Below are 144,179 nucleotides of genomic sequence, written 5' to 3' on the forward strand. Positions count from 1 at the left end.
ATGGCTTGTCTGAGTCAATGCGAAGCCAATTTCAGCTGGTCCGAACCAATTTTGAGACGTGTTGGCTTTGCCGAACCGATCACTCTAAGCAGCTCTCCTCGTGGATTTCTTCTAAGAAGATCCTCAACTCCTCTTGAGGTAAACTTCCAAGAAGTTCCTCTTGGGGAACTTTGTTCCGAACAGCTCTTCTTGGAAAATTTTGCCGAGCAACTTCTCTCGGGGAACTTTGTTCCGACCAGCTCTTCTCGAGAAATTCTGCCGAGCAGCTCCTTTTGGGAAACTTTGTTCCGAACAGCTCTTCTCGAGTAATTTTGCTGAGCAGCTCCTCTTGGGGAACTTTGTTCCGAACAACTCTTTTCGAGTGATTTTTTCAAGCAGCTCGTCTTGGGGAACTTTGTTCCAACCAACTCTCCTCGAGAAATTCTGTCGAGCAACCTCTCTTGGGTAATTTTGTTCCAAATAGCTATTCTCGAAGAATTTTGCCAAGCAACTCCTCTTGGGGAACTTTGTTCCGACTAGCTCTTCCCAAGAAATTATGCCAAGCAGCTCCTCTTGGGGAACTTTGTTTCGACGAGCTCTTCCTGAGAAATTCTGTCGAGCAGCTCCTCTTGGAGAACTTTGTTCCAAACAGCTCTTCTCGAGGAATTTCATCGAGCAGCTCCTCTTGGGCGAACTTTGTTTCGACCAGCTCTTCCTGAGAAATTTTGCCGATTAGCTCCTCTTGGGAACTTTGTTCCGACTAGCTCTTGTCAAGGAATCTTATCGAGCAGCTCTCCTTCTTCTTTGCCTAATGAGTCGTGCTCATCTTTTGGGCATCTTTCGTGGCCTTATGAGCCTTAGCTCATTAGTTGGGCCGGTCTGCTTTGCCTAATGAACCATACTCGTTTTTTGGGCATCTTTTGTGGCCTCATGAGCCTTAACTCATCAGTTGGGCCGGTGGTCTTTACCTAATGAGTCGTACTCATTTTTTGGGCATCTTTTGTGGTCTCATGAGCCTTAGCTCATAAGTTGTGCCGATCGTCTTTGCATAATGAGTCGTACTCATCTTTTGGGCATCTTTTGTGACCTCCTAAGCCTTAGCTCAGTAGTTGGGCTGGTCTTCTTTGCCTAAAAAGTCGTGCCCATTTTTGGGCATCTTCTTTGGGCCTCATGAGTGTTGCTCATCAGTTGAGCTGGTTTCGAGACGGGTTTGCAAACAATAGTGTACATTTGAAATTCAAAGAATCTCCATAATTTTGCTTTCACCTATAGAGTTTCAAGATTTTTCATTAAGTGAGCCATACCTTTGGGGTATCGCGATTTTCCTCGGGACGTGGGTGTTAGAAGATATCTTCTTCATATTGCGGGCCCGTACAAGGACTTACAACCTTTTTCTCGAGACATGAAATAATAAATGATCCCGCCTCCTCTAGATTCACGTTTTTGTAGAGATTCGGGCCAACTTTTCTTTATAAAAGGTGCTTGCTGGCTCATTTGCACCCTGTCTCAACCGAGAGGTTCCCTTGCTGCTAGGTACGCCCTCGCTCCGCCCTTTTCCTTACGTCTTTTCATTCTTTTTCTTGGCATTGTGTGTTGATTTTTTCTGCTATGTTCTTAACGTTCTTCATATCTTGTTTGAATGTTCTTTGCGTTCTTCATTTTCCTTGGATGTGTTCTTAGTAAACAATTGGAAATATGCATTGTTGATCTAAATCTTTGTATAGTGTAAATTGTTTGTCCTTTTGACACTTTAAATGTAAGAACCAAAATCGTGATAAATGGGTAAAATAAATAAGAGAGGGGTAAAATTGGTATTTGAACAGGCTTCATCGACGAAGCCAGAGTTCGTTGATGAAGGCTATGCATTACTCGTTGATGAAATTCAGGGGTTCGTCAACGAGGAGAAGCCGAGGAGTCTCGAAAAAATCGGAGATCCTAGATTCGTCAACGAGGCTACCGATTCGTCGACGAAGGCAGTGGAAGATTCGTCGATGAGAACACCATTTCGTCGACGAATGCGCCCGAGTCAAAGGGCTCTAAATAGGAATCTCTTTACTTCCTTACTAAGAAAACTTCAAATATCACACTCTCTCTCTCTAGAACTCTCCCTACTCTCTCTCTCTCTCTCTCTCTCTCTCTCTCTCTCTAGATTTTTTCGTCGATCATTGCTGGAATCGGGAATTTGAAGTTACCACAAGGATCGTGGAAGGATTCTCTACAATTTCTATGGATCGAAATCTCGTTTCGGAGATTTTCGGGTTTCGGTGTAAAATCGAGGCCCGGTTTTCATTTCTGATCTGGTAGTTTTTGTAGGAAACTGTTTTGTGAGTATATTATATACTGTGATTTGTAGGTTTTGGAACTTGGTTCGCTGTTTAGGGATCTTAGGGTTTGGGATTGGCTATTCGGGGAAAAGGTAAGGGGAACTATGTTTATATTGGTTATTTTTGAAATCGGACTTGGTGGAACTGTGGTTCATGGTCCTGTGTGTGTTTTGCTACTCATTTGGGGGGATCTAACGGGAAAAACTATGGGTTTTTCATTATTACAATTTTAGAAAAAAGGAGCGACGGGATGCATCCCTAGTTTTGTTGAAAACTGAGGGTATATGTTGATTTATACCATGTTATTGGGATGATCGTGCCTTGACTTGTTTAAATTGTATTTGTTTGGAAAACCATGATTTAGATTACCAAATGGGTGTGGTTTGTTTGGTTATATAAGCATGCATGCGTGTGTGACTATTGAAATGCTAGTAGGAATGCGGTTCCGAAATTGTTCCAGGTACTGAAAGTGTCTGGCTTTATATCCGAGGGCGTGTGTGTATCGCTTGCCATGTAGACAAGAGTGTCCGGCTCTATATCCAAGGGTGTGAGCCTATTTCGGAAAATTAGGCCGAAGGGTGTGGATCCACCAGTTAGCGCCGGTACGATGCCATGGGAGTCGGGGACTAGCCATGTGTCAGTGGCGCCATGTTCGCAGGTTGGCTACGGGCCAACGCCGTATGTTGCGAGCCGGCTTCGAGCCGAAGGGTGTGACGACACCAAGATTGCTGATCATGTGTATGTGTATGTGTGCGTGTATGCACTGTGGAAACTAGTACTAGATTGCATTTAACTGCGTGTTTGTTGCATCATGATAACACTCAAATGTCACACACCGATATAACCTGTGTTCTTCCTTACTGAGAGGTGTCTCACCCCATGCTGTATGTACATTTTTACAGGTCCTTCGAGTAATTGGAACTATCGTCCTAGTATAGGGAGCGTAGTGGCCGGTGTACTGCGGTTAGCGCTTGGGTAAGTGCTAGGACTGTATTTTTGGTGGGTTTCCATTTTGAGATGTATTTGGGCACCTGTTTGTACGTTTTTTATAGAGTCGTGTTCTGTTTTTGTATAGACTCTGGTATGGTACTGTATATGTTGATATAGAATGGCATTTTCTGCTGCATGTATGATTGTGTTGGATGTGTTTAGGGTGCCTAAGAACCCCACAGGGTCAGACCCTCATCTTTTGTACTATATTTGTGGTAGATTTGTATGATACAGGGACAGGTTAGTTTACATTTTCACCCCCGGGTCCCATTTCCGGGTTTGGGGCGCGACATTAAAGTTTTGACTCCATGAATTCTTCTGAGGTTCAGTTCAGATCTCCCGTAACAATTAAGAATGCTCGGTCTGACCTTACCCTAGTAGAGCTGCAGACCGTACACCGTTTACTCGTTATCCCCGACACTATCCATATTAGGCTACCCACCAACTTCGAGTTAGCTCAGCAACTCAATCCAAATGAGATCTATCTGTACACTGATTACCTTGACCTAGGTCTTAGGTTTCCCTTCTTAGCTTTCTTTTTCAATGTGCTTCATTTCTACAATGTTGCCCTTTCGCAGTTGGTCCCCAATTCTTATTTGACGTTGACGTGTTTCGCCATCCTTCTCCTCAAACGAGGTCACCAGCCCATCGAGCCTCTGTTTCGGAGCTGTTATTAAATGAGAAGGCATGTCGTAGAGAAGGAATTGTACTATTCAATGCCCTTCTTGACTACATGTTGTTTATCCCTGGTAACTCTTCCATTCATGATTAGAAGTTTCGGTTCTTTTTTGCGTTTGGAGAGCTAGATTATCATGGGCCCTGTGTGTGGTCCACTCCTCTAGATAGTGAAGTTCTTCCCCTCATGTTTTGTTTATTCTACATATGCCTAAGTTATATATACATTATTGTATAATCATACCCTTTGTTTCAACCTGATTGCGACACTTGACTCTCACTTTATCTTGGTTAGAGGAAGCTATCCTTCGAGAGCTGCGGGCCAATGCTCAGTAGGGGCTTATTCCCCACGAGCAGCTGCTCAAGGAGCGAGTCCTTATGCAATGGGGGCTGAGTCGCGTCTTTTTTGGTCTCTGCTTTTCTCGAGCTTATTATCATCTTATTTATTATATTAAATTATATATTTAAAAGTTTGATTAAGTTCGCGAGCTCATAAGTCGAGCGTATAAAAATTCAAACTTGGCTTGATAGGGAACTCGAGCTACTCGGCCCAAACTCAGACTTGAACCTAATCGAATCGAGAGGAGTTTTAGATCAAGCCGAGTTCGAATAGCTTGCAAGTAAATGTCACGACCTGCTCATTTTTCCACATATTTTTTTTTATATATATTATCAATATCACATATCCCATATTCCAGCTTAGCAGGTCACAATCCACCTGGATTCGTGGGCACCAAGGATATATTAGAACATAAAGCAGAAGCCCTAGCAGCAGAAAATATACAAACATGTACATCTCAATACCATATACCACAATATACCAGAGTTACTACAATCACTGTATTTTCATATATACATCCAAAAAATAAAACTTAGGGACATTTCCACAAAATCCAACTGTCCCTACAAAACTTACCCTTCAAAAAGGGCAGATAGACAGTACTATATCAGCGGGACTTTTCCCGTTCTCCTATCTGGGGCTCCTGAAAAGTTAATAAGATTTAGGGGTGAGATACCTCTCAGTAAGGGAAATAAACTAATACTAGTGTGTGGCAACATGAGTATACCGTGTTCTACATATACCTTACATATCATATTCAGTACTGTTTATCAGATATGGGAAAACATAGGTATATTAAAACATGACAGAACATACTACATTTCATAAGTATATCTCATCTCATATCATAATAATAATATAAAACAATCCTGGTAGGTTAGCTGGCTATTGTCATGTATTACCCCCACATGACTGGGTTGTGTGGCCCGAAGGCGGGACCTGACAATGGTTGGCCGACCACTACCAAGTCAAACAGTAATCTGTAGGTCCAATGGGTCTACCCGGACTGGTCCGTACACTAGGGGTGATAACAGCACACTTCTTGAAAATAACCACATCAACCATCCAATGTCACACCACTCCGTACAGTGGCATTAACACAAATATCATGATCACGAAAACCATGGACACATAACAACAGTACCGTGCAAGTGCTAGCCTAGACCAAGCTAACCAGGTTCTGATATCATATACATATACTAAAATCATGATACATGGATAACTCATATAATTAATTATCAAATCATTCATATCATTTTTCACATATACATATATCATGAAAATCATCGGTCCGTACGCCGGTATTTCAAATTTTATCATAGTTTGGTCCGTATGCCGGCAAATCACATAGCACAACCCGTACGCTGGCAAATCTCATCCACATAGCACGACCTATACGCCGGCAAACATATCCACATAGCACGGCCCGTACGTCGGCAGACATATCCACATAGCACGGCCCGTACGCCGGCAGACATATCCACATAGCACGGCCCGTACGCCGGCAAATCACATATATATCTCAGCCCGTACGGCCGTTTTCCATCATAGAAATCCATATCATCCTCATTCCTAGAAAACAGTATTTCACAACATTTTTATACTCATGTCATACTGAACAAATTTTCCACATATTCAACATATCATCATTTAAACAGTATTTTTCAAATATAAATCATATATATAAATATATTTATTTTTCTTGAAACCAGATGCTACATATATATATGCATTTTGTCAAAACAAAACTAGTTTAGTTTATCCCCTTACCTGACTCCTACAAAGCCCCTAAGAAAATCTTCCCTGCACCCGTAGGGTTCCCAACTCAACAACCCTAGAAACGAAAACTCGTAGAATTAAAGTTCAGTATTTTCATACGCAAAACATTTTTTACAACTACCACTAAGTTAAATTCGGTTTAAAAAGTCTTACCTCAACTTAGGGATGATTCTCAACGTTTCCAATCAACATCCCTGGAAACGAAAACTCCCGGCATTAAATTTGAATATTTCAATGCGTATATCACTTTCTTCAACTGTCAAAAATCCAAATATTGAGTATAAAGTCTTACCTTGAATTTGTGATAAAATCCAATTTCGTTTCCCTGACGATGTGCTCCGGCAGATTTGTAGAGAACTTCACCAGAAGCATTGTGGTGGCTTTGGTTTGTCGATCCGGCGTAAAACTGGCCCGAAATCGAAGAGAGAGAGAGAGAGTCGTAGGAGAGAGAGAGAGCACTTCCAAACTTAAAGCAAGCTTCTTGGAGAAGCTTGCACTATTATGTATATATATATATATATCATGATAACCATTAACTAAACAAAACTTCTTGGAGAAACTCACTTTAAGATAACTTACATATATTTTATATATATATATATATATATATATCATTATTACTTTTAACTTATATGTATTACATATATATCCTAATAACTTATTTATATATATATATATATATATTTCTTATCATATTATTCATTTTACTTGTTAATTTAATTATTTTATTTTATTATTTTATTATTATTTTTATTATTTTTTTAATTTCACTTTTTCCTGTTACTATAGTAAATTTCAGTCGCTTACAACTATTTTCAAACACCCAGATAATAAGCTTTTCAACATTTTTTTGGCTTGTCGGTCCTCACGCTGTTTGACTCTCATCTTGTGTTTGCTTGGACCCACATTCTATCTGCATATACTACCCGCCTGTTTTTTGTGGAGCTCACTCCTATCAAATTGTCTGCACCTTAAAGTTGTAGAGAACCCCAACTTGGTATTACACTTAGGACTGTTAAAAGATACTTTAAAATTGATGAATTTTAAAATACGATCCAAACTAATTGATTTGTTTTCGATTATTAGTTCGATTTCAGTTTTTATGTTCATGAACTATGGTTGCCTGATTCGAATCGATATATATATTTATTTATAATATGTATTGTTTATATTCTATATTATTATATAATAGTGCATATAATATATTTTAAAATTACAAAATAGTATGCACAAATATTTTTTGGATAATTAATTTATATAAATAAAGTGTAAATGCATACAAAATATTTTATTTTTCTTTTAAAAAAACTTATAGCGGTTTGAAAATCGACTATTGGGTAATTGAACCAAATCATCGGTTAACTAGACCATTAGTTAACCGAAGGGTTCAGATCGGATAACCAAACTGAATTGTTGGTTAATCGAACTATTGGTTAACCGGACTATGAGTTAACCAATATTCTCAAATAAGCTTTAGTTAACAAAAACGCTGAATCGAAACTTTTGGTTTGATTTGATTTCCCAAATGTTCGATTCAGGCAATCGAGCCATGACCATCCCTAATTATGATTGCCACTAATCGTACTCTTGTATTTTGTGCTTCTTACAATTCTATTTTAGTCAAAGACTCCACTTTAAAGGGTCAAAATGTTAACATAGTTTATTTGGTTGGTAGATTCCAAACGATGAATTGTTACTAGAAAAATTTATTCCAAGACCATCTTTCCAGATTTTTAAAAATGTGATGCTCATGACATCTCATTTTTACATTTGTTTGAGCATATAACTCTGACACAGTGAACATTTTTGTTTTATTTTATTTTATAACATTCCTAAGAATTAAAGGATTCCCATGAAACACGGATAATGTGTCAGTGTATTCACATTTTACCCTTTGAGTAAGTTCTATGGAAATTCTACTTTTTGGTATCAAACTATCCTCACTATTTTGGCTTTTAGACAATAATGCCTTTGTAATATAATATAATCACACTACATTATTATATTTAAACTAATAAATTATTAATAAACTAAATTTAAAAATTTTAAATTAGTATAAATATTAATTATTTTAATTATAGAAATATGTACTAATGTCAATTAAAGATTTTAATTATAGAGTTTTACTTAAAATTTAGTTAATTTTTAACTATGAAATAATTTTAATTTTAATTAAAAATATAAAAATGGAAATTTAAAATATTAATTAACATAAATATTACTTAATTTTTTTAATTATAAATATTTAAAATTTTAACCATAAGTATTAATAAAAAAAATAACTAGACAATACTTAAATTGTCTATTAAAGTGTTAATATTTACATTAATCAACATTTTAATTGACATTTGCAATTTATTAAATAAAAGTAACACTAGTTTGTTTTATAAAATCTAATATAATAGTTAATATTTAAATACAAAATTGCCCTCAATTATTTCGATTAACCGACTATTAAGTGTTAAATATTTTAAATTTATAATTGTTAAAAAATTGAAGATATACATTTAAAATTTAATTAAGTACATTTTGTTAGTAGCTTTTTTCGTCAAAAAATACAATCATTCGTATAGTAAGTACACACATGTCAAGGATATAATATTTATCATTCTTGAAGTACCTATCAAGATTCCCATATTGAACCAAACATTGATATGAGAATTTTGTTTGCATTCTTAAGAATCTAATAATGCGAACCAAACAAAAATATTTTTATGAAGTTGACATCTCATTCCTACGTATGAGAATCTCGAGAATGTCATTTCATTAAAATTATTATTGATGTCATGAACTAAACGCCTCCTATAAATTTTTCTCCTTATTTATTATGTGTAATTATAGAAGGGGGCTTTTTCTAGTGGAAAATTTGTACGAGAACCTCTTGGAAATTTCCTCTGCCGATATAAGAACTTGTGTGGCAAAATCTTGACCAAAAAAATTAAAAAAATGAGTAAGATTAAAAAGGATTTATTGGTAAATTGAAGGGTGAGGTAGCTGGCTAGAAAATCAATCCTTTGAGTTATCATAAATCTATCCTAATGCTCTACTATAAATAATTAATTTACCTAGACTTATACAATGAAATGAAGTGGAATGAAATGAAAAATTAAATGAATGGAAGGAAGAAAATTCATTCTCTCTTATTCGATTCTATTCTTATGTACCAATGTGTAATTGAGAACTTATCTATGCACACTAACCCAAACAACCATAGAAGTAGATTTCATTATTTATAAACAATGAATAATAAGAAGAAATTGAATCAAATTACTTTAACAAGAAAGAAAGTTATATAGCCGACTTGAGGATCAGTAGCTGCAATTGATCTCTGTGACTGGTTCTTCACACCAAGGCAAAGGAAGTACAAATTGAATGCTAGATGGATTTATGTATCAAAAATAGCAATGCAGGTTTGGTTTGTAAGGCACTGATCAGGGGAGATCAGCTAAAAATTTTGTACATAATGCCCTGGGATCAAGTCCACATTACAGGGGAAAAACTGTAGACAATACATGTTACCTACAGCAAGTAGGGGTTTTCAAGAAAGCACTATTTCAATCTATATAAGCAATTGTGCAGCCATGATTCATTGGACTCTCCTGCTCAAACTTTGCAACCCGTGGATGGTTTCTCAATACTTCAAGGGCACACCCCTTAACAACCCCGGTGCCCATACCATGTACAATAAAGATTACTGAATGAGGTTTTCTAGTGGAGATCGCCAAGTCAAGGTGGCGAGAAGCTTCCTCCGCACGCATACCACGCAGATCAACAGTGTTCTTTGATGTCTGCACCAGCGGGCCATAAGAAGCATTCTCACCATTGTTGGCTTCTAAAGGTTTCCTTAAATTTTTACTCCGGCCACCCTGCAATGTTGATTGCCAACAAGATAAGCCAATGCTGCTATATTAACTTAAGACGACAAGCAGAAGATGCATCATGCATGTTTGGACCTAGTAGTTGACATACCAGCCCAACAGACAGTTCATTGGATTGGTGAGAGAACTATAATGAGCAAATATGAAATGCATGTTCAAACACAAGGATTAATATGTGCCCATATCTATGTATTATATCAGTAGAAGCCTTTTAGCAGGAAGCCAGGGCATCTACTGCTGCATATAGTTTCATCTCCAGCATGTCAGACATAGTTGAAGGCCAAGGAAAAACCAAGCCCCAAACCAGCAACCCACAGGTTACTCAATCCAAGCTCGGATAAGGTTTGCAGGAAAATTAAGGTTTTTGTACTCTCTTCTGGAATTAAAGATATTGCATAGCATATTGCACAAGTTGAAATACTATTGGGGATTGAAAACATCTGGCATAAGCTAATAAAATATTAGTCAAGAGTACAGATTGGTTTATGCTAGGAAACATTTGAAAACTGGAGTGTTTGGCTACTTACCATAATGAATGAAATTAGCAAAGGAGTGCGAATGCATGCACAGGAACATGTATTTGAGAAAGACTGCAAAAGTGTGTATTTTTCTGTTCAAAGACATAATTACAGATGTTTTGATTGGCATGTAAATAACATCTTGAAGATGGCATCTGCAGCATCATACAATGTAAGCAAAACCCAAACATGGGCGGAAGCATGTTTGCTCCACAAGAATCATGGAGATCGACTACTGCAGAAAAATGCCTGGCATTCGAAACACAGGTATGTTGCACATTGACATGCACTCGCAGCATCTTTAATCATAAGGAAACACTAGATGGTATCATGTGAAATCATGATGACATGATACACCACCAAAATAACCAATTGCAAGCAACATCAACCCAGGAAACTTTGGCCCAAGGCTCCATCTTATTGTCTATTCAAGGGCAAAAGAGAGCTACCCATGGCTTAACAATTAGACACGCCCTACAAATTAGAAGGCCATTTTTGCCTATCCAAGAAGCAAAAGAAAAATATAGTGCACACCTCATTAAAGAGATCTGTTTAATACATACCTGCCTTTTCAGGTTTGCAACAGAACTACTTGCAGCACTCTTCTCACTATTTGCAAGTCCTCTGATATTGTTCTTATTCACACGGACCCTCATTTTTCCATACTGGACAAGTACAGTACCATCATCTCCTGGTGGTTCAACTACAGTTGCCAACTTATCTCCCAATCCCTTAACTCGGACTTGCTCTCCAAATTGTGGTGTGTAACTGTCCACTTCTCTTACAGGGACACTGCCACTAGGGCAGTAAGCTTCAACAATGGATGCAATAGCAGATTCTGATTTCTTGATTAGCAAATTATACTGATCAGCACTGGCAGTTTTGAGTTGGCTCTCGAACTCCTTCACCACAGTTTCCATCCGAGACTTTGCAACTTGTATTTCATGTTGGATCTGTCGGGATGCCTTTGCCTTGAGAGCTACCTCACGCTCACCCAGATCTTCTGCCTCGTCATTTACCTTCATCAATGAAACAATATATAAATAAATGAACACTGAACATTCCATATTTTATAACATAGAAACTAGGGGAAACTATGAAAATAAAATTGTAATCATCAATATCTGCAAAAAATGAAAAGCAAAAAATTCAATCTCTAAAGAGAGTATTATAAAAAGAAATTATGGTTACTCCCTCAACCTGCTAAAGAACAACCACCAAGCTTTAAGTCTCAACTAGGAAAGATTGGCAACAAAAATCCTGTTCTGCCATTCTGCACAATCTGCAGCAATATACACAACCCCGTGTAAACAAATATAATTAGGATATCACTCAATCTCTGACCTCCAAACCACGTCTAATATTGGCAAAATGCACTCATGTCAGTGGAATCCCTTCCATGGCTACCACAATCCACTTAAATCACTTGGAGTTAAAGATTGAGATGCTAAAATATGCAACTCATTTTTTCTGAAAGCCACAAAGATCTTGGTAGGCTGATCCTGATAGCATACACTGCAGATAGAACTGAGAACCTCATCAAAGAAAGCAGCTTTTCTTTCTCTTTCTCTCTTATTTAAATCCACGTCTAGTCACCTTTTCAGGATGATGGGAAAAGGAAAAAAAAAAGGAAGTTGAAAAAAACAAGTATGCAGGAAAAACGACAATTATGGTAGGCCCAAATTATGTCAAATAGGAACAGTTTCCTTGAGTGCTACAGATATTGCAGTTGTCAAAAATGCTTGGCAGTAGGGGGGTATTGGTGCTCACCTACGCACCCTACTAGATAAGCTGTGCATGCACCCTATGATATGCTGAACGTAATGTGTAGATTTTCATTGCCAAATCTATCACTATATGCACTTCTAGTTAATTTAACATATTGATGCAAATGGTTGAAAATTCAAACAATCAAAATGACAGCATGGAGTAAGAGTTTCAGATTATTTCCTGCCTCTTTCTCTTCATTATCAAATACCAAGTTATTTTTATTTAAAAAGTATTTCCATTATTTTTGCTTCTCCTCGTCCTAAATAAATACAATAAACATATTAAAATATTATTCAATTTACTGAAGAAATGCTGGACAGTGGACAATCCTAAACATAGGGCCATCCCTAACCTCCAATGTTGCAGAAGTACAAATCACCCAGTTCTGAAATATACCTAGGCCTCTCAATGTGATTTCAACAGCATTAATAACCATTACTAGATAAAACCACTTGAAGCAAGGGGTTAAAGGTGCTTAAACAGAAGGTCACAAACACGATGCCTCTTTCTGATGGCTAAACAAACAGAAGACAGGAGAAGATTCATTCTCTATTGACAACCATACAATTGATGTCTGTGTATATAACCAGAGAGTTTACCTCAGTTTCATCTATGATTAGAAAGTCAAGAGTATCAGTTTCATGCACAACTCATAACCACAGACAACCATCCAAATTTATAAATAAATTAATTATATCTGTCCGGTATTTGGTTGGGGGCTTCAGGTATCCCCATTCCAAAACCAACTCTGGCACCTAATAGCAACCCTGTCAAATTTTAAAACCAATGTAACAGTCACCAAACAAATGACTGGGTTTTATGCTCTTTGAAATGCAGCTTGTTTGGGTGCTGAAATGAAGATGACATTCGAAGATGAGAGAGAACATTCTGGCGAGTCTACCACAAAGATACTAAGGCGAGATTCTAAAGGAGAGTTCACTATTGTTGAAGTTCCTCAAGCTGAGAAGAATGTCAGAGGTACTAACGAGAATAGAAAAGGTAAAAAGGTAAAGAAATTGGTGGGGGGGGAGGGGGGGAGTGGTTTCAGATTCAGAAAGTGATGATAATAGCGATTTTGATTGTGGTGGGGGTGGTTGTTGGATGAGATTTGAGAGCAATATGGGTACATTTTCGATTCCTGCAATGAAATAGGGAATTTATCTTATGTTTGTCCGCCCCCATTGGAATGTACAAAGGGAATTTCTATTTTTGATAATGATTGGTTCATGAATAAGTTCCAGTGTAGGGATGGAATTTTGCCCACACCAATGGAGGAAACTCAGAAAGAGAAGTTAGAAGCTCAAATTCTTATATATAAAATGGATTTAAAACTGAGTGATATTGGAGGAAATAAAATACTTTTGTATGGTGGCAAAAGTCGAAAGGTGAAGCGTCAAAGAGAATTAGTGAATTAGAAGAATCCGGTAAATTATGACGGTAAAGGTATTAAAAAGGGGATTTTTAGTTGTTTTTATTTTTTATTTTTATTTTTCGCTTTTCTATTTTTATATGGACATGTTGTACCTTATTTTCTTTTCTTTTGTTATAAAAAAAAAAAAAGACTGGGTTTTGCACACTCAAGTTGATCATGATCAGCTGTTTACTGCATAAGCTAATTATACCAGACCTGAGCATTCAAGTCACCACCATAAAGAGCAGAAATAACTCATTTAATTGTACTGTGCCCTCCATTTCATAAAGAAATTAAGAGCAGATGATGCACAGAACTTAAGGGACCTGAGTTTTCAATATCAACTTTAAATCTGTTCTACATATCCCTCTCCATCCCCTCTTCCTTTAACCCCAAAAATAATAAAAATAAAATGTAACAGCTATAAAAACTCAGAATCACAAACTGTTAAATGACAAAACCAAAACCATACCTCATGATAGAGATCCATAATTTCTGAATGAAGAGCAGCTGCTGCCCTTGCCTGAGTTTCCAACCTGTTTCTTTCCTGCACTAATGACTGATAAAGCAAACTTTTCCGCTCCTGCTGCTTTTCTGGCATTAATTTCTCTATCCACATTTTTGCACGTTCAATTATTTTACTATCAAATCCAATTGATTTAGCAATATTCAAAGCGTTAGAATCACCCACACTTCCCCACAGTAGTTGATAGGTTGGTTGTAAAGTTTCCATAGAAAATTCCATTGCAGCATTCTCAAATCTAGCATCTTTCTCTTTCAGACGAGTTAAATCTGCATAATGTGTAGTTACCACAGCTAACTTGACTCTATCTTTGAGATAATGCAAAATGCTAGCAGAAAGAGCCACGCCTTCAGAAGGATCAGTCCCACACCCTATTTCATCAATAAGGACCAATGATTCTTTTGAGGCCACTTCCAAGATCTTACAAATTCGGGATATGTGCCCACTAAAAGTTGAGAGATTTTGCTCCAAAGACTTTCAAATTGAAAAACAGGTGTTTCAGCCCCAAAAAAAAGGAAAAAATAAAAAAAGATACAGCTTTACCAAAACAGATATGACATTTCCTCTATCAGAAACAAGATAAATAACTACCTGTTGATCTCCAATGTCTGACAAAACAAGATCAAACCATGGAATTTTCGGGCATTTCTTAGCAGGGACATACATGCCAGCCTTCAACATAAGAGATGCCAGGCCCAGAGTTTTCATAGAAGCAGTTTTGCCTCCTGTATTAGGTCCTGAGATCACGACGACTTTGGTTCCGCATCCAATTCTAATGTCAATTGGAATGGGAAAATTAGCTACACCAGATAATCTTTCAGAAATCGTCACACTATTCCCTTTATCTGACAAACTTCTCAAAGACGACTCCAGAAGCAGTGGATGTTGTATACCTTCAATATCTACTAATAAGGAATAATCATTTGAGTCATTTCTGTTAGATTCAAAACCTTCACAACGCTCTAAACACAAAATTGGACAGACCCCATTCACCCACCGAGCATGAGCAGCTTTTGCAAGAGCAAGATCAACTTCTAAAACTCTATCCAACAAGTACTTGATCTCCATTTCTGCTTCTGCTATTTCAGATGTAAGAAAGCTCAAGAGGGCTAGTTCTTCAGCCTTCTCAGAGTCTGAAAGCCTTACTTCCATATTATTCAACTCCACAGCTTCTTCCGGCTCAATAAAATATGTTACTCCAGAACTGCTAACATTTAAAACTACACCATCCGGGAGCAATGATCTGTGTGAAGCCCTAACACCAACACACATCCTTGAGCGCCGCTTAGTTACCAGTGGTCTATCAATGGCCCCAGCCTGAAAAATCTGAGCTGATACTCTCTTTAACAAAGAATCCAAATTTTCCATGTTCCTCTTCCTTTCCGACCTAATAAGTTCCAATTCTTCACTGGCTCTATCAAGGATCATAAAAAAATTGCAGTCTATACAAAATCCTATTTTTTGCTCCAATTGCATCAGGGGATTACAATTCCGCAGTATGTCAAGCAGAGGAGAGAACCTGCTCAAGTACAATTAAATAGATGGAACAAAATATCAATAATGGAATTTCATACAGCAGATTCTATGCATGAAAGAAAAAGGAAAAAACAAGCATTACAAACATAACAATTTCTTCATAAAAACTCGTTTTCCCTCGTAAAGCCTAGCTGATATATGAGAATCCATAATTATCGTAAGTCTATGCTTCCCTCCAAGTTATTTCAACTCCCAAGTAAAGTGAAGACCCATTCAGATGCGTTGGATTTAATCACCTACAAGTAGATTCAAATTAAAATTAGGCAAATAAACCCAAGACACCTTCAACTTAACCATATTGAATTACATTAAATGAAACATATGATAAAAAAGGGCAGAATACAATGACCTCCCGTGAGCTTTGATAAAAAGATATTGACCTCCCTTGAGGTTTCAAGAATTCTAAAGACCTCCCATTAGGTTTGTCAAAAAGACACAAACCTCCCCTTGATTTTGCAAAAGACAAGTCTTTTGAGGGAAGGTTTGTGTCTTTTTGACGAACCTCAAGGGAGGTCTATGTCATTTTTGAAACCTTAGGGGAGGTCAATGGAATTTTTGAAATCTTAGGGAAGGTCCCTGTTTTTTTGTCAAAACTTAGGAGAGGTGAGTGCCTTTTGTCCTAAAAAAACTTGAAATCTTCAACAATTACATGTGTACTGTATCCATCTAATTAATTTAGAAGGGACTATGCGAGCTCAAGTGAATGATTAACCAATATAGACAAAATAAATAAAAATACAAATTTATCAAGATGGTCTACCAAGTACATGCCACATTGCAACACACAGGCCACGACATTTTTCCAGGAATGCACATTGGACAACAATTATAACTTGTGTAGCTTAAGCATACAACGAATTTTTCTATGTAAATTTGGCTCCCAGCTCAATGTCATAAGTGTGTAATTCTATCATCTGCTCACAGATTTTAGCATTTTCAAGAACTCATTCAGCTACCTTGTGTTCATTTTCTCATTTCTTGTCCTGATAAATTCTGCACTTTAAAGAGGGGGCAGGGGTTTTGAACATTAAAACAGTCCTATGAAATTTAATTTTCATGGTAGAATTTAGTTTCATTGATTATTGAGGCAGATGATACTGCAATATATAGCATCATTTTTTGACAATTCAGTGACTGGTTTGGGATTAAAGGGAGACATACTTGCTAGTTTGTTCAACTTTAAAGAGCAGAATGTTGATGTCAAATCTATCTATAAGCAACATAAATTTGCATTCCTCTAATTGATTGTTGAGAAAACAAAAGAAATAAATAAAATAAAAGTTCATTTTTTGTTTCTAGAACCAAAAGGCCCACTTTACCATAACACATATTGCAGTTGCCTTCATTAAGCAGATTCCTATTTCGGAGGCTTTAAATGACAAAAAATTGTTAGACTTCTAAAAGCCTATTTATTATATTTTCCTAAATTTTCTCAGCAGCCAAACAAAAAAGAAGCCCCGAGTATCAATCATCCGCATGCACAATAATAATCATACTTGAAAAAAAAATAACCAAAGCCATACCTTTCCGATGACTCATCCTCCAAAGCAACGTCCTCCAACTGCTGCAGCAGCCCTCTGGCAGCTTCCAAAGTCCGTTTCACCATGCAAATCTCGCTGATCCTAATCGATTCCCCCGACACAGAAGAATCCACGATCTCAGACACATCCTCAAGCCCCGAAAAATCCAGCGGCCGAGGAAGGAGCATCGCTGCCGTGGTCTGCTCCAGGAGTATCCTGCTTTCGTCGGGGGTCCGGCCCAGCGGAAGGCTGCCGTTCCGCGCCACGGCGGAGCCCATGCTGGTGGAGGTAAAGGCGGCTACTTGTTTGCACACAGAACCCCATTCTAGAGATTTCAAGGTGTCATACTGGAGGGTCTCCGAAAGCTCGACTTGCTGAGACTTGGAAGAGGTGGAGAGCGAGAGAGAGACAGAATTAGGGAAAGGGTTACGAAAGAGAAATTGGGGTGCTTTGATGGGGAGGAAGCCATGGCAAAGTCGCATGTCGAGCTCCAAAGTTCCTTCTGCCTTTTCGTTCAGTCTATCCGTTAGGACACATTTGGAATCTTATCATTTTAACATTTTATTTATTTATTTATAAAAATAATGTTTTATTTTAATTTTTTCAACATTTATATAAAATTTTTATTTTATTTTGAACAATTATTTTGTTTTTTGCTTTTCAAAAAATACAATAAAAAACTACATTTTTTCAGTCCCTCAACATTTATTTAAATTTTAAAAATAGAAAAGATGCTTTTTTTTTTTAATTTTATATGTAAATATTTATTAAAACAATGTAAAAATAAGATATTATTTTAAAATTTATTTTATAATAGAAAAATAAAATATATATTTTATTATTAATTAGGTCTTTAAAAATATGTTTTTTATACTTTTATACAAATATTGAAAAATTAAAAGAAAAAGATAGTATTTTTATAATTGTCTTAAAAAACTATATATAAAAAATTAAATTTAAGAGTTTATTTATATTTGAATTTTTGTAATTTTAAAAAATTAGAAAAATATTGTCTTAATTTTTGAAGTAAACTTATTTTGAGAAAAACCGAGATGAAATTTATAATTTTTTAAAAAAATTGAAAAATAAAAAAAAATTCTTTTCCTTACTACTAAGCAAAAACTTTTATTTTATATTTTCAAATTTTCATGTAATTGTAATATGCCACCTTGTTTTTCTAGTTTTCATTACATATATTTATAAAACAATTTAGACAAAAAAAAAAAAGTATTTGCCTCACTTTCCAATATAAATTTGAAAATCCAAAAATAAGATGCCATTCGTTGTCTTGTGAATAGGACCTAAAAATTTTCATTCCAAAGTTAATTCGTCTCGTAATGTTCACTCTATTTTTTTTATTATTCAAGAAGGGGATGGTACAATTATAGTTGGAACTTTTAATGAGCAAAATCGCAAAACCAAAATTTGAAATATTTATTAGATGATAAGATACTTATTGAAAATTGATTTTGTTAATAAAATAGATTTTCTTAAGGCCAATTTTGGTCCTTTTCAATTTCACTAGTAACAAACAAAGTCTTGGATGTCATTAAAAATAAATTCAAGAAAAGTTCCTTTACTTTTTGAAAAATTCAAGAAGATTTTGCGAAATTCCAAAAAATGTAAGTACATTTTAACTTCATAATAAATATGTTGCATTTGACTTATGTGAATTTAGATTTGTATATACTTCGATAAATCGATTTGTATATACTTCGATAAATCAAGTTTTCTCCAAATCTACACAAATCTAAATCCATAACATGAAATCTATGCATTTATTTTGTATGACATTTAATCATCAAAAAATTGCCCGCTATGGTGATCATACCAATGTTCTTTAGTCATAATGACAATAATATTTCCACATTAAGAATATACTAATATTTTTAGGTTTTTTTTTTTTTTTTTTCTACATCCTACAATCCCTTGAACCAATCGTAACACTAAAATTTGAAATAAGGATATAATATTTGGTTAGTCGATTCCCCTTGGATATGTGTTACTAATAAAAAGGAAATTCTCTACTTTACAGTTAATTTTTTTGTTTAATTTTTTGAATTCTTAAAACATACACACACATATATATCGTTGCATACTTTTATTATCTAAGAATTTAAAAACAAAACAAGCAAAGACTAAATATAATGGGGGGAAAACTGTAAAAGTAGAATGAGCTATCAACTTTTCCCCACTATAAACTTCCCCTCTGTTTCACTTTGTTGTTCTTTCTTTTTTCGGCCAGAGAATTGGGATCTGGTTTCAGCAGGACACAATGAAATCCCATTATTCTTATATCTATCTGGATTGCTCCAGTTCTCTAGCTGCGTTTGAAGGCGCTCCTTTATCTTGTTTGTAGCATCAAATATGCAAAACAGCCAGTGAAAGAGCAACTGGGATGGCAACTTGTGTTTTTCACAAACCCATGAGCACAGTTGGACAAGAAATGGTTAGGAGAAGTCATCACAAAACCAGATAGAGTCCATTTTAATTTTAAAAATGAATATATATTCAAGTAAAACTTCGGAGATTCGTGGGATAATGAGAATTACTTGTTGATGCAGCCCTTCATCTTGCAAGGATTGGAACACCACATGCGGCCGGGGCATGCTTCCCTTCTTCGTAAACAAGGTTACCCCTCACGAAAGTTGCCAAAACTTTTCCAGATAGTCTTTTTCCAATGTAGGCTGAGATACTCTACACATAGAAAGGTGCAATAGAGGAAGGAAACAAATTTCAATGGCTCCAACAACACATCAAATTCATAACATAAAAATTTCAGGAATATAATTTTCTGAAAAGATGAAAAATGTGTAGGTTTTCAATGAACTGCTTGGAGCATTAAATATACACGATAAGAAACTAGGAAGTTGGAGAAGGAATAATTGAAGTGAAAGATCTTCCAAAAAAACTAGAAATTTAAAATGATGAAGGGGTTTGTAATCGATTTCTGCACTCCTGAATGGGAAATTTGCTTATGAGATTAGAAAGCAGAAGTACTCAACCCCTTCATGAGCACGAATAAAACAATTTATTTTAATATTAGACCAAGTAATGCTCACTTTTATATGTTAGTTCTTCAATGAGTACCAAAAAAAGGGAAAATAAAGAAAGGAAAAGAACTAAAAAAAGAGTCGCAAGAAACCTCAATTGTAATTATGCATTCACTGAACAACAACCACATACATCTCTCTCAGCAGAACTGTATGGCATCAGGCAAAAGCAAACCAAGCCTCAAAATTACCAATGTAACCATGTAAGCTAAGCACAGTAGAAAAAGAAAAGAGTAGAGATGCAAAGAACCTACAGGATGCTTATGGTATACTAGATGGTCAGCAGCAAGGTCAAACTCCACATCTGGATCCCATACAACAACATCAGCATGCTTTCCAATTGCAATAGCACCCTGCATATTTCAAGTTATGGAACAACAGGGAGCCAGTTAAAATACAGAAGGCAAGTCAATGGCACAGGTAGCAGCAAATGGCCGTTACATCTCACATTCTAAATGCTAATCCCTGTCCATTGTATAGTTTCATTTGGCTAATTCAGATGCACCCTCTTTGTAAACAACCATATTGGCATCACACGGAAGGATGGGCAACATTAAATATTAAAGTTGAATAACAAAGTTCAACTGATACTTGAGCCAATTATATAAGATGGCCATGGAATATATATGATGATATGAAGATTTCTTTCTGGCTGCTATTTAATTCGATTTCCTAAAAGGTAAGAAGGCTACCTTTAATTCTTGTCCCGCGAGCTTCGCAGGTCTCTCGCTCCACCACGAGACTAAATGTTCCAAAGTCACTCCATATTTCCGTCCATATGACCATGTCACAGGAAGAACAAACTGCAGATATTCTCCAAAATATATATATATATATATATATATGTTCTTCAGAAAATAATAAAGAAATAACATTCAGGAGCACATATCAATCTCACTAAAAGTAAGAAATTAAGTTAAAGGCATGCTTGTAATGTCCTGAATGTATACAAATGAAGAATCCAAATGAATCAGAAGCACTTGGTGTAGGCGACTGACAAGGTGCACGAGTTACATGGAACATAAATCTATAAACCTTCAATAACACCATTGTTTTCCTAGCATCCCATGGAACATAGTTTGAGGCAGTTCAAGGCAGACATCAAATGGGAGTCTTTTACCACTTTAGGTCCCTAACAAAATTAATTTCCAAAATAGGTGTTTTTTAGGAACATGGTTACAGCAGTTCAAGGCAGACATCAACCAAGTATTTTACCAAATTAGGTCCCCTAAAAAATTAAATTCCAAAATAGGGGTTTTTTAAGAACACACTACAAGAATAGTTTGTATACGAGATTGCATTTCCAAGATGCAATTTGAAGATGGTAAGAGTTAAAAAACACATCTTGGAGATGCCATTCTAGACCTGGCCTAGCTTGGGCATCTGAAATTATTTCAAATTCAGCACCACACAACATGACACATAATCCCACACAGAAAGGGGCTCATGTATCCTCTGCACCACCCAGTTGGGTCTTTGGCACCCTTAAAAATAACAGGAAGGGGCAAGGGGAAGAGAGAGGGGGCGGGGGGGGGGGGGGGGGGGGCGCATAACCTATTCCCCACTCCCCCATTCTCTTCATGTATCTTGTGCCTCTTCTTGTTCTTTTTCTTTTCGTTCAAGCCTTTTTTTTTTTTTTCCCCCGTTTATTCTCCTTTACTATTTGCTATGCTATTTTCCTTTTTTTCATTTGCCGTGCTTCATCCTCTTGCATGTGGGCTCAAATCATACAGGTGCTGCTTTGAAATTGCATTTATATGGGCCCTTGAAGTGGGCTAGGTCTGAAATTGCATTTGCAATTTTAACTCCTACCACAATAAAATCACATCTTGGAAATGCAGTTTTGCAAAGACACACCTGCTTTTGCAATTAGTTTCAAAAGAGACAAATTTTGGAAAATTTAATTTTTCAGAGAGCCTAATTTGGTCAAAAACTCCATCAACCCAAACCATGTTGAAATGTAACCCCATGCTTCAAAAGGGAGTACTGGAAACCAGGATGACCTAGGCAGTTAACCATTACATACAATCTGTTGCGTAAATGCCTAGATATATACATATATACCTTTGTTGACAAAATCATGTATATTGTCAATATCTTTGTTCTTTGTTTATTGTTTCGCGAACAGCTAAAGAATTTATAATAGCAATCTTAATTGATGATATTGCTATTATAAAAAAAGAAGAACACACATTGGTGGTGCCAATATTCTCATCTCAAATATCAGGCCTTCTAAGTACTGAACCACATCAATATATGGACAGGTCAAACCATCAGAGAAGTCTCACATTATTAGCAACATGAGTGCTCATCCACTGCTCCATGTAAATAATCTTAACCCTGTGTCTGGGTGCATGGATTTCAAGCCTTGGATTTGGACAGAATATAGTACAAATTCGTATTTAGTTTCCTTCCAATCCACATAAATCCAAATCCAAGCCCCGAAATCCATATTCCCAAACACTACCAAAGGATTTTTATTGCATGAAACCAGCTGAAATCTTTAAGATAGAGGATATTAGTTTAACGGCATTCTATGATACTAAAGTAATACTGTCAAAATTTCCACTTATAAATTATTATATAATCAAAATTTTAACATTTGAATACCTGCTAATAGAGAAACCTAGGGCCTGTTCACTTGGGGAATATAGTTTTATTTTCCTTTTCCAGTTTCTAAAAAGTTACAGAAAAGTCACCTTGTTTTCCAGTTTTCCAACATATGTACAGAAGAGCAGAAACACAAGTTTTTATTATTTTTCATATTTTCTATACAAATGCTGAAAACTGTAAAACAAGGTGGTATTTTTGTAATTACTTGGAAAACTGAAAACAAAAATTGTAATCCACAAATAAGCCCTAAAAATACTTATGCGAGAGAATTTTAGTCATCAATGACAGTGGAGATGCACACAAACCTGCAAAGATGATATGCCACCCCAAGCTCTTAAAAAGTCACCGTCATCAAAAAGTTTAAGTTCTGGCACTGTAGGTGAATGATCAGAGCTTAACAAGTCAATGTGGCCTTCCTGAAATGAAAATGATGTAAATTAAAAATAGTAAGATGTAGGGAGACAATGAGGAACATAAAAAACCGAGGAACTGTAAAATACCAACAAAGCCTCCCATAGTTTCTCTCTGTTGGCAATGTCACGGATAGGTGGAGCACACTTAAAACGAGTATCTCCATCTTGAATCTCTTCCGCTGAGAAAGCTAAGTAATGGGGACATGTTTCAACAGTTATGCTATCACCATGAATTTTTGCTCCCTGTACAAATAAGAACACAGCAGCATTCTTCATCTATCAACAACATTAAAATCTGCAATCCACAGAAATTCCACACACCAGCAAAGCAATGAACAAATGTTTATTGTATCATAATAGCCTTTAGGTTATAAACACTGCAAGAGACATGGAGCGACAGATCTGCAAAAAAAATGTGTACCACTGCAAAGTCTTCATGAACAAAATACAGGATTTTTTTTTTTTTTTTGATAACTCAGAATTCCAACCTGGAAGCCCTTCGTACCTCCCCCCCAGGCAGCACCAAACCAAGGGAGGACATGATAGGCCCCAAAGCTACCTCTTGATAAATCAAGGATCGGCCTTCGTGCGGAATCGAACCCAAGACCTCCTATTACCAGGAGCCTTGCAGCCCGCCCATGTCCACTTGAGCCAACTCCTGGGGGCAAAAAAACACAGAATTTTACCAATGCTTTTTTTGAAGTTAATGTTTAAGTATTATATGACACCACAATGTAATACTCACTAACCTGGAACATCCTTCAAAAATTCCCAGGTAACCAATCAAAAAGAGCAACTATAGATTTTATTGCTTTAAATAAGGATGTAGGGTTTCATTTGTATTTCAGTTTTCACAACATCGTTGATCTTCCATTCATCTAAGACTCTTGGTTGGCTCCATAACTAAGTTTCAGAACAGTATCCATTTGGAGCTAATTTGATTGTTCAGCTCATTTTATTATTTTAGTAAGATATATTATACGATATTCTCCAATTAGAAGCACAACATTTCTAACCACTGTAGTATTAGCAGCAGCAGCAGTTTGTTGTGCTTTCCTATTATTTTGAGGAAAAAAACTGTAGTAGTAGCAGCTGTGGCAACACAACAACAACAACAACAACAATAGTAGTAGTAATTCAGATACAGTGGAGTATGATCCAGAATAATGATTTGCTTATTCTGCCCTAGAAACTATTGCATTTGCACATGCAAACAAGTCTGACCAGAATACTTATAAGTTGCAGAAATATCTGATTTCACGCTGGGAAATATCCCTTTTACTAGTTTTTATGAAGTTACACTTTGAAATGTAATTTTTTCCTGAGCACTTTTACTTGTGACTTGACTAATATTAACCTAACATATGAGAAGACAGGTTCCATCAATTTTTGACGACTCAATTAACAGGAGTTATTGGACCCTCAATGTGAAAAAGATTGCAACTAACATGGATTAAAACTCAAGTGTATCTAATTACACAGAAAGCTCTAATCATGGAAAATTAATCCACATTTGATAATCCACAGGAAAGGGAATACATAAAGAGATAATGAGAAAAAGCATTTGCAGTGAACAACAATTACATGAACCATGACACATATATCAGAATGGAAACTTAATAATACCTTAATAAGGTCCAAGGAAGAACTGGCATCAGCCAAATGGACAATGTGAAGATGTGCTCCTTCTGCAGGACCACCAGGCCTCGTGTCTGATGTTACAGTTAAGAGCTCTCTAATAGCTGCCTCCTCCCTGATCGACAGAATCACCGACCATGAGAATCACAGATAATATGGAAAACAGGGGGAAAAAATAGAGCCAAACGTACCACATGCTCATATAAAAAGCTAGAAGCATTGTGTTCCTTGAGAACTTCCAGAATTTCAAATTTAGAAAAACAAATTAAGTACACAGAAAATTTTATTTCACTCTTACTCGTAGATTTGAACTAGAGACATCAACATATAGCGTTCAACTAATTTAAGCCTTAAATAACAAGTTGACCTCCACTATACAAATATTTTCCGCCATGCTGCTCCCTGCAGCAAAATGACTAAATCTCTCTAATTAATGCCCATCACACTCCTTTTTTTTGGCGGGGAGGGGGACAGTGCAGCTAGAATCTTTAAGCCTTATCTCAATGCCTAGATCCATGCTTTCTTTGGAACAGAATAACAAATACAACTACATCTGATTCTAAGTAACATCAACCATTACAAATAGGCCTGATCACCAGAACAACTCACTACAGTTGTCTAAGCCAAGGAAGCACTAACGCTCCTAGGAGTCTGGAGTGTCAGTATCTGACAGGTGTGTGATACTGACACCTGTACAATGTGCCCCAACACATGTAAAAAATTAATTTATTAATTTTTATTTTAAGGCATGGTTGTCATATAGTTGGACATGTCCAAGACACACCTTGGAGTGGAACCTTGCCTTTTGTTCCCCCTTCAATTCTAATTGAGGAGAAGCGTAGAGAATCATACTAACAGGCACATTATTTAACCATGTTGGAACCCTAGCACCAGCTGCCAGCCTCGCAGTCTTGCACCACTGGACCCTCAGCCCCCAGGATTCCCCTGCTTTGCCTCCGCAACAATGACAAGAGGAGTCGTCAACTTCCTGGACGAAGATCCTTGCTTCTTCAGTACGAAGCCTCAGCCAACTTGTAAGTCCATTTTTAGAGCTTCTTTCCCCTCAGTTTCTCTCTCCACAAACAACGGAGCAGATGTCCAGAGCCATCGCCACTCTTTGTTTCTGTGGATTTTTTTAAAATTTCTTGATGAGCCATCACCCACCATCAGGCATCACAGTGGTACTGCAACAGCCATGTGCAACAGAGTTGACAGGCCTGAGACATCTTGCCATAAATTGTTTGCATCTTGCCAATTTTTAGTTGTCACTTATTTTTTGTTAAATAGTCTAACAGTACATTAATAAAATTTTCTTGTTGTCGGTTGCGTAGTTGTATTTTGTTTGGATGATGTTTCACTGTTGATGAATGACGATATTTCATTTATTCTTATGTTCCTTCAGGCTTTTTTTTTTTTTTAGGGTTGTTGGACCAATGTTTTCTAATATGAATGTAGCTAATGATTGTATAGGTGTAGCTTGTAGATGGAATTTATATGTAGAATGTGCAATTGTGCATAAATGATGCCTACATTTCATTTTTTTTAATTAAAATTACCTCAATATTTGTCATCTAGAAAGAAAACTTTGCCTATATAATATATATATAGATACGTACATTAATTAATTTATCCCTTCTGTGTCACATTTCTTCAGAATTGTCATATTGCCGTGTTGGTGTCATCTCGCATCCATGTCCTGCGTCAGTGTCCGTGTGTCTTAGATCTAAGCCAAATACTCAACAACACACAATCACACATGCAAAGTTACAAACATCAAGTAATTTTGCATGTATTATACAGGAAAAAGGAATGCACATGCACTGATGCAGGCTCATTGAAGAATCATGGTGACAGCAAACTGTTTTTGGCCTTTTAAACAGTCACTCTTACTTCGCATCATTGCTTCTCTCTCCAGATGACGACTCCTTTTTTCTTCTCCCTTCCCTTCTCTCTTCTCCCTTACTTTCTTCTCCCATTTCCTTTTTCTCCTTCTCCTCTCTCTGTCCAATCATACATCACATGATCTTTCTAAAAATGTTTGAATGTAATGATAAAAATTACGTTAGAAGAGACAGTTCCTTCTGAGATTTTACAGAAGATCTGTGACGAGAGAGGGAAGTAAGCATAACTACAAAATGTTATTGTTCAACTGGTTTTGCATTGCTATGTTCAGGTCATAAAGGTGCCTTCCCATTAGCCAATCCAATATGTATATTTCGCGCACAGGATATGCATGTCAAGTCAGTATGAACAGCTGATACATTGAATCACAAAGTCTGACATTGTCACCAAAGAAGTTCATGCAGATCAGCATATAATTGTTGGATCCAAGGTTTCATAACTTGGTTTTGATGATAACAAATTATTTCGGACTAAGTGCTATTCTTTCAAGTTGTAATTCAATAGCTTTTAAGCCATTAGAGTTGGAAGATTGAGAGAGCTTAACGATATTTTAGCTTGAAGATATTTTATTTATCTTTTCTTATTTATTTATCTCTCTTAGTTGTAATTTTTTGTTCTCAAACTCCATATTCCCTATCACCTTATGGCACAAGGAAACCTTGTTTTAAAACCTCAAATTTAGTAGAAAAGTGTTTTGGTTTAAAAGGAATTTGAAATGAGCTAAGAATGGGTTGCCCTGTGCATAGTCTTGAGGGATAGGTTGACTAGTCCTAGGGATAGGTTGACTGGTCTAGGCAGAATGTGTCAATGGCTAGTGAGGTTGATCATTTAGACTCCTGAGACATTCTAACTGGCAAAAAACGGCTAGTTTGACTCTAAACTCTATATATACATGGCCTCTAAACCCAAAGAAATACAAGAGAGACTACTGATAACACTTTTCCTAATCATCTCTCTTTATCTCTTATTAATCTCTCAAATTTGCTAATCTTCTTCAAAGAGAGAAAATACCAAAACTCTTTATGCCATAATTTAATATTCGCCTTGAGATTACAAGTTGTATATCAATCCTTGAGAGGAGCTTCTTTGGTTGTATTCAAGCTTTGGTGTCCTTGCCTCCATAGAAGGCAAGATGGGTAGTAAAGTTTCACTTGGGAATAGTGGAACCTCAAGGCAATTGAAGCCTTGAGAGAGTGGGCATAGGAATGGATAGTCAAACCACTATAAAAGAGTTTGCATCTCTCTTCTCTAGTCTCTTTACATACTTTCATATTTTTGTGGACTTTCTGTGTTGTTTGAATTTGTTTTAAAATTTGCAATTTAATTTTTAATTAGACCCAATTCACACCCACTCATGGGTTGCCTTTGGGACAACAAGAATCACATGTAATTCCATGTCATCTCAAATCCAAGAGAAAATGATAAATTACCCAATCATTTGCCTACCTTTCAGTACCATGACAAAGTCAAGTCAAGGATACAAGGAGTTTGATCAAGCTTCATTACTAGCATGTTATCTTAGCTCCAGGAGAAAAGGACAAAAAGTGGTCCAATCATTTGCCTATTTTTTATCAAAGGATCATCATAAGCAATAACATACCATGATGGAGGTCTAGTCGTAAGATATGATGAATACAATCGGGCTTCATCACTGCCATATCTCAATTCAAGGTAATTTTCAGACTCCAGTTGTATTTCCGCATGTACCAATAAAGGTCTTTTGTATCTTGCCAGTGCAGCCAATCCCTCCTATGAGAGCAGATCAAGATCCATCAGCAAAACAGAAAATGGTATAGGCATTTCAAGAAGAAGAAGAAGAAGAGGGATGACTAAGAAGCGAGCATGAATGCAAATAATATATTTATTGCAGGATGCCACCTACATGAGTATTGTTGCATGCTGCATGCATTTCTTTTGGTGGTGGGGCAACAGAATCCTAAGAAATGCAGTATTGTAAAAGACAATTAGATTAGAGATTAAATCACAAATCAAACCTTAATGTGACTGGCATTTGTCATAGGAAAGTCATTGATCCCCGAAGGACACATAAAGGACTACAAAACAAGAATAAGAGTAGTCAGTGAACAGATTATTGCTAATCATCAAGATTCTCCTTTGTCTGTGTTTGGACACACTACCAAAAATAAGGTCGTTTGCATTATTTCTTCATGCCCGTATGTGTTGTTTTTTGTCCCACATTGGTAGAATAGTTCCACAATAGTATAAAAGGTTGTTTTGAATTTTTTATATTATTTGTCTCACATTGGAGAGAAGTGTTTTTTAGACTTGCTGTTGAAGTTATATAAAGAGCTCAACTCTTCATTTGTAAAACACACCTCAAAGTTGTACTTTATCAAGAAGTAGTGGATTGATTATCAGCGCCCGAGGACGTAGGTAATTCTATACCGAACCTCGTAAATTTCTTGCCTTGTCTTTTTTTTACTGTTTTATTATTAGTTTCTGCATTGCTTTGATTTCTTATATATTCAATAGCAATAGTTATAGTATTGGTGTTTGGCACAAGTGGGGTGCCCGGCACAACAGTATGTACTATTCAATAAGGGATGCCTTCAGACAGCATTCTCCACAGCTGATGAATCTTTTAGCATACATGAGTAGCAGCAACAATTGAAAACGATATTTAGAAAATAAAAAAATTGTTCAAGATGGTTAAACATGCAGCAGACATCACTAGATGCATGGAAGCAATTTAGTTGCAGAGGAGGACTTCATTAAGACAAAATGAAAACCAGGATAAAAAATGGGTAAAGTTAATAAGAAGTATTCAGTGCCGAAGTTAACAGAAGGGCTATGCCTTAAAAAGGTAGCATAAGAAAGTAATCCACATAGCAGAAACCCCAAATAGTTAGGATTGAGATTTTGCTGTTGTTGTTGTCGTGTTGTTTGTTCTTGCTAGTATGTACAATCTGCATGTGCACCTTGAGAGACTAGAATGTTGGGTTTATGACTCTGTAAATCAACATTATATATATGCCTAGTGATGCTAAGGTAAGAATAACAATAATAACTATTACAGCAACATGATTATAGATAGAATTAATTCGGGCAAGATAAGAACCTTCTTAAGCTACTTAGCCAAGTGCAAAAAGCATTAACTCCCAAGTCTTAGAAGTATATTGATTCAAGTTCTAGCCTCCAGGGTTGACAAGGATGAGAGGAAGACAGAACATAACCAATACCAAGCAGCAAAAAAGACACGATGACCTTGATTTAATGGATGATATATCCCCATATAAACTTAAAAGTCACAAAAGAACTAATGCAGTAACCCTTCAAGAATTTTAAATATGACTCTGTTGCTTTTGCTGTGCAAGAATTGTCATCGCAAGATCAACAATGAGAATGTTGACATTGGCAACAATATTTTATTTTGTAAGGGAATAAGAAATTTGGATATAAAAAAATTTTTTTTAATATAAAAATTTGGACAGTGAAACATTTTTAAATAATTAATCAAGGAGAAAATCATCAATTTTGAAAATGACCACTTCTAGACCTAGAGAGATTATATACACATGCATGAACTAATCAGCACATGTATCAATGTGTTTATGCTATTCACCGCACAAGCATGTCTATATGCCTGTGGTTTTAGAAGTGCTAAAAGCACTTAGAGCCTAGGTGTGAAGTAAATCACACATCTTTGAAAAAAGATGTATAGCAATTTAGATTGAAAATATACAACAGATAATAGAAAAAAAGAACTCTTCACAATAATTTTTGAGTACCCAAAACAAAAAGGAAGAGAGGAAAGAAAAAAAAAAATTGAAATAAAGGAGAAAATAAATCAAAAAGGTAGAAAGTTATCGTTTTGACTTCCATTAGATACTGCATTTCTTTTTTTGAATACCCAGAGGGGGGAGGGGCAGAGAGAGAGAGAGGCTTCAACAAGGATAATAAAAATATTAATGGGAAAAGGAGAAAAAACAACGAGGCACACTTTCTGTGTCTAGACCTCCCAGTCTAGGCACGCCCCTCTTGCACCTCAAGTGCAGCATGTCAATGCACCTCTCCTAGAAGTGTGCTTTCGCTGTGGGACACTGGGGCCTTGTGCCTCAGGCACAATTTTAATAACACTGGTTAATGCATGTGGAGGACACAATGTTTTCAAAAGCAAAGATGTAACATGAGGCATTTCAACCCTTACAAAATGAGTGTAAACCTTTAAGGCGTTGAGGCATAAGATTTTTGGGAATTTAATTTTTCAGATAAAAATATGTAAATAAATTACATATAATTTTTAAAATAAGGAAAAAAAAGAAGAAAATTACAAATAAATTAAATTTTAAAATATAATTTGTATACTATTTGTTGATCATTTTGAAGAATAACAAAAGCAACAACAACAACAACAACAACAAAACCAAGCCTTAGTCCCACTAAGTGGGGTCGGCTATATGAATCCTTTTCCGCCAATTTATGCGATCATGGACCATTTCTTTTGATAGATTCAAGGATATTAAATCCTTACTCACTATTTCCTCCTAAGTTATTTTAGGTGTACCCATACCCTTTCGGCTGCCCCCCACAATAACTAAGTCACTCTTCCTCACAGATGCAATATGTGGCCTACGTTGCAAGTGTCCATACTATCTGAGTCATCCTTCCCTTATCTTATCTTCTATAGGAGCTACACCGAACTTACCATGAATATGTTAATTCCTTAATTTATCTTTCAATGTTATACCACTCATCCATCTAAGCATTCTCATCTTGAAAACTTTTACTTTTTGGATATTATGTTTCTTCGTCGCTCAACATTCCGATCCATATAGCATAGCTGGTCTTATAACTGTCCTATAAAACTTCCCTTTCAATTTTAAGGGTATTCTACGATCACATAGCACGCTTGAAGCACCTCTCCATTTTACCCAACCTACTTTAACTCTATGCATTACATCTTCTTCAATTTCTCCTTCAACTTGCATAATAGATCCAAGGTATCAAAATCTACAAGTGCTATTTATTTCTTCATCAAGTTTAACTTTGTCTCCAATATTCCTCCTATCATTACTAAAATTACATTTCATATATTTTGTTTTATTTCTACTTATCCTAAAGCCTCTAGATTCCAAAGCTTCTCTCCATAATTCTAACTTAGTCTCTACTCCATCCCTAGTTTTGTCAATTAATATAATATCATCTGCAAACAACATACACCATGGAACCTCCTTTTGAATACTCTTAGTCAATTGGTCCATCACTAAAGCAAAAAGATAAGGACTCAAAGCAGATCATTGATGTACACCTATGGTAATTGGAAATTCTCTAGTTTCTCCATCTATAGTCCTTACACTAGTCATTACTCCATCGTACATATCCTTAATGACATCGGTATGCCTACAACATACACCTTTTTTTTCTAAACCCACCATAGAACTTTCCTAGGTATCCTATCATATGCTTTCTCAAGGTCAATAAATATCATATGCAAGTCCCTCTTCTTTTCCCTAAACTTTTCCATTAATCTTCTTAAAAGATAAATAGCTTCTATGGTAGATCTCCCAGGCATAAAACCAAATTGATTTTCTGAGATCTTCGTTTCTAACCTTAATCTTTGTTCAACTACCCTTTCCCATAGTTTCATCGTATGACTCATAAGTTTAATTCCACGATAGTTATTACAATTTTGAATATCTCCTTTATTTTTGTATATAGGTATTAAAGTGTTTTTCCTCCATTCATCTGGCATTTTCTTAATTTTTACAATTGTATTAAATAAATTAGTTAACCATATAATTCCGTTATCACCCAAGCATTTCCAAACTTCAATTGGGATGTTATCTAGTCCCATAACTTTCCCATTTTTCATCTTTTTTAGTGCAAACTTAACTTCGTTAACTCTAATTTTGCGAATAAATCTTATATTTTTAGTCTTTTCCTCATTTGACAATTCTAAGTTTAAGCCTTCTATTTGGTTTTCGTTAAACAAATTACTAATATAACTTCACCATCTTTCTTTAATATCTTCGTGCTTAACCAAGACAATATCATCCTCACTTTTTATACATTTTACATTTTCTAAATCCTTACTCTTCCTTTCTCTAGTTTTAGCAAGTTTAAATATATCTCTTTCCCCTTCTTTTGTACCTAATCTATCATACAAACTATTAAATGATTATATTTAGCTTCAATAACGGCCTTTTTTGCATCTTTTCTTGCCTCCTTATATTTTTCAAAGTTATTTCTGTTTCAACATTTTTGCCACGTTTTATACCAAATTCTTTTTATCTTTATGATTTTTTGTACATCTTTATCCCACTACCAACTCTCTTTGCTATTCAAAAATCTTCACCTTGATTTACCTAAAATCTCTTCCGCTATATTTTTAATAAAGCTAGCTAATTTATTCCAAAGAGTATTTGTATCTATCCCATCATGGTCTAATCCCCATTTTGATCATTTTATCTTTAAATTTTATTATATTTTCTCCTTTTAGGTTCCACCATCTCCTACACTAGTTTATTTTATCATTTTCTTCCATTTTTTAATACATATATCTAACACTAAGACTCTATGTTGTGTGGTTAGGCTTTCATCTGGAATAACTTTACAATCCTTGCATGATAAACGATCTACCCTCCTAGTTAAAAAAAAAATCTATTTGACTTCTATTTTGTCCACTTTTAAAGGTTATTAAGTGTTCTTCTCTCTTCTTAAAGCAAGTATTCATTATACTAAAATCATATGAAATAAAAAAGTCTAAGATCATCTCCCCAGACTCATTTTTGTCTCCATATCCATATCCTCTATGTATCCTCTCATAATTTTTATTATCTCTTCCAACGTGTCCATTCAGATCTCCTCCTATAAATATTTTCTCAGTCCCTGATATGCCTTGTATAATACCATCCATATCTTCCCAAAATTGTCTCTTAAGATTTTCTGCTAAGCCAACTTGAGGAGCATAAGCACTAATGATATTTATTATCTTTTGTCCTAATACCATCTTGATTTTTATAATTCTATCCCATACTCTAGTTACATCCACAACGCTATCTTTTAAGTTTTTGTCTATAATAATGCCTACTCCATTCTTATGTTTTTCTTTTCCAGTATACCAAAGTTTAAATCCTGATTTATCGATTTCTCTAACTTTCTCCCCCACCCACTTAGTTTCTTGAAGGCAAATTATATTAATTCTTCTTCTAATCATTGTATCCACAATTTTCATATTTTTACCCGTAAGTTTCCCTATATTCCAAGTTGCTACTTTAATTCTAGTTTCCTGAACTAACGTCTTTACCTGCCCACGTCTAGAATGATGTAGGAACCCTCACATATTTGACACCGTACCCGGACGCCGACACGGCGCGTCGCTTCGAGGCAACGACCTAGCCCACCCTTGCCCACTTTTCGCTAGGTGGGGTTGGCAACATGAATCTTTTTCTGCCAATTTATGTGATCATGGATAATTTCCTTCAACAAATTGATGGCTATTAAATCCTCACAAACTATCTCATTGCAGGGTAATTTAGGTCTATCCCTACCCCTTTTATTGTCCCTCACAGTAACTAACTCACTCTTACTCATTAGCGTGCTATGCGGCCTATGTTGCAAGTCTCCAAACCATTTAAGTCGTCCCTTCCTTATCTTATCAAGAGTTACAACTAACTTACTACGAATATGTTCATTACTTAAATTATCTTTTAACGTTGCACCACTCATCTATCTTAGCATTCTCATCTCAATAACTTTTACTTTTTGGATATGTTTTTTCTTAGTTGCTCAACATTCTAATCCATACAAAAGAACTGGTCTTACAACCATCCTACAAAACTTCCCTTTTTATTTTAAGGGCATTCTATGGTCACACAAAACACTCAAAGCACCTCTCCATTTTTACCCTACCTACTTTAACTCTATGCATTGCATTTTCTTCAATTTCTCCTTTAGCTTATCTAATAGATCCAAGGTATCATAATCTACTAGTGCTATTGATTTCTTCATCATCAAGTTTAACGTTGACTCTAATATTTCTCCTACTATGACTAAAATCACATTTCATATATTCTATCTTAATTTTACTTATCCTAACACCTCTAGATTCTAAAGTTTCTCTCCATAATTCTAACTTATATTCTACACCACCCCTAATTTCATCAATTAAGACAATATCATTCGCAAAAAAAATTCACCATGGAACCTTATTTTGGATACTCCTAGTTAGTTTATCCATCACTAAAGCAAAAAAATAAAAACTCAAAGCAGATCCTTGATGTACACTTAAGGTGATTGGAAATTCCCTAGTCTTTCCACCTTTAGTCCTAACGCTAGTCATTACTACATCATACACATCCTTAATGACATCAGTATACCTACTACATACACCTTTTTTTTTTCTAAAACTCACCATAAAACTTCCCGAGGTATCCTATCGTATGCTTTCTCTAAGTCAATAAATACCATGTGCAAGTCCCTCTTCATTTCCCAAAACTTTTCCATTAATCTTCTTAAAAGATATATAGAAAACTAGTAGATCTCCCTAACATAAAACCAAATTGATTTTCTGAGACTTTCGTTTCTAACCTTAATCTTTGTTCAATTACCCTTTCCCACAATTTCATTGTATGACTTATAAGTTTAATTCCACGATAGTTATTGCAATTTTGAATATCTCCTTTATTTTTGTATACAAGTATTAAAGTGTTATTCCTTCACTCATCTGACATTTTCTTAGTTCTTATAATTGTGTTAAATAAATTAGTTAACCATATAATTCCATTATCACCTAGGCATTTCCAAACTTCAATTGGGATGTTATCTAGTCCTATAGCTTTTCCAATTTTCATCCTTCGGTGCAAACTTAACTTTGCTAACTCTAATTCTACGAATAATATTTTTAGTTTTTTCCTCATTTGTCAATTCTAAGTTTAAGCCTTCTACTTGGTTTCCAACAAATAGCTTACTAAAGTAACTTTGCCATTTTTTCTTTTATGTCCTCTCCCTTAACCAAGAAAATACCATCCTTACTTTTATACCTTTTACATTTTCTAAGTCCTTACTCTTTCTTTCTCTAGCTCTAGCACGTTTAAATATGTCTCTTTCCCCTTCTTTTGTATCTAATCTAACATACAAATTATTAAACGATCTATGTGCAGCTTCACTAACGGCCTTTTTTGCATCTTTTCTTGCCTCTTTATACTTTTCAAAGTTTTCCATGTTTCTACATTTTTGCCATGTTTTATACCAATTTCTTTTTTATCTTCATAGCTTTTTGGACATCTTGATCCCACCACCAAATTTCCTTGCTATATGAGAATCTTCCTCTTAATACACCTAAAATCTATTTTGTTATCTTTTTAATAAAGCTAACTATCCTACTCCAAAGAGTGTTTGTGTCTACACCATCCTCTATAGTCCAATCACCTCTTTGATTATTTTATCTTTAATCTCTTGCATGATTTATTTTATCATTTCTCTTCCATTTTTTAATACATATATCTAACATTAAAATTCTATGTTGCGTGGTTAAGCTTTTACCTGGAATAACTTTATAATCCTTGCATGATAAACAATCTACCCTCCTAGTTAAGAAGAAATCTATTTGACTTTTATTTTGTCCACCTATGAAGGTTATTAAGTGTTTTTCTCTCTTCTCAAAAAAAAAATATTCATTATGGTAAAATCATATGACATAGGGAAGTTTAAGATCATCTCCCCAGACTCATTTTTATTTTCATATCCATATCCTTCATGTATCCTCTCATAACCTTTATTATCCCTTTCAGTGTGTCCATTCAAATATGCTCGTATGAATATTTTTCCAGTCCCTGATATCCTTTGTATAATACTATCCATACCTTTCCAAAATTGTCTCTTAAGGTTTTCTACTAAACCTACTTGAGGAGCATAAGTACTAATGAGATTTATTTATCTCTTGGCCTAAAGACCATCTTAATTTTTATAATTCCATCCCCTACTCTTTTGATATCTATAATGTTATCTTTTAAGTTTTTGTCCACAATAATTCCTAACACATTCTTATGTTTTTCTTTTCCAGAACACCAAAGTTTGAACCTTGATTTTTCAATTTCTCTAGCTTTCTCCCCCACCCACTTAGTTTCAAGGTTGATTAGATTAATTTTTCTTCTAATCATTGTGTCCAAAATTTCTATGCTTTTACCCGTAAGTGTCTCTATATTCCAAGTTGCTAATCTAATCCTAGTCTTCTGAGTTAACTTCTTTACCCGCCCAAGTCCAGAATAATGCAGGAACCCTCGCATATTTGACACCATATCCAAGTGCCAACATGGAGCACTATTTCAAGGCGATGACCATCCCACCCTCGTCCACTTTTCACTACACTCAGGTGGCATAAGTGCAACACAATGCTCGTAGGGGACGCCACAACAAATAATCGGTAAGGATTCATATCATAGTTATCTGACAAGTTTTACGTTAGCTGTCAACTACAAAACGCAGCCCTCCTCCTTTACCTAGGCTTGGAACCGACTGTGTATGGGAAGATTAGAAGGCACAGAATGCATAGAAGGCGCATAGAAAGCATAGATGGTGCACCTTTGGTACAAATGTGTAAGCCTCATTTTATAATGTATTTTCTTTTTCCAGAGTTGGTATTTGAGACTAGGCCACAAGGAATTTTGCGTATCCCTCATCTTGAGGCCAGTATTGGTTGAGCCTTTCTAATACATGGGAAAACACAAATAAACCTTGTCCATGTATAGATGAATGACTATGACAAGAAAACATGCAGTTCAACCTCTAAAGCACCAACAATTCAACAGGGGGCAAGTGTTGATATTTGACACGTGTTGGATGCTAGATCTAGAACAAGTACATCCCTCAAATGTTCTTTTACTGCATTAAACCAAAGTTCAAAACCTGTATTCCAAGAAAAATCGCTGAAAACGTCCCTCAAATGATTACCTTTAAACCAAGAACACCAGCATCTAGAAGATCCTCCAAAGCACTTGCATTGAATGCATTCTCAGGAACTAGACCTCCCCAGAAACCTGTTGAAGATAGGCCAAAGCACGTTTTCTGTAGAATGAAAATCAAATATCATAAACAAATACAGCCTGAGTTAGAGACCATACCAACATCAACATGGATTTTATCCTCAGCAGCCGCAATCTGCCATGCATACACATGAAAAAAAAAAAAAAAACTATACACAGTTAGTATTTAGAGAAACAAATTGAACAGGCACAAATTCATCAAGAAACCAAATATGAGAAGGACCCCGCCGGGGGGGAGGGGGGGAGCATGCCAACCAGAAACACTAAAAATGTCAGAAATCTATAGATATAGCAGAATTTAAGCTCACGAGAGATGGATAAAAAAGCAACATCTATCATATGTTAAGGCATGCAACCCCATGTTTGATGCATGTCACCTTTTGATACATAAGGCAGCTCATCCTTACATACCTTGAGTTTCAAAGCTTCTTTAGACACTGTTGACGGAAAACAATTGAGAGGCATGTCAATCAATGTTGTTATACCGCCTGTTGAGCCACAATTACACCAATTATGACATCACTGTGCGCACATAGATTAGTGAAAAACAAATAAAAAATAGAAAATTGATAGAAAAACACAACCATACATACAAATACACATGCACACAAATGTACTGATGAACAAATGTGAGTGACCGCACGCACATATGCACATATGGATGCATGTACAGAAAAACTCAACATAACACAGCAAAATGGTCTGATACAGTGATACTACAGGACAAAGATCTGGAATTAAAAGAATGGAAAAATATAAAATAAATAAATAAAAATAAAGTCCAAACACATTTGCATTGGATACTATAAGCTGCAGTTGATAAGTTGTTCCAAGATTACGAGCACTTGACAGTTGAAGAGATGTGTTGCATGTGTACGTGTGTGTTTACGTAAATTATTCTAACGAAGAATATTAAGTAGTCTATATTATATATTCATTTTCTACAAAAAAAAATATCTTTAAAAGGCATATGGGCATAGAGGAAGAAGATTGGATACCAGCAGCAGCTGCTTTAGTCCCAGAAGGAAATCCTTCCCATTCAGCTCTTCCAGGGTCATCAAGATGTGCATGCCTACCATGGACATTTTCATCAGCATTTAGATGTCCACTCAATTTAACTTCTGAAAGTAAATAGCCCTATTCACCACACAGGCCAAATCATTGAAAATTTGTTACAGAATTGATTCTAAAGGCATGCACACCAGTTCTCTATTTTAAGTTAACTGAATAACTCAACCACTGTGAGTTAGCCTCGAACAAAATTGCAATTGAACCTCCTAGATCTATCACAACTTGGACTGTTTCACAAAAATGTCTACATTGGCTTCCATTTCCAAAAAAAAAATATGGTCTATTATAACTAATTACACCATTGAGAAGTAAAAAATGGGAAGAGAACTTCTGCATCTTACACATCAATCAATCCTGGCATGATGACAGCCTCACCAAAATCAACCACTTGTCCCCTTCTTACATTCCCAAGCCAATCCTCTTCTTTAACCACCGATGCGATGTTTCCTTCCCTTACCTCAACTGCTCATTTTCCACAATTAATAAACATAAGTAACTAAGTAGTACCTTAAAAAAGAGAAATATATTGAGGCTAAGGTTTCATCATGGCAATTATAAGAATAATAAATGTTACATAAACACTTAATCTAAAATTTAAGCCATTAGATTGAGGTGAAACAATGGTTTGCTAATAAGAATTTGACCAAAAATGATAATATAGGATCTTATATGCTAATGAATGTGTTTCAATTTATTATAAAAAAAAAATGAATATGTTTCAATTAAATTAGAATAACTTTGGGGATAAATCAAATGCTTGTCCCCTTCTTGCATTCCTGCTTTAACCACTGATCCAATGTTTCCTTCCTTTACCTCAGCTGCTCATTAATATGAGGGGGACTAGTGGTTTTAAGAGCTATGATTCTTTAACAACCATAATCTAACATTCCCTCCAGGCTCAAACATGGAAGGACCCAGCCTTGAAATTGACATTCACAACAATATGCACTAAAGATTAAAGATAGACCACACACGTGGTTCAATTATATTTTTTTCATTGATAAAATCTCAACTGCTAGCACTATTGGGAATTGCTAAAGTGAAGTTAACATGAAACAAGAGAATTATATAGGATCACATAATGCCGAACATGATAGAATTGTTAGTCATATATGATGCCATAATTAGTCTCTCTAATTATGGCATGATTTTATATTATTGCTGTAAATATTTTGTGATTAGAAGGCTGATTGTAGTTGATATCATGTAATTAATAGGTTGATTGTAATTGCTTTATTTAGTCTCCTAGATGGCTGTAATTGCTGATTTTCAGCCTTGTAACTGACATTTCTATTTGCTATATAATACGAGAACCCTCACAGAGAGTGGTATTCAATCCAATTGACATGGTATCAAAGCTTTATCTCAATTAGGGTTGACCTAATTTTTTTTCGGTTCTTTCCAGTGGGTGTTAAACTGCTATTTGGCAGTTTCTGTTGGGTTGGGATTGGGCGGTTGATTCTATTTGCTGCAGAATCTTGGTGGCTGTTGGTGTTCTGTGTCATCACAAAATATTTGGTGGTGTTGATCAGGTTTTATCTTTTGTGATCCAATTTTTCGTTGGGTTTCATCGTGTCTTCGAGTGATTCTTTTGGGGGTCTCATCATGTCTTCTAGTGATTCCTTTGGGGTGCGTTTTACTGGGAAAAACTACTCTGCCTGGGAATTCCAGTTTCGTTTATTTGTTACGGGGAAAGAATTATAGGGCCAGATTGATGGTAGTAATCCACCTCCTACGGAGCCTAAGGAGTTGGCCAAGTGGAAGGTCAAAGATGCATGTTTGATGTCCAGATGTCCTGGATTTTAGGGTCAGTTAATCCTCTTATTGTGCTCAATTTAAGGGCCTATAAGACTGCGAAGACTATGTGGGAGTACTAGCTGAAGGTTTATCACCAGGAAAATACTTCACGTCGATATCAGTTGGAATATGAGATAGCTAGTTACACTCAAGGCAATCTCTCCATTCAGGAGTATTTTTCTAGTTTTTAGAATTTATGGGGAGATTTTTCTGATGTGGTTTATGCAAAGGTTCCTGCTGCATCTATCTCTGCTATTCAAGCTGTTCATGAGCAGAGCTAAGAGAGATAAATTTCTGATGAAATTGCGCCCTGAATTTGAGGCTACTGACTCAAAATTAATGAACTGAGATCCTTCACCATCTTTGGATGCTTGTTTTGGAGAATTACTTTGCAAGGAGCAGCGCCTTCTCACACAGGCTGAGTTCCAGCAGGATGCTAACCTGAATCCAGTTGCCTATGCAGCCTACGGGAGAGGGAAGGATAAGAATATGCACAAGGTCCAGTGTTTTGGCTGCAAGGAGTATGGTCATATTGCCGCCAACTGCAAACAAAGCGTGCAACTATTGTAAGAAACAAGGCCACTTTATCAGAGAATGTCCCACTTGACCTCCAAATCGTCGCGCCAGTGCTTATCAGGCTACAGTGAACACTTCTTCTGCTCCAGGGATGTCCTCAGCTTCATTGTCTGCCGTTGGATCCTCTAGTCTTACCTCTGAAGTGGGCCAGCAAATGATTATGTTAGCTTTCTCTGCCATGGGGCTTCAAGGTAATACTTCGCATAAGTCTTGGCTTATTGATTCTGCTACTTCCAATCATATGACAAAATCATCTAATGCGTTGTGCAATGTTCGTCCATATCATGGTTCGTCGCAAATTCAGGTAGCTAATGGGAGTCATTTAGCTATATTAATGAAATAGGAGATATCAATCCTTCATTCAAAGATGTTTATGTATCTCCTGGACTGTCTAAGAATCTTATTTCGGTTGGCCAGTTAGTTGAGAAAAACTGTGATGTCCATTTTTCTCGTGATGGTTGTCTTGTGCAGAATCAGGTGTTGGGGAAGATACTCGTGAAGGGGCCTAAAGTTGGCAGACTCTTTCCACTGTAGTTTTCTATTCCTAGTAGTTTATCATTGGCTTGTATAACAGTTAATACTTCAAGTGAAGTATGGAATAAATGTTTGGGCCATCCAAACTCTATTGTGTTGTCTTGTATGATAAATTCTGGTTTGTTAGGCAACAAAGAACATGTTTCTAAACACTTGTCATTTGATTGTTCAGCATGCAAACTTGGCAAGAGTAATGCCCTGTCGTTTCCTTCTCATGGTAGTCGTGTGGCAAAATACTTTGATATTGTGCATAGTGATGTGTGGGGCATTTCTCCTATAATTTCTCATGCTCGATATAAATATTTTGTGACATTCATAGATGATTTCAGTCGATAACCTTGGGTCTATTTTCTGCAGGCCAAATATGAGGTCCTATATGTTTTTCAAAACTTTGTCGCACATATTGAGAACCAATTTTCTACATGTATTAAGATGTTGAGGTCTGATTCTGGACATGTCCCACAAGTTTCATTATTTCTTACATCACAAAGGAATTGTCTCTTAGCGTTCTTGTCCTCATTTTCCTCAGCAAAATGGGGTGGCGGAACGAAAGAACCGACACCTCTTGGATGTTGTTCACACCTTATTGCTTGAATCATCTGTCTCGTCTAAATTCAGGGTTGAGGCATTATCTACTGCAGTATACTTAATTAATAGACTGCCCTCTCAGGTCTTGAATTTTGATTCTCCTTATTACCGTTTGTACCATCAGCATCCTAGCTATCTTAATCTGCATATTTTTGGATGTGTTTGCTTTGTTCATTTACCTCACCATGAACGTCACAAACTCTCTGCTCAATCTGTTAAATGTGTCTTTATGGGTTATAGTATTTCCCACAAAGGTTATGTTTGCTATGATTCTTGTGCTAACAAATTTCATATATCTCGTAATGTTGTTTTCTTTGAGAATCAATGTTTCTTTCCTACACATGTTGAGTCGTTGCTTGAGATTAGTATTCTACCTTGTTTTGATGAATTGCCATCTCTTCTGACCGGTTCAAACCTAGACTTGAGTATACTCGATGTCGACCAACTCTGCCTCTTCCCGAGACTAATCCTTCATCTGAAACTGTTCCGGCGACTTCTCCTGAAATTGACATGACATCCGAGACAGGTCCGATCAATTCTCCCATGCCTCCTAAGCCTGGTCCTCGACGATCTACCTGGGTATCACGTCCTCCTAATCAGTATGATAATTACCACACTTCTTTTAACACTACTTTGTCGTCTATTTCCATTCCTACATGCTTTTCAGAGGCTGTTAAACATGAATGTTGGCAAAAAGCGATGGATGAAGAACTTCAGACTCTCCAGGACAATCATACTTGGGATATTGTTCCTTGTCCCTCTACTGTTAAAGCCATTGGTTGTAAATGGGTTTTCTCGGTTAAGCTCCGCTCTGATGGGACTCTAGATAGGTACAATGCACGCTTAGTTGCACTTGGAAATAGGCAAGAATATGGAGTGGACTATGAGGAGACATTTGCCCTTGTGGCAAAGATGACTACAATGCGTACGATTCTTTCGATTGCCACCTCCCAAGGCTGGTCACTTCACCAGATGGATGTAAAAAATGCTTTTCTTCATGGTGACCTCAGAGAGAATATTTACATGAGTCCTCCTCCGGGTTTGTTTTCTTTTCTGTCTTTTGTAGTATGTAAGTTAAAGCGATCTCTCTATGGCTTATAATAGGCTCCCCGAGCGTGGTTTGAAAAATTTAGGTCTACTTTGCTTCGTCTCTCATTTGTTCAAAGCCAATATGACTCTTCTTTGTTTCTGTGCAAGACTTTGACTGGTCTCGTTCTCTTACTTGTATATGTGGATGATATTATCATTACTGGCACCAACTCCAACTTGATTGATCATATTAAGTAGAATCTCCAGGCTTCTTTTCATATGAAAGATCTTGGTCCTCTTACATATTTTTTGGGTTTGGAAGTGCACATGAATTCTTCAGGTATATTCTTGAATCAACGCAAATATACTCAAGATTTGATTGGGCTAGCTGGTCTTTAGGATTCGCCTTTGGTGGATACTCCTATGGAGGTCAATGTGAAATATCGAAATGAGGAGGGTGATCTTCTTTCTGATCCCACTGTGTTCCAACAGTTAGTAGGGAGCTTGAACTATTTGACTATTACTCAACCTGATATTTCCTTCGTTGTCCAGCAGGTTAGTCAGTTTATGCAAACTCCCCGCCACCTTCATTTAGCTATTGTTTGCCGTATTATTCGATATCTTCGGGGGTCACTTGGCCATGGGTTGTTCTTTCCAACTGGCTCTCCACTTTACCTTGCCGCTTATAGTGATGCATATTGGATCGGATGTCTTGATACTCGGCAGTCTATCACGGGTTGGTGCATGTTTCTTGGTGATTCTTTGATCTCTTGGAAAAGTAAGAAACAAGCTCGTGTTTTCAAATCCTCTTTTGACTCCGAAAATCGGGCAATGTCTGCTACATGTTCTAAGATTATATGGCTTCGTGGGCTTCTGGCTGAGCTTGGTTTTTCTCAATCTAATTCTACTCTTCATGCGGATAATACTAGTGCTATTCAAATAGCTGCTAATCCTGTTTATCATGAGCGTAAAAAGCATATTGAAGTAGACTGTCCTTGGACACTCGGATTATATCTCCGGCTCATGTTCCTACTCACCTCTAGATAGTTGACATCTTCCCGAAGGCTATGACACGACAGCACCATCAGTTCCTTGTGGGGAAATTGATGCTTCTGGATCGGCCATCATCAATTTGAGGGGGGATGTCAGTCAGATACGATGCCATAATTAGTCTCTCTAATTATGGAATGATTTTATATTATTGCTGTAAATATTCTGTGATTAGTAGACTGATTGTAGTTGATATTATGTAATTAATAGGTTGATCGTAATTGCTCTATTTAGTCTCCTAGCTGGCAATAACTTAGGTGATATTATATTATAATAATATTATTACTATTATTGTTATTGTTGTTGTTAAAACTTGATATACATTGTTGGCCCACAACCTAATAGCTCAAGCTTTTAGGGAAAGTGGTAATCAAACATGGTAACAGAGCTAGTTACCAAGAGGTCCTGGGTTCTAGTCCCGTTGCTGGCATTTATTATGTGGTGTTTAAAAAATTATTGTGCTCCTTGTAATGGGTGTTACTTATTGTTTGTTTATCTCTCCACATGCTACCAGACTGTTGTGAGGTGAAGTGATAAAGCTGGATACAAATTGTTGGCCTATATCTAATAGTTTAATTTTTTAAGTAAAGTGGTAATCTAACAATTATATTGTTGTTATTATTATTATGGGGGAGAAGGAGGGTACCTATTTAAACGCTCGAATTTGGATAAGTAGCGTCTCTATCCACTATAAATGTTTTACTAGAAGTATAAAAAGATTTAAGAATCTATAGTGCAAAATAAAAAAAGTAAAACCAAATTTTTATAATTTATAGTTGATGGCAACAAAAAGTATATCCTTATGTTTGGGGAAGGCCTTGGATTTGGATTTTTGTGGATTTCAATAAAATGTAATACAAAATTATATTTAATTTTGTCCAAATCCAAATCCAAGGCTCAAAATCCATCCTCTCAGATGCAGCATATATTCATTTTGAAAAAAGTTAACACTTGCTGAACACACCTGCACCAGAAATGACCCCTTGTGGTGTAATAATGCGCTTGCTGGTAATCCAATAATGGTGATAAGGAAGAAGACTGCACTCACTGTGATGCAGCTGTGACACAGACATGAAATTTATTAGCATAGTGTTCTCTTCCAATGATAAAATATTAAATTTAATGGGGATTGCTGCTAGCAATGATCTTCATCATCAATAGTGAAATATTCAACTTGCAAATCCCAAAAAGGGTTGCTGCTTAAGTTGGAAACCAAGCGGAACCAAAACAGTGCAAGTGAAAAACTGGCAGCCGTCTGGCACTATTTGCTTCATGCAAATCAAAACTATGCAGATCATTCCACGATTATAATACTAAGCCAAAATTGATAAGTTCTGTTCGGTCCTTGAATGTTGATATGAAACAGGAAATTTACACAGTAACACATATAAACACGTACCACATGCTTAGTTTACTGGGAGACTAAGAAAAACAAATGATTATCATGCTCTTTTGCTCAAAGATGTTCTCTTTTTTCAAAATTTTCTTGAGGATTAAAGAGTTTTGGAATCAATATACGAACCCACTTCCAATTGACTGAGAACTGATTGTTGGATGCCCCTTAGATTCTAACTCTCACTAATAATCACTTCTCTGAACAACATCGATACAAGAGGGAAAAACAACTGAAAATGACCGGCTAGTATTCAAAATTGACAACAAGAAACTCATTCTGTTCATAAGAATAAAACAAAATTAAAAATAGAAGAGAGAACCTCATTTACGAGCAATTCTCCACAATTGAGCTTCAAAGCAATCAAAATAGAAGGAACTTAGCAAATCTGTAGCATGTCCCAACAAAAATCCAAACAGAGCAAGCAACACAGAAACAGTAAGAAAAAACTGAGCAATAAGTTTGAGCAGACGTCTATCAGACCTTGGGAGGGCTTTTGATGTGTAAGAATAGCAAAGATGCGAGCAGCACTAGCAGCGGAACAAGCTTCGACCACCCAAAATCCATCACCGCCGAGTGCTAACACGCTTGCTTGTCTTCCTCTCTAGTCTCTCCCTCTGCGAATATATCTATTCTATGTATAAATTACTAACAGGTCAGTCCAGTCTGTCTCTCCTCCAAGTGTAAATACTCACGTGTAACGGCTCCTCCCCCGAGAACTTGGGGCAGCCCGCCCATCACACGATCACAAAGCATCACGTGAGCTATAGTAGTCCAATAAGTGGAAGGTGTTTTTTATTCTAAAAGGTTAAGGGTGAGTTTGATCCTTTTTTGCCTCAACTCTCTTCTGAATTTTTTAAATTAATTTAAAATTTTTAAAGAACTTTTTAAAAAAATTAAGAATTTAAAAGTAAAAAATTGAATTTTTAATTGAAAGATAATTTTATTCCAGTGATGTCCCTGATAGTTTTTAAATATTACAAAATTACCCACTCACCTCTCCCGTCCATATTTTTTTTTCTAACTCATATAAAAAACTTAGAGCCCGTCGTGGTAATGATATTGTTTTATACAAATATTTTATTTGATAAATAATCCAATACCCATTTTAAATCATATCATTCATATATGTTAATTTTTAAAATTTATGTTATTAATTTTAAATTTATTTTTTGATAAATAATTTAACAAAAATACCCATAAACAATAGGTCAAAAATACTCATTTCAAACATTTTAGTCTACTTATAACTTTTTAATACTAATTTTTTCTTTTCAACTGCTCATTTTTCACATATGGGTCAAATAATTTTTGCAGTTATTTGAAAAACCTTTTTCATCAACTCCTTTTAAAAAGTCACAATAAGCCAAACTCGGCATAAGTTTTTTTTAGAAGATTCTCAGTAAGATACATATTGACTATTGACACTTTTTTAAAATATATTTTGGTATAAATTTTACGCTCTATTTGTTACTTGCCAAGACATTTATCGAAACACACCCACACTTAAATAGTGTTGGGAGCATCGATTTTAGATTTTAAATTTGGATTCAGGAGGACTTAGATAAATTTCAATCCAATTTTATACTACATCTTCTCAAAATCCAATATAACTTATAATCCAAAATCTCTCCAAATATAGAGTTAGTGCGTGCTACACGCCTGACAAGTGTATTATTACGACACTTCCAACTCTTGGATAAGGATAGTATGAATCCCACATCTTATTTGCGTCTTACCGCAATGCTTAACAAAATACAACTCTCAAGAAGGCTAATACTTCACATATTTATTATTTTAGTGTAAATCACAATGATGGATGTCTTATTTTAATGATTTAAATGTTAATATAATGTTTAATAATTAATAAAATTTGAACTTTAGGTGAAGAAATATTTACTACCAAATATTTATTTCCTGTCCAAACTTAATAAAGACTTGAGTATTTTTTATTTTTTATTTTGATGAATTGCAATGCATTAGGGATCATTGGTATCACTTTCAAAAAATAAAAATTATGAAAATAAAAATAAGAAAACGAGAACTAAAAATCACAAATAAAAAACTAGAAACCGAAGACCAACTTCCTATTTGGTTAATACAAATAAAAAATTTAAAATATAATTAAAATAACAAAATATAAAAATATTTCAAATTAAAGTTGATATAGTTATTGTGCACAAGTATTATATTTCAAAATTCATTTTAATTTAAAACAAACTTATTGTACATAACAATTAAAAATAATAAAAATAAAATTTGAATGAATTTTATTATTTTTTTTGAAGTTGAATGAATTTTGTTGTTGTAATTATATTTTAAATTTATACGATCATTTTATTTCAATTTTAGTTAAAATTTTCATAAAATATGAATGATTTAATTTGTGAAAATTAATTATAAATATTAAAATATTTCAACAACAGATTACCCAAACATTAAAAATTAACTTTCTTTAGAAAAATAATTAAAAATCGACAACAAAAAAGTTGCATTAAAAATAAATGAGTTTTCATAATTTATTTATTTTTCACTATTCACAAACAAAAATAAAAAAATATATAGGAAATAAAAATAATGTCAAACAATCCATTAGTTTTTAATTCTTTTCAAAAACAATTGAAAGTAAATAACAAAAATAGAAAATATGTTTTTATGATTTATTTTTTCACTGTATGAAAATAACTGCGTGTTTATATAATTTTTTTACTATAAATAAAAAATAAAAAATTCTCTAAAGCGATTCCTACTTTTAAAATTTCCAGAAATAATTAAAAACAATGAAAATAAAAAATTAGCAACTATTTTATAATTTTTTTTAAAAACAGAAAATAAGAAACCAAAGTAATACCAAAGAACTCTGTGCGTGGGGGGAAGAGACGGGGGAGTGAAATTGGAGCACCACACTCGATGAAATATACGAACGCCAAGCTCTCCATAAGCCAAACAAGCATACGACGGAGTAGGGAGGCCCAGCATCGAGACTGTTATCGCAACTGCGCAAGAGATGCAAATGAAATTTCCATCAATCTCTCTTTAATCCCAGAGGTTTCACAGGCCCATCTTCGTCTGATTTTCGTTTCGTTTCGCTCTACGTAAACCTAAAGATCTTCAGATCAAGAAAAGGACTCAGAATGCCGCAGGTGAAGATCATCGCCAAAAATTTCATGGACATGGTGGCCTCTTTGCCTGCCTTCAAGTTGGACAAACTCTACGACAATGCATTCATCTGTGAAGCCATTATCAGGTTTATTTTTTTTTTTTTAATTTTTTTTCTGCCCTCCGTATTCATTACTCAGTGTGTGTGTGTGTGTGTGGTCACTATTGATTCTGTTATTGAATGATAGTTATTGTGTCATATGTGTTGGTTTGATGTGTAAGAAGGACTAAGTGATGCTCATTTATTTCAAAATTTAAGATTGGTTGATGGATTTATGATGGTTTAGAAACTTTCGAAGTATTAATTAATTAAAATTCGTTTTTTTCTACCATGCTCTTGAATGTTCTTTCACGATTCTTTGTACGCTTACTCAAAAGCTGTTTTAAGAAATTGATAAAGATTATGAAGGAAGATAATTTAAAGATTTTAGTGAGTTGGGGCTCAGTACAACACGGCTTTTGACGGGAAATAATACTGGTTATTGTTTTGTTTGTTCAGGTCTTTGCCACCTTTGGCAAAGAAATATGTTTTGCAAATGCTATACATAGATGTTCCAGTATCAGCCAAAACTATGGAAGAGTGGTTACTTGTGGATGGGTTCTCTAAGCATAAAGTTGCCATTGATCGATTAATTCAGCTGAGAGTATTTATTGAAACAGCTGACAGGTATGTTCAAATCATGGGTGTTTACGCGCTTGCACGATGCAGAGTGAATATATGCGAGTGATGGTTGATTCCACTGTTCTTCTGCTCTAATCACTTATCTCTTTTTGCTACTCTTCCATATAAATATTAATAAAGAAAAGTGTTTCTTAAGGATTATGCTAGGATCTGGTCTGTGCAGAGTTCATGAAAAATATGAAATTTTAATGGATACTGAAAGAAAAAATGTCCATGTTTACAATACTTGAATCATACATAAGTACCATACGAACGGAGCGTGGAATTATTATAGTTTCCTTTATTCTTAAAAAGGGAAACTCCATTCTTCCTTATTTTTGTAGCCTTCCAGATTAAAATTAAGGAAAAGCAAATCCCAAATAGTTAGGCTTAAGGCTTATGTGAGTTGGTATTTATCACATATAATAGCTAAGATTAAGGATTTGATTTCACTTAAGTACACATGCATGCATGCTCGCAAACACAAGTTGACACAGAGAACTTTTGATATTTACTTTACTACCTTTTCAAATATGAATTGTGATAGGTGAAACAGAACTTCTTTGAAGCTTCCTCTAGAATGGAAAAACTATTTGTTTATCTTCTACATGGCATTAGGAGGTTTGGGACTAATAATTGTTCATTTGGGTGGAAAAATTTTGGGTCCATCTCTTTTTGGGACTTATTCCTGGTATGATCTATGGATAGCCAACAACATTCAACACGTCAAAACCTCATTTTGTTTTAAATACAAAGACATTTCCATGCACTTGACTCTCACCATTCCCCCCTTTTAATTTTATAACTTCTATTATATTTAAAAAAAATGAGTACTCTATTCAAGAAAGACTAATGGTGTTTTGATGGTTGGAGGGATTCCTCTAGATAATGGGAATGCAAAAGGGAATAGGTCCTAAAGGGAAGGAGGTTTTGAGCCTTGGTAACTTGGTGTCTAAAAACACTTCTTTGGTGGGGAAGTGCTTCTGGCGTTTTCCTTTAACTCTCTTTGGTCTAAGGTTATCCACCGTAAATTTTAACTTCTTCAAAATGGGTGGTATGCTATAATTGGGGTTAATATCACTTTAAGTCCTTGGAAATTCTTGTCCTAGAGTCACCTTGTTTTGCCCTCTTGCTTGGTTTAGTGTTGTTAATGGACCGACTCTGGGTGGATCATTGGATTGGGGAGGCTCCTTTGGTTGTCACTTATCTTCATCTCTTTCGTTTATCCTCTCTTAATGACTCCCATATTTTTGGTTTCTTCCACTTGCAAGAGAGTGGACTTCTTGGGATTTTCATTTTGCAGGGATCCTTAATGAGAGAGATTAACAAGCTTGCCCTTTTGATCTATGTGCTGGGTGTGACAAAAGATTTGGAGTTTGGTTCTTATGGTCCTTTTCCTTGTAATTTTTGTTTTCTCATTTGACTCATGCCCTGCTTCCCTTTTTGCCCCTCACTCCCTCATTTTGGAAAGCCCCTCCAAAATTAAGGCCTTTTTCTGGACAGCGATCTTGGAAAAAATAGATACCAATAACTCGGTTCAGAAATGCAGTTACAAGGCTCGATCACCTGATGTGTGGGCCTTTGCTTCAAGAGTGGAGGCTTGCTCTCCCTTGTTTTTACATTGTAACTTCTCTTGGTCCTTTGGAAAAATTGTTTGGTATTTTTGGAGAGAATAGGGTTTGCCCTTCTTCTGAGGAGGCATTTTGCTCTTTGACTTTTAAAGGGTTTGGAAGGGGTAAGGAGAGAGGGATTGTGGCTGCATTTGATTATGGCCATCCTTGGTGTATTTGATTAGAGAGAAGTGCAAGAATTTTTAAGATCTTGGACACCCCTCTTAATGATTAGAGTGGTATTCCTAGTGTCGTTGTGGATTTCGGCTAATGGCTTCTTTCATCATCTTCTGACTTCCTCTTGCAGATTTACAGTGGGACTCGGTGACCTCGATTGAGTAGAGCTGATTACTGGGTTTTTTATTTGGCTCTTTTCCTTGTGCAGAAATCTTATCCTCCTTATTTTCTTCCTTTTTCAAGTTGAATTATTTTCCTCAGTCTAATAAATTTATTTGTTATGAAAAAAAGTTAGAGAGAGAGAGAGAGTGGTGATATTGATATAGGCACTCGAGCAGCCTAGGAAAAAGTTGAGGGGTCAGTATTCTCCTCAATGAACTCTGATTTGAGCCAACTTAGCCAAGAATCTCTAAAACATCATAGGACCAAGATTGGTATTGTTACCTTTTCACATGTCTCTGTGACCAATCCCATGTGTAGGCTGCCTTTTTGACCTTTCGCAAGTGTGTAAGTATAAGATAATGAACAATCAACTCTTCCCCCCCCCCCCCCCTCTCTAGGATAACAACAGTTAACTCCTAATTGTGCACATTTGAGTTCAATCTAGAATTAATGGTAATTTCACGCATTTGCTTTATATAAGGTAATGGTATTTTCGCGCACTTGCATTATATGAGGTTCATAGTTTTGGAACTTTAGGTAAAGTTAATTGTATATCAGTTATTTGCTTACGTATTTTTAATTATTTTAGCCTCATTGCGCACCATTTCATATGAAATGCCTAAATAAGTTACCATGTTTCAATTGTAGTGTTGTTTCGCATTGTTGGAATGTAACTTAGAATCCAACTCAATATGGTTTTTCTCTTTCTCTACTTCTCTGATTATCTGGCAGGAAAAGGGAAATTACATACCGATTAAATCCAACATTTCAGGTTATCGTCCAGAAACATTTAATATATGGGTAAGTGTATCTTCATTTGCTGCAGTCATATAATTTCAAGTTCTACAAATTAAATGTCAGAAATTAGCTAAGTAATCTATTTTTTCAACCTTCTCCTTGGATCATCATCATATCGTTGGATCATCATCATAAATTATGGTGATGGCCTGATTTGGTGGAATATTGTTTAAATTGTACTTAACCCAAAAATCTATCTTTCTGGTCCATTCACATATATGATATATTTATGATCAAAGTTATGCTGTCATGGCTTAACTTTGTCCTATTGGATTTCTTACCTTGTCATTTCTCTTGGTTAAGCCAGTTTCAAATGCCACATTTATTTGATATATTATATAATTTTTTTTAATTGAAAAAATAGGTTTTACTAAAGAGAACAGAAAGTACAAAGCAGAGCATAAGGTTGCTATAAAAAAAAAAAAAAAACAAACAGAGCATAAGATATCCTCCTTAGAAGAAGAAGAAGACTCAAAACAGCTCTGCCTACCAATCATGCAATCATGCACCTAGTCTGACAAAGAGACTGCTCTGAAACAACCTCGGCTTAGGCCAAATACTTAATCCTATCCAAAACCATAGATCAAGTCATCCTCTTTCCTGTGGAAATACAAGCATTTGCTCCAATCAAATCCCAAAACCTGAAAATGAGATGGCAAAAAATACTCCACTGATTCCACAAACCCAAATTTCTCCAAATGGGACATATAGATTGTTACACACCCTCCATGAAATAGAGAAATGAAGGAACAAGTCAGACACATATTCTGAACTATCAAAACAAAGAAAACACCATCTGGTTTCACATCCCAACCCAGTGGGTCCCACCTAACTGGGCAGAATGGACTATCGGAATAAATACAAATTTTAAGCCTATGATAGATATTGAAAATTGGAGAAGATACTCCTAGAATACTTATCAAGGGATTAGATGATGGAGAATTTTTATTTTAAACAGTCTTGCAGTACAATCCAAAAATTATGAAGGTTCCCAAACAATTTAACCAAAAAAAAAAAAACTAATTAGAGTATCTAAAGAGACAGTTGACCCACCCACTGGTACAAAAAGAGACGGAAAAGTAGCACAGCTCTATCCCTCTACTGGTAACAGGAGTGGGACTGTGGGAGAATAACTATATGCACAACCTACTCTACAAAATTTAAAATGATTGGAAAGAGATGACGCTCAGTGAATGGGTAATAAAGGTAACAAGAGCTACCGTGTGCTTATAAAATATAATTTTTGAAAACTCTGTTGTTCTTTCAGAAAACCAAATATAATCTTGTCATCAGTATTCAGAAATTAGATATCATATGTATCATAATATTTTCATATCCATACACATGATAAAAATTTGAGTACAGAACCTGGCAGGCACACAATTATGGCAGATTAACAAATATAGAATAATAGATAGAATCAGAATCACATGCATGTAGAGAGGGCCATAATCAGAATCATATGTAACAGAATAAATGAGGCGGACAAAGGTCCTTGCACTCCAGGATCGTAGTAGCAGATCAAACAACCAGGTCTATCCTCAAAACATAATATAATCACAAAATAACAATTTTTTGAAAAATAACATTGCTCATGTCAGTTTTTCAAACTAACATTTAAGTACCAATATAATCAATGTTTTAAAATATAACTTTTTAAAAATAAACCTTGAGATGAATTTGCGTAGAATAATTTTTGTATTCTTAGAAATATTTCATAAAAATAACTGCTATTATCTACTCACATAAAGAAAGAATATCAGAGTTACGGGGTACCACCTATCCCAAGGTCACTAGCCAGAAGATTATCTACACCTAATAATCAATAACAATTTGTGTGTTAGGACAATTGTGCATGTGTATGCATGCTATGGATGGATATGCTTATTGATGTAGTAGTAGTTATTGTTGTTATTATTATTATTCAGAAATATTCCCTTAAATCCTTGGTATTTAGAAAACAAATTTTATGCTGTTTATGCAAGGCTTATGCCATAAAATTAATTTTCATGGAGATAAATAAAATATATGTCAAACTATGATATTAAAACATAGAAGATATCTAGATTATAGGAAAAATGTATTTCACATTATTATTACTATTTGTACAGTAAAACTCTTATTTTAACGTCAAGATCAGTTAAATATTATGTGTAAATTAAATTTTTTATTTTAACTTCTCAAGGAAATTGAAACAATAATAATAAATAAATAAAAAGGGCATCCCGGCGCACAAAGTTCCCACGTATGCGGGGTCTAGGGAAGGGGTGGACCACAATGGTCAATACAATAATAAAATTTCATTATATGGTTCTTATTTACCGAGACCCAAATATCACTTCCTACATTACTTTACAATTAATATAAATGGAATAATATATTTGGTTATGTAAGCCATGCTTCAATGGTCATAAATGACTATTCAAACTGAAAATAAAAGTTATTTTATAAAATAAATTTATTTACTTAGATCAATGAATGAAGAAGATTTGTAGGGCTTGATCCAACTTCCCAAAGCACATGATTAGAAGCAAAATAATAAATTCTGATTATATATTTGAAATCAGGGGTGTTGAAAAGTTTAGGAAATAATAAAATTTGATGAGAGGAATGGCTTGTGCAAGAGGCCCAACACACAACAGGAGTGCAGAGAAGGAGAAAGGAAGGACGAAGAAAGAGAAAAGGATAAGGGGGAAAGGTTGTATGCTGATGCATGGTGGGGGATGGAAAAAAGAAGTGTGCTGACACGTGGGGAATTTAAACACGCATTTTTTATTTTTCTTTTTTTTTTAATTATTAATAAAATAACTTTAACCTCATTCGACAATCTAATAAAATAATCAAAACCTTCATAGTAATAAATTGTTTTCTATTATAAATAATGTAATCCAAAAATTACTTTAATAATTTATTATTATCTTTTATTTATTTATATGTTTTGTTAACTATTTATAAATAATTAGTATATTTTCAATATATTTTTATTTTAATTCTGATTATTTTTAATTTATATTTCTAACTTTTATTAATTAACAAATGTTTTAAATTAACTTAATGACTAAATAAACAAGATTATTTTGATGGCATGTGTGGATGCGGGTGTTACATTTGGAGATAAAGTCTTAAAAGGACTCCCTTATCTGCAATAGATGGTTAGTGTCAACTCTATTGAGAAACTAACCAAATAAAATCCTTAATCTTTAAAGTGATTTTAGCCTTCCAGATAGAAAAATGAAGTTGGAAGGATGTGTTTTTACAGATCAAATGATCAGAAAAGACTTACAAGGGCATTCCACTAAAGAATCAAGAATCCACTATCAATAATACCTCATAAGAGAAGGAACACTACCCTCAAACAGACAATAAGTAGATGAGCAGCAACACCTCCCTATCATTAAGAGCCACGAAAATGAAGATCCCAACTCCGAAGAGAATTCATCCCGTTATGAAATTGTGAGTCAATAACAGTCCATGGAAATGAGGAAAAGAGGAGCAAAGCAAAGAAATCTCCACCCAAATTTTTTCCCAAAATCGAATGTAGCAGCTTTTGCCCACAATAAATTTAGCATAAGTAGGGGATATATCTGTGAAATACCCTTGACTATCACAAGAACATCTCAACCCTAATTGAGCATCCCACCCATTACTCTGCAAGCCGAGCTTTTAATAATTTTATGCCAAAGGAAAGGCTCCTCAAAGGAAAAACCCGCAATCTCAGTGCCCATTAAAGCAAAATTCTAAGACACCAAATTTGCAAGAGCCAAAGCCCCCTCCTTTTTGGTCTGTTATATAATAAACCTGAAAAATATGGAGCTGCTGTCAAATTGTTTACTTTATTAATATTCTTACCCTTAAAATGCAGTGTTCTGTTCAAATAGAGTTTGTGAAACATGAGTATATACTGTATATGAGCATCAAATTGAATACTGCAGTGGAGTTTTATCGAGGGAAGCGATGCCTTCTAATATCACAGTGAGGCTCCCAACCTTGGAGGACTTGGAGGTTTATGCCCTTGAACAGTGGGAGGTGCGACCTCTTCTTTGTGTTTCTATATCCTGTTACCATCTCATCTGCAAATTGGTTCAGTGTGGTGTAGTTCCTATTTGTCATGGTAATCCTTTTTATGGAACAATGAAGTAGGTATAATCCTAACGTAGTTCATTGTAAAAAAGCTCCTCTTACTGTGGCTTGCAACTTTGGTAAATCAGTGTTTCTTGCTGCATCTTATAAATTCAACCCAATCTGAAAGAGTGACAAACTTCAGCTCTTCTATGATGAAAGTGTTCCAGCGAGGCCTGTTGAGTCAAAGGTCCTTCTCCCTCTGATCATTATTTCATGTTTAACCTTCTTTGTTATCCCTTTTTTGTTTGTGTACTTGGAGAACAATGATTCAGTATTTATATCTGATGTTTTGTGTGTGTGTGCTATTTTTACAGAGAGAAAGAAGCCCCAAGACTAACTGAGAATGGTTTCCAGTTCTTGGTATGGTATCAGATGAATTATAAGTTCTTTTATTCTCATAATTAGTTTTATTAGAAAACTAGTTGATCAGGTGCAACTCACAGTTGATGGATATAAATGCACAACTTTGGTACATCATCAGGGAATACATCTCAAATTCCGAGGTATGGCCATTTGAGAAATTGGTTTAAATGAAGGAACTTAAAGTTTTTTCTTTATTGCTGGTAAAATTTTATATGTCTTTTGTTGTTCATGTAATCAAGCACCTCAAAATTAAGAACTTTTTTTTTGGGAGTGGGTTGGGGGGGAATCTTTGAGTGAAGAGAAAATCACAATCTTAACATTTTAATTTTTTATAGACAAAAAAATTGTAATAATTACGAATGCTTACCTTTAAATTGTAATATCAACGACCAATTAAGGTTCAAGGATGATATAAATGCCCGTATTGTTTTTCTACTAGAGTGCTAGGTAATGTGCAAAAAGTGTCGCAGTGACTAGCCATTCAGTAGATTGAATATTTCAGTAATGTAACACCCAGCAGATGAGGCTCCTGGGCCATCAAGTGCCTAAGAAAGCCATGACTTATGCATTCTTACCTCCACACTTAGAGAGATTGTTTTTATGATTTGAAACCCTGACCTTCAGATTTGGATGCGACACCCGTATCACTGAGTTGAAGCTTGCCTCCTTAAATATTTTTAGTGGTATAAACCATAAAATATTCACCTAAATTATTGAATATACTTGAAATATAAAATTACAGATGAGGACATTCTGAGAAATATATGACTCAAAATATTAACATGGATGGTACTTCTTGGACAAAAAAGGCTTCTCAACTAGCATAGGATCTGGCCTGAATAAGGATGAAAAGTATATCATATTTGTTTTCTCAATTGACAGTTGTCATGATGATGTCTCAGCCTCCCACGTAATTGAATCTCATGTAACATATGATAATTATAATATGAGATTCGATATCTGTGTTTTTAGTACATTTATTTTTTATAGTATATTTTCTAACCCCTGCATTCTACAGTTCAAAAAACAAATAATTTTTGGAAATAGGATATTATATTAGTTTTATGTGGTATTATTATGAAGAATCATTGATCCTGTTTATCAGCTGTATATTTAAAACATGCCAAAGATTTTTTTCGTCTTTGAAACGCAACCCATATAATCTTTACCTCAGTCCCTTTAAATTGTGAACCTACAGTTGACAGCAGAGGAGCAACTTGTCCGGCTCAGATTAGATTTTGAAATTCAAATCCATAAACCGGCTTTGAAATTTTAGATGAGCTTTGCGTGAATATGCATTAGGTCTGCTGGATGGCTAATTAAAATTATATGAGTTTGCCTTCTCTCAGTACTTATTTTTTTCATCAACCTTGGTTTGTTTTTGATGTTGGCACAGGAGCGAGGAGTGGATGCAGCAGATTTGATTTCATTTCTGTTAGAGCTTAGTTTTCACGTCACAGGCGAGGTATTACCGCATTAGATTGTATCTTATTAAAGTAGAAAATTATTCACTTGTGGGTGAGGTTTTGAAAAGACATTTTTGGAAGCTTACCTCAAGAGAGTTATACTATGCTTCTTGCTTTGAGACTTAAGCAATAATCTTGTTAGATATATGGTTACGAGAAAGGATTTAGTCAAATGTGTGCCATTTTAATTTTTCCTTAACAATTGTATGCTTCTAATTATAAGGCATGTTTCCCATGGAAAGTTTACCCTTTCTCTCTCCCTCTCTCTCTCTCCCCTACGCACGGACTCCCATCTCTTGGATTTATAGATCTTCTTAGTATGTGTTTGGGAGCTTGGAGTTCAAACATTGGATGTGGGTTTTGTGGATTTGAACCAAACACTGTGCAGAATTGTATTGAGTTTGTCCAAAGTGTCCCAAGTCTGTGTCCTGTACAAATAACACCGACTCTCTCTCATTCTCTAGAACCTTCTTCCCTCTCTACATCCTAGAATTTATTATCTCTCCAGAAATTTGTCTCTTCTAGTTCTAGAAATTCCTCCCTCTCTCTGTAGAAAGTTCTCTCTCACTAGAAATCCCTCTCTAGAATTCTCTCTCCCTTTGCCCCTAGAAAATTCAAGGCGTCTTATTATAGGAACTTCATAGAATTTTGTGATTTTCTATGCGAGGAGCTCAAGGCTCCATTGTTGGTGTGGGCAAGAAAGAGTGTGCATGTGTGTGCAAAGTGCCAACAGAAAGTGAGTGGTGGGTGCTGGGCACCAATCCAAGTGTGGGAGTAAGATTTATGTGAGTGTTGGGCACATTGTAATTGTGAGATATTCTTGAGTGTATGTGAGTATTTTGCTACAAGTCCAAGTGTAAGGTGTTGGACACCTATTTTGTTTCCTCAAATCAATGAGTTAATTTATTGCTGTGGTCCGCCACCTCCAATTCTCAACAAGTGGTATTAGAGCCAGTGATCTAGGCATGAGGAAATTCGGCTAGTATGCAGTTAGGGACTATGAAGTCAGCTGGTTTCGGATCAAGCTTAGTTGGTTAAGTGCGGCACATCACCAAGTAATGATGGCAGATATTGCAACCTTGACAAGCAACATAGAGAAGCTAAACCACAATAATTATAAACATTGGAGTATTTGCATGCAGTTTTACCTGCTTGTACAAGACCTATGGAAAATCATTGGTGGTTGTCAAACTACACCACCAATTGATGCTGAAGAATTGAAGAAATGGAAGTGAAGATCCGGCAAAGAATTGTATGTGCTGGTAATAACAGTAGAAGACGAGTTATTACAACGCATCAAGGATGCAAAAACGCCCAAGGATGCATGGGACACCCTAGCAACTCTTTTTGCTAGGAGAAATGATGCAAAGCTCCAATGGTTAGAAAATGAGCTTATGTTTGCCTCGCAGTAGTATATAATGGCAAGTCAATATTTTACAAAATTTAAATCTATTTGTGAAGAAGTTTCAAAGTTAGACCTAGAAAACAAAATTTCAGAGACGAGAATGAGAAGAATTATTATTCACAACCTTGTGCCAGAATATAATAATCTCATCACAGCCACTCATGAATGGACCCAAGAACCAACTGTTACGGAGTTGGAAAATATATTAGCTGACCGAGAGGCTTTGGACAAACAGATGTCTATTGTCTTACTAAAGGATGAGGAGAAGGATCTCTTTAATAAGAGAAGCTTTAGAGGAAAGGATAAAGTGGTTGCGAGAACAGACATTGGAGAAATCAAATCAAGAAGGATGCAAGAAGACTAAAAAAGGTTAGACAAGAGGAGCTCTCAACGAGGGAGGGCTCAACAAAACCACGACAAAGAAGAAAATGAAGATAAGAAATATCGGCAGCAAAACAACCAATGTTATATGTGGGAAGAGAGGACACTTCGCTCGATACTATTGGTACGAACGAGTTGAAGGGAATGCCATGATATCCATCCAAAGTAAAAATGATAGTGAGGATGAATGCAACCGTGAAGCTTCCTTTGCGGTAATGGAGGACAAGTCTAATGAAAGAGCATGCAACTTCTTGCATTATTGACCCAAAGAAAGAATCAACACTTGTTACAATAAGTGATAAACTATTTAATTATGATAGTTATTGGATAGTAGGTTATGGATGTTCCAATCATATGATTGGAGATATAGAGAAATTACAAAGTATGTCTAATATAAAGGAGGACGACTTGTGGTAACCACCAACTCTAAACTACCAACAACTCATATTGGCAATGCAGTGATAGTACCAAGGTCTAGCCCACAATGAGTGCAACTGCAAAATATGTTGTATATTCCTAGAATGAAGAAAAATTTGCTACTTGTGTCGCAGTTCACAGCTTCAGGGAATCATGTAGTGTTCAGCCCAAACGATGTTAAGGTGTCACAAGAGTTCTAACCCGTGGCTGCACCAATCATGATGGGACAAAGGCTGGATTCTATCCACGTTATGTTAGCTCAAGATGCATACGTAGATAAGACAAGAAAGAATGAGACAGTGGACTTATGGCGTGCAATAATTGGGCATGTAAGTTATCACAAGCTCAAAATAATGATGAAATCAATGCTCAAAGGTCTCCCCCAGGTAGATGTTCGAGAAGACATTGTGTGTGCTGGATGCCTAGTATGGAAAAACAAATCTGTTACCATTTGAAGATTCAACATTCAGAGCCAAGAAACCTTTTGAACTGATCCAATACATGATAACCTTCATAGATGACTTCTCCAGGTACGTCTAGGTTGACTTATAAAAGAAAAATCAGAGGCATTAAACAAATTTAAGGAATTCAAAAAGATGGCGGAAACAGAAAAAGGGTAGAAGATACGGTGTCTACACAGTGCACACAGATAATAGGGGAGAGCATACATCAAAAGATTTAATATACCCAGACAATTGGCTTGCCTTGACACACTACAACAAAATGGAGTAGAAGAAAGAAAGAATCAACATCTTGCAGAAATATGTAGAAGCATGCTACATGCCAAGAACATGCTGCCACATTTTTAGGCCGAGTGCATAAAGACTGCAGCGCACATGATTAATAGGTTACCTTACCTCAAGCAAAGTTGGGATTCACTACACCCTACAAAAGTTGTGTAACATCAAACCCATGGTAAGTCATTTTCGAGGATTTGGCTGTGTATGCTATGTATATGTTCCTAATCATTTATGGATGAAGTCCGACAAGAAGGTTATTGAATGCATATTTGTGGGCTATGGCAGTCTAAGGGATGGAGATGTTGTGATCCCACAATCGGTTGTTGTTATGTCTCTAGGAATGTAATATTCAGTGAGACATCATCATGGTTGTCTTCACTAGTAATATTGCTTCTAGATACTAAGGACACTTGAGGAGAAGTTAGAAAACAAGATGCAGGAGCAAACTCAGATTGAGAATGTTCAGCTGAACCAAGAGAGAGTTGAGGAAGTTGAACCCTTGGAAGGTCAAATTAGAGAAGAATCCATAATTAAGTCCTTGGAAAAATCTATTAGTCCATGGCAGACAGGAATTTACCCCAAGGCTAAGAAGATACTTTGAGTCAATTAGATGAGTTGGAAGAGAAGAAGATCCTCTGCTTAAAATTCATAGGTCAACTAGACAACGGAAGGCCAATCCCAAATATGCTAATATATACCAACTGAAGAAGATGGAGTAGCGTGCATTAATACTGAAGACCAAGTTGTAGACCTATTTAATAAAGGACTCAGCGCTGTCAAGTTCAGGAGATACGAATAATAACTTGGTAGGACTTCTAGAATGAGTGAATGATATTAGGAGAGAGTAGCCGTTGAGGGGGAGTATAGAAAGAACACCGACTCTCTCTCATTCTCTAGAGTCTAGAATCTCCTTCCCTCTCTACTTCCTAGAAATTAGTCTCTTTCCAGAAATTTCTCACTTCTTGGAAACTTCACTCTTTCTAGAAATTCCTCTCTCCTTCTCTCAAGAAATTTATCTCTCACACTAGAAATACCTCTCTCTAAAATTCTCTCTTCCTTTGTCTCTAGAAACCTTCTAGAATTTTGTGAGGTGCTATATAAGAGCTCAAGGCTCCATTGTTCGTGCAGGCAAGAAAGAAGTGTGTGTGTGTGTGTGTTTGTGCAAGTGTCAAGAGAAAGTGAGTGGTGCGTGTTGGGCACCAACCCAAGTGTGGGTGTAAGATTTGTGTGAGTGTTGGGCAGATTGTAAATTTGTAATTGTGAGATATACTTGAGTATGTGTGAGTATTTTGTTGTTTAAAGTCCAAATGTAAGGCGCTGGGCACCTATTTTGTTTACTCAAATCAGTAAGACTTAATTTCTCGTTGTGCTCTGTCACCTCCAATTCCCAACATATTCAAGGCTTGAAATCCTTACTCCCAAACACTGATGGATAAGACAGGATTTTGGCCGTCTGAACCTGAAGGACAAAAGTTACACTGGACGTTGTATGAGTAGATGACAAGAGGCCAACATGAATGACCTAATTTGAGGTGTTCTATTCAGCTGAGGAATGGTTTTTGAATCAAGTTGGTTTAAGTTTTTCTTTTCTTTCTTGCTTTTGGGTTTCCTTTGACGACTTCTTGTCCTCTTCCTGCTTTATCTTTCTTCTTGCCTCTTGCAAAACTGCATGCATGGGAAGGCTGTGTACTATAGATCCACCGTGGTCTGCCCTTTTCCCAGTCCCTGCATACACAGGATCTTCGTGCACTGGGCTGCCCTATTTCTTTTCTCCCCACATCCTTATATTGTTTCAAGTGTCATTTGGATATTGATGAAATAGTTTCCAAATTTTTTTATCATTTCTTACGTCACTTGTGGGCTTGTGTCTTCTACAGGCATATAATGTGAACACATTGACTGAGGTTCAGAGAAACACAATCAAGGACCTTGCAGATTTAGGATTGGTCAAACTTCAGCAGGTGGATACTGCCTTCTTTTGTTATTGTATTTAATTAGCTTCACCATCACATAATAAATTAATTATTTCTTTTCTACAATCTTCATTTATTTGTCTTTGTCCAGGGTAGAAAAGAGACTTGGTTTATTCCTACTAAATTAGTTACTAATCTTTCAATGAGCTTAACAGATTCTTCATCCCGGAAACAGGTATTTTCTTGGCACCATTAATTATATTCAAATTATGCAAAAAAATGCTTTAATTTGCCGTAATTTAAACAAAAATCAATCATGCTTGGTTTGTGCTAATGACCCAAGGCCCCTTTCATCACTGTTTTGCAAATACACTGCCCTAGTTATTTATCTATCTTTTCACCATTTTTTGTGTTTGTTTCTTCCATGAAACAAAGAATTCTACAGCTTCAATTGTGAAATTTTCTAATTATATCATTTTCTCCTCTCAGGGATTTGTAGTTATCGAAACAAATTTTAGGATGTATGCTTATTCGTCATCTAAATTGCACTGTGAGATTTTACGCCTTTTCTCAAGGTATGTTTGCATATCACAATGTAGAATTTTACGATGTTGCAGCATACAAAGTGTTCTATCATTAGGAAATTAATGATTTATGACTTTATGGAATCACCTCTCTAAAGTCTGTGTGTGCATGCATGCATCTGCTTTTTTTTGGACTCTATTATAATTTATGCCCATAGTTCATGGAAAATCAAATAAGGAGCCATGTATGCACAAGGGCAGGATGAGAATGATATGAAAAAGGGAATTAGAAAAGGAAATCAGTGCCCTTGATGTATCATTTGGTATTGATTTAGTGTAGTTCTATCATATTCTGCCACAAAGGGAGATAGATATGCAAGACTGGTTGCCAAAAGAGAAAATGAAAGAAGAATAAAAGAAATCAAAGAGAAAATAAAATACAGAGAAAATTAAAGAGAAAAGGGAAAGCTAAGGGAAAACGCAAAAAACTCAATTAGGCTTTTCAAATCCTTAACAATGCAAATTTCTGAAATGTTACAAGATGGAACCTTTGTATAGGTGTTCTTTCTCAAACCTAAACGAGGAAATAGAATTAGGAAACAATATCAAATCCTCAAAAACTAAAAATTATAGCATAACATCCAACAAGAAAATCCTAAATTATTCCAATGGCGCCATGCATATATTGAACACAAATATCCCATCAAGGGTGATTCCCATAATTTTCCCAAGGGTGGGTAAAACTTGCTCTGGTGAGGGAAGATGGATGTACTGACCATGTATTTAGATCAAGTTTATGCAAATCATCCTTGGTAAGGCATGCAGAGTTAGAAATCTGGCAATCGATCCAATTCATGAGGTCTCATCTTTAACCACCATCTTGTATACACAGGATGCTCTTCTCTACTCTTAAGATGCAGAAGAAAGGAGCTGGAGTTGGATCTAATAGAGTTGCTGCTTCATGAGGAGAGATGTTTGCATGTGCAATGGGAGGCTCTAATGTGCTTTAGTCAAGTGTTGGCTAGTAGTGTACTCAGTTTTTTTCGGTTCGGTTTTACTCAAAACCAAACACTGAACTGAAACATATCGATTCTTGTAATTGAAAACCGTTACCAAACCGTAAATCGATGGTTCGGTTTAAAAAAACCGAGTCTTCGTTCCAGTTTTGGGTTTTTGACTGAACTGTACCTCACCCCAATAATACTACTACTCAAGGCCCACTTTAAATTGTTGAATGGGCCTTTATTAAAAAGAGCCAAGCAAGAAGTTAATCATGTGAAGAATTGGGGAGAATAGGCCTGCTTTTATAAGTGGAGAAGACTCCCCAAATGTACATGCGAACCGATGTGGGACAGAATCGACGAGAGGGCCGCAGGCGAGGTCCTCCTCCATGCCGGGATTATGAATGAGGATCTTGACGACATCGTGCGCTTGCGTGGAAGGCCCAGGCGTAGGAGTCCCTGCTGTCGCTGCTGTAGAGGGTCTGGATGGGGAGGATGCCAGAGTCGGGGCGACGGAGATGTTGACGCGCTCCTCCTGGGTGCAGGTGTGGGTGGCGCTGAAGGTGACCGCATAGTACATCCCCTCTTCACCCTCACCTGCTGCTTAATGGAGGCCTTGTTCTACAGTCAGACAGTGAACACCCCATCTGGCACCACCAGCAGCATGCCCCCCTGGATCAAGCCATTTTCAAAAGAAGCTCCACTCAATTCTGTGCTCTGTTTTCAAGTTCTTCCATGGTGCTTACCAAGATGAAGGAGATCCTTGTCCCACATCGTTAATACATGGGACAAAAGTCCTCACCCTTATGTGTAAAATCTTACCATCTCCTTAGTTAAATATGTGTGTATATTATCATAAATTATAATTTAATGAATAATTGAGGATTGTAAAATTAATAATATTTAAGAGTTATAAATTGGGCAGAATTTTTTAGATAAATATGTAATTTGGTTTTTTTGGTTCGGTTTTCCTATATAACCAAAACCAAACTGAAACCAAAATCAGAAATTGGATTTTTAAAATTGGAAAACCGAGACTGAACACTGAAACTGAAAAACCGTACCGGAATGTTAAACGGTTCGGTTTCAGTCTGGTTTTTGGTTTTTCGGTAATTCTTGTACACCCCTAGTGTTGGCTCTAAGGTGTCAAGCCCTCAACACTGAAAATAGGACCAATGCTTATATGATATGGTAGTTTCAACACGGAAGCATTAGGGTGAAGACAATATATCATGCGAAAAGGACCAGATGTGCAGGCGTGCAATTTCTTAAATAAATGCTTGGGGCAACCCTTACGATGTATGTGTACAATCACATGGCATGCTCATTAAATTTTATGTGCATAGCCATCTTTTATTGTGCTGGATGTATATCAGTACTCGCTGAAGAATGACGTGAAGTCACAAATGTGCTCAGCAGAACACCCTACAAAAATAAATGGAAGGGCATTGAGTGCAACTTCAAATTTCAAAAAGAGCCCGTTCTTGAAGACATTGTATGAGAATGCTGTGGTGGGCAACAAGAAGTCCCAAGCTCTAGGTTTATCTCCACCATTCGCGTCATACTTTCCATAGGTCTTCTAGAAATAGGTAATGAACTTCACATCCCATTTGTGCCACAGGACGGACACTTCATACCATGTGAAGGGCTGTGCAACACTAGTTGTAACATACAAGATTAACCAACAAGCATGAAGTAAACACGAGTTATATGGTGAATGGCAAAGGAACACAATGCATCTTTGTAGGTAATGTGTTTGTTTACTAAGGGGCAAGAAGGCTAAACTCATTTACAATATCTAGTGAGTTTTACAATGATTGATAAACATTCACCATCTCCTTAAGAACTTTTTATTCAATTCCTACACTAGAACAAGGACACATCATCATGTGTGAGGAGTCAATACTCTTTTTTACTAGGTTGCTGCTCAACTTTAAGGATAAACCGTACACTACAACTTGCATGATGGTTGCCCACCAAATACAAGTTGTCATAGGCAAACATAAGGCCTCAAAAAAGCTTGGCTCGTGACACTATCGGATGCTATTGGAGTCCCATATTTTTCTTTCCTTTTCTTAATTTTTTCCAAGTTCCAAACAAGTCTAAGTAGAAACATGGCATAATAGGTAAAAAGAGTAAGTAGATTATTACTTGTAGTTTTGAAACTTGTCTTATTTTTGTTTTAAATATTAGAACTTTTTTCTTAAAAAAATTATTTATTTCTTTTAGTTTGTTGAGACACATGGGCAAAATCAAAATGGCTAACCCATGGAGTCTAAAAATCTCATGGAAAAAGAGCTTAGTTACACATGAAGCATTTGCTATGTGTCACGGTCCCATATTGGATGTGTATTAAGGAGATCTTGGCTTTATAAGGATGGTTTGGACTCCAACTATATGAGGCGCCTTTTATAGGACAAATCCATGAGGCCAGTGGGCCAAAGCGGACAATACCTCACCGGAGTTGGGTCCAAGACCATTACATTTGGTATCAAAGCTACCCTGGGGTTACTATGATGTAGGTGGATCCTACACAAGGGTGTAAGCCACTCTGATGAGGGCATCAAAGATCGGATAGGAGAGCCTGTCACGGTCCCACATTGGATGTGTGCTAGGGAGATCTTGAGCTTAAAAGGATGGTTTGGACTCCAACTATGTGAAGCATATTTTATAGGACAAATCCGTGAGGCCAATGAGCCAAAGCAGACAATACCTCATCGGAGTTGGGTCCAAGATCGTTACACTATGCAATGAAATGCGCCATTTTATAATACATATAAACTACGATGAGAATAGAATCATGACCCCTGTCAATCTTCAGCACCTCAAATGATATATATACAAAGATCCTTCTAAGGTGTCTTGGGAGTCGAAGTGGAGTATATAAGACAAATGTTTTGCTTCTTAGCCTTGGGTCCTTGGCTAATTGGTAGGAGCATCATGCATGATTGGGACACAACATGAGCATAATCTTATTTTTATGGAAGGCCTGAACATCATCTTAGTTTTATGGAAGGCCTGAAGAATTTGCTTACCACTACAAGAGTGGTCTTTATCCCTACCAAAATGGTTAATGTGTCCTCCAACATGCATCTCCCAAACCTAGAAGTCCCTAAAGGAGGTGTGAGTAATGGAGTCTAATCACAAAATCATCATACTTGTGATGGTTATAGTTAAGAGTATTGTGCAAATTAGAAGGCCTAATTACAATGATAGATCTCTCCCTTTATTTATAATATATACCAAGTACATAACCATGGTATATCCTTCCTCATGCACTAATTCACGCTTGCTAATTCAACAATAATACGCCACAGTAATACTAAATAACTAAACTAACCAATAACACTCCCCCTTAACCTGGAGCATAGATATCATATGCTCCTAGCTTGTTACAAATAGATTTAATACGAGCACCCTCAAGGCTTTAGTGAATAAATCAACAAGTTGGAATTAGACTTCACATGAGTGATTGTAATGAGCTCTACACAAGTTTCTCTTGAACAAAATGACAATCAACTTCAATGTGTTTCACCCGTTCATGGAAGACTGGGTTGGAGGCAATGGGGAGTGATATTGCTTAACAGTTGACTAACTTCCAAAATAGATGGAATGGGGTTATAAGAGCTCCTAGATGTGACAGGAACAAACTCAGTATGTAAACCACCTCCTAATGTCGAAGGAAACAGACCTAGGTTGACTAGCTACTCTAGCTTCTGAGGTGACACTCTTCCACACTGAAGTTGTATGCTATCTCTCCAACTCCAAAGCCTTAAAATGATAGACCTACTCTGAGGACACAAGAAAGTGCAATGAAAATCCTGTCTCTTAAATTCATTCCTCAGCTCAAACTTGGACACAATCTGCGTTGGCATTCTTCTATCATTCCGAGAACGGCAGTGATGGTGTGGTGTAGCTTTGCCGATGACATAGTCCAGTGCTGTAGCTACAGTTTTCCCCGCTTTCTGCTGTTTCCTGCTACTTCATGTTATTTGCCATGGTGGCTTTTTTTTTTCCCTGGCTGCTTACTCTTGTTTTCTGCCACTTCTACTTTGTTCTGGTGGCTAACAGCAGCTGTTTTCTTTTCCCTGTTACCTAGCGTTCCTCTTCTTTGTTCTTGCAGTAGCTTTCTCTGTCTCTTTCTCTCTTTCATGTGGGACATGATTGTAGTGGAAATGCTTGGATAGATAGTTGTGCAGGGTTAGAACAGAATGATGAAGTCTGGGGTTTGGTTGTGGCTGGTATGACTGGGATAGGGTGTTAAGGTTGCACCTGGCAGATGCCAAAGATGGCTGTCAATGATGGCAGGGTGGGTGGATCAGATGAGGCACTGGTTGATGCAGGGCTGGTTGGCAAAAGAAATAACACAGGAAAAATAAATGAAATTAAAGAGAAAATAAGACGGATCAAGTAGATATAAACAGAAAATTAAAAGGTAAAGGCAAAAACTTGATTAGGGTTTTCAAATTCTCAATATTGCAAGCTGTAAGACTCTGAAACATTATAGGATGGGGGCTTTTACACTGACTTCTCTTCTAAAAACTAAACAAGGAAGCAAAATAAGGTGACAATATTAAATCCATACAAACTGAAAATTACCAGATAAAAACTGATGAACAAATTCCCAAATTCACCTATACCTATGTAAAACCCAAAAATCCTTGTGATTGCATCAGAATACGGTGACAAGATGGGGGTAAACATCATATAGGATTAACGATGGAGACATTCTAAGATACCTCTTTTCCATGTTTTTGTATTGCAACTTTGATCCAGAATCACTTATCCTGCTAAAAAATATTATTTGCGGTATTCAGATCCTAGGAAAAAATGGTGAAACTATCTTGTCTGCCTGGTATAGATAATTATTTTTCCTAAAGAAAAATTAGGAGATCTTTTCTATATTGGTTCACTTTCTTTTTGCTCTGTTCATTTTTGTTGCTCTAGAGGAGTGAAATGAGCTTTGCATATTTTGGTATCTGCCCTACAATCTTTGCCTTATAGCTGCAGATGCGAACTTTTCTTATATATGTTTCTGCATTCCCACAAATTTGTGCTGAAAGTTTGAAACTTGCAGGATAGAGTATCAACTCCCTAACCTTATAGTTGGGGCAGTAACGAAAGAAAGCTTGTACAATGCTTTTGAAAATGGCATTACATCAGAACAAGTGAGTACCCTTGAGGACCTTGACTTTGCATTCATGTGCTCTCTTCTTTATTGTTCTTTTACAAAGTGAAATAGTGTATTCCAATGCAGTCAAGCTTCATGCTTGTGCCATCTTTGTATAATGTTTTGAAACACTTGGATTTTAGACTTTACCTTGTTCACACTGAACTACTCACTGTGCCATTTTATCTTATCTGATGAATGCAAAGATTGTGTCACACACAAACACACACTATGAGCAGTTTGTGGCATTCGTCTTGAGGCATGGTCATGGAAGCCCTTATTCCTTGGGAACCAATGGTAGGAGGCTCTAAATGGGCTAGTTCCTGGGCTAAGTGCCCTACCTTAGGGTCTTGTCATGGGGGCTGCAAGTTTACTCCCTTAGATGGTGTTTGGTTCGCAGAATAAAAAATATTTCCATGGAATGACATTCTTGGGAATCTTATTCCTGGGAATGAGATGTTTGTCTCATGGGATATTTTTGTTTGGTTCACATCTTAAGATTCCCAAGAACGTACACAGGATGCAAATGTAAGAGTTTGGTTCAACATAGGAATCTTAGCAGGCTTTCCACTCATCTTAAACTGGACATTTTTATGGGCAATATATTTCAGCATAGAATTTACTAAACATAAATACCAAATTAAATTCATGTCCTAAAATTTTCAATCATCATAAGTGAAAAAATTCAACGCTTAGTAATAATATTATTATAACATAATATAATATTACTTTCATGTTTATTGGTTTCTGCATTTGTTATTTAATAAGCTATTATTTGAAATATAAAATAGGGTGTAATAATACTACATTATGGGAGCATTAGTGACCAACTTGCCAAAATAGTGGGGGCAATTTAGTCCCAAAAATAGGATTCCATGGAATGGGATTTCCCATGTTTTATGAGAATCTTTTCTTCAGTGGAAATGTAAGGGTTGGTTTGGTATATTTGTTATTTCTATTTTTTGTTTTCAATTTTGCATAGTGAAGAAAAATATTATAAAAATGCATTTGTTTATTTTGTTAGTTTTTTGTTTCTATTGTTGGTTTACAGTTGTTTGTGAAAAAATTGAAAACCAAATTTTTTGTTTTTCTATCATTTTGACAATTTTTTGCCAAAAAATTTTAATATCCATAAATAATTTTTTAAATTAAATCATTCTTTTTGTGTACACTTTAATTAAAATTAAAAAATAAAGTGACCATACATATTTGAATAAAAACCAATTACAAAATACTTTTACTATTTTCGATTTTCATATATTCGATTGTTATTGTAAAATAGATTTTGAAAATAAAATAAGTAAGTAAAATAAGTATAATAATTTCAATATAGTATTTTAAATTTGTACTATTTTGCATGTTTATCATTTTAATCATATTTTTAAAAAATATTATATGATTTATAGACGGAAATGAGCATTTTTTAATGAAAATTTTAATTTGTTTTAATTTTACAAATATTAACCAAGCAGATTGCTAGTTTTTGGTTTTTAGTTTTTATTTTTGATTTTTAGTTTTCGTTTTGATTCTTGTTTTCATAATTTTTGCTAGTGTACCAAACAATCCCTAAGATTCTCGACATGTTAGGACTCCAATCCCAAAATAAATGTGGAATGGTATGCCTAGGAATGTTGAAGGATGCCACGAACCCCAATGCCAAGACATTTGAGCTATAGCTTGGCCTAGTCCTGCCAATGGCAAAGTGGTAATGAGCCAAAGTCATGAGATCATATATCACCTCATATTCAATCTGCCACTGCCATTTGGGATTCAAACTCATGACGTACTATCCTCCAATTCACGTGATACGTGCAAAATATCATACATTAATTGGTATAATTTAGCTGAATTATGATTTTGTGTTGTACAAAATCCCAAAAGATGGTCAAATTGATTTAGTTGTCTTTGGATTTTTAGTATAAAAACATACTTACAGAATCTCTCTTTTCTTTCTGTTGCCCTGGTATTCTACCAGGCACGTTTGGGGAGCATGTGTTCTGGTTCCTGTTTTGGAATAATTTCTGAACTCCACAAATCATTTTGCTTCTTTTAACTAATAGTGCTTATATTTGCAGATAATTTCTTTTCTTCAGCAAAATGCACATCCTCGTGTTATGGAACGAATTCCATCTGTACCTGAAAATGTCACTGATCAGGTTTCCCTTTTTCTTGATTTTTTTAGTTGTGATACTCTCTTGCTTGTCTTTGGGTTTCAAGTGAATTTAAGCTGGCTCTCTGCCCATCCAAAGCAAGCTTTGGTGTGCTCATCAGACAGCCAGTTTTGACATCGTGTCTTTATTTTTAAAAGTAATTTGAGGAAGACAGAATTGAAATCCTCCTATTCCTTTTTTTTTTTTTAATTCCTGACAGGCACTCTCCTGTAACAGATTAGGCTTTGGGAATCAGATCTGAACAGAGTTGAGATGATGCCTTCATATCTTTATGACGAATTTCCTTCTAGGGTAACAATTTAGGATTGTACTTGAGAATGCTCTTTTCTCTGATGTCTTCATATTTTCGTTATAGTATTGAAAGCCTGTTTTCCTTTTTCCCTGGGCACTTGTTTCACGTGCAGGAGGTCTTTGAGACTGCTTGTGAATTTGCTCGAGAAGGCGGTGGCTTGCTATGGGAGGATACAAAGAAGATGCGCCTGGTAGTAAAAGCAGACATGCACATGCAAATGCGAGAATATCTCCGTCGTCAGAAATAGAAGCCCTATGTTTCTAATTTTCTCATCAAATGTACAACTACAAATCAGCAAGAAGGATTGAAGCCGCATATGATGGAAGAGCAACCATCTTCTGCTTTATCTCACAAATTCCTTCGGTAGAGCCGTCTGCTCTTCCAGTGAGGCATCAACCGAGGTCAAAATCTTAAAATCATGTTGAAAAATTATCTCAGAAGACAGAAGGGCGTGTAGGTGCTGTATTACCGTTGTACAATTGAAATGTGTATTTAAATTTCAATGAGCACAAAGATAAAAGGAAAGTCAAATCTATCCACGGCTTGTAATGCATGCAGGTTGAGAATATTCAAATGTTAATCCATAGTTATATTGCTCTATTATGATATCAAGGCTGCATTTTCTTTCAATTTGATGCGTGTATCATCATTTCAATGATCTTTGGCTCATATCCACTTTTAGACCAGAGTAGTCTCTTCCAAAAATGAAACTGCAGGGTAGAACTGCAACAGCAAAGTCCTCAATAATACCTTTGCATGTGTTATAAAATTTATTAGCAGAGAAGAGTTTATGTAACTAACGGGACTTGAGGTTTAATTCTTTGTTGCATATTTTATAAAACTTAGCATTAAACTTATCACGATAAGATGCTTTATCATTAGGAAAAAAAAAAAAAATCAAGCCCTTATTTTCATATTTGTCTTATTTATTTTGCACGCAACATACCAAGATGAGAGCACCACTTAGGTGCGTAAATGATGTAATATTAAAAGATATATTAAAGAATAAACATATTCATGATAAATTAGGAGTATTTTCTATAGAAGATAATGGAGGAACGGCTTAGATGCCTTTGTAGGTCAAGTAGTGCTTTGGGAAGGAGGAGTGAGCTTTATGCTGTGAGAAATAATAGATGCGAGAGTAAACGTAAAATAACTTGAAACGAGATGGTAGGAATTTATAATGACCTAATTTTGGTTGAGGAAATGGTCATGTAAATTGGCCAATAAGAATTATGCAATCAACATATTCATGATGAATTAGGAGTATTTTCTATAGAAGATAATGGAGGAACGGCTTAGATGCCTTTGTAGGTCAAGTAGTGCTTTAGGAAGGAGGAGTGAGCTTTATGCTGTGAGAAATAATAGATGCGAGAGTAAACGTAAAATAACTTGAAACGAGATGGTAGGAATTTATAATGACCTAATTTTGGTTGAGGAAATGGTCATGTAAATTGGCCAATAAGAATTTATGCAATCAATCCCATTTACCTATTTAATGAGACTTAAGGTTTTGTTTGTTGTTGTTGCTGTTCGAGTATGTTGCCAAAAAAAATGCATTTGCATATCGAAGAAGGGGTTTATAGAAATGAATTATCTCAGCTCCTCATTTTGTCATAGGCTTCTAGTTTTGGCCTCTGCTAATCAGCTGCCATCATTGAAAATGTATTGCTTAGGAAACTTACTCAATTCCTTTTCAAGCATTTTCAGTTTGCTATAAAAGGCAAACACGGGATAACCCAAATCCATTAGAGTACGTAATTGGACCTACATTTAATACCTCTTTTCAAAATTTTAAAAAATAATAGCCGGTTAGGAAGGAGAAAATTGGAATTTTTCATGACCAAGCAGTTTGGTGAAACATTTAAGAAAAATTTGAAAGGGAAAATGATGCTGCCCAGGATCGAACTGGGGACCTTTAGTGTGTAAGACTAACGTGATAACCACTACACCACAGCATCTGATGTCTGATGATGCCTCCTTCTCCCCAAAAAATTCACCTTATCTAAATATTAACTTTTTTAAAAAAGAGAATTTTAAATTAATGACAGGCAACATAAAAAAAAGAGTATTCATTCATTCATTTATTATATATTTTGTTTTCTTTTTTATAATCTTATACTGCCAAACAAAAAAAAAGTGGATTGCGTTCTGTATTTACTCCCCCATTTTATTCATGATTTCAAAATTTTAATTATGACAAATTGATTCTTGAATATTGAAATTAAAAATTTATTACTATCAACCCTTACTGTTCTCCTTTGAGGAGACGACTCCTCTAGGGGTGGGTCTTCCTATGGAGATTTTTATACCTAATTGTTTTTTATGCCTCATGCTTAGTTGGCTATGCATATTTGTTCTGGCATGTGAGCTTGATTCTTGTTGTACATGTTAGTTAGGGGTGATTGCCCCATTAATTAATCAAATTAACTGAAAATTTTTAATTAAAAAATCTCAATAATCAAGTCGAACTAAAATTTCATATAACTCACACTCAAAATCGATCGAACCGAATTTTGGTTAGATCAATTAATCGATTTTAACCAATTTAATATTTTAATATATATATATATATATATATAATATACATAAATAAATATTATTAATTTATACAATTTGATTAATTCAATTAACTGAACTGAAAATCCAAAGCATTGCATAGAGGCATTTTCCAAAAAAAAAACTATCAAAGTTGAAAAATGAAATTATACAAAAAAGTAAATTTTTGTGTTTGGTTATCAAGAAAAGTGACAAAAAAGTATAAAAAAAAATATCCGAACAATAATAAAAACTTGACTTTACTTGCACTATTATTTTTTTTTCCTTAATTTTTAACCATATTTAATGTTTAAAAAAATTTTAATGGCATTTGATATAGAGAGAAAATATAATTAAAAATAATTTTTTTATATATTTTCTTTCCATTTTCTTTATTTAAATAGAGTCCTTCATCCAAGCGAACCCTACTGATGTTGAAATTCAGCAAAACTCTTTGGTGTAATTTACCCATAAATAAACAAATGAAATAAATAAATAAAAGGATTTAGATGGTGATGAAAGGGACAAACTATATAAAAAACAGAGGACGCACTTTCTCTGAACTTTCCATCCTCCCTTTTCATTGCTCCACTCATTCTACTCTCCACATATCAGCTTTTGGCATATTGCTTAAGCCAAAAAAAATTTTAAGACTTTTGGCATACTTCAAGAATTCCCATAAGAAACTGCTCAATCTTAATTTCATAGGAATGAAAAGAACCTCGTAGGGGAAAAGGAAAATTTTTGTACTTGTGTGTTTCATGCTGCAATTCTGCTTTCTCAGAATCAATTTCTGATTTCTTTCTTTTCCTCAAAATTCTCAGATTTCCCAGAATTTCTGCTTCTCTCTGCTAAAGTCTCCTGAGTGCAGCTTAGGCTTTGGCTATAGTGATGGAAAATTTTGCAAGGAGTTGCCTGCAGTTTCTCTTGAAAATTTTGAATTCCATTATGGGAATTTCTGGTATTGCCATGATCCTGTATGGCTTGTGGATGGTTAGAGTTTGGCAAAGAGACATGGGCGGCTCACCGTCCGGCGAGTTTAATTCCTCTGCTCCATGGTAAACCTTCCTATTGCCATCTTCCATTGTACCAAATGGGTTTTCTGTGCTTACCCTGTTTATGCAAATGCAGGTTTATATATAGTTTTCTAGGCACCGGTATTGCCTTGTGTCTGATAACATGCTCAGGTCATGTTGCTGCAGCTTCTGCAAACAGCCATTGCCTTTCTTGTGTATCCTTATTCCTTACCTTCAATTCTATTGTGGCTTGCCATTGCCAGTTCATACCTGTCTTGGATTTTTCATTCTCTTTTTATTTTGGGTAATTTGTTTTGAATGATGCCTGACCTTGAACAAGCACAGTATACAGTGATCATATTTGTGGTTCTCCTGTTGGAAACAGCAATGATAGCAGATATATTCTTAAATTCTGACTGGGAGAAGGTAAGGTGTCACCATGAGCACCCTACTTTGCTCCCCTACTTCTCTGTTCTGTCACTAACATCTATGGCACCTTAAGCAGGACTTGCCCGATGATCCAACCGGAAGGTTCAACGATTTTAAAGATTTTGTGAAGTCAAACTTTGATATCTTCCAATGGATCGGTTTTCTGATCATTTTAGCACAGGTATCTCTGCATATAGATATAGTTTGCTCCTCTTGAGGACTGCCTGGCTGAATGTAAACATGCATGCCCTTCAATATAGGATAAAGAAGTTTTCATGTTTTGTAATCGTAGACAGATTCGTATGTAGATTTTGAGGGAGTACCCATTTCTGCCTGCAGGGACTTTGTGTTTTGTTGGCCATGGTTCTGAAAACTCTTGGGCCAAACATGAGAGCTGATTATGATAGTGATGCCGATTATGCTTCGGCTAGGCTTCCGCTCCTAAATCACCCTGCTCAACAGCTTCCATATGTCATCGGCGACCCTAACTTTGCCTCCAAAAATGATTCTTGGAATGAGAAAAATTATGAGAAGGTGAGGGAAGTTCTTGATAACATAGATTATGGTAGTGCAACGGGTACTGCTTATGTATTGGGCATGTGATTTCTCTCAAATACTGTGTCTTTCATCCTTCACAGGCAACCAAGTGAAGCTGACTGTAAGAGTTCCCACTTTCATGTGGGGAAAGTGCATAAGGCCTGCAACTACCAGTTCATCGAGGTGGCTATATCTGCTGAGTGAGCTGCCGGATGAAATGGAAGAAGAGAGTTTAAACCAGGAAATCAGCATACACATGCAGAATCTTAAAACTAAATTTTGGGGTTTAAAATTCCTAGTGTATTTGTGATTAGTTCTGTTTGTGACGATGAGGACATAGTCCTTTGTAAGTTGATTTTTGTTGCTGTTAATGAAAATTTTGGTTATAATTAATTATAATTCCAGTGTGCTAAAAATAAGGGTGTTCTTAATGCAGGAAAATTACAGTTTCTTGAGAATTAACACACCATGGAAAACACCAAAAAACGAAAGAAAGAAACAAAACAAAAGGAATTGATTCTTCAACAGTTAAAAAGTGCAACCACAAAGCTGTTAAGCATGCTGGTCTTCCATTTTCTTTACATCCATCGAAAAAAGTGCATCAAAAATACATTTTACGTCCATTATTTCACAACTGTATCAACATTTTTCCCTTTTCTAGGGGGTGTCAAGAAAAAAAAAACCCACTTCCATATAAAAACAAGAACCTATCCAACGTCACCCCCAAAAATTTAAAAAAAAAACACAGTACAAGATTAGACAATGAATGCATTCACATCCAATTTCTTGCTAAAGTACGTGTTTGAATGATCAGCCGAAGAATGTTCACCCACTCTTTTAAGTCTAAAACTAGAGCATAGAACAACAATGAACCCTCAAGAATATTACAAGCAAGAAGCAAAAAAATTCAAAAAGAATTTGCATCAACTCACAGGGAAAGAGGAAAGATGGGGAGAAAAATGAAGAATAACAATCATGAGAGCTTTCTTTGCAGTCTATATTCTATATTCTATTCTGATTTCTTTGCAGTCTTTGACACCTTTCTTTTCATCCGGCTAAAAGGCCCAACTGTCCTGTCCATAATATACATGTAAATAACCTGACTCCAAGATTTGTACGACTCTAAACCCTCATAATACTCCGGTGCAATCTCCTTCACCTTGTGGAGCTTGTTCCCAGGAATCCTGGGGAAATCATGGTGCTCATTGTGGTATCCCACACTCCATGTAAGAAGATTCAGAGGACCATAATAAGAGTATGTCTCTTGTTCAGTCGTGAAGACATAATGTTCTGAGATGAAGTGACCAGCCATCGGGTGCATTCCACCCCCAACAAAAGTGGAGAGGATCATATAAGCAAAAGACTTCCAGCCCCAGAAATAGACAACGGCGGCATCAAGGGCTAGTTGGATAACCAAATTGGTGAACTCCCATAAACCAGGTGGTTTGGGTTTGATAAATATAGGCCGCAGAGCATAAAAGAAGAGCTGTAATATGACCCATATGGATTTTGTTACGACATTTCTCACAAGTTGAGCCTCAATATGGCTTGGCACATCCATGTCAATACCATCCACCCCTTGGAAACGATGGTGCTCAAGGTGGTACTTTTGGAATGTTACAGACATAGGTACACCAATGGGTAGGTTAGCAAAAATCCCAAGCCAACGGTTGTAGACTGGAGTTGAGAAGGCAAGATTATGGCTGAGCTCATGGATGGCTAAGAAAAGGTTGTGATTGAGAAATGAGCCAAAAAAGTATGCAACTGCCAAGATCTTCATCCAACCAGCATTGTGGAGTAAAGTGGCAGTCCAGAGCTGAAGCAATACAACCACAGTAATCTGCAACACCACAATTTTTTGAAGATAAAAACCATAAATCAAAAACCAAATAGTGTTCGATACAATCAAATACTCTACATAATGTATAGAAAAGTAATTGCAATATTCAGTCTTCTAATATATCTATTAAGGCATAATTTTACACAATTCATGATACAAAACAACTCTTTATAAATAGACTGATATTATCCCATAGTTTTTTACTTTTTAAACCAGCACACCCAGCCGTATCCTCCATAACGCCATCAAAACTGATGCAAAATTCAATCTCTCCTTTAATTTCCCTCAACCCTCAAAGCTCCCAAAAAATCTAAACCAGCCACTCTCCTTGGGTCATATTCTAGATGATATTTGGGTTGTCTCCTTTCACTATTGTTTTTCCCATTTCATAACTTCCCAATTCCCATTTCCTTGTGTTATTATGCAACCGTTTTCTAATGAGGCAGCCTATGCAAAGTCAACCATATTAGATGGAAAGGCAATGAAAGCAAAACCACATCAGAGTTAATTTAGATATTTGGTGGTTACATTAGTATACCAAAACAAAAAGTAGTACAGTTTCTTATAAGTTACTAAGCATACCAAAAATTGCTATACAAAGAGCAGCATGACTTAATAAGACGCAGCTATGTAGGGGTTGAAGAATTTCTAGAAAACTGCCCCAAGTGTGCGTGCACACCCCTGTGTTTTTTAGTTGACCTGGTACACTGCCCAATTCAGCTGTCATCTTCTGTAGTTCCGTATCCTCAAGTGAATAGATCCACATGCCAAACTAATATGTAAGTGCACTAAGGACTCGAGTACTAGGAAACGTGGCAAAAGTCAAATGGTACTATTTCTTCTAATAACACGAAAAATGGAATCATTTTGCATTTTCATTTTGGTAAATTGCAAATAACCTCCATTGAGGAAAAAGACAACCATCATTTTTCATTTCCAAAACTAGAATAAAGATAACCACCACAGATTATTTTATAACAGAAAATAAATAAATGGATATAGGGAGATTAGCTGGAAAGAGACATGGCCAAACAAGGAGGAATAGAAATCATGGTTCATGAAGTTAACAAAAAATCATGCATCAAACACATCAGAGCATCATAGAGAAGGATGAAAAACAATCAAGTGAGAGCAATGTATTTTGTTTCTTATAAAAAAGGGAAAGATATAACACATAAAAGAGCCTCCAAGGGCCTTCAACTGATGATTATAAAAGGAATAACTTTAACTGGGGCCAACACACACTCTGTGGAATGCAAAAAATTATATAAAGAACTCTAAACAAACTACCCCCCTAAGGTGTTGGATCCACCCACATGGCAGCACCCCCAAGGGTGGCTCTATTACTAAATGCAATGGTCTCAGCCCAACTCTGGTAAGGTTTGTCCACTTTGGCCTAATGGTTTTGCCCCATAAGAGGTACCTCACAACTAAATCATCCTTATACGGTCAATATCTCCCTAGTACATGCCTAATGCAGTACCATGACAGACTCCTGACCTCCGAAAAATGTGAAAAACCTAGTCACAAATTTTGAAGGTACACATGGCATGACATAGTCAGATGAAGGGCCCACTTATTTGAATACAAAAATGAAACACGAGAAATATACCATTTCTGTGCTCTCAGAAAAAAATGCTTGGCAAAATGAAATAGAGCACTTAATTCTACAAAAGGTAGTGCGATGCTAGTTGAAAATTACAATTGCATAGAAAGTATAAATCAAAATTTTGTGCTTTAAAGAATCATTAAAAGGAAACTAATGAGCAGCAAATGAATCAAGTTGCTATCAGCTTTAAAAAAAAAAAAAAAACCAAAATTTACATTAAATGTGTAAGATGGTAGACATTTCCTAAAACATTAATTGAAATACAGCAGTCAACATCAACCAATCGACTTAAAATCCAACAGAATTAAGAGATAGAAAATTCATACTTCATAGAATTGTTTTTAAAGTAAGTTCATCCCCGAAGGAGAAATTTAAAAAAAAAAAAATGAACATGGGTTCATTAGTAAAAATCATAATTGATCAAAACCTTAAAAATTTAGAGCCGGAAACATATATTGCAATCAAATCATTAATCAAAAATTGATGGCAAAAGAAATAAGCATTAAGAGGAAGAAATCAATTTTTCAAAAATTTTGCGTAGTCAGGAGCACAACATAATATCTGATGCAGAAAAAAAAAAATTATAGATTAAAAGTTAAAAGAATCGAAGATTGAAGTAGACAATCTGATCTTTTTGTCCATATAAATATGTTAAAATGGCACCTAAGAAATCATAAACAAGAACAAACAAAAATTGGGAACTTATTGAATGACCGACCAAACAGACGAGAAATAGATGAAGCTGCTCATAATTAAGACTATACAGTTACACACATCGTCGAAGAATTCAAAACATGCCCTAAATTGTCAAAACAGTTCCTTTACAAGCGGAAAAGAGAAAAGGAATCCATTTGCCCAAATAATTTGAAAGAGTGAAAAAGAATAGTACAGAAAGAGTAGTTATTGTGAATCTGTGATGTAAGAACAACAACAACTATTGGTTTTTCAAACCGACCTCTCTGATAGCTTTTCTGCGAACACCAAACATGCCAGAATTTACAAAATATCTTAGGACAAACATGATATGCCCAAAATATGATTCGGAACCTTTAACCCAACAAGAAGCACAATAAAGAAGATGAGCCAATGAGAAATACCAAAAGCAAAACTTTCTTTTCTGTCAAATCAACATTCGAAAGCGAACGCCCACTCTGGAATCTTAAAAAATTGGAGCAACTTTGGCAAAATGAATAAAGCTGTACACAGAAAACGACACAATACACCAAAATATCTCGCAAAAAGACTGCCTCAAACACAAGAAAGCAAACACACCACCCCCGCGGCGGGGGAAAAAAAGCTTCGCATATCCTGAACAAAACACCATCAAAGAGAGAAGTTAACTCCAATGAAAGGAGCCACGAGAAAAATAAAGTAAAAAGTAAGAGAGAAGAAAGAAAATGCAGCAGCGGAAATGAACAAAAGAACAAATTGAAATTCAAATGATAGGTCGAACTAAATCACAAGCACACAAAGGTCGAACTAAATCAGCCGCATTTCCACAGATCTACAGTAATATCAATAAAGATAGAACAAACCTTGAGGAAAGCCCAGGGATCAGGGCCAAAGAGCTCTTTCATTTGAGGGTACTGAGAGAGGATCTGACGCCTACGAGACGCGTGCGGTTCGTCCGTGTAAGACCAGAAGAAGTCGGTCGCCATTACTCCTTCCTCTTCTCTCTCTTCCCCTCCCATCTATCTCCCTCTCTCTCTCACCTCCCTCTCCCAAGCCTCCAACTGATCTGACTCGTTTCTCTCTCTCGCGCTCTCTCTGCTTCTTTTTCCCCTATGGAGATTTTCTTTTCTTTTCCTTTCCTTTCTCCCTCCTCTGGCTTTAATACTCCTGAATTCAAATCGTCCGAGAAAATAGCGTTCAAAATGGGCCAATTTTCCGAAAATAGTGGCCCATTTTGTCTGGCCCACGTTGTCGGGTCCTCTCTCTCTCTCTCTCTTACAGCTGAGATTTGAAGTAGCCAATGCCAGATTGCATTTTGATCACTTATTAGGGTCATTACGCGGTGTGGAGCTGGCACTGGGAATGGGCTTGGACTTTGGTTGGAGGCCCAAATTAATCTTGGAGTTACACTTCTTTTTTTCATTTTTGAAAAAAGAGGACAGCACCTACTATTTTTATTAGAAAATTCATCACTACTGACGGAAGAATACCGTGGTTCCAACTTGAGACTTGAGAACAATAAAATCTAACCCCAAGACTCTAAAATTTTACACATGACTAACAAAAATTAAACTATCAATTTTCTCCTTTATATTTTAATTAAACTAAAAAATAATTTCTTCCATATCTTAAAACACAAAGGTCATTCTTCCATTTTTACAGTCTTGTGTTTGCAATCTAATTGCTCACATGACTTTCCGTCTTCCTTCAGCCACTACATTATAGCATTGTCTTCCTCTCTAGTATTATGCTTTTGCTTTGTCTTCCTTCAACCGTTGATTTACTTGCATGCCCTTCCACCACTTTTAGTTGCTCACAAGACCTACCGTCTTCCATAAATTTCTTTCATCCAAGCAAGTATTCGAGGTAGATGTGAAGGAAGTCTCCTCTAGATCAATCGGTCTCCATGAAGAAAGAGTGTCAAAGGTTTCTCTAGACGACAAAACACATACCAGGTTAGCCCAATTTTTAAGTTTCAATTTTATAATTCCATGTACCCTCTTGTATGTATTTACATAGGAATTGATTTTGGTAGCAACCATACATGAATGCTAAAGACATGAAATATAATTTTCAAAATATGAATATTAGTTTTGTATTAGAGCACATTCTATTTCCACTGTGAAATCCATGATTATATATCTACAATGTTTATTATATTTGGGAATGAAGGATTGTGTGTACGATATTTGATAAAATACTCGTGAGAGGTTCATTTTCATTTATAAAATTTATAATTCCACATGCATCCCAAAAGTCAAAAAGTAAATGTACACTTCTTCCCATCTCAACCTAATATCTATACGAATTCTGATGGTCTAGCTTCCACGTCTCCCTTGCAACATTCTAACGGTTCAACTTTTCCTTCCCTTTTTTCTATTCCATTTACCCGAAAATGGAATCCCTATAAATGTGACATCCCACTTTGATGCCTACATACAATTGTGGAAGCCAAACTATTGACAACCATTTTTTGTCTTCTCCCATAACTTTGGTCTATCCTTTCTGTGCCACATACCTACAAATTGATATCTTCAAATTCATTATATATACTCAACTTGAACTATCTGCTTGTGTTCATCATTTTGTGCATCGTAGAGAGATTAACTAACTGCAAAGAGTTGAAGTAAAGACTTTTGTTTTATATAATCATTAGCAAATTAATTTGAATTCTAATATAGAATTTTTAATGATTTTACTTAATTTCAATTTTTACATTGCTCTTAATTTCAATATTTACATTGCTTCTAAAATAAATCAATAATGAACCTTAAAAAATGACCTAAATTCTCAAAATGATTAAAAAAAAATCAAAATTTCAATTGTAGTGTTCGTTACAAATTTATGAAAAAAATTTCCACATATATCCCAAAAGTCAAAATTGAATGACCACCCCTTCCAATCTCTACGTAATGTCCATACAAATTCTGATTGTTTAGCTTCTCCCTCCCCTTTGTTACATCCCAATTGTTTAACTTCTCATTTTCTCTTTTCTGTTCTGTTTAATTATAAATGGGAGTCCCTATAAATGTGATAACCAACTTGGATTCTCATATTCAATTATGAAAGCTAAACTATTGACAATTATTTTTTGTCTTCTCCCTTTGATTTATCGATCCTCTTTGTACCACATACCTATAAATTGACATTTTCAAACTACTATTATACATACTCAACTCAAGTTACCTACCTATATTCATCGTTTTGTACCTGTAGAAGAGATCAACCAAGCACAAAGAGTTGAGATGAGATCCTTGTTTTGTATAATCACTAGCAAATTCATTTGAATTCTAATATAAAATTTTTAAGGATTTTAGTTAATTTCGGTTCTAATGTCACTTTAAAATGTCAGCAAACTTTAAAAGAAAAAATTTGTCTAAATTTTATAATCTAGCTTAATTTTAGTTCTTATATTACCAGTCTTAAGTTCCCTAATGTAGGACAAGTGGGGAAGAAGAAGAAGGAAATTGATTTAGGAAGGGGTTTCAGGAAGAAATAAGGGAAGAGAAAGGTTTGAATTTGATTTGGCATTGTTTTGTCTTAAAAAGAATGAAAATTTGTTGTAAGATGTTGATCATAATTACAAATCAGATTGTGGTTTTGATTGTATGGTTCATTATTTGGAAAGATGAGTTTCAACAAAATAAAATTATGCATTTTGTTGGAAATTAACACAGCAAGCCTCCTGGTTTAATGCGAGTTTTTTTATTAACTTTAATTCAATTTTTTAAAGATTATTGGTTTTTGTGCAGTTGTCTTCATTAATCTTGTGGTAACTACATGAGTGGATTAGTTTATTTTTACATGTTGTCATTATTAAATTTCCATTATTTTTCTGAAATTTGTGTTTTTCTGAATCTGAAATTTTCCTCTATCAATTGTTTAGTATTTTTCTCGTATTTTAATTACATATTAGTAAGCATGCAATGTTGAGGATTTTAGTCCTGTAATTAGATAGTTTTTTTTCTGAATCTGGAATTTTCCTTCATCAATTATTTAGCATTTTTCTCATATTTTAATAATATGTTTAGAATTTCAAGCTGTACACTTTGCAGTTGCACCCCTCTGCACCTTCCTTATTTGGGTTAAGCCTTTGAACTTCATCCAAACACCAGCAACTTCAAACTGAAATTACTCGAATTTGAATTTTGCATACCAAACTTCTTAATTGACTTTGCACCAGCAGCTAAGACAAAGCTCCATCCAAATTAGTAGTAAGTGAGCTGGCAGCTGCTGCAACGCTATGCCATATCACGGAACCATACCCACCCACCATTCAGGCTCGCATGATCAATAAAACCAACAGGATGACATTTTGGTTTCCAAGGAGCATCCATACATTCCCAAAAGAATAATATTGAGAGATGCCAGAGAGTTTAAAATAATATTTAACCAGAGAAGAGAATCCAGAAAAGCTCTTCTTCTTGGCGGCCAAATTTCAAGCTGTACAACCAATTTACAAATTAGTTAAAATTACACCTTTTTTATCCCCCATATAGACCAATAGACCATAACCTTCCCCCCAACTCTATTCTCTACTACTTCAACTTCTTCCTCACCACCTCTGCCCTACAATAACTCAGGCTGGGCGTGTCCTAATCAGAATAGAAGAAAGAAACCACAGCACCGCTAACCTACCTAAATTGGCCGAATGGATTTCGGTCTCTTATGTAAAAACCACCAGAAGGAAAGAAAGATATACGAACCAACCCCGGTTGGAAGGAAGACACCAGAGGGGCAAGTGAAAGAGAGTTCAGAATGTACTTCGGTCACACCACCTATCTTAGGTGGGAATCATATGTATCAAAAAGAGTATCAGGAACAATCACGGGCAGCTTATCTATGTACATGAAAAGCCTTCTCAGGTTCTCCCTAGTCAGTGTTGCCATGTCCACAATGTCTCTGCTGTCTGTGAACACCCAAAGGTCACCAGAGTTCACTCTCTTCAGGCTGTCGCGACAAAAGGGGCATGACTGTGATCTTATACGCCTGCAGCACGGTTCATTATACAAATAATTATTAATACATAAAAATATAAGTAAATGCTAACAGAACATTTAATAGGCAATGAATGCGATCATGCAAGCAGAGGTCAGATGATGCATTAATGAGAGTACTCTTAGAGAGCAACAGAGCATTTAATAGGCAATTAATGTGATCATGCAAGCAAAGGTAAGATGATGCACAAATGCGAGTACTCTTAGAAAGCATTCCACATGAGGAAGACCATCATTTGGGCATCCGGACTATGTACGCAACCCCCAACTGCCCAGTGAGGAGATCAAATCCAAAGGAATTAAATGGGAAACGACATGTTGAATTGTAGAATAACGTGTCCGTTACAACAACATTTCTCCAATTTGAAAAAGACGAAGAATGGGGCAACCAACTTATTGCCAGAAGAATTGGACATATTTTTGAACCATTCAATTGTTCAAATTTGCAATCCTTAAGTTAAAACCATAAACAAGGCTCCTTACCCTTTTCTCTTTTGCAACGTCAACAGTGACATAGTAACGAATGGGAAAATTTAAAAGAATGTGGAAGCACAAAAAGAGGGGCAGAAAAGAAGAACAAGAATAAGACCAAAAGGAAGAAAAGACCACAAAATTTAGTTTGAACTTCACATGATGACAATACCATCATTTATCAAAATCATTGCCATAATCACCGCAGCAGTTCTTCCAATTTGTCAATTGGCAAAATATCAAAGGAATAGCCAAAATTAATAGGTCAGACTGTTGCGGAAAGGCAACAGAACTGCAAATCAAATATAATTTTATATTTACATTGTTCAAAAGGGGAGGGCAGGGGAGGGGGGCAGGAAACCTAGTGTGCAATTGATAAGATACAAGGGGAAGAAGGGAAAGATAAACCACCACCAACACCACCACTTACACCGATTCTAAAGGACTCGAAACCAACACCTAACTCAAAACAAGTAAACTAGAAAGAAAATAATTCAACTTTTTTCTTCCAAAACCAGTTTTCCTCATCATGAATCTGCATGCCCAAAGTAGGATTCAATCCAAATTTTGAGAGCAAAAACACAAAGTTACAGTTACGGCAGCTTATTTTTCAGCAAGATAAAGAAGTGTTTATCATATTCTCTAAGCATTATATTTCTTATCCATTCACTAGGCACACAACATACCTGAAATAAACCACATGTCAAATTTTATCCTACTGTTTTTTTGGATCTCTAGAAAAAGTTAAATAAACGTTTCAACATTTCTAAATTCAATATTTTTTAGGTTTTGCATCCAATACAGTTATTCCGTAAGGAAATACCATAGAAAACAATCTTCAAATAAAACATCACCCATTATCCATCGAGTTAGAATCATTGTCCCCTCAAATTATGGATCTCAATACATAAGACTCCCCATGTATCTTAAGGAAAACTGCATTGCATGCCACAAAATCAAATTTTTTCTTTCTTCCTGCTTCTGAGATCCAAACAAAGCCTGAGGCCTCAATTGTTTTTAAATACCCATATATGCAGTGCAACAATCTCGACCCAACTAGAGGTGTTGTCTACTATGACCACTAGCCTCACAGTTTTGTCCTATAAAGCCAAGAGATGCCTAACACAGTTAGGGTCAAACCACCCTTAAAAGCACAAGATCTCCTTATTACACATTCAATGTAAGACCGTGACACAAAGCAAAGATAGTAATCTTTTACATGAAAGAAGTCTATCCAATCACTAAGTTCAGAAATTTGCATGTGCATTCATCTACACAGATTGTGTATGCATCAATGAACATCCCCCAGGGGAGAGAGAGAGAGAGAGAGAGAGAGAGAGAGAGTACCATTCACGGTAGCATTTCAAACACATGGCATGGTTGCAGTTGGGCAGAACAACCTTACTATTCATTTCCATGCAAATTCCACATTCTTCCTCTCTTTCAATGTCTACATCTGAATAGAGCCTCCGCTCATCATCATCTCTCCTTCTATACCTTTCCATGCATACAGCCTTCTGCTTTTTATCCTCTGTGTCAGTAACGCCTCTTTGAAGTTGCAACAAGGAAGGATAAATTACCGCTGGCCAGGTTAGTGGTTAAATAAGTCAGAAAACAGAGATTTTGAAGCAATCACCAGCTAAAATTCACTTAAAATTCAGGAATTACCATAAAATTCTCTAATACTTGCTTTTCTTTCATGGGTAGACATTGTTGTTGTACCATCCTCATAAACCTGAAACACAGGCAAAACCTTCATGTCAGTTCATAGTCACGATTTCCAAGGCTCAGAAAGCTAGACATCCATCTGAATGAACAAGCTTCAACCTTGTAAATAAGTATTCTCAACAGTCCAAGAGCACCTGCAAGGTGGCAGTCTGTCCATTGTACTAGAAAAAGGAACAGGTGAGCAGCTGGGCTGTATGACATTCTCATCTGAAGACAGGCCCCATCATAATCTCTAGAAAAATCTGACGCCCTGCAGCTCACAGTGAGATTAGAATAAACATGAGAAGGTTAAAGAAACTTCAACAAAAAAATAAAAAAAAAAAAACGACCTTTAACAAAATTTAAAAAAAAACATTAATAAACAAACGAATTAGATTGGTCTTAGAAAGAACATGAACAAATCATAAGAGAAACTACAGTGTAGTGATTGTTTTTTCCAGGAATTGCTCAATAAAAATTTTAGGCTTGTTAGAATAACATTGATTGTTCTTTCAGATATTGTTGCTCAAAAATACAAATGGAATTGAAGAAACTAGACATTTTTATCTTAATTTTTGTGTCACCTGCAAGTACCAGACTATCATGAAATTGATGGGACTAGGGACTGGAAAATGATTACGAAGTATATGTAATAGTCAATTTTTCACTTCAAAACACTTCCTGATATTGAATTTTTGGTCCCTACGAGCATATCTTTGGCATCTTTCCTTTTTTTTATTTTGATAAGATAATTTTAACAGCACAATTGATGGCAGTTCGAGAAAAATTACCCCGTTTACACAAATTGAGGGATTAAAGATCACAGCATTATGTAGCAATACATAGAGATCTACTCAAGAGTTTGAGCAGGCAATCAATGCAGTAATCATCCAGTTATTATTTTATTCAGCATGACTCAATCAAATTCATACCCACAAGGAATTCAGTCATTGAAGGTAACCAATGCCGCAAAAAAAATATAATCTTGAGGCCTGAGCCCCTCCTTGTACACACACATGTTATGATTTCACAAAAATTAATACTATGTCCACCTGCAACGGCTGCAAGTGGCTAATGTGTTTTTTATAAAACAAAAACAAAAATAAGAGGATGAAGAGCTCCTATTTCTGAATTCATAGACTTGAGAATTTGTGTCTCCCTTGTGATTATTAGTTAAGCACATTGCCAAATTAGCATAAGAGAAAGCTACTCGACACAGGAGCAAACACATGGATCCTTTCTATAGTTATTTTGGAAGAGAAAGTGTGCAACATCAACAACTGCTTCAGCTAAGATCCAAAATATATTAACAGAAACCTCAAGTAGAAAAGTATATATTTCAAATATGCTTTAATGTAGCTCAAGCAACGCAGACACCAGTATCATGTTTGCCACAAGAAACAAATATATGTCACTGCAAAGAAGAAGAAATATACCACAACCCAAAACAATTACATGAAATTATCACTGAATTCCTAATTTTGACCACAAAATTTAGAAATTAGTAAATCAAATTTGAAATTAACATAATGCCACCTCTATTGAGGGCTAGAGAATTTGAGAGAGAGAGAGAGAGAGAGAGAGAGAGGGGGGGGCGGGGAGGGGATGCACAGAGCTAAAAACAACTGAAACGGAAAGATTTCCATGAGCGCAAAAAAAACCACATAAGAATACGAATCGCGCCTAATTTTAGAATTCGTAAATTAACTTGAAATTAGCATAATGCAAAATTAGCTTAATGCAACCTCTACTGAGGGCTAGAGGTAGTACACATCCTTTTTTTTTTTTTTTTAATTGAGGGCGGCGAAGCTTAAAAAATAATCTAAAGGAAAAAAAAAAAGGGTGGGGAGGCAGCACGGAGCTAAAAAAAAACAACAGATACGGAGAGATTTCCATGAGCGAGAGAAAAAGAAAAAAAAAAAACTATAAGAAGACGAATTGGGCCTAAAGATCCATGTCGACGGGCAACACGAAAACTGAAAAGTCGCGAACAGAAGGGAGAATTTTTTTTTTTTGGCCGGGGGGGGGGGGGTGGGGGAGGAGAGAGGCCGTCGGGAAAAAAAAACTGAAGAAGCAAAGTTACGGAGCAAAACTGGGAGAAAAATTGAACGAAAAAATAAAATAAAAATCTTCCATACCAAACCATAAAACTCCGCAATCCTCAATCCCTACCGACCACAATCTAAGCACAAATTGAGTTTAAAAAAAAAAAAAGATACGAACACACGGAACAGCAATTTCAGAGCCGAGAAGACGAAACTACAAGTTCACATACAGTGTATTGGCGTGCTGAATATCAGCTTCGAGAACCTTCAGAGAGTCCTTGAAAGATTTTCGCATGGAAGCTACGTACATCTCCCTTCCCTCTTCCCAGACCTCCCCCTCCCTCCCTCACAAACACAAATCCACCGAAAATAAAGCACGCAGCGGCATCGATCAACCGATCCTCACTCCAGAATCCAAACCCTAAGAATCCTCATCAAAACCCCCAAGCAAGATGAAGAAAAGAAGAAGATGAGAACAATCAGAAAACCCTCACTATCTCTCTCTCTCTCTCTCTCTCTCTCTCTCTCTAGAACTGTCCCTTTCTCTCTCTAGGGACTCGGCTTTTTCTCGGTGGGAAGAGTCGGTTCCGCGCTTTCTATTCCGTTCTTGAAAGCGAAGACGCCAGAGGGAGGAAGCGATGGAGGCCTCTCTCAACGCCACGTGTCCGGTTTGTCAGAAAAGAGAAAGTGAGTCACGCACGAGTCGGAGTGAGTCACTAGGCGGCCACATCCTTATCCACTTCCCACTCTTTTACTCTTTTTTTTTTTATAATTATTTCCTGTCTGCCACTCTCTCTCTCTCCACTCTGCGGTTTGCTTTTTCCTCACGCACCGGCGACTGTTAGTTTGTTACCGCTTACCGACCACGACTTCATTTTTCCGCCCTCATTCTTCCGTTTATTTACGGAAATGCCATCCCTTCGTCTCTATTGAGCCCGTGAGTGGCATACGCGGCGGCCATCAAGTCTCCAGTAAAACTTTATTTTTACTTTTTAACCATAAATATATACATTAATTAATATCTTAGTTTAATTTTATTTTAAAATCTCTTAATTTTTACATTCAATTTGTAACATTATAATTAGGAACCTAACCTAATTTATTTAGGTAACATTTTAGAAAATAAATTAAATAATTTAAATTCAAATTTTATTTAAATATTTTTGAGAAAATTACATTCAACCATCTTATCATTATTTTACTAAAAATATATTTTATTTTATTATATATAGGTATTTTTGTTTCAATTTTAAGCGCAACGATAAGGTTGTCATTGTGTAATCTAAAGGTCACGAGTTCGAGGTATGGAAATAGTTTTTTACAAAAATATAAGGTAAGATTGCGTATTATAAATTCATTGTGATCCGCCCCCTTCTCCAAATCCTGCATATGTGGGAATTTTGTAGATCGAGTTGTCTTTTTTTATTTATTTTTTTATTTTTTAGTAAGTCAAGGCACCTCACCATGAATAAATAATTACAAAATCAAAATTATAAATTATTTATAATTCAATATAAGAGATGTTGTTAAGAAGCATTTATTATTTTACTTATTTGGTTTGCTTGGAGAAATGAAAATGAACTACTAACCATTATCCAAAATTCTATAAAATTAACAATTTACCATTTAAATAAAAGGCTAATGATCATTCTCTCTCATCATTCACCATTTTTTAAGTTTTCCTTGAATTCTAAATTTTAAGTTGATCAAAAATCACAATTAATCATCAATGGTTAGCTTTGCATTTTCATGATTGATTATGTTACAATTTATTGCACATTATTAACTTAAAATTTAGATCTTGAATTTTAAAAGTGATTGTACATTTAATTGTTTATTAATCATCTTGCTTATATATATTTGTTTAGTTCTTTAAAATATATTTTTTTAAAGGTCTATTTAAATCTACAATTTTGTCCACAAAAAAGAAAGAAAATAAATAAAAATTAATTTTGCATTACATTTGTCATGCCCCGAATCCCGATGTAACATCCTGAAAACTCTTACCATTTTTTTTCTTTTATATATGTATATCTACATCCATACCTAAGCAACAGAAACACAAGTCATCCAACCATTTACATATATGCTGTACAATATCAGAGTCCAGTATATACAGATCATAGTCATACCAAATAAACCCCTCCAGTATCATCTATCTCAAAAACACAAAACTCTAACAAAACTCACCCTATAACCAGGGTAATCTCGTAAACTTCTTATCCGCGAGTCTAATCTGCTTATCTCGCTGTCTCACCTGAAAAATGATAAAGTAATGGGGTGAGTCAACGCTCAGTAAGTGGAAATATGCTACTACTAGTGTGTGGCAACCGAGTCATAAAATTATAATAATGATGTTTGAAATTGCAAGATTCTGCAAATCTATAAAACATGTGTATACAAGCTTAAAACATTTGTATTATCTAAGTTTTCTATCATTCATACTGCTATAGCATATTACATACAACAAAAACTATAAATCTGTATATATATAACTGTGTTCTTTCCATAAGACTTTGTATGTCATGATTTGACCCCTCATGACAGGGTTGTATGGCCCGTAGGCGGGACTTAACCTGATCGACCCTCCAGGTAAGTCATCATACTCTACACTACCTCAGCCCGACTAAACTGCATCCACTCCTAAGCACGAGACTGGTTGCTACCTTGTCTAACCAGCCCCCTCAACCCAACGTATTGGGGAGCTGCATCCACTCCGAGCACGGTTAGACGGTACCCACACACTATCTGAGATATGTGGTTGCACTCTATCTGTATATAGCAACGGTACTGTGCTCTGTAAACTGTATATGTCTGTAATATCTCCATAGGGATCTGATACTATATAAGTACATCTATTTTGGAAACATAATGAAAACAGCAAAGGTATATATACCTTTGCTGTTTTCATTATGTTTCCAAAATAACCATAACGTTATAATTTTGTACTGTAAATATTGTAAAATCTAAGTAACAGTAGCATCTCGATGCTATAACTATATAATCTGTCTTTATAAACTGTGTGTTATGGTATTCAGGAAAACATAACATTCTGTAAAAACTATGATATACTCAACTGAATAAAATCTATATAAGTCTGTTTGTTAATCATCTGTAAATAACTGTATGTATATGCTATATAACATGATACGTTGAAATACTGTATAAATTTTACATCAAGTAATATCTACTCAGGCCACACAACATTAAAACATTCGTTCTATAGAAACTGCATACTAGCTGGTATATATGTATTTACGAAAATTCTATTAATATTCTTAAAACCATAGCATAGCATATTTCCCTTACCTTAACTTTAAAAAGCCCCTATAAAATTCTGGCTTTATACCTACAAGGTTCCTAATTTGACCACCTAAAAACAAAATCTCCCAAAACAATATATCAGTATTTTCTTACCTATAATATTTCTTATAACTGAGAGAAAGGCAAATACTGAATAAAATATTTTACCTTGAGATTGGGACAAAATCCAACCCAACTTTTCCAACGATCAGCTCCAGCAAACTTGCAAAAAACTTCGCTAGGAGCATCGTGGTAGCCTCAGATCTTCGATCCTGTGAGAAACAGACCTGGAAATGAAGAGAGAAGTGAGAGAGGGACGTAGAGAGAGAGAGAGAGGAGAGAGAGAAGAACACTGAAAATAGATTAAAAAAAATCCATGTTTTTACTATTTATAGGGCCAGATTCGTGGATGAGACACGTCACCTCGTTGACGAGTCCTTCATAAAATTCGTCAATGAACCTCACCCTTCGTCGACGAAATTCAGAGTAGCACAAATCCGTTGCTCGGTATTTTCTTGTCGACAAGACGGGACCTCGTCAACGAGATCCTAAAGACCTTCGTCGATGAATCCATCTAGGCTTCGTCGATGAATACATGTATTCATCGACGAAGCCTGGAAAATTTTTGAAATTATTATATTCTCCAAAATGCAATGTCGTCAATGAACGGGAAGCTTTCGTCGACCAAGTCTACTGCCTCCTTCTGTTACTGATTCCATTTATCTCCCTATTTATTATTTAAATACTATTATTCTTCGGGTCACTACACCCGAAATGGGACCTAAGGGTAAAAATGTAGTCTAACCTGTCCTTGTATATGATAAAACATCCAAAGATACAGTACAATGGATGAGGGTCCGACCCCGTGGGGTTCCTAAGCACCCTAAACACATCCAAACACAATCATATACGCAGCGGAAAAGGTCATTCTATAAACATATACAGTACCATACCAGAGTTTATACAAGAGCAAAACATGACTCTATCAAAAACGTACAAACGGGTGCCCAAACACATCCCAAAATGGCAACCCACCAAAAATACAATCCTAGCACTTACCCAAGCGCTAAACGCAGTACACCAACCACTACATTCCCTACACTAGGACGCTAGTTCCGGTTACTCGAAGGACCTGTAAAAATGTACGTATAGCAGGGGTGAGACACCTCTTAGTAAGGAAAAACACAGATTATATCGGTGTATGGCATTTGAGTGTTATCATGATACAACATACACGCAGTTAAATGCAATCCAATACTATTTTCCACAGTGCATACACGCACACATACACATACACATGATCAACAATTCCGATGTCGTCACACCCTTCGGCTCGAAGCCGGCTCGCAACATATGACGTTGGCCCGTAGCCAACCTGCGAACACGGCGCCGCTGGCACATGGCTAGTCCCCGACTCCCATGGCATTGTACCAACGTTAAAATGGTGGGTCCACACCCTTCGGCTTGATTTGCCGAAATAGGCTCATGCTCTCGGATATAGAGCTAGACACTCTTGCCCACATGGCAGGCAGTAAAATACACGCCCTCGGATATAGAGTCGGACACTCTTAGTACCTGAAACAATTCGGAACCGCGTTCCTACTAGCATTTCAACATATCACACACACATGCATGCTCATATAACCAAATAAACCACACCCATTTGGTAATCTAAATCATGGTTTTCCAAACAAATACAGTTTAAATAAAGTCAAGGCACGGCCATCCCAATAACATAGTATAAATCAACATATACCCTCGGTTTTCAACAAAACCCAAGATGCAGTCCGTCACCCCCTTTTTTTCAAAACTGTAATAATGAAAAACCCATAGTTTTTCCCGTTAGATTCCCCCAAATGAGTAGCCAAAACACACACAGGACCATGAACCACAGTTCCACCGAATCCGATTTCAAAAATAACCAATATAAACATAGTTCCCCTTACCTTTTCCTTGAATAACAAATCCCGAACTCCAAGACCACTAAACAGCGAATCAGAGTTCCAAAACCTACAAATCACAATACAGAATATGCTTACAAGACAGTCACCTATAAAACTACTAGATCAGAATTGAAAACTGAGCCTTACCTCGATTTTTCGTCAAAACCCGAAAATCTCCGAAACGAGATTCCAATCCGTAGTAGTTGTAGAGAATCCTTCCACGATCCTCGTGGTAACCTCAGATTTACGATTCCAGTAACGATCAGCGAAGAAATCTAGAGAGAGAGAGAGAGAGAGAGAGTAGGGAGAGTTTTAGAGCGAAAGAGAAAGAGAGAGAGATATTTGAAGTTTCTTAATGAAGAAGTAAAGGAAATTTCTATTTATAGACTCTTTGACCCGGCCTAATTTGTCGACGAAATGGTGCCTTCGTCGACGAATCGGTGGCCTCGTCGACGAATTTGAGATCATTGATTTTTCCGAGACTCCTCGGCTTCTCCTCTTCGACGAGTCTCTGAATTTCATCGATGAGAAGAACAAAGGTTTCGTCGACGAAATTTGGCTTCGTCGACGAAATCTGCCAAATTCCCAATTGCCCCTCTCTTTATTTATTAAACCGAGTTATCACGGTTCGGGTTCTTATAATGTTTGAAAATGAAAAGTTATTCTTATATAATTTAAAAATAAAAGATCAAATATCAATGATGTGCAAAATTAATTTTTGCTTTTCTAATTTGATAAATTTTTTTTAATTTTGTTTTTATAACCAATCATGAATATGTGGATTTTGTCTTCTTCTTTTTTTGCCTTTTCTTTACCTGAAATATTCTAAGTTTTAAGCGATCTTTTAAGGTTCCTTTTGAATTAAAAATTTTGTTGGAATGAAATAAAATAAAATTAATAATAAAAAACTTATTATCACTATATTTTCTCTCAAAATATTAAATATGATTAGAATAAAATATATTCTAACGTGACTAAAAATTAAGTAAAATCAAATACTAATGATGCATAAAACACTAATAATTTCTCACTTTTATTGATAACAAAATATGAAAAATTAGATGCTTTCAAATTTTTTTTCTGTTTTCTTTAAGTTTTCCTTAGACAAGACTTAAAAAATTTCTTTTTATGACCTTTAATCCTTTAAAAATGTATTTTGATATTAATAATTCAACAATACTTTTAATTCTACTAGAAAAATCGTTGCAAAACATTTTTTTCAACACTTGTAATCGAATTACCAAACATGGTTACAATAGATTTTCCTTCCTTGAAAAAGGGATTCAATGGTCTTAATTAATAATCTTATATTGCTGGTTTTCTACTGCTTGTCAAACAACCGAAAACTAGATTTTATGATTTTCAGCTTTTTAAAAACTTGTTACCAAAAATTTTAATATCCATAAATAGTTTTGTTAGATTAAATTATTCATTTTATACACTTTTAATTAAAATCAAAATTAAATAATCATGTGAATTTAAATATTATTAAAATAAAAATATACATAAATTTCAAAAAATAATAATAAAGCCAATTACAAAATACTTTTACTATTTTTCAATTGTCATGCCCAATATAATTTTTATTGTAAAGTAAATTTTGAAAGTAGAATAATTAAGTTAAATAATTATAATAAATTTTATTTTCATTATGATAATTATTTGAATGTGTATTATTTGTAATTTTGTTAGTTTAATGATATATTTTATAACATTTTTTTATTTAAATATGAAAATTAAAATTTTTAATAAAATTTTTAATTTGTATTAGTTTTATAAATGCTAACAACATGTTATTGATTTCTAGTTTTTAGTTTTTATTTTTAGCTTTCATTTCAACTTTTCGTTTCTCTAATTTTTGACAATGATACCAAATGACATTTTAAAATTTGACCATTTGGCAAATTTGTTGATCACCCAATTCATGAGTCAACTAACTGAATTACAAACTCATCATTAATTTTATATTTATATTTTTATGAACAATCATGTTAAATTATTTTTATAAAAATTGAATAAATTAATATGCTTCATTACTTCTAACAATAAAATACGAATATAATATTATTTTATTTATATTTGAATGAAAATAAAAAATTTATCATAAATTTTAAATAAAAATTTACAAACAAACCATTTCTATTTTTATCAGTTTTATTATATTTCGATTGCTCTTTAGCTAGCAAATCAAAATTTGGATACCAAACCAAACTAGTACCTATTAACCAATATGGCCAATCATTTTCGGAATCTAAAAATAAAATATTATTTGGAATTGTGAAAAGAAAATATTAAATTTAATAAAGTGACATTAATTAATTGAGAATTATTGAAAATCTTAAATAATATTTATGTGTATAAATAAGATTCGGACACTAACTATTATTATAAATATTTTAGGAATCTATGTTATTACCATATGAATATTATTATTATTATGTTTCATGTAAGCAATATATAATAATATCAATATCAAAATAATATGTTATTTTAATTATAATTTTTAATATTTTCCGTAAAATAAAATAACATACTATTGTTTTTATTAATAGTATTATTAATTATGTTAATAATTTCATTTTTATATAATATTTTTATATTTTATTGTTAATTTAATGTATTTTTTGAAATTCTTACTTTCAAACATTGTCTTATCCACAAATAATTATATTTGCATCCTCACATAGTAAAATATAATATTAAAAGCTTATATATATATATATATATAAAAGTTATAAAAATATTGTTGGATAAGAGACCGCGCATCATTTTAGGTAGATGGATTTTGATGATCATCAACATTAATCATAAAGTTGGTGTACCTTTTTTAATTTTAGGTACATGTATGTTTGTTGGCCCCATTATGATAAAAGCAACTACCACAATAATGAATTACCAAATGATTTAAATCACCGAATGGAACAAAACTAGCATATAAAGTAAATATTTTTGAATTTGATCTGTTCCCAAAAAACTTATTCTTGTACCCCAGTTTAGGGGTGGGCATACTTCAGTTAAAACCGAATTAACTGAATTTAATGAGTAAATTCGGTTAATTTGGTTCGGTTAAAAATTTATTCAATTCGGTTCGCTTTTAATTTTCATTAAATTTTAGTTTTTGATTTTCTGTTCGAATTTTGAGTTCGGTTAATTTCGTTAACCAAATAGTATAAATTAATAATAAATAATTATATATTATATTAAAATATTTTATATATTATATATACTAAAATTATATATATATATATATTAATTTAGTTAAAATAGGTTAATCAATTAATCAAAATTCGGTTCGGTCAGTTTTGAGTATGGTTAATATGAAATTTTTGTTCGATTTAGTTAATGAGATTTTTTAATCGAAATTTTTCAGTTAATAAATCGAATTAACAAACTAACTAAATGTTCACCCGCACTACAGCTTTCAAAAAATAAATATTCTAAATTTAAATTTCACTTGTAAAAATGGAAAGGGGCAACAACTTTCTCAATACATTTGCTTACTTTGTTTCTTTTTTTCTTTTTCATTTTTTGTTTCTAAAATTTGACAAAAATAATACTATAGAAATAAAAATATCTATGAGATTGTCCAACCCGACCGAAACTATCTACAAAGAATAGTTTCAAAAGTACGTATTTGAGCATGTGGTTCATTTAATGTATTTATTGTGCAAACTATCCGATCTAACCTAATTTTAGTATAATGACAAAAAAAAAGTAAAAAATAATAAATAATAAAAATTAAAGGAGAGAAAGTCAAAAGTTGCATATTGTTACTGTTGTTCTAACACTAAAGTTTCTTGTAAAAATTCATATGAATTTAATCGTAATAGAGTTCAAGATTATGTCTTGAATGAAATTATAAAAGAATAAGATTATACTAATAATATCGATTTAAACTGAAAATTAGTTAATAAATTATTTAAACAAATATTTTGTGTTCTTTAAGTGATATGACACACACACACACACATACATACATATATATATATATATATATATATGTTTTGTGTTAATATATGCGTGTGTAAGGGAGAGAGAGAGAAAGAGAGAGAGAGATCTATTGGAGAAAATTATCAAGTTCACAAGAGTAATACTAGGAATGGTGAACCTTGTTTTTTGTTTTGGACTCTTATATTGATATTTTTTTATTCCTCCCCTGTGGTGGTTTATGGGGTATATAGAGCCCGAGCCTCTCGTCGGATAGTTGTCGGGATTCAATCCATCAGGGTATTTACAGGGCCCTACATCGACTCAAGAGATTCCGTGAGAGTCATACTTCTAATGTTCAATAATACAAATACGGATTAGGCTTATACCCTGTATAAAAACTAAGACAAAAGGGGTTTCAGTAAAGAGAGATACGAAACAATACGAGATGTGAGAAGAAATACGTTTTGTTGTGTAACGTGAACTCGCTGTAGAGTAAAAGTGAATCTTGTCCCTTGCTTCAAACTTTCATATTAAAAGTTTCAAGTTCGATTTTTGAGAGTAAGGTGTGAAATGGTAGGAAAGAATAAAAAAGAAAAGTATTATTGGAAACATTTAAAAGCAAAATGTGCATATAAGTCCATGCACTAAGAATATGTATTGTGTATAATGACACAGTAGACTATTTGGGGAGAAGGGAAAAGAGGAAAATCATCCATGGTGGGTCTCCCCTGGTGGCGTGGGTTAGGTTCATTTGAAGGTGATGTATTGCTATTCTAGGTGCTGTCCAGCTCATCCATGCATGTAACATCATCATCACCATCATCATCGTCATCGTCATCATCATTAATATAATAATAATAATAATATTCCTTCCCTAACTCAAGATAGGATGAGGCTATGGATCATTCTATTGTCCCTTTCCCATTATCCCTTTTTCCCATTTTACCCTTGCACCATGAGTGGGTTCAACCTACTCAGCTCTAAAATTGAAGGGCAATATAGGGTACTGTCCCTTTCCCATCTTCCATCTTTATCCTTAAAATAATGAGTGGCTGATTAACCTCTTTTCATTTTTCAGGGGCAATTTTGGAAACGCATTTGAGTTTTGGGGAGACTTTTCCGTATCCACCACATGATCCTATGGGCACTCAAAACTAGTTAGGACTTTGGTCTTTTGGGTCACTGTGGGCGTGTAAGAGTCTAAAGATCAGCCTAATTAGTGCATTTGGCTGTAAATCTTGAACCTGCAGGCCAATATATATATATATATATATATATATATATATATATATATATATATATATATATATTTATTAGGTTTGAATTTCAAAGTTAAAGGTTTATGAATTTCGATGCATGTGCATTGCACGTTTCAAAATTGCAAGTGTTTGATGATCAAGGATCTAAGTTTTGTTTATGTGTTATTTCAGGATGAGTGTATGTAAGATTGAGTTAAGGTTAAAGCGTCCGTGCCCAAATTCATTTTTGACCAATAAGTCAAAAAACTTAATTTATAATTGTGTGTTTATCCCGGTATTTTTGGTGAATTATATACTTTGGACTGATCACTTGAACTTTAAGGTGACTGTTATTCTAATGAATAACTTTTTTTTTTTTTCTTATTGTAATGTAAAAATACATAGATGAAAAAAAATAATAATAAAAGTAGGGGTGATCATAATTCGGTTAAAACTGAATTAATCGAGTAAATTCAATCGATTATCTTAAAATTTTATTCAGTTTGGTTCGATTTTTGGCTTCGGTTAGTTCGTTATAAATTAATAATAAATCTTTATATATTATATATTAAAATATTTTATATATTATATATATACTAAAATTTATTTATTTATTATATTATATATATATTGAAAATTTATATATACTATTTATATTATTTCTATTATATATATATATATATTAAAAATCTATAATTTATATATATAGGTTAAAATTGGTTAACCAATTTAATTGAAATTTGATTTAGTCAATTTTAAGTTCGATTAAATATAAAATTTCAATCGATTCGGTTAATGAGTTTTTTAATCGAAATTTTTCGGTTAATTCGGTTAGTTAACCGAATTCACCGAACCGATCGAATGTTCACCGTTACATAAAAGTATGACAAAAAATCAATTAGTCAAATATAGAAAAATGCAATTTATTTAAGTAATTTGAATATTTTACAAATGTCGTAGCACTAGTGTAAGAATGTGTTAATGAACAAGGCCAATGGCTCAACCGTTCAAATTTTCAATGGACAACAAATAAAGTGAACTAAATTAAATTTAAATTTGGAGTTTCCTATTGACTTCGGCCAATGTGAATCGACTTTTATAATGTCGTAGAAAAAACTACCAATAGTGCGTTGAAAAAGTAGCACATATACATCCAACTATTAATTTTTAAAATGAAATTTATCACATGATGAATATGGTCATTTTATTGATTTGAAAATAGTAAAATCTCATTTTAATTAATTGATTAAATGAGATGTATCACATGGTGAATTCATTTTAAGATAAAAATACTAAGATTTTATTAGATATGATGTTATAAAAAGTAGCACCTATATGTGTATTGCACAATCTAATAATTTAAATTTATTTCTTTTATAATTATATCAGGAATCTTATTGTTTTCATAAATAATAAGATTTTTTTTAATAAATCTATAAAAAAAACACAATATTAATATCAAAACCTATTTAATAAATTTTTATTAAAATTAAAATCAAATATTGATATTAAAATTAAAATTTGTTCGTTAGTCATGTTCATCGTAAGCCGACCAAATTAGGGTTCGGTGTTTATGCTAACACTTTAGAAACTTTTATTAAAGAAAAAGACTAAAAGAAAGCCATTTCTTTATTGGTAAAATTGATTAAAAAGATAATGGGTACTTTATATATCGAATTATGATCTAATGTTTAAATTTTCTTTTTCGAGCATGTGTTTTTTTAGATATAAATAAATATTTCATGTGCATTGCACATGATTACGAGTGAATAATATTAAATAGTATTTTTAAATAGTGTCTAATATTATGTGTTTAATACAAGTTGACAATTAATTAAATTTCTAAGTCAACGTAAAAAATAAAATATAGACACAAGACATTGCTGTGGCATGGCACGTATACAAAGATAAGAAAATCCTAAAAATCGATTGGTACCTCAACTTAAAACCATACAACCTATTATGTATGTATGATAAATGTTAGAGAACTCATCCTCAAAACCTAAGTATTAAGAAAAGAGAGTTAAGAAAATCTTATATTGATTTTGGAACTGCTCACAGAGACGATATGGGACTGGACGGACATTAATACTCCCCCTCGAGTCCATGGGAGAAATGAGGTGACGAGAGCCCATGGAGGGAAATGATGCGAGAAGAAATCCACCCCACGAAGGAGCCAAACAGCCTAAGGCCTAATTCTGATACCATGTTAGAAAACTCATCCTTAAAATCTAGGTGTTAAGGAGAGAGAATTGAGAGGATCTTATACTGACTTTGGAAGTGCTCATAGAGACGATGTGAGACTGGACAGACATTAATAATAAATATTAAATTTTAATATTTATATAAAGCTCAATAAAAATTAATAATAAATGCCTTCTTTATTCATCAAGTAAAAAATTAATAATATATATGCAAGGAGAAAGATAACTCAAACTTCGATGAGTTTCTTATGAAGGCAAGAAGATACTATTGAACCCACAATCTACTATTAATATATAAAAATCGATTAAACTACTTATACAAAAGTATTTTTCTGAAAAAATGTTTGTTTAGAAGTATTTTTTAGGTCAATACTTTTTTATAAAATATAAATTTTCAAAAAATATATATTTTCCTTAAAAAAATAGTTTAGAAAAATAATTTTTGAAACATGTACTTGTTTAATTATAAATTAAACATTATTTATTGGTATAAATACATAAAATACGTATTTTTTTTTTTGTAAAAGTACTTATTTTTCAAAACACATTGTACTATGATGTAGAAACATATTAACACACTTCAGAACGGTGTCGTTCAAAGGTAACAGCTTTGGCCCACTAAAAATGATGGACTTCGGATCATAGCCCAATTTGGACTTCAGAACGGTGTCGTTAATCTAGAACACTTTCTTCCAAAGGCTGGCCCAAGCCCATAGCTCAATATGTAAGTAAATACGGCCTCAAGAGGTCGCGCCTCCATTGGGCTGGGCTTTCCATTTTACACGCCATAGCGTCCTTTCAGTTTTTTTCAAGAGCCTAAAGACGAAAAGGTCCAAAGATATCTAGCTATTGACGTAATTACCCTTTTCACGTTACGCAGGACAGGCTCGCTCTGTGCAGCTTGCAGACTGCAGGTGGAGGCAGCCGGGCCGAGAAGTTGGACAGCCGATGGAGACCCTAATCTCAGAAAATCCCATTCACCATTTGGTTTCTCCATTCTCATCCTCAACAATTCTCTTCCACTTACCCCGAATTTCCCGGAGAAATCGAAGCTCTCTTCGCTTTTTCCCGGGAAAATGGCATTGCAGTCCCAAAAACGTTAGATTCTCATGCTTTGCGGCTTCTTCCGCACCCAATCCATTGACTTATGGTGGGTGGGACGATCTGAGAATCGTTGGTGACTCAGACCGGTCTGGTGAGTCGGATCAGTTCCGTAATTTTCTGATTGCTATAGGAATCGATGACAGAAAGTACGTAATCATGTTCCTCATTGGGGTTGTTTGCGCTTTGGCTATTTCTAGGATTAGGGTTTCTTCAATTGTTGTGTTTCCCGCTTCTGTTATCGTTTTTGCTCTTGGCTTTTCATTTGGGTTTGTTAGAGGGGGGAGCATTAATCGGGTGAGTGGTAATCAGAGCAGGAGAAGATCCAAAGCTGATAATTTTAGGGTTTGTGATGAGAAATTGTGGAGTCTGGTAGAGTTTTTCAATGGGTTTGATGAAAAGGTTAGTAATCTAAAGAATTGTATGGGAAGAGCTGTTGAATGCAGAGAAATCACTGTGGGTGATCTGGACAGTTATGTTAAGGTGATGGAATCAATCAAATTATCAGCTATGTCTGCTAGAAAGATTGTTGAAGGTTCTATTGATGACATGGAGTTGTTGGGTAAGGGCGTAGAATCTAATGATGTTCTAGTTGAGAACCAGAAGCCAAGTAGGAGGAGGAAGGAGGTAGAGAGGAATGAGTTTGATTTCTTTAGGGTTTTTAGGGGTTTATTTGGAGAAAATTCTCTTGATTTGAGTATTGATAAAATGAAAGATGTTGTTAGGCAAGAGTTGATGGAGACAAGTGTGAATGGTAATAAGGGTAATGTAGTAGCCCCTTGGGTAAAAGATAGTGTTTTAAATTTGGTTAATGATAGTAAAAGAAATGCAAATCGTGGTTTTCCACAGGATACATCAAATAAACATGCTATGGATCAGGGTGACATGGAAAAATTTGGCGATGGGGCTGCAAGAACAAAAATAATTCCAGAAAGTGAGAAAATGGATTCAGCAGAGGTGAATGAAACTGCTAAGAGACCTCTTGGCAATGAAAAGTATAGTTACCAGAATAACAGATTGCAGTTCATGAACAGCCAACGAATTTCTACGAATACGAATCATGATAATGAAATGAAAACACGGGCATACCATGATAGTCTGCTTGATTCTATGGATTTTAGTGTCAGCCTGAAACATACAGTAACAGAGGCATCTTTCCGGCAAGAGCAGATGCTCAAGAACTCCAATGGAGCTTACATGGCTGATCACAGAAAAGAAGAAAATAAACAAGATAATTACAGAATTAGTTTTAGAGAAGAGAACGCGAGGCCTGAAGATGATCACCATCTGGCTGATCTCCATTCTGAGTATGAAAATGAGATTGGTTCGTCATCATCTTCAAGGATTTCAGATGATGTGATCTTTGATAGGTATCTTACAGAAGCCAATGGCCATCTAAAGCATGCCAGGGAGTGTTTAAAGATTGGGGGTGATGAAGGACATGCAGAGGTCCTCCTATACAAGTCTTCTAATTTACTATCCAAAGCTATAGCCATGAAGCCCATGAGTTTATTGGCCGTGGGCCAATTGGGAAACACCTATCTTCTTCATGGAGAACTAAAATTGAAGATTAGTCGTGAGTTGAGAACTCAACTTTCTAGGAGTGATCCCTCATTTGTGAAGAAACGGGTTAATGTGCTCAAGGGTCTAGATGATCAAGTCAGCAGTAAAGATAAAATTGCATCCGTTCTTGTTAACGTGTGTGAAGAGTGTGAAGGACTCCTTGTTGAGGCAGGAAGAAGGTATAGAATGGCTTTGTCAATTGATGGGAATGATGTGAGAGCTCTATATAACTGGGGCCTTGCTCTTTCCTTCCGCGCACAGTTAATTGCTGATATTGGACCAGTAAGCATTGTCCTTATTCCATTAGCTAATGCATATCATTTTTATAATTTTATTCATCAGCTTTCAAACTAGCCCTAGCCAGTTGGCTACATTTGTGATGCCTAGTTGTGTTAGCTATGTGATATTCATCTAAGTTTGATTGGAAACTGAAGGAACAGTTTTTCTGTCGAAGTAAAACGTTAGATAATTATCAAGATAAACTTTCCTAAATTCATGTAAAGTAGTCTAGATTCAAGGATTGGCGCAACAATGCTTGCAGTATAATTATATGTATTCAATTATCATTTTCAGGAAGCAGCTGTTGATGCTGACAAGGTGTTCTTGGCTGCAATTGATAAATTTGATGCAATGATGTCCAGAGGCAATACCCATGCACCCGAAGGTATGGAAAACTTTATCCCCTGTCAATCAAATAGTGTGGTATGATCATGCTAATGTGTCACTGCAAGCATCGGAGAGGAATTTTAGCATAAGATTTTGGGAAATGAAGAAAAATAATAATCATTCTTTTTATTATCACTTCATTCCAACTTTTTTTCTGGATACTTAACTTTCTATTCCAATTTGTACAGATCCAAAAGTTTCATTATAAAGAAGATGGAATGAATCTATGTTTTTGTCAAAGAATTAGGCAAACTATGTCATTTTCTCCCTTTATGAACTGGAAATAAAAGCGAGAGCAGAAGATAAATTATTCGAAACCAGCACACATTTCAACTCTTGAAGGAGCCATAGCCCTCAGTATATGTCTCTTTACTCCATTAAATTCAAAATATTCAGTTTGCTGATGTGTTTCACAAAGCCATGCCCTTGCATTATCTAATGAACTCTAGATGCTGAATGCCTTCAGCCATGAGACTCAATCTGGATTATCCCGCACCATAACCAATATCATTTGAATGTAGCTCAAATAAAATCTGAGTTGTGTTTTGGACTTGGTACTAGTAAATTAAATTCTTGGGTGGATTGCAGCTTTGTTTAGATGGGGTGTGGCATTGCAGCAAAGATCTCGTTTACGGCCACGCAACAGTAGAGAGAAGGTTAAGTTGCTGCAGCAAGCAAAGAGGCTGTATGAAGATGCATTCGATATGGACTCGAGCAATCTTCAAGTAAGAGAGGCCTTGTCATCATGCATGTCTGAGCTCAATTTTTTTAGGGGCTTGTAGAAAATTTGTATCAAACGGTGAGCTCATTCTGCTTGCTCTCTGCTTTGTTCTTTTTTTTTTTTAATAAATTCAATGCTTCTAGTTATCGGTGTGTGTGTGTGTGTGTGTGTGTTTTTTGGGTTGAGCCCTAACCAACCATTAAAAAACAAAAAAAATAAAAACCCAATCCTCAAGTTGAATGCATATTTTTTTTCTTATTTTTATTAAAAAAAACGGCTCTACAGTTGCCTCAGCAAGTCATTAAAACTAGAAACAGCCACGGCAGCACAAATCATCGTCCCGCTAAATATCCAAACCCTCACAATAACAGTAACTGGCAACACATAAAAATCAACCTCATAATTTGTTCCCCTCTCATTTCCAAACAATGTCTTCGCGTAAGACCATTCTTGGCAATATGTCACTGGAACTTCTCTGTTCCAGCCCTCTATGAATTCCATCTCTACCGAACGTGTTGCCGGAAAATTTTCAGCATACCGTAGAATGTCACAATTCCGGCCAAGCTATAGTCCTCTTCCACCACCCACACGTAATTCACCCGATGGGCGAGCGCCTGAATCATCACCGCCACCAGCGAACTCCCCGGATAGCAAGCCACGGCTTCCGATTTCCTCACCATTCTGTTCGAGTGCCGGCCGGAGCGAGCCCTGATTCCCTTCCCCAACCCAAACTCCTCGTCCGAAGACGAACACGACGAAAGCGAAGAAACTGAAGACAATGACTGATCTTCTTCCATTAGCTCTATAACTGCTCCTAGATTCCTCTCCTCGAGCCTGGCCTTCACCGCCTGGACCAAGTCCTCCGGCGGTCCCCCGCAGTCGATGTACGACATCAAGTCGCCGGCGGAGAGAGTCGCGACGGCGGCCGCCACCGTTTCATCGCAGCCCGCGAGAGTGAGGGGCGAGATTTCTCCGATCAACTTGCCGTCGTCGTCGACTACGGCGACGGAGGTCTGGTCGACGAGGGAGCGGGCTATGGCGGGGAGGGCGGCGGAAGCAGGGTCGTGGTAGTGGACGGCGAGGAGGTTGTGGGTGTCGATTATATCGAGGGATTGGAGGGAGAGTGCGGGGGTTGGGGAGAAGATGCCGATGGAGTTGAGGAGGAAGCGGATGAGGTCTTCTTGGGTGAGCCAGCAGTACTGGCGGCAGCCGCCGTGGAGTGTGAGGGTGGCGTCCGGCGACGGCGGTTTGATGAGGAGCTTTTTCCTGGAGGTGGAGAGCGCGGTGGGGGTCTGAATTGGGACCACCAGGTTCTGTGCGCCTTTCAGGATCAAATCTATGGCCTCCCGCAAGCTGAGAGATTCAAATTGAAAATGAAGATATTAGTACACATGGAAAATTTTCATAATTAATTTTTTCACTCATATTTGGAGGGAAAATGAGCTGATGTTAGGCTTAGTTTGGCCATGCAGCTTTAAATATTTTTTCTACAGAGTAAGGATACTTATGAAATAATAAAATTGCTTGAGAAAAAAAATAATTTAAAATATATATATATATATATATATATATATATATATATATATATATACACACGAAGACGCAAAAGCAATGGGTGTCCTATAAAATTTCTCACTCTTCCCTGTGCTTAATTGCTGGGAAAATGGAATTGTTATATCAACTATAATGCTCAATTATCTTCTTATGAGCTCAATCTTCTGAATTGGCTTTTGGGTTTTTCTAAAGAGTTGAAACAGCAGAAAAATGAAAATTTTAAAATTCTCTATTGTTCTCCTGCCTAGTATTTTTGGCAGCCAAACATAGAGAAGTAGCTTTTCTTTTTGTCTTTTCTGTTATGTTTGAGTTTTCTCAGCCACCAGTCAGAGGACTAACACCCTCATCAAATTCAGGGTAATTTTCTAGGAAAGCATGCTATTTCCTTTCAAGACTCAATTGCTATTGCTAGCTATCTCACTAAAAAGTAAAAAACATTTATAAAGCAGAAAAGGGCCAGATTTTTTTTTTTGGTTCCAAGAGGAAAATTTTCGCCGTGGACAAGCGAAAAATCCGAACGAAACTGAAATTTTCGATCTTCAGAGCATGCGTCCAAAACATGAGAAAACGCTGGAAATGAAACGAAAATCCAGCAAGAAAACCCCAAGAGGATATCCATCTATGAGCAATCTTTGGCATTCCCCTTCCCCATAATCCATAGAGCCAAAACCAGAGCCAAAACCAAAACCAAAACCAAAAACAAAAACCCTCCGGCCAACTCTTCGAGCTATCAAAATCAAATAATATGAAAAACTAGAAGAAATTTCAACAATCCTCAATCTCTCAAGTGCCAAACATGCGATAGGATAAATGCAACACATCGATCGAAAGCAAGAAAGCAATTAATAAACGGCCTTAATTAATTAAAAGACAAAATAATCGAAATGACGGACCTGGCGGTGGGCTCGAGATGCCGAACGAGTCCGGGAGGGGATTCGGAGAGAAGAACAGAGACCGGCGATTGCAGCGCAAAGGAAGGACGCGAGAGATTCTCCTCGTTACATAGGAAATAGAGCACGTCTACCATACAAACTTTGCCTATGCATCGGCAATCCTTCTCCTCCTCCTCTTCGAAATTATTGGCGGCGATCAACCCGATCTTTGTCGCCTTAAACGCGTGGTCGCAGCTCCACACGCTCACAAAGCTCTCGCCGGACCTCTTCAGGACCGACACGGCGTCGCCGACGGTGGCGGAGACGGGCAGCGACCTCAGCGCCGGCTTCCCAAGGCATACGTCGGACACCTCATGCGCCAACAGACTCACTGCCATGCACAAATCAACGCACGCAAACAGAGAGAGAGAGAGAGAGAGAGAGAGAGGGAGAGAATTGGCTAGAGAGACGGAGACAAAGGTCTGGAAGTATGTCAATGGCGGTGTTAGAAATGAACGGGGGATGAGCGAGAATTTATAAGGGCAGTTACGGGGAATAGCCGGTCGTCGTTGTTAAAATTTATGCGGCCAGTTACCGAAAATAGCCCGTCGTCGTCTTTGTGACAGATCTTGTCACAGCTATGCTAACAGTTCTCCCGTACATTTTGTGCTTATCCGAGCGGGTGCGAAATGGACTTGTACTCGCTTCCACATATTTTTTTTTATTTCCTTTTTATTAATATTTATTCATACTAACAGCCCCCCGACTCTTGTATCAAATTTTAAAATAAAATTTTTCATTAATTATATAATTACGTTTTAAAAAATTATTCAATGAGGACCACACAATCAATTTTAATAAGTCCTTGTATTTCTTTTTATAGAAATTTTACAAGCATTTAAACCATATAAAAATTCAAATGCAATTTTTATAATTTAGAATTAACACTCAGTAAGGATTTTGGGTGTTTGTGAATTGAGAGTCAAAATTCTGTATGTTTAATTTGAAAAATTAGATGTGCGAAAATGAAATAGAATGAAATTTTGAATAAAGTGTATGAAAACATAATTAATAAATTTATTTTATTTTATTTTATTACGTTCAATTCTTTTATATCAAACATATAATTAAATAATAATTTTTAAAATATTACCTTTTAATAAAACTGCAAGAATTAAGATTTTTTAGAATTTTTCAAAGTTAAATCAATATGATGCGTGTCATTTATTTCTGAAAACTAAAGATTAACAAGTTCAAAATGAAAATTATAATAAATATATGTTTCAGTTTCTTTCGTAAATCTTCTTATCAAATTAAAATACTAATAAAAAATGGATGAAAATATCAAACATTTGGAACCTTTAAATTCAAAGAACCCATTTGAAAACAAAGTAGAATATTCAATTGGCCAACGACAATTAGTTTGTTTATAATTTAAAGTCACAAATTAATATTAAAATTCTACTTGAAGTCTATAAAAAAGACACTGATCTTTCCTAAAGTTTTAAAAATTCTAAAGATCTCTCATCATATTTTAAAAAATTCAGGGATTTCTTCTGAAATTTTCTTCAGAGATTTGTCAAAAAGATATAAACATTCTCACATATTTTGTGAGACAAGTCTTTTGAGAAGAGATTTATGTCTTTTTAAAAAATGCCAAGAGAGGTTTATGACATTTTTGAAATTTCAGGAAATGTCAACGAAAATTTTAAAACGTCAAGAGAAATTTTTTTCTTTTTACCAACCTTCAAAGGAGTTGAGTGTCTTCTACCCAAATTTAAAATGTCGAAAAAGGCCCATGTTTCTACTTTTTTTTTATGTGTGATGTTAATATTGGCGTATGATTAAAAATAATTTAAAATAAAAAGTTGTGAATTAAAATAAAAGTGACAAAATGGACATCATCTTAAAAAATTAGAACTATATTTGAAATTAGAGGTGTTAATAATTCAATTACACTAATTGTTTTGTCCAAAATATATTAGTCAATAAGAGGAAGTCAAAACCTAGTCATCACTCCCCAAGTCAGACCTTTTGACGAGAGCAATCAACTCCAACCCAATAAAGAGGGGGAGAGATCCACGCTGGCACCTTAAACGCTCGGAGTGATACACACGGGCACTTTATGACCCGGGAGTGATTCACGCCCCCGCGTCATAAAGACAATTCAACTCAAAGGTCAATTCTAACCACTATAAGAAGGGACACGGGGAAGAGGTCAAAGTAAGTCATTCAACACCCATTCTTACTTAGGTATCGAAGCGATCCCCCAGAGTACATCCCGGATCCTCAAAGTCTTTCTTCTTTTTCCCTTTTTCAGGTCAACGGAAGTCGGAGAGCAGTCCCGCTGGTCACCGCCGATTTTATCTCACAACACTAACAAAATGAACTCCTTTTTAAAGAATGATAAGATATAAGATCATTTTTCAAGAATAAAATTTAAAAAATTAAAATTAAAAAGGTAAAAGACACTAACTTCCATTGAGATTTAGCAAAAAGATAATGACCTTCATCGAGATTTCAAAAATTTAAGAACCTCATTTGAAATTTCAAAAATTTAAATGACCTCACTTGAGGTTTGCTAAAAAGATAAGAACTTTTCCTCGAAAAGATAAGTTTTTTAAAGGGAGATTTGTGTTTTTTTGATAAATTTCATGAGAGGTTTGTGACATTTTTGAAATCTAATGAGATGACTCTATCTTTTTTGTCAAACTTTAGGAAATGTGAGTATCTTTTGTCTAAAATAAAAATAATTGAGATAAATAGCTCTCCATACTTTGGAAATTATATAATATATTTGTAACATGATTAGTAAAACAATATAAAAATTCATAATTTTAAAACAATTATTAATTATTCCAATATGTTCGTCAATTTTTTTTGCAAAATTATTTCTTAGAAAAACTTTTTACATTTTTATAAACTTACAAAATACTTGTAATTCAATGTCAATTTCAATCTAAAATTCCAGTTGACAAATTTTAATCTCATTAAATTGATAAAGCACAATTAAATTTTTTAAAATGCTTATAAATATTTTAAAAATTTATCATAAAAACCACAATCTAAAAAAATCAAAGTCGAAATAAATAATTACCAATTATAAATATATGGTCACATTCAAAAATGAGACCAATGATTTTTAAATGTCACCAAAAAACTTAAATATTTATAGTCGAAGTAGGTGGATGGTTTCGGGTGGTTTATGTTGACTTTGAATTGATCAAAAATCACTTAATAAATTATTACGTAAATTGAAATACAGTCTATTTTGATTGTTGTCCATTTATGGTAAAATGTTTAAGGAGATTTAGAAACCCAATTTAATTGAAACGTTTTTTTTACTCAAACCATTTCTTATTAATTATTTAGAAATTCAAATTTAAAGTTTTAAATTTACAAAAATTTATACCGAATTCATTAAAATTATATATAATTTTTTTTCTAATCTTTAATATTCAAATTCAAAATATAAGTTCATGTTTTCTAAACACAACCAATAATAACTTCTAAATTAACTAGGCAAGTGATAAAAAAAAATGCATAAAAACATTAAATATTCAACTCAAAACCCGTTTTTTAATTATAAGGTAAACGACACAATCCCAATTTTAAATTTCACATATCATTAACATATTGAACCCAATAAAAGAAAATAAAATCAAATGAAATGATTTGATAAACTCACCAATACCATTAGAAGGACAAACTTAATAATCCCTCATCAAACGAATAATTAATGATTAACAATATATATAATAAAAATAATTAATAGAATTAACTCGATGCGACAGATTAAAATATATTTTAAAAATGAAAATCCACAATTTTCATTTAAATTCCTAAAATGGGTCTCCAATTAATGCATGTGAAGTGGGCAATATTTGAGAAGGACGGCCTTTGTCCATTAATCAATAAATTAAATTAGAGCCACCAAACTCTACCTATGGAGGCAGAAGGAGCCAAGAACTGAATCTTGTGCACAAATCGCTTTTAGCCTTGACAAAGACTTCACCTACGCTTCCACCCATTTCATAATTTTTTTCTTTCTTTCCCAACATCACCCCTTTTGCATATATGGCATATGCCAATATTGATGCCATACCCATTTGAAATTTCATTTTTATTTTAAATTTGATAAAAATTTAATTATAATTTTAAGCATGTTACAGAACTCATTCTCAAAACTTAAGTGTTAAGGAGAGAGTTAAGAAAATCTTATACTGACTTTGAAATTGCTCACAGAAACGATGTGTGACTAGACGGACATTAATACTTCCCCTCGACCTCATGGGGAAAATGAGGCGAGGAAAAGTCCAGCCCATGGAGGAGCTAAGCAGTCTAAGACCCTACTCTGATATCATGTTAGATAACTCATCCTCAAAACCTAAATGTTAAAGAGAGAGAGTTAAGAGAATCTTATACTGGTTTTGAAACTGTCCACAGAGACGATGTAGGATTGGACGGACATTAATAAAGCAAAAATATATATTAAATGCAAAATATTCCATGAAGCATCACTTTTTAAGTTCAATTAAAATTAGCATTTTTTTTTTTGCATTTTTAATATGACAATTTATTTATAGAGAATTCAAATTAGAAAATAGTTGTATTTAAATTACATGTGTAATAATTGGGGCTTCTAAAAGATGTTCTAATAGTTAAAATTTAAAACTTTTATATTAAATGTGTAAGGTTTGAATGGCTATCTTCGGTTGTGTATACCTGAAGTTAGCCGGATTTGACTAATAAAAAAAAAGTTACACATGTATCATGTTTGACTATCTAAATATTAGTTCATTAATAAAACATGTATACCCCAGGCATGACGCGATGGAAAGACATCAGCACATAAGAAAGAGCATCAGAGGTTCAATTCCAAATAAATACAATGTGGATGATAAGAATTTACTCTGTGAGTCAGTAGGGACCGTGGATGGTGAGAGTTTTCTGTGACCCAGCGGAGACCGTGGATGGTAATAGAGATTTGTCCCGGGGATCGGGTTGGCCGAACGTCCAACTGTTGCACGGAAGTCGTGTCTGCATTCCGAACTTTACCTGATCAGTGATACCTAGGGGGAGAACGCTAATCCATAAGTTTGGTGCCGCACTAGGGGGTCTGAAGGGCTTGTTGGTGGCTGGAATTCCTATGTAATAAAATAAATAAATAAATAAATAAAAAATAACACATGTGTAGTAAAAAATGTATTTTGTAACTAAAGTATGTTTTAATTAACATAAATGTAATATGACTAACGCTTAGCCGGACTTGCTCAAGTGGTAAGAGCGTACTTGTGACTTTGGTGACCTCAAGGTCACAGGTTCAATTCCTCACTTGTGATTTGCACGGTGGATTACGAGTGGTGCATTAATGGGCAATTGGAGTTCCCACATCATAAAAAAAAAATGTAACATGACTATTTCATAACATAGCTAGCCAGCCAGCTTATGTGGTAAAAGCGACTTGTGACTTTGGTGACTCTAGGGTCATGAGTTCAATTCCCCCTTCAAATATTATGCCGGTGCATTACCAGAGGTGCGTCAATGGACAAGCAACTTTCACCCTCCTGGGTTGTTATTGAAAAAACAAAAAATATATATATGACTATCTTGCACATGTATTGTGAGTTTGTCTAGTGACCAATTAATTATAATGCATTTTCTGAGGTGCGTCAATGGACAAGCAACTTGGGTTGTTATTGAAAAAACAAAAAATATATATATGACTATCTTGCACATGTATTGTGAGTTTGTCTAGTGACCAATTAATTATAATGCATTTTCTTCATAGTGTGGAAATTAATTCACATATGATTTTTGACTGTGACCATGCATATTAAATGGTCCACCCATTGATGGACACAGGCTGTTGCCACAAATGCATAATACTTCCAAGCACTTGTTGGATCAAAATACTCCACACATTTATTTCCAATCACTTTCTTTGAGGAAGAAAATCTCACCTTATCTTGAAAAGTCAAGCACTCTAAATTATTTTTTAAATGAAAACATTATTATATTTTATAGGTAAGATAAAAATATCTCTAAAAACTAAATTCAATAAAAATAATTGGATAAAATATAAAGTTTTGAACTGCAAAAAATCCATTTGATTGAGAATGGTAATATAAATGATAAATAGGAGGTTCCTAAAAAATTAAATAGGTAAATTATTCTTACATCTTTTCAAATCATAGTGAATGTATAATATTATATAGATAAATAATAAACCAGCTTCTAAAAGATACATTTTAGAAATAAAACCATAAATCTATAAATTAAATACCCCTTAAATAATATATTTTAAATTTATTTAAGATCTTAAAATTTAGTAATTGATGATCAAAGAAATAAAAAATAAAGGCACAAGTTAGAAATTGCAATAGACTTGTCGATGTTTTCTTCAGGAAACGATACCTCATTTTGTTCGGGACTTATATAACACAAATTGGACAATATTCATTAATGTAATAAAGTGAAAAAAAATACAAGAAAAATAAAAATACAGAGAAAATTGAATTTTTGTATTGAAAATAAAAAAATAAAAAAAGTAGAAAGGAAACAAAACAAAATAAAAAAATGGATTGGATTCTCCATGCTTGCACGTGCACATAAACATGATTAAAAAATAATTGGTTACTTAAGTTTGATTGAACAATTTAAATTGATTAATTAACTTAATTAATAAATTAGTTTTAAATTTGATTGATCAATTTAAATTTTATTAATCAGTCAAATTTAAGTCAGAATTTAGAAACAGACCTATATATAGAAGATTTCAAAAAGGTAGAGGGACGCAAACACAAAGCCAAAAATTGAGATTCAGAATGAGTAAAGAAAAGAATTGTTTGTTGAGAATTTTGAGAATAAATTGTGAGGATCAAACAGAAGAGTTGGAGAGCTTGAGGTTCAAAGGAGAGAAGCATAAAGATTAAAGGAAAGGTGATTCAGAGGGCAGCAGCAGTAGTGGAAGAGTTCAAGAAGGTTCGGATAATAAGAAGAATTGTGGAACGAAGAATTTAAAACAGGTTAGTAGTTAATTTTGCACTGTTTTACTTTAATTTTTTTAGCAAATGTTGAGTTTCAAATTTTGTAGGTAGTGTTTTAATATAGTAGAAAATAATTTCTTTCTTCATAATATATATAAAAAAATTTAAGTATTTGACTCGAATTTAGAATGTCCAGATCCAAAATGTTGACCCTAATCCAAATACTCATATGTAGATACATTAATCCGTATTTGAATCACGTTTTGCCACGTGACGAGTGACATCATACTAATGTCACCATATATATAAACAGTGCCACGTATCACCATTATTGGCTGACACGTGACTGGCCATTTTTACCAATCGGTCGTTGACCCGATTGGACTAGTCTAACTTTTTTGAACCGCAAGTTCATTTATTTAATTTTAAAATTGATTTTCAATTTTTAAAAGTTGGAAAAGAGGTAAAAAAAAAAAATCAGGAAAAAATTTTAAAAATATATTTTTAAAAAATAAAAATACATAAAAAAATGTTTGAGTTATTTTGTCTCTAATAAATGGAAAAATAAAAATATCAAAAATGAAGGAAAAACCTTTAAAATCCATAAAATTGCAAAACAATGTTGGAAAATTTTTAAGAAATTTTTTTTAAAAAAAAGTGAAAAATTCTGGGAATGTTTTGAAGACTCTTTTTTTTTTTTTTTTATCAAATTTAATGAATTTATTACTTGTATATATTTTATTATTGTGTGTACACGTTCTAATAATTAAACAAATGGTAAAAAGATATTTCAAGTCTCTTATATATTAGTTCCAAGAGGGGAGTTTATCTAATAAGATTTCCTCCTTTTAAGGTCTTATTAGACATTCTCAAAATCACACTTTATTTTACATTTTCTTTAAAAATTTTAAATATTTATTTACTTTTCAAAGAAGTTAATTAAAGACCATTAGATTCAATTTAGAGATAATTCATAATTAATTAGACACCGTTTTTAGAACAAATATGTAGGGGGTGCTAGTACCTTCCCTCACATAACTGAAACCTTGATCCCAATTCTGGTAAATGTAGACCGAGATTATTAATCTTTGGTCTATGATTAGTTTAGAGACCAATCAACAAGTAATAATTTGATGAGCTAACTACACTTCGAAAAATAACAGGTTAGTAGCGATTCCATCAAACTTTCAATATTATTATTTCTCGCCATTCTAGACCTTTTTCCAAAATGTTGTGACAGTTTGGCGACTCCGCTGAGGACTTAAAGAGTCGAGCCATTAATTAATTATGAATTATCCCTGATATGAATTTAATGATATTTTTTATTACTCCATGATATTTTACATGCGAGTACGAATAATTGTTATGTATTTGTGAATATTTTACCTGTGTATATAACTCTTATATGTATGTTATGAATGAATTAAAAAGTATATGCAACGTGTGATGATATGTTGGATTAGGGTATAGGCCTTTAAATCTATCTAAGCACACACACTTTCATTTGGGTGTTATTATCAACAAATATCAGAAACCAATGTACACCAGAGACAATGGATACATGGGAAGGTCTTCATACATCGGAATGAATTAAAACAAATGGTGTATTACTATTATTCATGCTTAATGGATAAGTAGCACAATGATTTTTGGTTAAAATGCAAGTATCACATTTAAATTCAAAAAAATCCACGTTGGATAATACATCAGGAAACAAATGTCGTAAGTAATCAAATGATGAATGTCCCAAACGACGATGCCATAGGCAAAAATGTCGAGCTTTGGAACCAGCTAAAGAAGACGTGATGCGTACGACCCAAATTGAAATTTTCATGTAGTACAATCCCCCCCCCCCCCTCTCCTAGTACCACGCTCAATTATATCCTTGGTGAGAATATCTCGAAAAAGACAAAAATCAGAATAAATTAGTACCACACAATTTAGATATGTAGTAACTTGGCTAGTAGATAATAACTTATGGGATAATGAGGGAACAAGTAAAGTGTTGGATAAATGAAGAAAGGGTGACAAGGTTACAGATCCGGCACCTGTGAAAGGTGAGACCACTCCATTAGCATTCGCAATGATGGTGTGCCTTTGAGATAAGCGGTGGAAGAAATTTGTGGGATTAAAAGTCATATGATCCGTGGCCCCATAGTCAATGAGCCAAGCACCATTGTTCACATCGCTACGATAATTAAGTAAGGCATGACCAAGGTTACCTAGGTCCGCAGGAGAGAAGGTATCTCCACCTTCAAAATAGGTTGTAGCAACGGAATCCCAAACCAGTTTGGTTGTGGAAAATCTAATGAAATTACCAATTAACGCTGGATCAATGGAGTTGATCAGTCAGCCTTTTACAATGGCGTTGTTAGTACTACGCCACTTGCGGAAGGACAGGTCGGTTGGAGATGGCGGAGGTAACTTGCCATTGATGTAGCCCAACTTGTCTTTTCCAAAGATGTACATCTCAACAACTTTGGATTATAAAACATAGTTGGAACCATCCAACTTGTAACGACCCCAACCCACCACATGGGTCCGGAGTGCTACTTTAGTGACATCAATGTACCTAATACCTTATTCATCAAATATAAAATACTCATACGCAGTGGTAATAAAATATAAAATCCTCAAATTACATTACCAGAGTTCTAACTATCTTTATACACAAATATATCCATTTTCACATAATTAAATCCCATAAAATTAGACAAAAATAAAATCTCTATCTACACACTACCTACATAAATTTACACCTCTAGCCCGCTAGACCTGATCTTTAAGATTTCCTAAAAAGACAATTTGTAAAGTAGGGGTGAGCCACAGCTCAGTAAGGGAAAAACTAAGTTAATACCAATGTATGGCTAGCATGCATTTAGTGTACAAAAAATAACCAGTTCACTAAATAGATAAACACATTTATGAAAATATTCTTAATTTACACTCACACACACAATTAGTCGAGGATAGGGAAGATTACCCACCCATACAAGTAGCTTCCCTCTACTCTAGTACCATTACTGCTACCAGGGCACTCACTTTTCTCAGTAAGCCCTCAAAGTTATCTTATTAATTAACCGTATTCACATAAATTAACAGATATGCATATAAGACACTCTCTGTGATAAACACGTCATTTACTTCCCCATGACACGGGTTGTGCGGCCCAAAAGTTGGACTAATGTCCTAAGGGATCCACCCAGACAATAGTCATCTATACTCTCTGCTAACATACTCCGCAGGTACACGCAGCTCTAACTACTGGTCCGATTGCCTTCACCCAAGGGTGCATTCTCCTCACGTAGGCAAATCGGACAAGGCCACCCTACACCTCTCAACACAGGTATGGGCGCACACGGCCACATAACAAATCTCTAGCAACGGTACCGTGCTCACATTACATTGGTCCCCAGGGTTCCTAAAGCATATCATACAATTTAGATAATAAAAAATATCATTTAAAACATCATTTTACAATATTTCTTGTTATTCCAAAAACTCGGTCCCCAGCCAAAAATACAATCCGATATATAATCATCAATTAAAACTCGGCCCTCGACCATCAAATAATAATCTTGGCCCTTGACCAATTAAACAATACCCGGCCACTAGCCGTTAGTTCAAACCCCTACATTTCATAAACAGTTCCAATATTTTTCACAATCCTAAATCCAGATATACAATAATCCATACAAATTAAATTATCTGCCACACAAATTTTCACATTTTAACATATACATATAAATAAACATGCTTTCCACCGTTCATTTTATTCAAAAATATCATACCATATATCCTACGTTTGTAAAACTCATTTCGAACGGTTGGTTTTCAAAATAGTCTTTAAATTCCCAAATGAATAAATAAATATATAAATATATAAATTTATAAAAACATAATAGTTAAATGGATTTAAATTTCATAAAATTACTGACTTAACTTAATTCCCTTACCTGATTCCTGAAAAAGCCAGATAACACCCTGGCCTACGCCCTAGGTGCTCAAAAACCCCTGAAATCTTGAAATTCAAATTTCACTACATTATTCATCACAATCCCTACAGTAACTTTCCCTAAAATTTCCCTAAATTATGAATACCCTAAATAGCCATAAAAGCCTAAATTATTAAACTTATCCCCGATTTAGGATTGGAACCCCAAAGCTCCAATTCGAAAACCTGCTTTGTTTAGATTGTAAAGAATCTCCCCACAAGTCTCTTGAAAATTTCCGTTCGTTAATGAGGCTTATAGTTTAAAAGAAATTGAGGTAAGTTTGAGATTTGACCTTACCCCATGAGATATGTCTACGCCACTCCCATGACAGATCTGCTCCAATAGAAGTGTCGGTGGCGGCGAGCAGAACCCAACGGTATTTTTGAATTTTTGATCGGTCGAACAATGGAGACAAGATGGAGGAGAGTGGGAGAGAGGAGACATAGGGGTGCTGTCTTCGCAGAATGAAAAGAAAAAAGAAAGAGCAGACTTCTTGAACGATCAAAGATCCTTCAGGATAACTTTACATATATATATATATATATATATATATATATATATATAATATTTTATTATAATATGATATTATTATTATATTATATTATTTAATTAATAATAATATTGAATTAATTAATTAATTTTTAAAAATTTTAATTTTAATTTTTTAAATAATTTAATTTTAAAATTTTTTAATAATTTTTTTAATATTTTTTTAAAATTTATTATTTATTTTTTTTAGGATCACAACATAACTTGATGCCAATTGGGACAATCGTAGGTTTAGGAGGCATGGTCGGGGCTTGAGCTTTGGACAAAGCTTCGACCATTTTGGTAAATATTTTTAAGAGGAGCGTATTAGGATCGATGGTAAAGTCACGAAACTTCGTCAGAATTTCGTCATCGTCTACCATATGAAAAAGGGGTCAGGCGAAAGGAGGCTATGGGCTAGGGGTCAATGTGAATCGAGATCTAGATATCGTGTGGCTTTGATACCATGTCAAATTCTCTCTCTTTTTATTTTATCTATTTACAAAGGTATTGTACAAAACGTATATAAAGAGATTAACAACCTTATCCTTGGCTATATAGATTTTATGATTATAATCATACTAAAATCATATTTTAAGAATCATAATCATGGTTAATCCCTTGATAGAAGGGATTTGCAGTTATGTCTATTCCTATAATCTCCCGGATTGGTTTATTCCTATAATCTCTCTAATATTTTTAACAACTCAAGCAAATATTTTATTGATATTTTTGTTAAAAAAAATGAGGGCAGGAATTCATTATACTTAAAATTTTGAATTAAAGGGAAATTATTTTGAAAAAAAAAATTTAAAATTGTGTTGCTTATAATTAATTTTTTTATGCTACTTTGAATTTTCCAAAAAATTAATAAAAAGATAAAAGGTATTTAGGAGTAAAATAAAAAAATATAAATGCAGTTTTTTTTGGAGGGGGGGGAATATAGAATAGAAATTAGTATACTTTTATATTTTATTTATTTAATTGTGTAAATTTAAATTTAAAATTCAAAAAAATCTAAACTCCCATACAATAATCTTAAAATTTTAAATTGAGAATTAATTGCAATCGGGACATCATTTAGTAATAATATAATGTAATATAAAGGGAAAAAAAGTGTAGGTGTAATTCGTAGATCCTCATATTTTTTATGGAATCATTAATCTGGTGAGCGTTACAATGCGCGTGGGGTGCACATCTGCATAGACTCGCCTCTAAGAGAAGAGTTTTTTCCCGGTTTGACTTTTTAAAAAAATATATATATACATTATATAATACCCTATTTTGGGAAGTATTTCCCAAAATGACTCTGACGAAATCTCACTGGACCAAGTAGCGAGATTTACTGTGCATGAGTGATGCTGGTATGGACGCATGGCAAATCTCGCTGGTTCGTCCAGTGAGATTTGCTTGGGAACACTAATTGCTGAACTATTCGGCGTTGGACGCGTGATAAATTTCGCTAATTCGTCCAGCGAGATTTGCTTCAGCATACTAATTGCCCATCCATCCGGCATTGGACGCGTGACAAATCTTGCTGATTCATCCAGCGAGATTTGCTTCATCCCTTACAGATCCCTTCCTCCTTCCATTTTGGGCGCAAACAGAGAGCATGGTCCTCCTATGCAGGCTTTGCAGAGAGACCTAGAGGCAAAGCAGGTGACCGTTGCTGAGGCCGAATGTGTTGCGGGTTGTCGGTGGCCGTTGCTTGTCAGGAGGCTTCCTATCCGTTGAGGAGTAGGTATATAAACTCGAGAAGATGAGGTAAGATGATTTCCACCATTTGCTTTGTTGGTAAATTTGAAATTAATTTTTTTGATCGAAGAATTTGTTTGATTGATAAAAGAGTTTAGTGTACCTTTCAATTTGCTGTTTGAAGGCTTCATTTGGAAACACCCAAGTTTAAGATTAAGGATTTTTGTGTGTTTGCAATTTATTTTTTATGATGCAGTATGTATGCCCTAACAAAAACGAGATGTATGATTTAAATTTTTTTATTTGGATTATACAATCATTTTGTATGTCAATGTTCTTCAGCATATTTATAGAATCATATTTCTCTTGTTTGATATATTTGCATTTTTATTTCTAAATGCATGTTTCAATTTGCTCCCATAATTTTAATTTGTATTAATGTTTTGTTTTGCCATGTGATTGATGATTGGAAACCTTAAGTTCCATCATTTAGAATTTCAAGTGTAAATCAGCATCACTGCAGCTAATAGAGCTGCCTATTCCATACCTCACTCAAGTCTACATACCTTGGAGCAAGGCTAATTTAATTAATATGATTTGAATGAGTGTCCTTATATGGGCTTTAAGTTTAATTTCATGCTTAACAAAAGCATCCTTATTTTCTTAAATTTATTTATAATAAAATATTCTTCCATAACTACTTCTAAGTATAGTATTGTACTTAATCGATTAAAGTATTCTTTAATTTTGTTTGACTAACTGAATTAAATTATTACATGGTTTTGTTAATGAGTATATATATTCTCTCAGCAATGACCTTTTCTCCATCTCAACCTCTTCATTTGACATATATTATTGGTTTGGTGCATACATGCGCGCATGCAAGTTGTAATTATCTAAATGACATTTTCGTTGGCGTATGATTGACCTTTTAATTACTTATATTATATATATACGTGTCTGTCAAACCCTTCCGAGTTCGTTTCCTTTCCTGGATTCCTGAAATTTACCTCCAGTTGTGGGGTTGATTCAAGGAGCACGGGATTAGTCACGTGGACTGTAAAACGGACACGTGAAAACCCAATATGTAATCCAAAAAAATATATATATATATATATAAGTGCACACGCGTACATGCACCCGCGCGCGCGCATACACAGGATTTGAATTTATTTAATCAGCTTGATTATCAACTCGTGGACACCATAGTTTTAAGTGATACAAACAAGAAGATACCATCAATTCGTTCTATTCTAGATATGTTTCATCTAAGTTGGGACCTAATTATTGGCCTATTGGGCAACAACTAGCCAAATAGGTTTCAAGGATCCCAGGTCATCTGAACATTAGACCAACCAATGGAGAACTCTGAAAAATGATTTTCCAGGAAAATGTGAACGCATATCTGTTATTGTAACTGACACAATAAAGTCGCTAAAGAAATTACATTTACTGTGAAGAATAACATTTGAACGAAATACAAAAAATACTCCAGATTTAGAAGAATCATTAAAAAAGGTTTACCTGAGTTGTGGTGCGCGCAATTTCATCCCACTTATTTATTAACCTATTAATTAATAATAAAATATAATTAAATTATGCAACGAATAAAAAAAACTATCTATAAATTTAAATTAACATTTTGTGTGATTCAAAAAATTAATTTAGTTATAGATACTATTTTTAACATAAATTAATGTGATAATCAAATGTTATAAATACATATTAATAATAAAATTATTATTAATTAATAAATAATGTTATTTTATTTTAATTAATAAAAAAGAATTAAATTTTCATTCATTATTAAAATAATTAGCTTTTAAGTTTCTAATTATACAAATATTATTATTTCTATTCTAAATTTATTTAAAAATGACTATATATATTATTTTACTATGTATTAAGACATATTAGTTATTATATTAATATGTTGTAAATATACTTTAATAACAAGATTATTAAACCGGGTGACAATTTGATCTAAATGCCTCCTGCATGGTTGATGCAGTGATGTGAATTGCATGCTGGTAGATATTATAGGTTCTCACATGCTCGGACTGAATTATTACATTGCTTGCAAACGTTTCAGGGACATGGTAAAAATGAAAAAATATTCAAATTACAGACAGCATGCTGCCGAAATTTTGGTAGAACTTTTTCTAGAAAAGTAACCATGTACTAAGATGAAAACAATTAAATGCACGCAAAAATATTTTTTAAAGGACGAGTGAAACATATAGGGAAGATTGCATGCTCATGAACGTATAGGGAAGATTGCACTAGTCAAATGATAAAATCTAAATAATAGATAACTAGTGTAGTTGCGTTAAAAGGATGCTTATACTGTTTCGTATATTTAGTGAAATTAATTATTGATTACTATAAGTAACACATATCACTTATACATACAATTTTGTTTTGTCTAGGTCTTCTTTATTTCCTAAGCGCCGATCTAAATGGCGGGAAGTTCAAGCAGTGCTCTGATGATGGTATTGTTGTATATAGGGGGGACATTATAACCGAAGCAGATGTTGTTAGTTATAATACTCCGCCAATTCGACCAATTCGAATTGGCCATAGGAGTAAATTAAATAAATTGTATACAAAGATATACAAATATTTGCATATTGATCCAAATCAATATACATTGCGGATGACTGCAAGATACCCTTTGCGGTCATTCAATAATACAGTCCTCTACGAGGCTGTTCCCATATCCGATGATTATGATCTACGCATTGTGTTAGATGCACACTGCGTAGGTTTGACATATTTCATTGTGCAATTATATGTCGAAATCATTCCTCAAATGGGTGTAATCACGGTTAGGCAGCTTGAGGCACATGCTGAGCATTTGGATGAAGTGGAGGAAGACACCTAACAAACACGTCATATCGGTATGAGTGCGGAGGTTGGTGGTATGCCTACTGTGGATTTCAACGAATACTCAGGATCGTCGTTCGAGCCGCCGATATACAAAACACCTGTTCCTGACACGTATCCGCGGGGAGGTTGTGAAGAAGTCCCAACAGAGGGTCCAAGATCGTTGTTCGCCATTGCGAACGACGCATTGGACAAGGGAATGGACATTACGAATGATGTTAATCTTCAATATAAAGATACGTACGAGCAGGAAACAGTTGAAGGGTTAAATGAGTTCCCCAATGATGTGAACCCACGCCCCCTGTGAAATGGATGATGCCACGTTCGGTGCCCAGTTTATGGATGAGCCTCCGATGTACGGTCATATTGACGTAGATATTGTAGATTTAACTGCGGTGGATGAACTTCCTATACGCGTGACTCATTGGGATGAATCCTCTGAGCTAAGTAAGGGGATGCTCTTCAGGTCGAAGGATCGGTTGATTGCGGCAATGTGAATGTAACACGCTTGAATCCACTATGACTTCCACGTTCTGCGATCTACCCTAGACTTATGGGTTGCTAGGTGTAAGGAGCACGATTGCGGATGGAGCTTGCGTGCAATGTATCAGATGAAACACCGATTATTCAAAATCACCCAATATGGTGGTCCACACATGTGTCTGAACGAACTTCTCTCGCAGGATGATAACCAAATCACATAGTCCCTCATTGTTGGGGAAATAGTGAATATGATAAGGGAAGATGCGTCAACGTCAATCGCCACATTGAAGGAGTTCATAAATTGTCTCTTCGGTTACTTGATCTCGTATAAGAAGGTTTGGTTGGGCAAACAGAAGGCAATTGCCTAAGTATTCGGCAATTGGGAGAAGTCTTATCAAGTGTGGTCGAAGTGGATGGAAGCGATGTGCGTGTACAATCTTGGGATTATAGTCAGGTGGAGGTGGACTTTTGTTCTAGGTAGCGAGAACACCGCAACCTTTGTATTCGTATTTTGGTCGTTTGCAGCATCTATTCAAGGTTTTCGTCGCTAGCCTCCCATCATATGTATGGACGGGACACACTTGTACAGTAAGTACAAGGGCAAACTTCTAATTACAACGTGCTCGGATGCAACTAGGCAAATATTTCCCCTTGCATTTGATATTATCCAAGAGGAAAGCCTGGACACATGGAATTTGTTTCTATGTTGTCTTCGTTCCATTACCGATAAGGATGACATTTGCCTTATATCATATTGGCATCTAAGAATTCTCACGGCAGTGTAGCACAATCTTGATTGGAAACCACCATGTGCCCACCACCGATTCTTCCTTTGACACGTGGTCAGCAACTTTAATACGAAAGTACGGAGTGTCAATTTTAAGCATATGGCTGAGCGAGCGAGAAGTGAGCATCAAGTGAGAAAATTTGACATGTGCATGGAGAGGATATTTGATGAGGGTGGGGAACTAGTGAAGTCATTTTTTGATCAGATCCCTTCTCATATATAGACTTAGTGCCACGACGGTGGAAGAAGGTATGAGAACATGACCACTAACTTTGTGGAATGTTTCAATGCCGTTTTGAAAGGCGCTCGTAGCCTTCCAATAACAGCCCTTGTGCAACTAATATTTTATCACGTTGCACATTATTTCAATAACCAACGGGAGGCTGCTCGTAATGCAATATCTGGAGGAAATGCATTCACTCCATATATATTACTAGCGATGCAAAGAAGGAAGCTGAAGGCGATCGGGCATCGAGTCACGAAAGTTCAATCGATCGAGGAGTAGTTTTAGCATCACAAATACGTAATTGGTGCCACATAAAGGGAATAACATCCAAACTTAGAGCATCCAGAGACGCGAATGCTCGTGTAGGAAGTGGCAAGCATTATACATTCCCTGCTTCTACCTTCTCGCCGCATGTGCGGAGACACGGTTAAACGCAAACCAGTATGTTGTGTCATGTTGGAGCATATGACTGCCGAGCACTATGCGACATATGCTGCGGATTTTCATCCAATTATGCACGAGGCGTATTTGTCAGCATCCTCGTCGCCGAATTTGCAAGCAAATCTTGCATATGCTCAACATAAAGGTCGGCCTAGGAGCTCACGTATACACAACGAGATGGATGCATGAGAAAGTAGGAAAAATATCACATGCAGCATATGTCATCAAAAAGGACATAATGGCATGAGGTGTCCTAGAATGAGATAACTCAGGGATGCAGCTCGGCCTTTGCACTGACCTATCACTTATGGGGGTTTATGTAGAGTCCTATTATTACCTTTAATTGTTGTCCAAAGGGTGAAGGAATGCTTCGGGGTGCTGCCACACGTCCACACTTCCTTATTCCAAGGAACCAAACTTCCTTTATTTCTCTACAAGTTATGGATTTAGGAAGAGCAGTTTTGGCCATCAACTACCCACTGATCAATAAGACATTCAACTGCTATTTGAACCTCACAATTCTGCATCAATTGGTTCTTTAATTTAATAAATTTTTAAAACAAGGGAGAGTCTTCATGCCTTATTGTTGCATCCCATAGGCTGACCCTATTCAAACAAAGAGTCCTTATTCTAAATATTCGAAAGAGCCCTTGTGATTAAGGCTATGTTCCAAAGGATCATAACTTCCTTTATTTAGCCTCGACGCTGCAAGGGGAATTCCAAGATATCTGCATGGAACACGGATTGGGCTGTTGAGCACGTGATGTATGTGACTATGTGGGGGCATCGACGAGAGTACATCATATAGGGAGTGGAGGCGGACGGTCCAATGGGTCCAGAGGACCCATATTATACGTGGTATAGGTCCATCACATGATGCTTTGTGGATAGGCCCGCGGTGGTCAGCATGAGCCTCGTAAGAATACTCTAACACACACCTAATTTTTATCATCTATGTTATGATATCAATGTGGTAACCACTTTTTTCGTATGCTGCATACGAATGTACTACACCAGGTCGACCTACTCTCTTCAGAGCCCGCAGTCCATAATTTAGCAAGAGCAGGTTTGGACATTGTCTACAAGGATGGGCGACAGATCCTTATACCACGTCGGGCCCCAGCACCATGAGGAGGTCGAGCAACTCCAGTATAAGGAGGTCGAGCAGCTTTCTTTAGTTGTTTGTTGAGTCTGGCCTTCTCGCCGCTCGTTTTACAAGCAGAGTACGTATTCGGCCCGTCTGCACCGTATGCCCCATCGACAGCTGCCAATATTGCAAGCCCGTCCAGTAGATCTATACAGGTGGACGCTCTGTCTGACTCTGCCGCCACCTCGTCGATGTCATACCTACTAGACGACCCTCTCAATGCGGAGGAGGTGGATGCGCCTGCTTTGCCACCTCAGACTTGTCCATATACTTCATACGAGTTAGCTCCCCGTCCGCTTCGCATGGATATAGATGATATAGTACCTATTGGCAGAGATGACAGACATGTAGCACATCAACGATCCTAGACACCAGACGCGAAAAAGCAGCCAGGAGAGGGCAGATGCAGACGACAGCCACCCTGACACCGGAGACGACCTCTCTACGACACCGAGTAGTAGATCATCATTTGTATATATCATCATTGTATTATTTCATTTGTACAACATCTATTTGTTTATTATTTCATTTGTATAGATTATCGTTGTATTATTTCATTTGTACAGCATAAATTTGTTCATTTTTTCATTTGTATAGATCATCATTGTATTAATCATCGTTGTATTATTTCTTTTGTACAACATCTATTTGTCCATTTTTACGTTTGTATAGATCATCGTTCTATTATTTCATTTGTACAACATTATATTTTTTTCTTTTTTCAATTGTATAGAGCATCGTTGTATTATTTATCTATAATTAAACATATTTATTCATTTTCCACATGATGTATATGGGAATGAAATTTGGTTATGATAGGTGTGAATGAACGTTTTGTATTGTTTCCCATAGACGTATACATGAAAGTGGTGAATGTAACGTTGTGAACATACTGGCATCAATTGTGTAGGATGGATGTTTTCTTTGAACAGGTGCATGAATAGATATGCTCAATTTTTAAAGGGAATTTTGCCGAAATTTTTATAGTAATGTAATACGTTGGATGTGTATGAAAGTTGTCAATGTAACGTTGTGAACATACTGGCATCAATTGTGTAGGGTAAATGTTTTCTTTGAACAGGTGCAGGGATGGATATGCTCAATTTTTAAAGGGAATTCTGTCGAAATTTTTATAGTAATTTGATATGTTGGATGTGTATGAAAGTTATAAATGTTACATTGTGACATACTGGTATCGATTGTGTAGGATAGATGTTTTCTTTGAACAAGTGCATGGATGGGTATGCTCAATTTTTAAAGGGATTTCTGCCAAAATTTTTATAATAATTTGATATGTTGGATGTGTATGAAAGTTGTCAATGTAACGTTGTGAACATACTGGTATCGATTGTGTAGGATAAATATTTTATTTGAACAGACGCATGTATGGATATGCTCAATTTTTAAAGGGGATTTTACCAAAATTTTTACAATAATTTGATACGTTGAATGTGTATGAAAGTTGTAAATATAACGTTGTGAACGTATTGGTATTGATTGTTTAGGATAAATGTTTTCTTTGAACAGGCGCATGGATGGATATGCTCAATTTTCAAAGGGGACTTTGCCAAAATTTATAGAGTAATGATTCTTTATATAAATTTAGCCCATACTACGCTAACTGTATATTAAATTTTGACTTCCAGTATTCAGATTACTATTACTCATATTATAGAATATTGGGTCAACAAAATAAACAACTCAATATAAGAGTTATACGTTATAAATATACACTAATAAAAAGATTATTTTTACATAAGACTCTACAATTACCATTATTTCAGTAGCTATAACGACCCAAAATTGTCTCTTACTGAACATGAGTTTTTATAGTAATTTTCTACCTTTTGCCCTAACTCCTTCCCACTCTTCCTCCTCTTAGGGCATGTAGCAGTTCCTATATTGTATCCCATTAGACGTATACCATGGTTTATGTCAAAACGATTCATGCCTGCAAAGTAGGTCAAAAACTGCATGCTAATAATTATAAATTTAAAAAATTTAACATTTAATAATTTATTAACTGAAATGATTGAAGACAATATGGTGTATTATATTAAAATTGTATAAGACAGTAATAATATTATATTTATTTAATAAATTAAAAATGTCAATTAAAATGTTAATTAACATAAATTTTTACACTTCTAATAGATATTTTAAAAATAATTTATATTTCAATTAAAGTCATGTATATATTTTTTTCTAATTAATATTAACGCTAAATATTTATTCAATCAATATAATTTAAAATTTTCTCTTATTTTATTAAAATTTATTATTTTAAGAAAATAATAGAGTGTGATTATATTATATTAGAAGGACATCATTGTATAAAAGCCAAAATAGTGAGGGCAATTTGGTACAAAAAGTATTGTTTCTATAGGAATGGGATTTCTATGTAACTTATCCATGGAGGGACCGAGGCAGGTGGGAATAAGATGACTTCATGAGAATCCTTTCATCCCTAATAATGTGAACTTTTATACTACACAAATACCCATACTCAAGCAAACACGTGAATGAGATACCACGGGCATCACATTCCCAGAATCTTGAAAGATGTCGCAAGCCAAACACCCCCTAAAAATTATTAATAAAATGCTTGTTAAAGCTTATACCCAATGACACGACAACATTAATGGAAGAAGACACTTCTTTTCTACACAATTCAAAGAGGTTACATTTGATTGACAAGATGTCTATTCTTAGGCATAGAGTGAAATAAGATGAAAATGTTATTTAGGTTGTCAAAAGGTTAATTGTGTTATTCCATCCAACATGGAATAGGCTATGAATAGAAAATCAACCACAGTATTGGGTCAACTGGGCCAGTCAACCACAAAATCGGCTACGGTTTTGTGGATATAGGGGAAATTAGCACCGGTTTTCCTCTAGGCCTGCTCTCCTATAAATAGGTATGAGCTCATTTTTTTAGGAAATTTGAAATCTCTCTCTTCTCTCTCCTAGGGTTTCAAAACTTTTTCACCAAAAAGCTTTTCCATGCTCTCCCTTGGGTCCCAGTCGCCTCTCTGACCCTTGGTCTAGCAAGTATACATGTTTTCACTAGTTAGAAATTCTAGGTTATAGCCATTTCGAGACGTTGGGGTTCATTTTTCCGTAAAAAGGTAACGAAATTTGTTTACATCAGTTATTTTGGAAATCTAAATCGGTAGAACTGTAGCTTATGTTTATATGTACGATATGACTGCTTATTTGGAAAATTTTACTAGGTAGAATTGCCGATTTTTCGCTTTTATGGTTTTTCGCTTATATGTACGATAGTCTGAAGGTATGTTGGAGCATTCAACTTTTATAAACAATGATGAGAAGAGAAGCATATATATATATATATATATATATTAGTTATCAGAAAGTGTTGCTCAACTTCTCAAGGAACAACTTGTGATTGTTGCTCATAGTGAAAATACCTTTGATGGAAATGGCATTAAGAGACTATTATCCAACAAGTTTGAACTGGACAAGGTCAGTAATCTATTTTTTGTTGATGCTGATAAAAAGAGGTTTTTTCTTACTTCAAGCTTTTGGGTACTTTGGTGTGATCTTAAAATAATAAACCCTTAAATTATGTATGCTACTTATTTAGCACATAAAGACACATGCTGCTTAACTTCTCAAGGAACAACTTGTGATTGTTGCGCACAGTGAAAATACCTTTGATGGAAATGGCATTAAGAGACTATTATCTAACAAGTTTGAACTGGACAGGATCAGTAATCTATTTTCTACTGATGTTGATAGAAAGAGATTTTTTCTTACTTCAAGCTTTTGGGTAATTTGGTGTGATCTTAAAACAATAAACCTTCAAATTATGTATGTTACTTATTCAGCACATAGAGACACCGACAAGGTTAGCACCAAATTGCTCATTGACATGCAAATTTTATCTTTACAAAATTTCGTATATCTAAGCTTTCTTTGTTTAACTTTTGTATTAACACACAAGTCCTTAGGTTGTCTTGTAGGCAACCGAAGTGAGATTTTATGCTATTTTAAATACTAAATTGATAAGAATAGGTATAGTAATAACAAAAAAGCCCATAAGTGCAATGTTAAGCGTGATAACACTAAGATGTGTTAAGTCTTTCAGTTTTGTATTTGAACTTGTTCCCAACTATGAATACTAATAACAAAAGTTAAGATTTTTTCTTTTTAAAAAAAAGTCATAAGCCAATCTTTTCTAGTTGTAGTTGTTTGAAATATGTTTTTCAGTATTTTCAATGCAGTCACTGGAGGCAACTTTGAAAACGGTACCAAATGATCGAAATGGGAAAATGTCATCCTGGGAATTATTTTCCCAAAAAATGTATTATTTAATATTTTTTTTAAAAGATAAATCAGGAATAAAATTCGCCACTGTTAGGTTAGAAGTTTCGATGTCTTCCAAAATAGCCCCCGCTTTGTTTTTAATTATGTTCATGCCCCTGTCGCCGGCTGAGTTCAGCTTAGTTTAGTACCAACACGGAGTTTAGGCAGGGTTGGTTAATTTACAACTAAATTTTAAATTCCAAGTCGTAATCAGAATGGAAAGCATAATAGAAAAATATAAAAAATGAAATCTTTTTTGTGTCTTGTATTATTATTAAATATATTATTATACTTCTAATTAATCATATCAACAATTAATATTGTATCAAATATTTTTTTTTAATCTAATTTAAGATAATGTTTGTTATACACAGATATAAATTTTGAAATGAATTGAAATTTCGGTCGAGGTTGATCATACTATGTGCGTCACGTGTACTCAAGGCACCTCAATTGAGGTTGGCCGCATCGTGTCCATTATACGTGCTTACGGCAAGTCAGTTGAGGTCAACCCACCCACCACATGCATTGCGTGTGATTAGGCACCTCGATCAAGGTTGATACACTTTGTGTGTTGCACATGCTTGAACACCTCGATCAAGTTTTGTACACCTTGGATGGTGGATGTACATGCTTGGAGCACCTCGATTGAGGTCACCACACCATATGTGTTACACATACTCAAGGACTTCGGTTGAGGTCAACACATATGTGCATTGCACGTACTTGAGCGCCTCGATTGAAGTCGGAATGCCTTGGTTGAGGTCAACGTACAATGTGCATTACACTACTCAAGCTACATGCATTGCATGTATTTGAACACCTCAATCGATTGAGGTTGGTGTACCACGTGCAAAACATTTCGGTTGAGGTTGATGCATCACTTGCGTGCAATCAGCACCTCGATTGAGGTTGGCGCACCACGTGCAAAATATTTTGATTGAGGTTGGTATACTTCAATTGAGATTGATGCATCAAATGCGTGCAATCAACACATCAACTTCATTTTAGATTAAGAATAATAATTCAACAATTATGCTATGATTATATCATAATATTTACTAGTAAAGCATCTGTAAGGAAGAGTGAGTTAGTTATTATTATTTTTATTAAAAGGGATGTGGGTAGACTTAAAATAACTTAGATGAGATAACGATGAAAGATTTAATAGTTTTTAATTTAATAGAAAAAAAATTTCGATTAGATAAATTGATGAAAAATGATTTATATAGTTGACCTTATCTAGTCGGATTTAAAGTTTTCTATTGTTATTATATTATGAAATTAATGTTATAATTTAATAGTATTTCTTAATTAAATTAAGTTTTATGTAAGTTAAAAAATATTTTTTTAAAAAAATATAACATTTAGAAAATGTAATTTATTTTATGTGAAAATTTAAATTAATAAATGATATTTCCCTACAATTATTTAATTAATCATTATTATAATTAATAAATAAATAAATAAGAACAAAAAAAATTCTCATATGCACAGCAAATCTCGCTACTTGGTGTAACGAGATTTAAATGGTAGTTCAATCTAATCTAAACGCATGTCAAGGCAAATCTACCAAGTAGTGAAATTTGCCTATGTTTATATTAAGCGTGACACGTGGCAAATCTTGTTACTTGATCTAAATCTCACTAGACCAACTAGCGAGATTACGTCAGAATAAGGTATTATTTAATATATATATATATATATATATATATATATATATATATAAGTTAAACTAGATAAACTCTACAGGAGAAGGCAAAAGCCAGAACCGGTCAAGATCCGGTACAACATCAGCAATGACGTTACGGTGGTCCCACGGCATCTAGTCCGTACGTGCCTTGGAGGGGACGGATCAAGTACTGACACAAAATAAAACAGATGAACGGGTGGCGTCGATAGATGGGACGCACGTTCACTGGAAATCGCCACGTGTGGGTGCATCAACTGGTTCCTCCGTCCGTGTCCCTTCCGCGTTCGTAAAATGATATTCATAGAGAGGAAAACGAATCAAGACGACGTCGCGTAACAAGCTGTAAAGACTCAAAATGATTAAATTTGTCATTACTCTGTCATTCAAAAAATTGAATGATCTAATGCACTCTTGCAAGTAGAATCATAGCCATTATAAAGTCTTGAAACTTGACTTCTTAAACAAATCCAAGCTCCCAATGAATTTCTTAATAACTTTAAATTACGTGAAGTGTTAAGCCTAGAATCTGTGTGAATAAGTTGACTATTAAAGGTATGCGGATGTAATGAATTTGATATTGTGATTTCTAGGCTTTTATTTTATTTTATTTTTGATTCTTAAGTCTTTAAAAAAAATCATATTATTTATAGAGGGCTTTTGCTTTGATCGCAATATTTAGACACTTGAGAGATTGAGTTTAAGGGGAACATTAAACCTAAAGGTATAGTCAACGGTATATCAGTTGGAAGTTATAGGTCATTGGGTGACTGGAAGGTTGCCATGAGTAAGTCAGTTTGGGGGGCCGAAGGCAGTTCTCTGTGCACCAGACACGTAGCTTACCGAATCAGTTGCGATGCAGATGGGAATGCATGCTACGAAAGAAAGACAAAGACCTCCCCCATTCGAATCCCACGAGTGACTAAGCGCGAGACGAGCCATAACATAAGGGGTGAATCTGCTCTTCGTAGAATTGACCATAGTTCTCTTTTCTTGTATATGACCTCTTGTATAGTCTTTTTTCAGGCATTCAAACTAACTAATTCATCTTCATTGAAATCCTAGCGATTATACTAATAGCGAAGTGGTGTAATTAGAGCCTTCTTCTTCTATTCCAATCAAGTATCTCAAGAAGCGAGCGAGCGTGTTGAGGTACGGGAATCTGGATAGCGCGTTGTAGTCTTGGCCTAAATGCGTTCTTTAATTTCTGACCTACAGACGTTTTGCGCTCCATCATTCCAGATAATGCTTGCATCCTCTGTATTACTGCGGCTGCTAGCACAAAGTTAGCCGATGGGGAGTTGTACATTAAACCTAAAGGTATAGACAATGGTGTATCAGTTGCAAGTGCAAGACTATCACTGTACCGGTTATATTGTGAAAATATTATTGTATTCCAGACGTGACCTAAGGGGGCGGTAATGCAGTTCGGTAAGGATTGTCTGTTAAGGTTGAGGTCAGCTCTGTGCTAATTAACCTGGTTGTTTAGGTGCCGCTCCACCTCTTTAAGTGAGCCTTATAGTGTAATCCTTATGTGGGTGTGCCCAAACAGGGACATAGGCAGGATTGGCCGAATCTCGATATCATATTCGGTGTCATATTTACATTTCCTGCATTATATTCTGCTGTGTGCTTGATTTAATTTTCTTACTAAATATACTGCATATCTAATAGACACAGAATTGCATTGATTTGAGAAATACTGAAATTGCGTTGTATACTTTGAATATTGGTAAATATTTCATATCTGTAATTTCATATATACTTAGACTGTCCCTAGGTTGTGTAATACTGTTGTTAGATTAGTTTAACCTATGAGAAAATTTTTAAATACCAATTCACCCCCCCTTTTGGGATTGCACCAAAATTAACACAATGGTTGTCTTAATATTACAAACACAAGGACAATGGCATTCACAATCTTTATTTGATTATTCTAAGTCTGAATAACATTGTAAACTACTTGATTCCTCATTTATTTGAAGAATTTCTTCTTCAGTTGAGCTTTCTTTTTCTAAAGAACTTGACTTATTGATGAACATGTTGATTAGATGATTTCTAAGATTTTCTTCTAAATATAAGTTTTGAATTTGTTTTTTCATTATACATTGAGATTTGTAGTGATCGTACCTGTAACGACCCGAGGAATAATGGTATTTAAATAATAAAAAGAAAGGAAAATGGAAATAGGAACAGAAGGAGGCAGTCGTGACGTTGCATTTTGGATGGGATAATCCCAAGAAATTTTCCAGGCCTCGTCGATGAACACAGGAGTTTCATTGACGAGGGTTCTTCAGGATCTCATCGACGAAGTTTCGTCGTCAATGAGAAAATACCGAGAGAGGATTTTTGGAAGCCTGAAATTCATCGACGAGGGTTGAAGTTCGTCGACAAACTTTCTACAGGACTCGTCGATGAGGTGACGTGGCTCGTTAACGAATCCCGCAGTATAAATAGGGTTAAACGTGATTTTTCAGTTCATTTTCTGCGTAGAACCTCTCTCTCTCATCCTTCAGTTCCCTACCCTTCTCTTTAAGATATTGGACTGATTTTCTGCAGATTCAACGATCTGAAGCCACCACGACGCTCTTAGAAAAGTTCTTTGCAAGTCTACTAGAGCGGATCGTCGGTGGGGCTGAGTTGAAAACCATCCCAAATCTAGGGTAAGACTTTCTACTCAGTATTTGGTTATTTGACAGTTGTAGAAAGCATAGTACGCGTAGAAATACTGAATTTTAGTTTTGAGAAATGTCGTTTTCAAGGTGTTGAACGGGGAAACCTGCGGGTGTAGGACGAATTTTCTTAGGGGCTTTTCAAGAATCAGGTAAGGGGATAAACTAAGCTAGTATTTTATGAAAAGTGTGTATATTGCTATAGCATTTGATTTTAGGAAAATAAATATCTTTATATATATGCTTTATATTTGGAAAGTACTGCTGAAAATGATGGTATGTTAAATATAAGAAAAACCTGTTCGTGTGGCATGAGTAGAAATTATAATGAAAAACTATTTTCTGGGAATGTGTTAATGACATGAATTTTTATAATGGAAAACCGGCGTACGAGCCGAGATTTTGATATATTTGCCGACATACAGGCCGAGTTATGTATGTGATTTGCCGGCGTACGGGTCGTGCTATGGATATGATTTTCTAGCGTACGAGCTAAGCTATGGATATGTTTACCGGCATACGAGCTGAGCTATGGAAATGATTTGCCAACATACGAGCTGTGCTATGGATATGATTTGCCGGCGTACAGGCCGAGCTATGGTAAAGTGTGTAATACCGGCATACGGGCCGATGATTTTTTCATGATATACGTATATATGTAAAATGATATGATTGATTTGATAATTAATGATATGAAATATCCATGTATCACAGTTTCAGTATATGTTATATGATATCAGAACCTGGTTGGCTTGGTCTAGGCTAGCACTTGCATGGTACCGTTGTTATGTGTCCATGGTAATCATGATCATGATATTTGTGTTAATACCGTTGTACGGAGTGGTGTGAGATTTGATGGTTGATGTGGTTTTTAAGAAGTGTGTGAGCGCCCCTGGTGTATGGACTAGGTTTGGCAGATCCATCAGACTTACAGACTGTACTTTTGACTTAGCAATGGTCGGCCAACCATTGTCAAGTCCCACCTTCGGGCCACACAACCCGGTCATGTGGGGCTAATATATGACAACAGCCAGCTAACCTACCAGGATTGTTTTCATATTATGTTATACGAGATGAATTATATTTATAAAAATCATGTATGTTTTGCAATGATTTGAAAATATATGTTTCCCAGATATGATACAGACAGTTATACTAATATGTTTATGTATGATTTTATATAGAACACGGAAATACTCATGTTGCCAAACTCTAGTGTTAGTTTATTTCCCTTACTGAGAGGTGTCTCACCCTAAATTTTATAAACATTTCAGGAGCCCTTGATAGGAAAGCGGGTAAAGCTCCGCTGAACTAGTACTATTGATCTGCCATCCCAGAAAGGTAAGTGTTTTGATAGGGGCAGATGTATTTTGTGGGATGACCCTAAGATATCTTTTGGGTTGTGTACTATGTGTATATAAATACAGTAGTTGTAGTAACTCTGGTATTGTGATGGATGATTTTGTATTTATGATATTATGATCGCATGTTTCCTGCTACTTAGGCTTCCGTTATGTGTTATGATGTATCCGTGGTACCCACGTGTCTAGGTGGATTATGATCTGCTGGATTTTATTATATTACGGTAAAAAAAAAAGTGTGGAAATTAAGCAGGTCAGGTCGTCATAGTATCTGCCACACATATGACATATAATTTTATCATTTTTAAAAGTTGAAGGATTTTGTTTCTTTTTCTTTGAGTTATGTTTCTTGACATATTTCGATGGTTGATAGTCTTTTTGGCTTTTATATTTTTGTATCTTTATGTTTCCTTTTATAGATGCTTTCTCCATCATATTTTTCTTGAGTTATTAAATGTCTTTCTTGCACATATGGTGGGATAGTTTCTTGTATTGAAATGCATTTTATTAATGTTTAGTTGTTCTTCTTGATCTTTTTCTTCAAATTGTGCTTGAAGTCTTCAACTTCTTGACGAGTTGTGGGTTTAGGGTTTAGAAAGAACATTTATTTTTGATGTAGAGGGATTATTTAACGATAATTTTTTCAATCTTTTTGATATATCTTCAAGTCGAGGATTTGAACTTTTAGGATTAAACAAATGTTGTTTTGGGACTTCAGCAGGGATAAAGATTGATTTTTGTAGTGTTATTGGCTTTTGTATTATCTCATTCATTTCCCTGGTGTTTTTTAAAATTGGATATCATCAAAATTTCCTTCAATTATGATTAATTGTTGAGACATGGTGTGGAATATTTGGTTTGAATAATTATTTTAATTTTGAATGTTTTTAATGTCTTTAACTATCGCAGGATTTTACTCTAACTCCTTTTGATTAATTGTTTTGAAGGGTGAAGCAGTTTCTTAGTATTTTCAATATTAATTTCGAGTTCTTCTACAAGTAGATGAATTGAAGTTACTGTCTTATAGTTTGATAGTTTCCATGTCCTAAAACACTAACTATTTAAGGTATTTATTAATTTATGGTTGAATGGAGTGTAGATGCATTCGTACCATGTGAAGAAATCAATATTTTGTTTGACATTGTTCATATGTTGATACCAAAGTTGTTGTAATTCGTCAAGTTCTTCTTGATTGAATTTTTTGAACAATTCTTCCCTTTCTTTTTTATCATCTTCATCTAAAAGGGCTTCTTGAAGTTCTTTTTTGTTTATTTGAAAATTACCTCTTGTTATTATAAGTAGTTGTTTTGGTATTTGTTGCATTTGTTCTTCATCAAACACATGGGATTGAGATATTGGATAGGTCAAGAAGGATTCTTTTACTAATTGAGTTCTACGATAAACAAGGTTTGGAATATTAGGTTTAAAATTTACTCCTCTTAGTTCATATTCACTGCCTGTTGATCTAAGACTTCTTCTTGTCGAAGTATAATTAAATTGAAAACTAATAGATTCTTTGGAGGTTGAAGCTTCATTTTTTTATATTTTAAATTCTATCATAATAGATCCATTTGGATCTTCAGTTATAACCGGATCCTTGTTTTGAATCGACCTTGAAACATAAAGATGATTCCAGTTCCATGAAGAGCTTTGAGTTAATAAATCTCATAGTAATATCTTAGGTACCATAACAGGGCAGTGTTCATTAATGGCTTGGAAGAGGATCATTTTTTCTTTTGGGGATTGAAGCAAACATCTTATATTGAGTATATAGGATTGAATATATTGTTTTTCGTCTATCGTACAATTTTTTGTTTAAATATATAGGGTTAAAGATTTGTGGATTGAATTATCTATATAGTATAATATGTTATCTATAAAACAATTGAAGTACATGGGACCATTTCTCATATTTGTTTCTATTAATCCTAATAAAGAGGATTTGAATTCATGATCCCTTGCATCTTTGAGACACAAACAAATGGGTCAATCAAGAACTTTTTTATGGAAGGGTGTTGGCCTTACAAGGCTTAATATCTTATTTTGATGCTAACAAACAAGTGCATCTTAACATGCTATGTTAAGTGATGAATTTTTAGGACTAAATGAAGAATGTAAGGTTAAAGAGTTCATGAGAGCTTGTACCTCAAATAAGGATGATTATATAAAGCTTGAAGCATGGATTTAAAGTTTAAAGCCTGAAGATCATGAGAGCATTGATATTAAAGAAATAGCTTCAAAGAATGAAAGTCCAAGTGATCAACATGGAAAGTTCAAAGAAAGATGAAACAAGTATAAAGGTTTCAAGGAATTCGAGAATTGAAAAAATCTAAGAAATTTCATGTAAGTACTTCAAAGAATTTCAACATGGATGCATGAAGCTCTTAGGTTAATTTATTGGACCTAGATACCTTTGAACATACTTGGAAAATATTTTTATAAGGTTAAAAATTGTTTCAAAAATAATAGAATCAATTTTGGAATGAAAAGCACCAAAAAGAGGATTTCTCAAATGCTGTCAATTTTTCGATATCTGCATTGATGTACATTTTTCTCCATCAAAAAGTCTTTATTTTAAAATGTTTTCAACATAAAAGTTGTAGGAGTTTCTCTTAGCTTTCATTCGACACCAAGATCATCAAATTTGGAGTTCTAAAGAAAATTATGACAAAAATACTGAAGGGTGCTCGAAGCTAACAGCATAATAGACGACTGTCAAGAACTTGACAGATGACTGTCAGAGCAAAATGAGATGTCTGTGCGTGTTTGGACAGACGTCTGACATCCTACTGCCCCTTTGTTTTAACTGGACAGATGACTGCCCAAAATGGATAGTCATCTGCCACGCGGTTGTTTTTATTTTTTTCATAACGGTCAAATTTTTAAAAGAGGTTACTTAGAGCTAAAAAATTATGGAAACTTGGAGAATACTTCAAGCCACTTGGGGATCAAGTTATACACTTTTTAAAGTCTATAAATAAGCCTCAAATATCATTGAATCAATGCACCAAGAATTCAAATTCTGAAAAAAAAAAAATTCATAGTCTCTCTCAAATTACTCTCAAATTCTCAAGGCTCTCTCTTGCTCTCAAGCTCACATATTGTGCACGAATTCAATTGAGTTGTTGCTAATCTTCTTTCATCGGAATTGTGCTACAAATTCTAAATCCTTCAATCATTGAAAGAATTAATCGGTGATATACTCCCTTGAGCTTCAAGTTATATTTCATATTGTGATTTACTTTGAAGTATATTAGTTGTGCTATAATTGTTGTACTAACCAGCTCTTTGAAGAGTAAGTTCTTTGTATGCATCTATTTGATTTGTATCTCGTAGATTGACGATTCCAAGGATTTTTTGGATCGTTGGCTAAGCAAGGGGATATTATTTAGAGGGGCGGGCTCTAGCCTAGTTAAGGAGTGACCGGACGAGGGGATATCCTTTGGAGAAGGCGGGCTCTGGCCTTAACCAAGGAGTGCTGTAAAGGTTTGTTCCGCTCGTTAAAAGAACAAGTTTAGTGAATCCTTTGGTGGTTTACCAAAGGCAAGGACGTAGGCTGGGTATAAGCCGAACCTCGTAAAAATCCCCGTCTCACTCTCTCTTTCCCTTACTCTTTATTTTCAGCATATTTAAATTGCATGGATGGTTTAATTGATAATATTATATATTACATAATATTTGGAAATCAAGTAAACTTAAAGTTTAATTTTGATTTGGGTTGCGGAAACCGAAAGGGAGTACGTTGGTTAAACCACATCTTGCGGAAACCATACAGGAGTACGTTTCTTGGTTAAACACTCAAAGATAAATTAACTGAAAGTTTATTTGAGTTTTGAATATTTGGAAAGAGTGATTGAATGTTGTATTGAACATCATATTAAGGAAATCCATATATCTAGGGCTGACAACAAAAGTTTTATTGTGTTTGTGAAAGGATTGTTGAATATTAAATTACATTCTTCACAAGGTTTTCAAATTCATAATCAAAGGGCTTATATAAACAAACAAACTATCTCAAGATCTTATATTACCAAAGTGCTGAATACTTTATATCTTGGTTTGGTTGTTTGTTGTTTAACTTGTACTTGGCAAATAAATTGATTGTTTGGCTTGACGATTGTGTTTAATTGATTGGTTGTTTAATTGTGTTATTAATTGGATAAAAGAACTAAGTTCTTGATTGATTAAAGAATTAAACAAACAAGTCAAGAATTGGTTAAAACAAATAAAAGAAGTTTAAGATATCTTAAAAGGAATTAAAAGAAATTTTTGGAATCCAATTCACCCCCCTCTTGGGAAGCTATTCCTAATTTCAAGGGGCTTGACCGCTACTTGAAGTACACCTATATGGACAAATTTAAATTTTATTTTCAAAAATTGAATATCATTTTTTGAAAGGAATTGTATACTTTCCTTATTATTAACTATGGAATAAGTTCCTTCAACAATTTTGATTATCAAAATAGATTTTGATTCAAATGAACCTTCTTGATATATTCTATTTATTTGAATATTTGAAATATTCCAATTTTGAAGGTATTTTTCTACATTATTTATTGATATTAAAAGTTAATTATTTTGATTTATTTCTAAGTTCTCGAACCTAGTCACTTTCTTTGAGTAATCTTTTGAATTTATCCTGTTACTTTTCTTTTTCTATTTTATAGGATTGATAATTTATTTATCAAATCAAAGAGGTATCCAAACTAATTAAGTTTATCCTTAAGATAGAGTGTTGGTGTGTCTAGCGTTGGTTGTAATCTTGAAAGCATAATTTCAAAAACTGCAAACCAACAATTGTTTACAAGCGAAAGAGAACAGTGATCTGACCTCCAGCCATAACTGCTCAAGTCTTCAAGAAAGGGATCTGAAATAAGAAAGAGAACTATGAGAAATAAATTTAGTTTTGGGAATTATCTTTACTCTCACTGTGTTTCAGAAGAGTAGAAGGAGTAGGATTTTTGGCCAGTTCTATATCACCGTAAGCCGATGTGTGACTTAATGGTTAATCACAGGTCCTATTTATAGACTGGTCAAGACCCTATCCACTGAGAGATTTCCTCTCACATTTCCTACCATCAAGGGATTGTGAGTTTTCAAAATCTCTCATTTAAATTTCAAATCAGATTCAAAATCTTCCATTTGAACTTCAATAAGATTCAAATCTTCCATTTGAATTTCAAACCGATAACTTAGTCTTAGGAGACTTAGTCTTAGTATATTAGTTACTGTAAAATCTCATCTTCCATATTTGATTTTTTGAATAAAATAATAATTATAATAATTTAGATAATAGTATTTTCAAATAAAACAAGATGTGTTATGTGTGCCGCCAAAAAAAAGGAAACATGTGTGCTAACATTCTCCCACTTGGCTCACATGATACATCTTGAATATAACCACAAAACTACTTTAACTTTTATAGAAAGATAATACATGAATTATAGTGGTTTTGTTTTTCATTATGTAGTAAACAATTCCTTCCATGTATCACAATGTACGACCTTTCTTAATAAAATTTTATGTGGTAACTCTTTATGTATGACTTCCTATAAGTCA

General features: G+C 35.0%; 8 protein-coding genes and 1 non-coding gene across 20 annotated transcripts; 3 read left to right on the forward strand and 6 right to left on the reverse strand.

Annotated features, from left to right (window-relative positions):
* Positions 1-9,449: 9,449 nt before the first annotated feature.
* LOC131144570 (uncharacterized) lies at positions 9,450-18,459 on the reverse strand. 4 transcript variants are annotated; one of them, XM_058093273.1, is made up of 5 exons: positions 17,247-18,459; positions 14,779-15,706; positions 14,137-14,661; positions 11,047-11,502; positions 9,450-9,953 (listed from the first exon to the last, which is right to left on the reverse strand). In XM_058093273.1, the coding sequence occupies exons 1-5, from the start codon at positions 17,723-17,725 to the stop codon at positions 9,642-9,644; spliced, it is 2,700 nt and encodes an 899-aa protein (XP_057949256.1). In that variant the 5' UTR covers positions 17,726-18,459; the 3' UTR covers positions 9,450-9,641. The 4 variants fall into 4 exon arrangements, with proteins under 4 accessions (XP_057949256.1, XP_057949257.1, XP_057949258.1 ...); XM_058093274.1 differs by lacking the exon at positions 17,247-18,459 and adding an exon at positions 15,806-15,955; XM_058093275.1 differs by lacking the exon at positions 17,247-18,459 and adding an exon at positions 15,810-15,945.
* An 812-nt stretch (positions 18,460-19,271) lies between these two features.
* LOC131144571 (allantoinase) lies at positions 19,272-46,719 on the reverse strand. 4 transcript variants are annotated; one of them, XM_058093279.1, is made up of 16 exons: positions 46,387-46,719; positions 45,475-45,568; positions 39,278-39,398; positions 38,864-38,937; positions 38,277-38,353; positions 37,944-37,980; positions 37,774-37,859; positions 28,857-28,916; positions 28,463-28,611; positions 24,949-25,075; positions 23,410-23,565; positions 23,215-23,325; positions 20,989-21,099; positions 20,551-20,649; positions 19,796-19,940; positions 19,272-19,648 (listed from the first exon to the last, which is right to left on the reverse strand). In XM_058093279.1, exons 1-15 carry the CDS (start codon positions 46,468-46,470, stop codon positions 19,812-19,814), a joined length of 1,515 nt encoding a protein of 504 aa, XP_057949262.1. In that variant the 5' UTR covers positions 46,471-46,719; the 3' UTR covers positions 19,272-19,648; positions 19,796-19,811. The 4 variants fall into 4 exon arrangements, with proteins under 4 accessions (XP_057949262.1, XP_057949263.1, XP_057949264.1 ...); XM_058093280.1 differs by lacking the exon at positions 28,857-28,916 and adding an exon at positions 28,745-28,798 and having other exon boundaries at positions 46,387-46,689; XM_058093281.1 differs by lacking the exon at positions 46,387-46,719 and adding an exon at positions 46,226-46,255.
* A 2,020-nt stretch (positions 46,720-48,739) lies between these two features.
* Positions 48,740-73,065, forward strand: LOC131145059 (general transcription and DNA repair factor IIH subunit TFB2). 2 transcript variants are annotated; one of them, XM_058094108.1, is made up of 15 exons: positions 48,740-49,150; positions 49,562-49,729; positions 52,405-52,473; positions 56,403-56,496; positions 56,679-56,779; positions 56,907-56,952; positions 57,036-57,095; positions 58,352-58,420; positions 63,242-63,325; positions 63,429-63,512; positions 63,767-63,852; positions 69,880-69,970; positions 72,048-72,128; positions 72,360-72,434; positions 72,548-73,065. In XM_058094108.1, the coding sequence occupies exons 1-15, from the start codon at positions 49,038-49,040 to the stop codon at positions 72,680-72,682; spliced, it is 1,356 nt and encodes a 451-aa protein (XP_057950091.1). In that variant the 5' UTR covers positions 48,740-49,037; the 3' UTR covers positions 72,683-73,065. The 2 variants fall into 2 exon arrangements, 1 of the variants encoding a protein (XP_057950091.1); XR_009133958.1 differs by having other exon boundaries at positions 48,765-49,150; positions 72,343-72,434; positions 72,548-72,606.
* A 1,258-nt stretch (positions 73,066-74,323) lies between these two features.
* On the reverse strand, positions 74,324-74,396 carry TRNAV-UAC (transfer RNA valine (anticodon UAC)). The gene has a single exon. It is a non-coding gene; the product is annotated as a tRNA-Val (tRNA).
* Positions 74,397-75,535: 1,139 nt separating this feature from the next.
* On the forward strand, positions 75,536-77,354 carry LOC131144889 (tetraspanin-19-like). Of its 3 annotated transcripts, XM_058093822.1 has the most exons (7): positions 75,536-75,697; positions 75,798-76,031; positions 76,105-76,204; positions 76,335-76,415; positions 76,495-76,599; positions 76,758-76,952; positions 77,057-77,354. In XM_058093822.1, exons 2-7 carry the CDS (start codon positions 75,865-75,867, stop codon positions 77,066-77,068), a joined length of 660 nt encoding a protein of 219 aa, XP_057949805.1. In that variant the 5' UTR covers positions 75,536-75,697; positions 75,798-75,864; the 3' UTR covers positions 77,069-77,354. The 3 variants fall into 3 exon arrangements, with proteins under 3 accessions (XP_057949805.1, XP_057949804.1, XP_057949803.1); XM_058093821.1 differs by having other exon boundaries at positions 75,571-76,031; positions 76,492-76,599; XM_058093820.1 differs by having other exon boundaries at positions 75,588-75,697; positions 76,758-77,354.
* A 356-nt stretch (positions 77,355-77,710) lies between these two features.
* Positions 77,711-82,375, reverse strand: LOC131144888 (sphingolipid delta(4)-desaturase DES1-like). 2 transcript variants are annotated; one of them, XM_058093818.1, is made up of 2 exons: positions 81,940-82,375; positions 77,711-78,795 (listed from the first exon to the last, which is right to left on the reverse strand). In XM_058093818.1, exons 1-2 carry the CDS (start codon positions 82,093-82,095, stop codon positions 77,965-77,967), a joined length of 987 nt encoding a protein of 328 aa, XP_057949801.1. In that variant the 5' UTR covers positions 82,096-82,375; the 3' UTR covers positions 77,711-77,964. The 2 variants fall into 2 exon arrangements, with proteins under 2 accessions (XP_057949801.1, XP_057949802.1); XM_058093819.1 differs by lacking the exon at positions 81,940-82,375 and adding an exon at positions 81,360-81,708.
* A 3,058-nt stretch (positions 82,376-85,433) lies between these two features.
* Positions 85,434-90,935, reverse strand: LOC131144292 (E3 ubiquitin-protein ligase AIRP2-like). The gene is made up of 5 exons (XM_058092845.1): positions 90,527-90,935; positions 88,372-88,522; positions 88,213-88,279; positions 87,892-88,126; positions 85,434-86,065 (listed from the first exon to the last, which is right to left on the reverse strand). The coding sequence occupies exons 1-5, from the start codon at positions 90,604-90,606 to the stop codon at positions 85,855-85,857; spliced, it is 744 nt and encodes a 247-aa protein (XP_057948828.1). The 5' UTR covers positions 90,607-90,935; the 3' UTR covers positions 85,434-85,854.
* Positions 90,936-103,760: 12,825 nt separating this feature from the next.
* On the forward strand, positions 103,761-107,111 carry LOC131144231 (uncharacterized). Of its 2 annotated transcripts, none has more exons than XM_058092752.1 (3): positions 103,761-105,860; positions 106,152-106,242; positions 106,833-107,111. In XM_058092752.1, the coding sequence occupies exons 1-3, from the start codon at positions 103,863-103,865 to the stop codon at positions 107,024-107,026; spliced, it is 2,283 nt and encodes a 760-aa protein (XP_057948735.1). In that variant the 5' UTR covers positions 103,761-103,862; the 3' UTR covers positions 107,027-107,111. The 2 variants fall into 2 exon arrangements, with proteins under 2 accessions (XP_057948735.1, XP_057948736.1); XM_058092753.1 differs by having other exon boundaries at positions 103,767-105,860; positions 106,433-107,111.
* Positions 107,112-107,195: 84 nt separating this feature from the next.
* LOC131144232 (CBS domain-containing protein CBSX5-like) lies at positions 107,196-109,935 on the reverse strand. The gene is made up of 2 exons (XM_058092754.1): positions 109,413-109,935; positions 107,196-108,318 (listed from the first exon to the last, which is right to left on the reverse strand). The coding sequence occupies exons 1-2, from the start codon at positions 109,787-109,789 to the stop codon at positions 107,469-107,471; spliced, it is 1,227 nt and encodes a 408-aa protein (XP_057948737.1). The 5' UTR covers positions 109,790-109,935; the 3' UTR covers positions 107,196-107,468.
* Positions 109,936-144,179: the final 34,244 nt, after the last annotated feature.

The sequence above is a fragment of the Malania oleifera genome, chromosome 12, assembly GCF_029873635.1.
Source record: "Malania oleifera isolate guangnan ecotype guangnan chromosome 12, ASM2987363v1, whole genome shotgun sequence".
NCBI lineage: Eukaryota > Viridiplantae > Streptophyta > Magnoliopsida > Santalales > Ximeniaceae > Malania > Malania oleifera.

Coding starts and splice junctions, on each gene's coding strand:
- LOC131144570 (XM_058093273.1), bottom strand. CDS start 17,725: ATGCGACTTTGCCATGGCTTCCTCCCCATCAAAGCACCCCAATTTCTC. Junction 14,662..14,778: donor CAGACATTGGAGATCAACAG/GTAGTTATTTAT, acceptor TCAATTTGAAAG/TCTTTGGAGCAAAATCTCTC. Junction 9,954..11,046: donor TTGCAAACCTGAAAAGGCAG/GTATGTATTAAA, acceptor TCAACATTGCAG/GGTGGCCGGAGTAAAAATTT.
- LOC131144232 (XM_058092754.1), bottom strand. CDS start 109,789: ATGGCAGTGAGTCTGTTGGCGCATGAGGTGTCCGACGTATGCCTTGGG. Junction 108,319..109,412: donor CATCTCGAGCCCACCGCCAG/GTCCGTCATTTC, acceptor TGAATCTCTCAG/CTTGCGGGAGGCCATAGATT.
- LOC131145059 (XM_058094108.1), top strand. CDS start 49,038: ATGCCGCAGGTGAAGATCATCGCCAAAAATTTCATGGACATGGTGGCC. Junction 56,497..56,678: donor ATGCCCTTGAACAGTGGGAG/GTGCGACCTCTT, acceptor TTGGTAAATCAG/TGTTTCTTGCTGCATCTTAT. Junction 63,513..63,766: donor ATTCTTCATCCCGGAAACAG/GTATTTTCTTGG, acceptor TTCTCCTCTCAG/GGATTTGTAGTTATCGAAAC.
- LOC131144888 (XM_058093818.1), bottom strand. CDS start 82,095: ATGGGAGGGGAAGAGAGAGAAGAGGAAGGAGTAATGGCGACCGACTTC. Junction 78,796..81,939: donor ATCCCTGGGCTTTCCTCAAG/GTTTGTTCTATC, acceptor GTGGTGTTGCAG/ATTACTGTGGTTGTATTGCT.
- LOC131144889 (XM_058093820.1), top strand. CDS start 75,865: ATGGAAAATTTTGCAAGGAGTTGCCTGCAGTTTCTCTTGAAAATTTTG. Junction 76,416..76,494: donor TAAATTCTGACTGGGAGAAG/GTAAGGTGTCAC, acceptor CACCTTAAGCAG/GACTTGCCCGATGATCCAAC. Junction 76,600..76,757: donor TTCTGATCATTTTAGCACAG/GTATCTCTGCAT, acceptor TTCTGCCTGCAG/GGACTTTGTGTTTTGTTGGC.
- LOC131144292 (XM_058092845.1), bottom strand. CDS start 90,606: ATGTACGTAGCTTCCATGCGAAAATCTTTCAAGGACTCTCTGAAGGTT. Junction 88,280..88,371: donor TGAGAATACTTATTTACAAG/GTTGAAGCTTGT, acceptor CCTGTGTTTCAG/GTTTATGAGGATGGTACAAC. Junction 88,127..88,212: donor AAGTATTAGAGAATTTTATG/GTAATTCCTGAA, acceptor TAACCTGGCCAG/CGGTAATTTATCCTTCCTTG.
- LOC131144571 (XM_058093279.1), bottom strand. CDS start 46,470: ATGGATTTTGGGTGGTCGAAGCTTGTTCCGCTGCTAGTGCTGCTCGCA. Junction 37,860..37,943: donor TAAAATCCATGTTGATGTTG/GTATGGTCTCTA, acceptor TATCTTCAACAG/GTTTCTGGGGAGGTCTAGTT. Junction 20,650..20,988: donor TCGCGGGACAAGAATTAAAG/GTAGCCTTCTTA, acceptor TGAAATATGCAG/GGTGCTATTGCAATTGGAAA.
- LOC131144231 (XM_058092752.1), top strand. CDS start 103,863: ATGGAGACCCTAATCTCAGAAAATCCCATTCACCATTTGGTTTCTCCA. Junction 105,861..106,151: donor TAATTGCTGATATTGGACCA/GTAAGCATTGTC, acceptor TATCATTTTCAG/GAAGCAGCTGTTGATGCTGA. Junction 106,243..106,832: donor CAATACCCATGCACCCGAAG/GTATGGAAAACT, acceptor GGTGGATTGCAG/CTTTGTTTAGATGGGGTGTG.